Raw genomic sequence first — 144,179 nt, 5'->3', positions numbered from 1 at the left:
ATCCAGATAATGACAAACTGACAATGACATAAATAATAGTGTAGGAAACTTACTTTTCCTGAATTCTACTGCTTGCGTATGCAACGTAGTGCCTCTGAATCGTGGAGAAAGAGGAAGATTTTTTCTTTACGTACTCACTACAAACATCCTCTTCATCTAAAAGCAAAAATCATTTTTTTAAAAATAAAAGCAAAATAAGTACATTTATATAAACAGTGAATAATGGAAAATATGAAAAAAAAGATTAAACAAGAGCAGCGTGAACACTGGTGTGACTGCTGTGTGCATAATTTTTTTGTGTATGTAGATGATTAATTATAGATCGGCTAAGTAAATGTTGACAGCTATATAACATTAACTTGAACCAGAACGCAAAATAAAATAGGTGGAGATGAGGATCTTCCTCAACCTGGAGCGGCTCTTCATGTCTTTTTATAATGGAAAGGCGAGGATTAAGAAGATAAAAGGTCCTGGGAACGCGGTTAGGTGTTCACCGTCCCCCCTGACGTTTTTCTTAATAACTCTTTAATGCTATTTTGCATAGCTACAATACTTACTGAGTTTCAATATTTATCTATTAGGCACCTGCCACGTTTATTTTGCGGTGGAATGTTATGCGTATGCGCAAGTAAACGTTTTCATTGTTAGATTTTAAAATGGCACGTGCGCGCACGTTTTTCATTATTATATTTTTTTTGCTGGCTTGATCGACCCTTTAAAACATTACATCATTATTAATTAAATCTGCTGACCTATTGGTCTGGCAGCCCTATCTCTTACCAAGGTAAGTGCAGCCACAGATTTTATTCATGTCCACGCGACAGAACATTATGAAGCTGGAGGCGAGGAACACATTTTTTTCTTCAAATTTACAGGTGTAGAGAAAATGTGGAAGAAGAGGTGTAAAAAAATTAATCAGATGCTAACTCAGGTTTTGTTATCATCTTTAAGCATGTACCTTTGCATTAATATCAAGCACAAAGCCCTAACAGTTTTTTAAAAGAGTTATGACAACAGGCAGATGCATGCTAGCTGTGGCTATTTTTTTACTGAAAAAATCGGAGAAGAACATGGTGGAAGTCGAAGGTATGTAAAATAAGAAAATTTATGCAAATGATACCAATAAATAATCCTATTTGTATTGTTATTCTAGTTTCTTTCGTTTTTTTGCTTCTGGCTTCATCTCTATACACTTTGGATGGACACGAATGTAGTGCTCCTTGAGAATGCTGTGAACTCAAACAACTGAAGATGGCATTCTGCAGAAAGTCGCTTTTAATGAATTAATTTCTACATGAATACCTTCACCTTTTGCTCTCCATACACCCCAAGACCTGTTTTCCATCTTTTAACCCTGCCGCATGCTGGACACATAGTGCTAGTCAATAGTTTTTCTTCAATCTTGGGCAGGATGCAGTTCATGCAAAATGAATGCTAGCATTCTTGAATGTATACAGGTAGTTTTTGTATGTTATTACAAATATTGCATATGCAGAGTTTTAGATGAGGATTTATTTCATTATCCAAATTTTCTACGTTGTATTTATTGTGTGGAAAAGTGTCAATGTAATTGTCTTGAATATTTTCCAAAATATATCGTATCCATTTGGTGTTCTCTAATTTTGTCCTACCACCTGGATTGGTTTTTGCCACGTTTCATGGGATCACATGTAACACACTTTTAGGAAGTATGTGGAGTCTTTTCTGCCACTTTAAAGTCTGCTAAGAGTGTTGATTTTTTAGTTTTAACATTTCTCTTTTTTGAAGAGCAGTTTAGACACATTTTGGTAGAATGTGGTAGAATGTACACAGGTTTCTTCATTTACTGGATCTATATAGAAGGCAATCTTAATTCTTTTACTCAATTTCCGTACGTCAGTTTTGTCTTTCCCTAATTTTTTGGCACAAATACGACAAAACTTAGTTAAGTTGTTTGTGTGCGTCTGGTCAGCCATCTTGAATATCGTGTCGCTAACCCTCCTCTTCAATTTCGCTTATATTCTTTGAAAAAAAAATGTTATGCTCCTGATTTCTTTTGATTTGCTCAGAAAATAGATCGTTGAAAATCGTTTGAAGATCGTTTATTTTCTGAGCCCCTGGTCAAACTTGCGTCATTTAAAATAATCCAGGGTTAGCTAAATGCTATATATTTACTGTAATACAGTAATTCGTAAGGTTTGTGTATCCAGGCAGGTGCTCGGCCGGAAGGCGGAAATGAGGAATCTCGGGATTTAAATTTTGCGCATGTGCATAAAAATATTTCATGTTTTCAGCGGAATGAAACTGACGTGTCTGATCTATGTAAAAATCGGAAAAATATGTTGCACAATCTTTTTTAGCTATCTAAAACTTCAACCAGAATACAAAAATTCAATAGAACTAAGGTAAATAAATGTTAGGCAGATAGTAGCATTTTTAACATTTTTCAAGCTTTTGGTGACGTCACAGAAAATGTACTGATGCAAGCAAAAAGTTATTGCTGCTATTTTTGTCCTGTTGTGACATACTATAAGTTTGATTCTTCTTTATCAATTTTGCAGGATTGTATCATAAAAATTTTCAGGTCTATTCCATCTTTTTCTTTTTTTTAAACTGTGTGTAAATCTGTATATTCTTTTATTTACTCATTCAGATGTAATTGTATGTAATGGAAAAAGAAAATTTCAGCATATAAAAATTGCGTTATTTTTCACCCATATTTAATAGTTTTCCAGGCCAAGTTACATAAACCCTGGACTTTTTTTTTTATATAATTAAATAATTTTATAAAAACACGAACCTCGTGTTCTTATAAAATTGTTATAAAAAATTGTTAAAAAATTGTTATAAAATTTTGCCAAAAATAAGAACAGCCTCAGGCTTAAATCATTGTTTCTTCTACGAAGAACAACCACAATTTCGTAATCATTTCTTTTCTCGTATTCAATAATTGCGAAGTGACTGTTCACAATTGTTGGAAGTTCCATAAACATTTATTGATGCTTAAAGTTTTTTATTTCAACTATTTTTTTAGTATTTCAAAAATGAAAAAGACTTATTAATCCCCTAAATAATTTGTTTAATCTAAGTTGAAATTTAAATCAAAGTTTATAATACCGTTATGATCCTAACAAGCTCCCTGGACGCTTATTGAATTTTTGGGTTTTTTGCATGAGTGCTTAATCGAGGGACGCCTAAAAAATGCTGATTTTTCCTATTTTTTTAAAAATTAAAGACAACGACAATTTTCAAGTTTGAACAAATCTGATCAAAAGTGGTAACAAAATGAAGTGTAGTATTTTCAGTGTTTTCTAATTTTGCTGTTTATACAAAAAAGTATAATTTTCAAATAAGCGGTCAGTTTCTCAAGGTAGTTTCCGATTAAGCGCCCTCATTTATCAGGTGGGCGCTTATTCGAGGGGGCGCTTAATAAGTGCTGGGCGGTTATTGAAGTTTAAAAAAATTACCTGGGCGCATATTACAGGGTGCGCTAAAAAAATGCTGGGCGCTTAATCGGATCATTACAGTAAATAAAAATTCCATAAAATCACAACTGATTAATTATTATTCATATTTTAAAAATATACTAATTACCACCAAGTATAGATTACCAGCCACTAATTTTGACAATTTTAAAAATCATCTCAAATCACACATATCAAATAAATTGTTTAAAAAAACATATTTACATGGCAGGTGACTTTAACCTAAACCTATTTGATTATTTATTAAACAATAAAGTTAAATGGTTCCTTAACACATTTCCACCAACAACCTAACTCCTACCATAAATAAACCATCCAGAATTAGACAAGACAAATACCCACTACTGCTCCCACACAGCATGAACAGTTTGACACCATAACATTCTCTTTTGGATTGCATGTATACCGGCCTTTCAACAGGGAAAGATCTTCATCTATGGCAAGATTTTGTTCTGGCGTTTAAATTGCTTCATAGTTTTAAGTTTATCCACGATGAGAAACCTAAGCTTGTGTAAGTGGTCTGCCCTATAGCTGTTTATGTCAGAAAAATGAATCATAATCTGGAGCAAATGAAATCTGTTCCAACTGGTAAGTTGGGGTTTGAAATACTAATAAATAATTACTCCAATACATATTAACCTCTGGCTCTTGATTCCCATTAGCATAATAAAAGTGTTGTAAGAAATACCCAGCTCACATCAGCATCTGTATCAACCTATTTAGCAAACAAACTCTTCTTCTTGGTTTCAATTCGCTCCATAATTTATCTCTTCTTGAGTTTTAAATACAATAATAGTATTTAATTGCCAGTCAGAAGATACTCACCGAATAAAAAAAACACTTCAATCTTAAAAACACAAGAGAGCTGCCTCGTTCGCTACCACGATTTCTTGCATAACGAAATACAATATTGGTCGCACTTACTGCCATATAACGCAATGTTGTAGAGTCAGTTTTTAATATCGTAAATAAAAGCACGCGTTATTATCTCTTGTTATGCGACACGTTTCTCCCTAATTTGAATATATCTTCGTAAAGCTTGGTTAACTATGACAAAATTGTCGATCTCTCGGAGGAGTCGTCGTACCCACGCCAAAACTAACACGTTATCCGCTTTGCTGCTACCGTAACTAGCTAATGGAAATACAAAACAGACCTGGAATGTGATAAAGGAAACCATTGGCAAGCGTAAAATAAGACAAACTGAATTACCAAAGAAACTAATAGTAGATAAATGTATTTGGTACAACAAAAATGCTATTGCGTGCTCGCTAAATCATTTTTTCGTAAATGTTGGTACAAATCTGGCGAAAAAAAATCCAGAAAGTAATAAAATATTTGAGTCTTGTTTAAAACAGTATAGCTCTGTTATGAAGGCATCTGACTTGACTCATGAGGAACTTCGAACTGCATTTAGGAGTTTGCAAAGTAATAAAAGTGCGGGAGTAAATGAAGTTAAAGTGAATGTACTACAAAATGTGTGTAATATTATTGAAGACGTTCTTCTGCATATTTCACCCGAATCACTTAGAATTGGTATTTGTCCTGATGAGTTACAAGTTGCACCTATTTTTCAGGCAGGTGATGAGTCTGATGCTACTAACTACACACCTTTCTGTGTCCTACCATGTTTTCCGAAGAGTATAGAGCGTATAATGTATAATAGAGTTTATGAATACTTAATAGATAATATTCTTTATAGTAAACAATTCGGTTTCTAAAAAACTCTACAGATGACGCAGTATTACAATTGACTAGCGAAATATATGACAGCTTTAATAAAAACATGTTTACGCTAGGAGTTTCTATTGATCTCTTAAAAGCAATTGACACAGTTAATCATGACATTTTACTATCCAAACTAGAATCATACGGCATACGAGACAATAACCTGAGCTGATTCAGGGATTACGTAACAAACAGAAGGCAATGCGTTTCGTTTGGAAATGAATTTAAGTGTGGTGTACCTTAAGGCTCTATTCTTGGGTCGCTACATTTTCTGCTTTATATTTAATAATTTACACTATTCTTCCAAAAATACTTAATTTTATTTTGCTTGCTGATGATAGCAACTCATTTTATTCACACGGTGACATAATTTTCTTTTTTTTTACCATTTTTATTCAGGAACTAGGAATGTAGAAGAGTGGTTTAAAGCTAACAAACTTTTATTAAATGTTAAAAAAACATTTTTTTTCTAAACCAATAACATTTAAGTCGATGTTATTGGTTTAGAAAAAAAAGACAATCTACCTCTTAAACTCCCAGATTTAAAAATAAACGGCATTAACATTAAGAGAGAAAATACAATAACATTTCGGGGAGTACTCCTAGACGAAAGATTGTCCTGGAACTCTCATATTCATGTAATAGAGAATAAAGTAGCAAAAAATATCGGTTTACTTTATAAAGCTAAACCATATCTAAACCTCCATTGTTTACACAATTTATATTTTTTCTTCATACATAGCTACCTAACGTATTGTAATATCGCATGGACAAATACTAATAGCAATAAATTATAAAAATTATACAGTAAACAAAAACATGCGTGTAGAATAATTTTTGGTGTAGACAGATATAGCTCTGCGCCAGACCACTGCTTCGTAAGATTGAGGTACTAAATATATTCGAAATAAACATCCATTAAGTGTTGTTTTTCATGTCCAAAAGTAAACATAGACTACTGCCATGTATTTTTTCTAAACAATTTTAATCTATTTAACGTAGATATAATACCAGTTACGCCAGGAGTAACTTTACTTTTACAAAAATCATTTCAAAGTATAGTTTTTTCGGTCTGACATAGAGGACCCCAGCTGTGGAATTCATTTTTGACCGAAGATATGAAAATGTTAGGAACATATAATACGTTTAAACATGTGACTAAGTCAGCAATCCGTGACAGTAATATTAACGTACTAGCTGGGAAACCCGGCGTCGAAACACCGGGGTAAGCCACAGTTCAAGGTGTGATCCGAAATTGAACACTCTGTGGAGTGCTAAATAAGAGCCTTAAACTGTGCCACATGATCAGGTGGAGCGCTTTAGTACAGGTATACAGTATGTCGTAAATTAAGTGAAGCGCATACGCCATTATAGTGTTGCGACTGTCACATATTTTTAAAAAATAACATTCCCGCGACGATAGCTGCAATAAAAAGAACTTGCAAACCGTTGTTACTCAATATATATAGAAACAATCGGTTAATATTATTTTATTTTGCGGAATAATTTTTTGATAAAGTTAAAAAAAATAATCGTGACATCGGGATGAGCGCTTAGTATAAGCAGTTAAACGGTGTTACACTGGCGTATAGAGATAGTGCCCTTTGAAAACAACTTTTTTGCAGACTCAGCTTAAGTAAAAACACAAAAAACAGTCCATTCCAGTCCACAGTGTTGCTTACTGTACAGGTGTGATTCCTGAGAAAGTTTAAAAATGAATTGCCGGTAGGCTTATCCCTTAGTACAGGTAAACCGTGTTGCACATACGCATAGGCATAACAGACTTTTACAAAAAACAGTCTGTTATTAACACTGGGCTAATCGCTCAGTATAGTTAAACAGAGTTGAACAGGCGCATTGGCGTAATACCCCTTTCCAAAAAAACGTCATGGCAACTTCAGTTTCAAATTATCAGTAACGAGCCAGTTTTCAACGTCTTTGTCGTACTCATCAAGCAGTTCAGGGCGAACGACATCTCGTGACTCTTCTCCAAAGACGGCAAAATAGGCACTGTCAGTGTCCATGTAGATGTATTCAAAATCTCGACAAAAGTAAGGGTGTATACACCCAGATCTTTTAGGTTTTTAACAACCCGAGAAGCTTACGCGTACCTGGAACACGTTTGCGCCCCGTACTTTTGAAGTACTCGTGTATGTGCTCGGGTATTTGATCGTCAGGTATTTCTTTTCACAACAAACAGTTGGGCCATTTCGCTGAATTTGTTACCTAGATCTTCGGGTACCTCGATATCGACCTGTACAAACCCAAACAACGAGCCATCTCGCACACCCCGCGTCAGTAGCTTGATATTGTTTTCGATGTCGGTGTAGCCACCTTGATCAGCTGTTCCTTCCCACAAGGATAGTCTTGCATCAGGGTACTCGGGTAAAGCATCTTTGCATCGTACCCTAGGATGGTCTTGCATTTGTGGGACCCTCGTACACGTGAGATCTGATACCAGTCACGTCTCCTTCGTAGTATCTACAGAATACGATTGCGGGGCCACCAACCATCCCCATTCGCAAGAGCTTGTAGGCCTCGTGCCTCGTACATTTTTCACATGCTTTTCGTACCTCTTTACAACCCTTACAAGTCTTGTTATAGCAAGAGTCCTTACACCTATGCCTGCATGGTTCCCCGGGGCTTATAGCTCTAACTTGAGTTAAGTCGTAGAGAGTTGTCCAACACGTAGCGCATCGATACACACGGAATACTTACCGCGTCCTTTAAAATATGTATCCCATCCTTGTATTACTGCAACCTCGTCTTGTTCACGGCTTCCATGAAAGGTTCCACATCGGCTAGGTTGCACACACGCAACCAGTCCATCATGGTGACGCAGCCTCCTCTGTAAAACTCCGCGCGATGTATCGTACTCTTCGCGAGATAGTCTGTTTTCCCCACTTAGACGGCTATAAAAGTCCTCGTGCGCGACAGGTCAACCACCCGTTTGGAAATATGAGCTTCTCGAGCTTACATTCCAAAGACTTGCACCAGTCGTCATAGCTCAGACCAGGAGCAAGGACATTTTTGATGTCGAGAAATTTAAACCTCGAGGTGGTGAGGAACATGTAGTTGTTGTCCTACTTCGCTACCTTGATCTTTTTCCCTTGCGCAATTTCTTCGACAAAATACCGCTTTTTCAGGTTGATTACAGCTACTTGGTTTACCCACTTGTTCCACAACTCCTGGTTCTTTTTGGATAGCATGTCGAAATCGTCAGGCTTGGGGTACATTCTCCCTACCTCCTTCAAAATGAGGGTATGCCTCTTTTCCTGCTGCTCCACAAACTGTTTCAACAAAACCTTAGGATCCTTCTGCTCAATGAACGTTGAATCTCCGTTGAGACTATCGGGAATACCAACGCTTACAGGAACAGGCCTCGAAAGGTATGCTAGATCGGAGGTTTGCTGGTAATTTAAAGGTGATAGATGGGCCTCAAAATCAAACACAATGTAGCAGGGATAGGGTCAATTTTCTTTTTAAAGAATGTTTTGATTTTGGGTGATTTCTTACATTCCCAGGTTGTGACGAGGTTGTACCCCTGTTCCCGCATCATCCTTTCCTTGACAGGGTTGCACTATAACGAGTCTTGTACGCTTTGGTTCTTTCGGGCTGACAGGGACATCCGTGCCACTTGCACCCGTTTTACTCGTAAACGGTCCTTGTGATACATTCATAGCCGTCAACTTTCCACTCCTTTTTACCATCACGGATAACACTTTCACCACCATGCCCACAGAGTGCATGATGGATATGCCTTCCAGTTTGCTTTAACATGTATTCGATCATTTTTGAGGCATCGTATCTAAAACCCTCATTGTAAAAGACCTTCTCCCATCTTTTCGGTATACGTTTGACTTTCCCCCTTTGCAGATAATCGTCGTCTTGACACCCTCGCATTCGTTCCTCTCATGCTGCGTGAGGTGATTGCTTTTCGTAAACAGTTGTTTGCATACCTTACATTCCATTTCTGTTGGGCCAGCACGTCTAAATTGTTTGGCAACGCCCTCCAGATCCACTAATCTCGTAGGTCTCACATCTTCGCGCTTAAGTTTAGGGTCCCCGTATTATTTCAAGCTAAGGCAAGAACTGTTTTTGTTAGACGTTCTGTTCCCCGCACTACGTCGGTCCTCTCTCCTACCGCTAAGAATATCCAGAAGCATAAATGGTGTGTTCGTTCTACTTTCCCATCCATGGCGTAGATGCGCCATTTCTGTCGCAACTTATCTGGGAGAGGGCCGCATCCCAGAAGACTTTCACGCGTGCTTATCACCATGGCATGTACGTGATCAAAGACAATTTTGCCCTTGTATGCTCCTGGGGTCTCGGTAGTCCTGGCAGGTGGTAAATAAACCTTAGTCCAAAACTCGTCATCCTCCAGATCAAGACGTTTCATCGCGCATTCTTCAATGAGCGCTTCGATTTCCGCTATACTTGACAGCAACATGGAGCCCTTATTTTTGAGGTAGTCAGACACACCACCTCCACCCAAATATCACACCTGAAGCTGTACGCAACCTTAACGCGCATTTCCATGTGGGGTTCAGTTTTTTCTATAATTGTGTTTGTTAGAGGGCTATTTAAATGGTTTTTGAACCGCTATTTTTTAACTCTATTTCCATCTTCCAACATATGGTCCCCCTGGATGTCCTCTGTGTAGTCTTCCCTTGCTTCCTGTTCGACCTCATCGTGAAGCATTGTCCCTCCCGAAATTTTTTCCTTTGCCTTGTTGCAGTAGAAGGCAACGTTATCCCACACAATCTGTAGTCGATCGGCAAAAGCGTCGCTAGTTGCTGCTACTGGTGCCAACACGGTGCTACATAGTTTGCTGATTGCATTCATAAACCAGCTCATCTCCTTTCTTATATCCGCTTTTCAACAAATTCCGAAGATTGCTTCGAGGTTTGTCACGTTACTGCGCCTGCGTTGGGGGAATTTACCTTGTGCGCCTTTGCGGTATGATTTGGACTTTACCTTGATATGCATGACTAAGCACAGCATGATAGCACTAATGTTGTTGTTGCTGCGCATGCGTTGATGGTCAGCGGATTTTTGCTGATGGTCAGCAGATTTTGTGGAGATGACGCGGATGAAAGTTGTGACGTCATAACCAAAATTGTGTATGATATTTTTTATGAGAGTTTGACCGCGGTTTTTGGAAAAATGTGGTTATCATGACCCCCTTATACTACTGAACTATTTATTGACAAGGTCATAAAACACTTTTTTTCAATAGCTCGCAAAACCAAAGAAGTTAACCACAGACCTGAGAAGAAAAACATTTTGATTGTTCTCCCTTTTTTAGGTAAAACAAATGAGAACTAAAATTTAAATCTACTTTGAATTGTTGTAAACTTTCTATTGTTTTCAGAACTCACACTCGCTTATCTAACTTCTTCAGATTTAAAGGAGAGACGAACAAGAAACTATTTTGCGGCAGCCAGAAAAAAAATTTCTTATAGATTTTATATAGATTTCTAAATCCTAAAATCTGCTGAGATAACTACTATAATACCAAATAAAAAGCTATATTTCACGACTAATTACCTATATATCTTTCTAACAACATTTTTACAGAAATTCAATGTCTGTATTGGGTAAAAATAAGTAGGTTTTAAATGCATTTTTTAGTAAACGTCAAACCAAACATCTTTGATTTGAAATAACCAAGAGTATTTTACGTACTATAGTAGTAACAGCTTTTTAAAACCTTCATTTAAACTTCTAAGAACTTAAGAAATATCTGTTATGGCCAACAACATAATTGTTTTAATGTTTTGAGTACTTGTTCCACAACATACTTCCAACTTCGAATGATAAAGTTTGTTAGCATGAGATGGCGCCAAATTTGAATAAATATTGAGACCGGAAACCTTCAATAACAAATCGAACGTGCAATATGGTGGCTTAATCTTTCTGCCTTGGTTTTTTACTTTCTTTATCTTTACTCACTATTTAATTTGCAAGTTAAGTAGTACAAAATAATAAAAATATGTTGTTCAACATTTTTGCCATTTTGACCTTCAACTTTTTTCTAATTAAATCACTTTGTGTACATTGACCCCGTGACCATCACAATAAAGACAAATATATCCCATTGTTTTTTAATTTGGCCATGCGTTTCCATGGCCATCCGACAAATGCGTAAAAACACTTAATAATAAGTAATTCAGCACTCACAAAAATGTAAACAAAATGATGTATTGTTTATAGTTATAGTTTATGGAGCAAGCGAGCAAGCCAATCAGCCTGGTCTTTAAAATCAAGCGCAGTTCGCCTCTTCTTTAAAGACCAGTTGCCTAAAGAGTTAAAGTCCGGCGTCATTTCCAAATCTAAGTGCAGCGACTGCAACGCCACTTATATAGGTGAGACGTCACGTCATCTTAAGGTTCGGGCAAGCGAGCATGTCGGAGTGTCTCCCTTAATAGGTAAGAAAATCAACCTCAACTAATTGCACGGCAATTAAGGATCATCTTAAACCCTGTCACACCACCCTTAGGGGTAACAACCGGTATTTTCTAGAGAATTTAAGAGAATTTGTTCATAATGCAGGATAGTCAAAAATCAAATGTGCATATTCCACACAAAACTCATCATATATACCTCAATAACATTATAAATTGATAAAAACACACGCAAACGATGACCAAATAAAGGATTTTGAAACACATTGAACTTCCTTAATTATGTCCCGTTCTCTTGACTTGGTCTTTGTATACACATTACAACCACCCGATAAGCATGGAACAAAAAATTATTAGGAGATTGATCAAAATTCCTAAATTTGAAGCCACGGTTTCATCACCAATCAGCAACGCAGAAATAGATCTTTAAAGACAGCTACCAACTTCACTGACACTGATGGGCATAACAAGAAAAAATACATTAAATTTCCATATTTCATATTTCCATATTGTTATATACAGTATAACGTATGCCATATAATTCTCATTATTTTCGACCATTCTAGCTACCATTCTACTTCAACCTTTCTTTTGATGTATTTAATTGTGTGATGGGATGGTTTTGAGTATAAAAATAACACGATATAAAGCAGTAGCTCTACAAACTTTTTGAAAAATATAGCACCAGAAGTCTCATACAGAACAAGACCAGTGAAAAAACTTAGTGCACACACATTTTTGCAGAGAGAAACCTAGGTAAGCTACCTTATAATAATCTTCACAAGCCCAAAAGTAAGTCTGATATTTTCGGCTAGTAAAAAAACTATATAAAACTACACACAGGGTACTTGGAATTCATAAGAAATAGTGAAAAAGACATCCAGAAGCCTTAAAGTATCACAGTGCCACTACATTCCATTTTCCATTGGTTGCTTATAAACACGAACAAAGTGAACTTATGTTTGCATTCATCATTTTACGGTTGAGAAATTCTGTTTTCCTTGCCTTTTTTGCTTATTTTGTTGTACGCAAGCCAAAGGAGCTTTCCATCTCCGTATTCTTTCCATGCAAAAAGCAATTCTGTCAATTTTGACACGCTTACTTGATTAATTTTTAAAACGCGAGAAAGCAAAAGTGCTTTTAGTTTTGTTCGCTCAAATGAGTATCTGTCTACTTTGTTTAGGAATCTGAATAACCACAGTAAACAAAAACCCAAATTCCTTACTACACTTCCTAAATAATAATTAAAAACTATACAAGAGATGCGTGCAGGCTTCTCTACGGTTTCGTGCTCATAGCTCCTTTCAACCTTGAGAGTTTAGCCTAAGATCTATCCGTTCTAAGTACTAATATCCGTCTTATAGAGCCGCCGCTTTAGACGGTGTCTGCTTTAGCGGGATTCCACTGCTCCCTTGAAAGTTTCTTTTTCTTTATCTTTTAGTTACATTAATTGATTACAATGGATTTTCGCGTATCTCTTCTCGAACCTTGAGCAGTTATATTGTAACATTCAAATTAATTGAATAGGTACTTTTATGTTGTTCAAAAGCGCTTTTGTTTTTATTTTTTTGATTTTGGAAGTGGCTATGACCAGTTTTCTCCTTCGTTTCATAACGGCGTAGTCGACCAGAAAATTACCGCTGATTATCACAAATATTTATTATTTTATACCTGTTGTTGTACCTGCGTAGCTTGGGTTACAATTGTAATGGGAAACCGCTTAATTGCAATGCTTAATAGTAATTTATATTATTTTTTATATATAGTAACTGCAACCAACATGAGTACCCATTTCATCACTTATTTAAACTTTATGGCCAATTGGGTAAATCAGAGTGATGAGGAAGTCGAAAAAGTCATTGAAGAGAAAAAGCTGTTCGTCCAGTTGGTTGATTTCGAGTCGGACTTTGTCGTTGACGATGAATTTAAAATCCTTGTCAATTTGGCTACAGCAATTAAAGACAAAACCATTGAAGCTAACGCTGTACAAATAGCAGAAGATGCTGCAGCAGTTGTAGCCATTTGGTTTTTGGTTTTGCAGGTTTGGAGATCAGCGAAGAGATTTTGAAATTAACTATTTCCAGTAAAAGTAAGGAATTTAACAAGAAATTGAAAACTTCAGGCACCGATATCGTATTTAGAATAAGTAGTAAAGTTTATGATTACGTCAAAAAATGTATCGCTAACAACGATGTGATTAAAGCTAAAGATCCAAAAGGGGTTGGTTTGCGGGAAGCTTGATCAAATTTGATGCAGTTTATGTTTCATGTGGATAGAAGATACAAGGGAAAGGGTGGCCTGACTGTTAAGAGTTAGCAGCCTCTGTTAGATTAGCTTTCAACAGCAAAGAAATTACCAAAGTGTACGACGCGTTAGACGAATTAAATTTTAGTAACAAGTCTAAGGGTGATGTTCAAAAGTTTGTAAGTATGAATTTCGAACACATCAATATCTTTACAATGGTTCAAGGTCGCTCGTTTGTTATCGTCTACTCCAGAATGAAATTTGCCAGAAGTACCATCAAGGAAAGTGCTAAAGCAGTAGAAGAGGTCGAAAACAGTTGAAGAGGTCGAATCTAATGCATTTGGATTGATGGATGCTTGTGGTAAATATGCAGCCGGAATGGCAATTGTAATGTCATTGGTTGATGTTGTTTTGAGTATTATTGATTTTTTAGATATCGTGGAGCAAACCAAAAAGATGGTCGAAAAGCTGAATGACACCATTAAACCAAATTACAAATCAATTGTTAATGGAATCAAAGAATCGTCCAAAGCTTACAAAAAGGCAATTTCTGATACAAAGTCTGAGTAGTTTGCTTTTGGTTATCGACTTAAATTAGGGTCAGGGTCAAGATCCCAGGGAATATTTTGTACTTATAAATTTTGATATCGATAGTAACTACGATAGTAATATGCATGTATCAAGTAAATCGTTTTTACTTTGATAGAAGCCTGACAATTTCAAGCATTATAAAATTATTAAATAGATTCCTATTTAAGGGTGTGTGAAAGTCCACTTTGTAAAAAAATCGATGCTGCAGTGTTATACTTACCGTTTAGCTAGTCGGGAATATTTCAGCTCAATTCATTATGGTAACTCTTTTAACGTTGCAGAAATCCAATATAAAACCTATTGTGCAAATTTCAACATATCACCGCCCTATTGTGTAAATTTCAACATATCACCACTCTATCGTGCAAATTTCAACATATCACCACTCTATCGTGCGAATTTCAACATAGCACAGCTCCATCGTGCAAATTTCAACATATCACCGCTCTATTGTGTAAATTTCAACATATCACCACTCTATCGTGCAAATTTCAACATATCACCACTCTATCGTGCGAATTTCAACATAGCACAGCTCCATCGTGCAAATTTCAACATAGCACAGCTCTGTCGTACCAATTTCAACATAGCACAGCTCTATGCACATGATTGACCTGATTTAGTTTCTCGAATTTTTTAATTGAAACTAAATGAACTTCTTAAAGATGTTACTGAAATGTTAGTTCTAGGTAAGACTATAGCACATGTATATGTTATAGAATTTTAAAAGAGGGGTTTGCCCCATTGTCATTTGTTAATTCATTTAGATCTCAATGACAAACTTATGGATGCAGATGATTCCTAATCAACAGGAACAACCTGAGCTGGTTGAAATTGTACGATCGTGTATGATCCATGGGCCACGTGGACATCTGAATCCTAACTCCAGATGTATGGAAGATGGCATTTGCACGAAAGGTTTTTCAAAGAGTTTTTTAGCATCTACGGTGGCTGAGTCAACGGATATCTATTATATAGACGCCGTGATAATGGTATACATGTCAATGTCAACAATGTTGACATAGATAATCGCTAGATTGTTCCACATAATTTGTGGTTTTTCAAGAAGTAAAATGCACATTGTGCCAACATTGAGATCAACGAACATGTTGATCATGATGAGATGCAGACATTTTAGGATGCTCGGTACGTCAGTGCACCAGAAGCAATATGGCGTCATTTTGAATTTAACATGCACCAACAATCTCCTGTTGTCCATAGATTGCCAGTGCACTTGCCAAATATCCATTGTTTGTTTTTTTTATTGTTTATTTTTACCAAGAACAGGCTGAAGATGCTCCGGACAGAGCTGGAGATCAGGTCACAAAATTAACAGCTTGGCTTGTGTTAAATGCAGAGAATCAAGATGCTCGCCAATATATGTATCTAGATATTTCTCTTCACTTTGTTTTCAATAAAAAAGTTTGGAAACCAAGACAACGCAGTCATGGTAAAATTATGTCTAGAATGTATAGTGTGAGTCCTCGCGCATGTGAGCTTTTTATTTCGTATGTTGCTATGGCATACACCTGGTGCAACTTCTTTTGAAAATTTACGAACTGTCAATGGCAATGTTGCTGAAACATTTCGTGACGCCTGTTTATTGTGTGGACTCCTGCAAGAAAATACCGAATGGAAAAATACTTGCAGGAAGCTGTCAACTTTCTGATGCCTCGACAATTGCGGTAATACTTACTCACTGTGATTTTTTTCACCAGATGTTAATTTGGTTTCTTAAATAATGTGGCTGTTACTTAATTTTGCAAATCTGACAAAAACTATTTAAATGCCTGAAAATTGATTCTCCTGAAAATTGGTACTATTAAGATGTATGGGGAGATGAATTTTCAAATTAATTCAATGCCTTTATCATGAGTTTTTGCTGAATGTACTAACAGTTTTGTCCAAGGTTACAAGTTGAATAATTCTTGCATTGCAAACTTAGAATCGTTGTCTGTTTTTCCTGTACCTTAGAATTCCATCATTAATTGCCTAAATTATAGTGAATTTTTTCTCCTGTTAAGCCAGATGAGTATAAAAAATTATGTTCAAATAATTAATTACTGCCTTTATAATATTTATTTATCTGTCTAATACTTAATTTGCAGTTGTTTACAGGGAGAAATGTAAATGTGCAGTAATTAGCCAGACAGAGATATAATTCAAATTGCTTTAAAATGCAAATCACGAACTGAAAGCCAAGGCACATTCTTTGTGTGTTTTTAAAAACTGATTTCCAAATTTACGTTTGGGATCATTCTAAAACTGATCTTTAACCAAAAAAATTTAAAAAAATTCACACTAAATTTTGTTTTCTTGCGGATGTATCATCTATTGGTTAGATTTTCTATTGTAGAACATGTCAGCAAATGAAGCAAAAAGACAAGTTACTTCGAGGCAGTGGTAATTTAGCATTTACATAGTAAAAAAACCTTTCGTTCTCTGTGTTTTTTATGCATTATTTACGATGGACCCGAGGGGTCACGATTTTCACCGACCTTTTTTTCTTTTTCTTTTTCTTTTCTTTACTTTTGCTTTTTTTTTCAACTCTTCTGAATTTTTTTGAAATATTTATTTCTTTTTAAAAGTTTTTTTTAATATTTTTTTTGTTAACTCGGCTGTTTTGTTTTCTCTTGACACACATGCACATGCGGCGATAAAATATAGCGGGAGGACATTAGAAATCAAGCAACTAAACCATCGCCATGGCTATCAATTAAGTTTGTCAACAATAAAAAGAAGGTTACGCCAAAAAGGCTGTAAAAGACGAGCACTCATAACAGTGAGATCACCAAGAAACGAAGTATTCAAGCTGTACGAGAAGAACTTCAAGGCAGTGCTTCCTTAATTGGTTATCGCCGTGTACATAGCGCTTTAATATCAAAAGGGATACTATGCAGACGTAGAGATGTCAGGAAGATGATAAAAGAAGTTGACCCGAAAGGAGTTGATCTAAGAAGACGCCGTAGATTAAGGAGACACAAATATGTTACACTTTGTTTGGCACATTGACGACAAAGACAAAGTATGGTTTTGTATTCATGGTTGTATCGTTAGTTTTTAAGGAAGCTTTTTTGGTTGGAAGTAAGACCTTTAAACAAGATGCCCGAGATTATTGCAAAGTATTATTTACAAACGGTGCAAAAAATAGGAGGCGTCCTTTCTCATATGAAAGATGATAAAGGAACTGAGCATTCGCTTATATAGTCAAAACACATTTATCTAACAAGTTTAGACGGAAATCGGTCAGTTACTGATTCATTCAGTATTATAACGTCCCCTAAAAACAAAAGATGTAAAGTAAAGTACAACAACAAAAAAATGCATAAATAAAATAGTCTTCAAAACCTTGCTTGTACTTGGTCACAGTAAAAACAGAACTAATACTTTTGGTCTTTTAGGAAGCAAATTTAAATTCCAATGATTTAGTAAGCTGCAGTATAATAAATATGTAGGCTCCAAAATTTTGCTAAATATCAGTAAATCTTTTAAAACAAAAATAACACAATAAAAAACGAAAGTTCTACCCTCTTACAAAACAATAAATATGCGGAATATATATATATCAAGTTACTTGTTCTAAGAAATGTCCATTTGCCAGTTATTTTGTGTCAAGATGGAAACGAATTCCTCTCGCAGCTCACAAAAGTTTGCATAACAAAGAGGTACCTGTAATATTGATACGCAAGTGTGGGCGATATGCCGTCGTGAATAACTGCTATCAAATTTTTAAATTTAACTTAAATAGAACTCACCAGAATTACATCAGAACCTTTAACAAATTTTAGGCACTTTTTCGACATTTCGCTATTGAGCCCTCTGAAATATCGTTTTAGATATTCAAAACATTCAGGATCATCCTTTGGCTCAGCATTAAAAGCTCAATATTTTTCTGGCTGTTTGTCTGGATGCCTCATATGAGTCGTGAACGGTTGAAGCAGTAGAAAATGCTAACTTCTTTTTAAGGAAAAGGGAGTGCACCTTCCACCAAGTTGCCATTATATTGGGTTTCTGTAAAAGTTCCTGCGTGGCAATCTAATAAATGACCTCTTCTGCATTTTCCTTTGTAACTTTCGATCAACATTTAAATCGATCAAGGAAATCAAGAAAACCTTCACTTGAAAAAAACTCTTCTTTAACACTTGGCTGTAACACTTTTTATACTAACTCTCGATAGATACAATAAAAAAGAGGATGCCATTGCAGATTTTTCTACTGATCCAAATAAACAGTAAAGTAAAAATGCTTGAGATATTATGAAAATCCTGTGTCACTATAACTGTTACAATGATTTTCACAATGTTTTTCCATTCTTTTTCAAAAATAGTCATGTCGTACAAATGGGAGAAGTTGATCTTCACCGATAAAATAGGAGTCTGCCAACTCTTGCCAAAATGTTGCATAGATTTCCCGGTCCGCACCAGAACCTTGTCCAATTTCTTCTTCTCCTCTTGAATCAACATAAACAAAGCGTATTTCTTGATTCAATGCCACCTATAAAAAATATTTAACAATCATGACACTGAAGAAAAAGTTTTCTTGATGCATACAAATAAACAGGTTCATTGAGCTCAGCAACAGTGACACTATAGTGTACAAAAAACATAGTTTCCATAAATTATACGTTATGCAAGTGTTGGCAGACGTAACAACAACTTGAAAAAGTCTCACCTTTTTCATTTCTTTGAGCAGATCTTCCTTTACATTTGTTCGGTGAATTTTAATGACCTTTGGATCAGGTGTAACATCCTGACTTATAAATGTGTTTGGAACCTCATTCACATCTATTGTTTCTACAGTAACTATGTTCTCAAACTCTGCAAATGGGGATATAAATTCATCATCATTGAATCTTGTATAATTATTATTGTTGTGCAATACATTTTCTTCCTGATCAGCCTCCCGAATACAGAAAATACAATGTTCACCAATGAATGTACAATTACACATCTGGCATAATCTATGTTTTATGCTTGTGGCAATTTTTCTTTCTCATTGACATTTTTGTCGTTTTCAAAATCACAGGATTGGGATTGAATGATGACAGTTGTTTTTGAAATCAATTCTCCTTTTCTTTTCAAATAGTCCCAAATATTTTCCGTTTCGTCAAGCTCAAGACCAGACAAATCACATAATTTTGTAAAACATTCTGTACGATCTTCCAAAAAATGATTAAAACTATTCAAATCAAAAGAGATAGATTCAGCCCTTTTTTAAAAATACTAAATCGAGTCACTAAGATACATTCAACATCAATAAACCTCTTTCTTGGTTTTACAAGTTTAAACTCTTTGGCTAGTGGATCGTATCTTTGATATTTAACTTGTAACTTTTTAACTTTCTTCTTCGCTCCATGTTTCTGACTGTTTTCACTCCTTGATCTGATACGCAGCAGATTACTTAAGCGCCCCTCAGTTTACTTATCTTTTCTAGTAGTTAAACACGATGTTGTTGTTGATGAGCTAGCTACTTCAGCACCACTAGCAACACCGCTTCCCTTGGTTCCATCTTCTTGACTTTGCATAAAAATAGAGAATTTTTTTAATTATGAAAATAGAAAATAAATTTTAAAAGAAAAATTAGAGAAAGTGTGAACCCTCAGAGCCATCGTAATTATGAATTTAGAAAACAATGTTCATAATGAAGAAATCAGGTTTGTGGAAGATGGTCAAAATGTTAATGAAAATGTTAAGAATGTTCAAAGAGTTGAAGAAAAGAAGGAAAGTATATAACTTTTTCTTCTTTTGTTTTAAACTTTTCTTTGGAATTCGCATCAGGCCCCAGTCAGATAGGAAATCAACTTTGCTTCAAATTCAATTGAAATGAAATGAAATAAATTTGTTTTTATAAATCTAAAAGTAATTGCTTAAATCAACAATTTTTTTAAAAAATACAATATTTGTACCGCGAAAATGATGAAATGTGATGTTTTGGCTTATAAAAAATTGTTAATTGTCAACAATGTAGTTTCAACGTATAGCTATTGACTCCACTAGAAATTAAAAAAAAGGTTGCGAAGCAAAATTAAACTATCCAATACTTTGTCCCTAGCGCTTCTTGTTTCTTTGGCGCTAACATCTTCCAAAATACATCAAAATTAAATATCATATAATAGAACCCTGGGGACGAGGTAGGAAAATGAACGCTCTGCAGAACAATTCGTTGCACAAAAACAGTTTGTTTTTTTGCGAATAGACTGCGCGGGTATTTGATGTGCGTGGGATATTCTTTTCAAAGTGTGCGAGAAAATTAAATTACGCGAAACTAACAAAAGCGAATAACGCGTGTTAAAATTTTGTACCACCTTTTCCCACCAAATGATAAAAGTAAAGAGCGCAATACAAAATTACACTTTTAGCAGTATTCCGAAAGATATGTAATACATCGAGTTGTACAACCCGCAGTTGGTCCTAACGTTAACAATTTCGTAAATGACCTTGCAACAAAACAGTATTTTTTTTACGTAAAAATACCGGCACTAGAAGCCACAGAATCTGCTGGAACGAATTTCAAAAACTTACGGGAAACAATTAAAACAAAAACAAACAAATCAAAACAGTTTTTTAACTTTATCAAGATTTATTAAATAGCTTCAAATTTGGGCAGACCACACGCATTGGAAGATTACATCACTCACTCCCATTGTACACAATCTAAATGAAAAAGAGAACATTTTCATATAGTGAAGCTTCCAGTGCCTTTAAGGGATGGCCAAGTCAATGGAATTGAAAGCACTGTTTTTCATCTCATAAATAATTAAGGCTAATTCGGAAAAGTATAAAAGAAAAAACTAAACAATTTGGCAACCAACCATACCAACAGTTTCCAAATCTGACAAAATCATTTTAGAAGTGTTTATTTTTCAGAATTTGATTGATGCAAGGTCAAGCGAAATTAAATAAGTTTATTGTCCTAGACCCATTCAAAAACATATGCTTCTCATCATTCAGGTTTTTTTCAACCAACATTAATGTAATCACCCAGAGGAAATTATAATGTCTCTTGTGTGTGTTTTAAAAGCTGAGTACATAAATACACAAATATTACAAGTGCTGAACTTTGGCAATCATATTTTGCAATCAGACCCTTTTAAAAACTATGCTGAATCATGTCAATTATTAAATTCAGCACTAATAGAAAAGCACCTTGGATAGGATTCCTTGTTGGATGAATAAAATGACTGACAAATGGTTTATCGTGAATGAAATAGTAATTTTTACACAAGTAATTTAAAAAATAATGCCCTTTTTTATGTGGGTTGTTCTCAAACACACGTGGGTGGTGGACAAGAAACTGTGATGTAATTTCTCTTGGTCTATTATTCCTGAGAATATTCTAAAATAAGAGGGTGTCAATAAGCTACAAACGACCACATATATAAGGGCGAGTTCGGGCAACTTTTCCAATTAAATTAGTGGTTGTCTTCCAAAACCGGCCGCACTTTCCCGAACTTGCCTGGAGCATTTCAAAAATTCAATTCCTTGTAACATACCTTGTGGACGATAGTTGGAAAAAGATGCTTTAAGAGAAAGGAGTTAATAAAGTTTAAAAGTTATTGATCAAGTGAATTTTATCAAAAACCATCAAAAACAGTTCTTTTAAGAACTTTGCTACCACAGTTTATTTTATTGTCTATGCGGGTTTTTTCGGGTGAATACTACAAAAACGCCTGCACGTTATACGGCTTATGCAGCTTATCAGCACCCTTGTTCTAAAATTACAAGCAGTTTCGAAGATGTCCACGCCGTTTAGAGAACGTGTGCGGCTTGGGCATCCTTGGAGTTCTTTTTAATGACAGTTTTAATGTTTTAATGTCGTTTTAAACCTTGTTCTCAGGGAGGGTGTACGGACAACTAATTCCTATTGACAATTACATTTGCTGTTGGTTTGATAGCAAAGGTGGATATTTTTTTTAATTACTGTAACAGGTTACTTAAGTAATAAATAAAAAACTGTGATAAAAAACGGTTGGTCAACTCACTGTAGCATCCAGAGCTATTTGTTTTGCCTGCGCCCTAGCTACAGGTTTTCCTATATCTGGCTATCAGTTAGGTAGTAATACAGCTTCTCCATATGTATTCTACAAATTACTTTCAATTCTTTTATACAAAACTGAGCTCTAGCTACCTTTCGTGTGATTAAGCCTTACCTTGATTTGGATAAAACCAATTAAAATTGATAATATTGTATTCTTACATCTTCTTAGAAACAATAAAATAAAACACAGCTCGGCGCGTTATAATTGTACAAATTACTTCAATATTTCTTTAGAAAAGGGTAGCTTACACAGGAGCTTTCCAATCCAACTCAAATCTCCAGAAAAAGCACAGCAACAAAAAAGCTTAAAATACACAAGTAAAGTCGATTAGAAACAGGACTAGCAATAAATTTTTAATACTATTATGTTTCATTAAAATACAACTATAATAGTATTAGAAGCAAAATTGCAAAATAATTAATTAATTATTTGTACAATAATTAGCTATAATACAAAGAAATAAGGCATATTTTAGGTCTGTAAAATATACGTGTCTAAAATGCCGACTACCGTTTCTTGTTCACGGCATATTCCTCTTTGTGTGTTCAAGTTCGGCGGACGTATAATCCGGACCAAAAGACGGGGGGTCAAAATCCGGGGGTGGGGAAGGGGGGTACGAGACGTACTTATTGCATTTTTTACTAGACTTATACTCTAACCTGCAAAAATATCAGTCCTATTTCTTTACGCTGATTTTATATGATTTTTTTTCTATCGAACTTTTGAGAATCTCAATAATTCTCTTGGTATACCTCGCGTGTAGCAAACGTGCTCCACAATTTTGCTTCGCTTGCAAAGCTCAATTGCTTCGCAAAAATTCACGAACCAAATGTAATACTCTCAAACTTTAAATGTGCGCTAAGACAAAATGATGGCGAATAAAATGGAAGCACTTCGCATGGACAAGTGGAAGCACTTCCCATGTAAAATAAAAAAGAAAAGAACTAAAAAGCCCGTCAATGGAAAAAGGAAAGTTGAAGAAGCTGAGGCTACAGTTGGAGGTAACATTCTGGCGAAAAAGAAATGTTCAGCGTTGTGCCAGTAAAACAACAGGTCTATGATATGAAGTAGGCTATGCAATAGAAATATGGAGTGTGATATTTGAAAATCAGTATAAATGGACCATCTTGTTTTAGAATAAATCAAATTAAATCATTTTCCTTATTCATAGGAATAAGGAAAATGATTCAGATCAAGAACTGCTAAGCAAACTTATAATGAACGCCCTAATAAATTTCAACAAGTAAAGGCAAAGAATGAATACAATCAAAGTTTATCATAATTTTTAACCGAGTCATGCCAGAGACTTGCAGCATTATCCTATGAATAAGAATCGATCCTTTCTACTTAACGTTCAGCATGAGATCTTAGGTGGTTTTCTAGTTCAGCAGTTTGTTGATCTAAGCACGCCTTTCGTAGCTCAAATGGGATCTTTAATGTAATCGTCTTCGCAGGACACTCATTGATAACAGTTCCTATAAAAACTGAAGAGACTATCTTGGGTAAATAATAGTAATAATAACTGGTCATCAAGAAGATTTTAAAGAAAACATATGATGCTACTGACATGGTGAACAAAGCTTCACCAATTCAGTAAAAATGTATATGTTACACTAAACTTTGCTGAACAGTTCAAGTTGAAATTAACTGGTGATGCTAGAAAAGAATTTTGTAGAACTTTTCATATCGCATAGCAAAATTAGGAAAACTATTAGAACAGTCGGAAATATTCCTTTCTAATGGTAAAGAATTTTATCGAAGGCGAAATTTCCAAATATGTCAACAATGATGGAAACAGTCATTCTCGTCCCCAGAGCTCTTGGAGATTAAAACCTCGAAAGTAGCTCTGGACCTGTCTGGTCACGTGATGAAAATATGCCACTAAATGTGGCATATTTTTGTGACTCGATTACCTGTTGTTGTACTTGTAAACTAGCCGTTTTTAATTTGACTTATCGTTTGTGGGGACCCAATCGGGTTCGTGATTAAGCACAACTTGAGAAAGCGGATTTGACAGTACAGTGGAAGATCCTGAAAAGAATTTTAATTTGATGTTTCTAAGTACAAAGCACTTATTTAAATTTTTAAAAAACTTTTTAATGTTCAAGCTACATGTAAATCTGAAACTTTGTTGCGTAGTCAGTCTCTGTTTTGTAGCTTAGGTGCTAGTTTTAGCTATAGCTATATAGCTAGCTATATGTGAAAGTCTCACTATACGTACAAATTTAGCACCCTAGTTAGCTAACTGTTTATCCAGTATATTGCCGTTTTCAATCATGAGCTTATATTTTTAATCATAAGTTTAACCAGAGTGGCTTCTACTACTGCAAGACTCCGAAGAATATAAAAAGTAATGCAATATACAATGTAAAAAAGGAAAATAAAGAAAATATTGAGGACACAAACTTTTATATATTTTTAACGAATCCATAAATAAAAATGACTATATATATCTTAAAATCATAATCCAAAAATAATAGCGGCCTTGCCACAATTTAAGTGTTTGCTCAGATTTTCTGATTTCGTCATTTTTTTACCTTTTTATTAAAGTTTTGTTCTCTTCAATTTTATTTCATTAAGATTTATATAATTGTTGCACACTCATTCTAAAAGTGAATTAAATCCGGCTTTTTGAAAAAAATATAATATATGCTTTACATTTTGCTGAACATTTTCTACTAATTTTATTTTCAAACAAATTATTATACAGCCACAATTTTTTGTTCTTACATAAAATATATAACTTTTGCGAGAATGCTTCAAAATTTCCAAAATAATAAGACTCACAGTATTTGAAACTTGCAAAAGCTTATGCTCTTAAAGTTGTTACAATATGGTTAAATCTCAGCATTTTTGAATACAAGTTTTTTCACCGCGTCTTATTCCACGAAAATAGGATAGCCTATCGTTGAACGTCAGGAGGAAACACCAATTTATATTTTTAATGGGAGAAGAACTCTAAAAAGGTGACTTGGTATCTTGATAAAATTTTTGTTTTTTGTTTTTTAAGCAGGCAAAATAAAGTAATTCAATTGGCTAATAATTCTTTTTAAAAGATCTGATTGCTTAAAAAACCATTTTCCTTCCGAAAAAAACGTAAACAAAGTTTACAGCAAGTCATCTATTTAGCTAGCTATATACTTTCTAGACGAAGCTGTAAGTTTCACCTGACTTACTAAAAAACGATTTCCTACAATATGAATAAATATTTGCATAGCATGCAGTAACTTTTACTTAGCTAGTAGCAAAGTAATGTTAGCTAGCTAGAAACCACCTCCCTTCACTTCGGCTTGGCTAGTGGGCCACATGTGTGTAACACTAAAAGTTAGCTATCTAAAGAATGGTCAAATACTAACAGTAATTGTTGTTAAAAGAGAAAGTCGAATTATGTTTTTGGTAGATATAGATATATATATATAGCTAGCCCTTAATATCTGCTTTAAATTCAGTCACGACGTAATCAAAGGGAGCATATTTCAATCGTTCATCCCCTCCGCCGCCATTTTAAATTTCAAGTGTGTATTTATTTGTTCAGATTTTTATTGTTGTTTATGCGTTGATATTATAAACTGTTACTTTTTGTTCTTCGATTACTGAAATATATGTATTTTGGATAAAGTTTCTTCCTTAATTTAAAGTAGAGGGTCCCTATATATATAACAGAGTCTGTAGCATCATCTGTCTTGATCCATATGGGTTTGTGTTTAGAAACACTGCGTAATACTGATAATAGATGTCGCTGTGCCCTTGTTTAATCTTACTTGGAATGCTCTTAGAATATAGCTACTCAAGATACCACCTTCCAGCTATCTCATGAATTTGAATTTGAGGTCTATACTCTTAAAAATAATATTTTTACCTATACAGCCATAAATAGCTAGTGGAAATTTACTGTCCTGATAACCCACAAGCTTGTCGTGACCATCCATTGAAAAAAAAAAAATTACAATAGGAACGAAAATTTTCGGACTGAAAATTTTCGGATTTTATTTTGTCCAAATATTTTTCCGTCCGAAATTTGTGTCTGCCGAAAGTTTTGTCAGAAAATTTTGGTTTTTCTAAATTTTTTTAAAGGACCAGTGCATAAACAAATTATATAAACAATGAAAACTGTAGTTTTTAAACTTATTATTTTCGTTATTTTTCCATTTGGCTGAGGCTCTATCTGTAAAGTCCTGAAGACCCTTTTTTAGATCTTGATTAACTATAAATGCTTCTAGCCTTCTTTTTGTGTCATTTCCTGTATCATTACGTTTGAAATTTGGTTAAAATTCATTTAAAAAACTTACCCACACATTTTTTGACTTTATAAATCTTGTCCGAAAGTTTTTCCGCCAATACATTTTTTGCCGAAAAAAAATTTAGGTCCTCTTGACACAAAGATTTTTTTCTTTTCTTTTCTACTTCAGGCGTCGTCGTACATTAGGTCATAACTCTATCACGGGGTACTTTAATGCCATGTTTTTGTCTCAACTTTAGATACATTTTTTACTTATTTTTTACTTATCATAATGTATGTAATGTTGTAATTATATGTCGCAGTACTGTACTAAAATTTTGAGAAAGTTGAAAAAAAATTGTTAGTTTTCCAAGGTGGTTCAACAACTTCTTTTTTTTAGGGCGAAACGCAAAGTCTCATGGCTTGCTTTACGTGGAGCGCTTTGTTAAGTGGCTTATTTCATTTTAGTTGAAATAACTCACGAACTGAAAGTCAGGGTACGATATGGTATATTAATTCATATCAGATTCATTAGTATTGCAAAGTATCAAGCAGCAGGCTGAAGAGGTAACTGTTTCAACACCGTTTCAATTTACCTTTGTTAAAAAACACATCAAGAATTATTATTTAATTGATTCTTTTACCAAACTTATTAAATTATTTTCACTATTGTTACAAATGTTTTCACTTCTTTTTCTTTTAGGTTCCATAAAAAAAATTCCAATAAATTAGCTAAAAGGCATCCCTAATATTTGTGTTGCTATATTGGTAATAACTGGTATAGCTTATAACAAAAATGTCAAGTCGATACTCAGCAACTGTAAGGTTGGTGAGGTCATCTCTACTCAGTACACAATGGTGGCAACAGGTAAACAAATAATTTAAAAACATTTTTAGTATAAGGGCAGGTCATTGGTGACGTCACCAAAATTTTAGGTCCTTAATTGCATGCTTCCTAGAATAAAGAGGGTTTTTCCAAGGGCCATTTAACTAGTCTGTTAACAAAAAAATTTTGGGGCTTTGACGGGCCACTGCTTACGTCAGCAAAATTTTTAAACCCTTATATCTTATAAACAGTTCATTAAAAGCACATGGTCATATATATTTTCTTGATCAGCAGTTTAAAATCCACACATTGAAAGTCATTTGTAAATAAATTTCGAAAAGAACTTTTTGTATGTGCAACCGTAACGTCAGTAAAACACCTTAAACAATAAATTTTTCTGCCTGAGTGGCTTATTCCACGGGCCTTATCGACTAGTTAGGCAATAAATAAAACCTACCTAACAATGCGTAGATCATAGTTACGCATTGCATCAGAGAGGTACTTTTGAAGTCGTTTATTTATTGATTAATTTATTTTGACATATCTTCGGTCTATTAAGTTAGGTTGCTATCGTGAGTAATTTCTTCTGCTAACTTAGCAAAGTTTCTTATTGCATTAAAAAAATTTTATTGTGTAAAAAAAAGTTTTTTAAGAAAATGATATACTTAATTGTATTGTTTACGCCCATGTAAATATTTAAAGTAATCAACTGTAACCTTGTGTGACGAAGAAATCATTGAAACGTTGTAATAAATACATGTGTTTTTCGACTTCATATATGTATATACACACAACCTTAAGAAGATTATGCAAGAAAAAAAGACTGATACAGTTAAACCAGAAAAAACAGATTTTTTCTCCAGACGCTAAATTACAAATGTTACAATCTAGTTATCAATTTTCTACGGTTTAACGTCATCAGTCATTACTAGCTCAGTGTCGATGACATAATCATCATCAGAGACAATATCATTTAACGTGATTCCTTCTGGGAATAAGCCAGCGGCGTGAATGGCAAGCTTATCCAACTCTTCTTGGAGATGTTTAGAGGGATCGTCCGCATCTAGCAAGGCTTCAGATTGCTTATCTTTTGAAATTCCAGCTTTTGCAAAACAATTGACAACAATGTCAGTTTTACCATTTTGCTAAGCAACAGAAAATTCCGGGAGAATTGTTTTCTTTTGTTCTATCGCCTTTTGTCTTATAGTGGGCTTTTTGTGATTGAATTACTCTCTGGTCCGTTCACTGAAGCATTGAGGCGATGTTAGGCTGCAGAAACATTAACTCAACAGATACCAGGTTATCAATGGATGGGTTGGCTGGCCAAATAACAAATAACTTTATCAGCATTTGTAAAAAATCTATTATCTTCACGAATCCATTCCTCAAATAATACTATGTCCATCTAACTTTCCCTTTGGCGATGATTGCTTTATATGTTTGGAACATCCAAGGTGTTCATACCTACTAATCACAAACATGAGTAACTTCTCCCCAACTGCATTAGCCGCTGCAAAACCTGTCAGACATAGCTTGCTGTGTCTACCACCAACACGCTTTTCATTCTTCAAATGTAGGAACTTTGTTGGATGAACACGATAAAACAAGTCAAATTCGTCGGTGTTATACATTTGGGTGAGCTCGACAAGATTGTTGGTAGTGCGGTTTGTTCTTCATCAAAAACCGTTTTAAATGGCACGTTATATCGTTTCTTCCAGCAGTTTAACCAGCCATCAGAAGCTTGGATATTTCCAACGATCCATAGCTTTAGTTTTAAGAACTAGTTCGGAAACAGCTACATCTTTGCTCCAAACAATCAGGCGCCATTTTAAAATAGCTAGATCTAAGTTTGCGTCAGAACCCTTCCTTAATCGCTGGCGTTTTCAGTATTTTTTTTATTTACGGCTTCAAAATTTTTATCCTTGTATTTTGACCAACTATATAGGGATACCGTACTCTGAAGTAACTTGCGTACTTACCTTTGATTCACTTTGTATTTAACTTAGCAATCGTTTGATACCACGCCACTGGTCTACTGAGTTGACGTTTTTAGTTTTTTCTAAGCACACTATTGAATAAACTGGTTCAATATGAAATTTTTGGGAAAAGATATCAAAGAGTGAAATTATCCTATAAGTACTTGTGGCTTTGACTGACAATGTTTTTACGTTAAAGGGTTACATATCTATAAAAGTGTTTGGACACCAGTACTTTAATAAAAACGTGAAAATTGAGCCTAACAGCTCTGTGGACAAATATGCTGTCGCTGTTAAAAAGAATGGGAAAGTGATTGGCTATTTGCCGTTAAGAAAAAACGAAAAGTTTGCTAAAACGGTTTTTCGTCATCACTATTGCTGCAAAAGCAGTAAATCTTGCAGATGGCGCATTATCCAATTGTCAGGACAAAAGTGTGTGGTCGACATTTTGGAAAAACAAAACTTATCATTTAAAAGAGAACTGTAACTTGTAAGGAAGCAACTTTTGTTACGTGCAAGAATGTATTTATTTTCTAACCTTTTCTCCACTTCATCAGCCATCCAGGTGACGCTTTAAAATTTGTAAGATCAAAATGTTCAACAAATTGCCATTAATAGGAACATTTTGGCTCCTTTGCAAAGAGAGCCATTTAAGAACAAGTTTTTTGAAATTTCTGGCTACATTACATATCAATACTTATTTTTCGAACATTTATTTTCTGCTTAGACAATAAAAAGTGCAAGTTATCCGAAGAAATTAACTCAAGGGGGGCAAAAATGGTTCGAGAAAAAGAATGTTCCATGTATCCGGGGTTCGAGTTAACGAGTAGTTTTTATAAGGGAGTATTAAGAAGTGTCCAAGGGACCGTAGAAAACAGTTCGAGCTAATAAAAGTGCTGTATAACCAAATCTACGCCGCTTCTATCAAGCTATTTCTATAACTCCGGTGAAATCAAATTAATGAAAGTCTTCTAACGAAGTGCGCATTCAATGTTTCGAGAAATGTCGGAGAAAAGTTGAGAGGTAACAAATCCACAATGAAAATTTATTCCCCATCCAGTACGTAATACTAAGCTACAGATACAGATATTTTTAAAAATGCGTTCATTTTTGACCTTTCAGTGATCCAGGAGCAGTGATTAAGCGATTTATTGGAGTTATCCTCTTCGGTGTCCAGCAAGGCAGTACCATTTACCGAAACATTTATGTGTCTTGCAGCATGTATGAATCTTTTTTCGCAATTTTTTGACAGCACCTTTGATAACCTTGCCATGCTTTTTAATAAATTTCCCTACTTTCTTCGCAGTTTTTCTTAACCATCGTCGGCGTCGGCGGGACGATCGTCGTCGACGTCGGCGTCCCCACCCAGGGTCTTTCATTTCTTTATCTTCAGACAACATCTCAAAATCATCCTCGTCTTCATCGTGGGTTAACAACTCGGCTAGCTCATCTATGAAAAAGGTTTTTGCATAAGAGTGCAGCAGCAAAGTATGATACAGTTAAGAAATTATCAGAAGTGGAAACGTTATGTTATCGGGGCTTGAGATTTCTTTTTTAATCTTGGCAACTTATATAACTTAGGTCTGAGAGTAAAAAGAGTTAAAACATTGAATTCTAACCTTTACTCATTTCATTAAATATTCTTTTTTCGTCTTCCGTCAATTCTGCTTGGAATCGATCGTCTTGGAGTGCATTGGATACCGATTCTGGATCCGAAAAGTCGACATTAAAGTCATCTTCTTCTTCTTGTTCATATGCACCTAAAGAATTGTTTTCATCTGCTTATTAAAGAGTCAAAAAATAAAACAAGTATATTTTTTATTTTTGTTCCATAGGAACTTACTTGTGGACATTTTAAACTATAAATCAACTTACTGCACAAAACCAAACAAGTTACAAGCAAAACAACCAACTTCATTTTGAAGACAACCTTTTTTCGCTGTTCTTTATTGCTGTCTTTCTTCTTCTTGTTAGCTCTCTATCTTCTGCAGAAAAAGTCGGCCCTTTTATAGGGAAAATTTTATTTCATTCTATTGTTAGATGATTACTATTGATTAAAACATTGCGAAATAGAAGACAGCGCAGGAAGTACACAGCCATTTCCAAACTGCTCGCTACACTCCTTTTTTAGAGGAAACGAGTAATACCTAGAAAATATTGAATCTTAAGTTTTCTATATTATTCAACTCTTAGAAGTACGTATTTTTTTATCTTCCATAAAGATATAGAATTTCCTTTCAGCCCAAGAGGCTATTATTGTAAAAATGAGCAACAGGGAAGTGAGTATCAAAGGAGGAGAACAAGATTTTTAATTGTTTTAAATGGCTTGTGTAACCATGTGCGGTTTATAAAATGACGTGTATTTAGGATTTTACAATCTTTGGATTTGCCCGGACTCTTACTTCCTTTAACTTCCGTTTAAGACCACTTATTGGTATAATTTAGGTGTAATGTGTAATACCACCTCAGCAACATGAAGGATCATCATAATAAAAATCATGCAAATAAAAATTCCAATATTTCTAGAAGTTCAACAGTTCTTAGTAAATATCTCTACCACCACATCTTACCAGAAACGCCATCTGATATCAATATCGATTTCGTTTGGCGTGCTTTACAAGTCAAAATGTGTACGCTAAACATCAATCCGAATTTAGAGAGGGAGGGAGGGGGGAGGAAGGAGATTAAAACTATAAGAAATATATCACACAATTTTGTATTAAAACAATATGGTTTATATCGGATAGTTGCTGATAGATAGATAGATACGCTTGCGAGTTGGAAAGAAAGTTTGGATGAAAGAAATTAATGTCCGATAGCTTTCTTGATCACAATTAACTTCCGGTATTAAAACATGATTCGCTTGGTAACGTAAAAAAATAGTTTTTTTTGATGTGGTACCACATATCATCCAATAACAATATCGTAAGTACTTTCCTATTATCTTTTAATATATCCGGAGAGTCGAACTGTGGCTACCTGTTTTATTCAAAATACCCTATTTTTTTGTGAAGCCGTATTTGGTGAAATGCGAAATGAAATTTAATTATCAGATATACAAGAACTCATATGGAGTCGACGGCTATATAGAGTCGTGAGTTCAATCCCCGATCAAGTCATGCTATGTGAAAGTAAATCGTTCAGCTCTGCTTAGCGTTCAGCATGAATAATAGGACTGCCTTCTTTTGCTGTTGCCTAGCTGTGGAGTTACTGTGCTTGTATGGCATGCTTAGTTTGAATGAAAGCATCCTCTTCTCGGGACGCTTATGTATAGCACTACCAATAAGAAATGAGGAGGCTATTCTGAGTAAGTAATTGTACTATAGAAACGATTAACTTTTGCAAAAGCAAGTCTGTAGGGAAATATCACAAAGTGCAGAAATTGCGTGATGTAGAGGGTCAAAAGAACAACAACAACAACGTTGTAAGCTATCTAGCTAAAATGTTGAAGTAATCACATAGACAGTTGGATGCAACGACATTTTCAGTAGTTAGCTGAGTGTTTCTATTGCTAAATGTAATGAAGTAGCTACACCCCTGACTGCATATCGCAAACCCGGGTGAAGGTCAAAAGTTTTATTGACATATGCAAAGGGAAATATTCTGTGCGAAACAGTCTAGTGAACATGTGATACTTTTACAGTGCGTTCAATTTCACTTGAAATCTATTGTAAAACTTTTAGCTTTTAATTGAAAATTTATTCTGCAAAATAAAAGTTCTGGGTGACTTCTTTAGTTAGACAGGGCAATAATAGGATGAAGCCTGTGTTTTTAAATCCAACTATGGGTCAAAATCAAAACAGAACTTCTACAATAGACAAAAAGGCAGTTTTTAGTAATATTGAAATCAATTTAAAAGCTTTTAGGGCCAGCATTGGGATGGGGGAGGGAATGCATATGCGCTTTTAGCTCAGGACGTTAATTATATTTTTTTGTTTTTAGGTGCAATTAAAATACATATTTTTGATGAAAGAATTTGACAATTTCATGTGATTGCTTATCAAATACCTCATAAAAATCCTTAAACTCAACAATTGTGATTCAATTTTGGTTAATGCCTAAACAATAATGCATACTCATGCCTTATGTAGAAGAAAAATTCTTTGAAAAAGCGTATTAAACTTGATTGGTATAATTTGGTCATTGTAATGTGTCTTGGAAGACTTTAATCAGTGCATTGATGTTTATTTAAATTAGCCATCATAGAATGAATGTCGCAATATTTCTATCATATGTTTAACGAGACAATATTTTACACTTCCCCATTATTTCTTAGTAACAATACACATCGTTTTTCTTTTTTTGTAGTCGCATTTATGGTGCACGCTCGAGATTTCAGCAAATATTTTTGATTGTAGTTCACAGTTGTAAACAAATTTGACACATCTGTTGCTTTTGTTATTTCTCAGAATATTCAATTTCCATTCTGTCACGAAAAAGTGTTTGCCTTACCTGTCGTATTAATACCACTAGCTCCTTCCTGCTGAATTGAAATAACAAAGCTTCCTTAATTATTATGGCGATTCATACTGGTTTCCTTTATTACCTTAAACTGGGAATAAACGAATCTAGGCGCAAATTGATCCAACATTCTATCCAAAATAAAACGTCTAAAAATGACATGAGTATTATTATAAGAATAATAAAAACTTGAAATGTCAAAAGAAGTCGAAGGTGTTCAACGACCGTTTCAGTGGAAAGCTAAATCTACGAAAACTATATACTTGCTTTGTCCATGTCAAAAACGTACACACATACCAAAATCAGCTATTTACCCAGCCGACACAAGACTTCTATAAGACGTTTAAATGAAGTCTATTTTACGTCTTTGAAAGACACGTTGCTGTTAGCCGTCTTTCAAACTTTTTTTAGACGTCTAGTCATATCGCGTTTAGTTACGACGTCTTAAAGACGTCTTTTCTTGGCCTTATAAAAGACGGAATTAAAAAAGGTATTTAAAAAGATGTTTATTACAAGATGTCTTTTAGATCAATTTTGAACGAGATTTTTGTTCGACGTGTTGCGCTTGAAAATTGGACGGGGGTGTAACCTAGAGATATCTGGCTTTTTTATTCGATTTTGAAATAACATAAAACAAAAATCACTGCACTGAATATAAACCTTATATTCTTTAGTTTAAATTTATTTTTGTAAAATATAAGTTCAAAGCTTGTCTAAGAACACTTCATTAACTTTATTTTTTGATCCCCTAATACACATTTTCAATGTTTTAGTGATGCAAGCGACAACAACAAGTCTTTAAAGGAATCGACTGTACATCTTCGGTAGGTTTGTATACAACTTTTATCGTGATATTTTTGGAGATTTTAAGTAAATCTCTTTAGATTCGGACAGTTATATTTGTCGTTTAGTCTATTGCATCATGTAACCCTCTCAAAGTTTTACGCAAAATGTAAAAAGATTTCCAGTTAGTGACATAGAAAAGATATACAAAAACTTCAATAATCTTTGTATATTGCATGCTGCCCTCTACCGCAATATTATAATCCGACATATTAAAGAAAAGCATTTCTCCCAAACCCAAAATCAACAAAAAGTCAATGATTTTATCTCTCAACCTAAAATGTTACATAGAATGACAAAAAAAATCACTGATTTCGGTCACATCTCAATCTTTCTCATTAAAGTTCATCTCAATACAAAAAACCATACAAAATATGGCATATTGTCCTCCCTTACATGATAATAAAGAAAGAACGGGCACAAAAAATAGAATGTTTAACTCGATTTTCGAATATCCAATTTTTCTCTTTGTTACCGCTAAAATAGATCGTTGTTAGTTGGTAATTTTTACAGTGGTGGCTGGTGCATCTATATCATCAATATTCCGGACATGAAATCAAATTTTAATAGCTTTGACACTTCTCACAACGATACGTTGCAGCGAACATTCATGCTGCCAATGTATGAACTCTTGCACAACTATTTTTTGCATCATTCGACATTATGTGAGTTTGAGAACTCACCGGTACATACAGTTACAGTTGAATGTTAAACATTGTCAACATTCAGAAAGCAGTTGACAAAAGTGTCCAAACAAGTGGGCCTTGGGATGACTCCACGACTCATTCTTGCTTTTTAGCTGGCACGACGAACATTCGTGTATGAATGTAAGTTTCTTGTATTTTCGTTTGTTTCTTATGTGACGTTTCGTAAAACCATATTCATAATGAAATCTTTCAAAACGTAAACCTAAAGTAGATTGCCAGGTCATGCAGCTGTAAAGAATACAATGCAACTGCTTTAGGAACATAATATGTTCTTTTAAAACAGAAAAACAGCTAAAAAGAAAACGTTTCCATTTCTATTTATTATATATTTGGTAGCACTTTTTTTTGTTTAGTTCTACATGTTCAGAACTTAAAATCGAACACTTTCATCGAATGTATTTGAAATATTTTTGTTTTGACGCTTAAAACTTCAAGCACACGTTTCTTCAGAATTTTTTAATGCAAAATATGAATATAAAATTTTCATACAATTTTCCCAACCAAAATTCAAGCACCAAAGGTAGAAATGAAACCGTAGATGAGACAAATGAGCCTCTTACCTGAACGTTATTTCATCGTTGTTAAAACGTTTTGGAGTTTATCTGGCCGTTGCCCTTCAACGCAAACGTTCTTATAACGTTCTTATAACGCTAATATTAAACCGTTTTAAACGATAAAATGCTAACGCAATTTTAACGTTGAAATAACGTTAATAACTTTGCGCTCAGTTCGACATTGTCATTCAACGCAAACGTTACTAAAATGTTTATATTAACCGGAGAATATTGACCGACGTCAAAGTATTGCCCGAGCTTGTGAGGGCAATACGTGACAGAGGTCAATACTCGAAGGTATTGCCCGAAATAAACAGTTATTTTATGCATTATTATACGGGCACTACATTCTACGACAAAAAAAAAATTATAACCAGGACGTAGAAACCATGTCTTTATAGAAACTATTCCCATATGGAACGTACATTCGAACTAAAAATATGTTTTTTTAAAATCGAATATCGTGTAAACATCACAGATTTTATTGTAGTTGCAACATAGAATTCTTGAAAACATAAAAGTACGTTTCACTTATTTTTTCGCGTTTTGTTTACTTTTCTCCCGCGTTTATTTACATCCAATGCTACCATATTTAAACTTTAAACACGGCTGCTATGGTATACCGTGGCAATACCGTGGAATATTGCCCGCTATGACGTAAGTTCTAACCAATCACATTGCGCGATCTTCAGAAATATTGATGCCGCCCTTTTACCCGGGTAATAAAACGCTATATGTAAACTCTTTAGAAACGATGTAGTTACGTTTTTTTAACGTTATAGCAACGTTTTTTTTCTTTCTTTTTTTAAACAATTGAGGCTTAAGTCATGAAAGTATAGGGAATATTGAAACTCACTCAGTTAAGTTAAACTTAAGATTATTTTAAATCATTCTGCAATTTTTGCCCAAAAGTTAGAATAATAATGTTGAATCGAAAAAAAAAACACAATTATTACAAAAAAAAACGTATACCTTCAAGCAGGTTTTTAATGTTTTTTCTTTTTTTTGTGTGAATTAACCAGAGTGAAAATTTCGGGTAAATATTTCATTTAAACAGTTTGGAACAACACACAATGAAGCACAGTGACACGAATACAGAAAAAATATTTTGTTTCCACTGAAATAAACTAAGTAAAACATTTTATTTCGGAAAAAAAGATGAAATAGAACAGTTATACCTCTTATTTGTACGTGAAGCATCGAAGATAAAGCGTTAAAAACTTGTAATTCAGGTGAGAATTTCTAAAAGGCAATTTATTTCGAATCTATTTCCTATTAAACACACAAAAATGCAAAATAAAGAACCCACGTGAATTCAAATAATTTTTTTAATATTTTTAACTTGTACCCAGACAAGTACCCGCAAGTAATTTTGTCTTCAGATAATCCAATCTAAGAAAAGAACTCTCAACACGGTAATTTTGTCCATTTGTGCTTACGACATCAGTTATTATTTTTTTTGCAGATTGAAGTAAAAATCTAAAAGTGTGCAAAAATATCATGTATATTATTTTTGCTTCCTGTTTTTTTTCAGATAATTTGCAGAAGAAACTGGACAGACACTGAAGTAAGTGCGGAGGCAGGAAAGACTAAACGCAACGCCGCGAATTTTTAAAACACCTCGCACTAATTGCTCCGATGTGCCCGAAACTCACACCACGAATATGGAATGTGTATCCTTTAGTCCACCAGTAGAGGAATTTCCAACCCCAGCCTTCAACGTACAACAAGTGATAACAAATGTGCAAAAATTTCCTTGTGTTAAAGAGCTTTTCTGAGGCTACTGTAGTGGTTGTGGCTTTCGAGGATAAGATTTATGTTAGGTTTATATATAATCCTACCATATCTTTGACAGTCACTACAGTATAAGCAGATTTTTATTCAAGTCGAAGAACAAAGATATAAGTCCTTGCCCAAGACATTTCATCTTCACCTCAAGATTTGGAGTAACAGATGACGAGCGACTCTGATATGTGGACTCGTTGGATTTTATAAAGCCATATCTCCGAGCCCAAAATGTATGACAACAACAGGCGTTGGCAAAAACTAACTCTTGTCAAAAACAATTTGTTTTTGTCGTTTTGTCTCTATTTTTTTATAAATTTGTAAACAGATTGTTTCAGAAGTTTAGCTAGCTTCAAAAAAATTGATGATGGACCGTATTGGTACAATAAAAATTTTAAAAAAATCTGTTATTTCAATTTTTATGTGTATGGACGGGTTATTGCTTAGGTTATCAAAATTTATTTGGCCGTTGCTTCCAATGTGTGCAGCTTAAAACGTATTTTGGTAAAGGCTAACATATATATATAGGTTAATGGCACAATGCGGGTGGCTATCTGAAAACAACCTTGCCATTTTGTATGTAGTTAATGTACTCGTATGAAAGATTTGCGGCGTGGAAATGCAATTTATATCTAAAATTTGGTGAAGTCAAAATGGATCATTGATACTAATCTTTTAACTAAAAATTTTAAATAGAAACAAAAGAATCTTTTAATTAGTGAAACAAAACGAAACAACTGAATCTTTATCAATTGTTTTTCGAAATTAACGGAACCAAATCAAAATGAAAAAGTTGGTTTCGTTTTTTTTTTTGTTTTTTTTTCTGACGGGAACATTGACGTCGTTTCGAAAACATTGAACAAACTAATAATGTTTTCGATTTTCAAATTAAAATCGTACATTTTTAACGATTTTGAAGGACGTAGTATGGTGCCAGAAGCAAATAACGAAAGGAACGTTGACAGCTTGTGATTATAATTTCGATCAATTTATGCAAAACAACCTCTTTCAAAAAACTTTTATTTCAACGTTTAAGTAGAAACAGCCGGTTGTTAACACCAGGGTGAGCGCTTAGTGACAGTAAACCATTTTGCACATGTGTATTGGCGTAATACATTGTTTTAAAAAGCTTTATCACAACCTCGGTATAAATAAGAACACTGGAAACGGCTCAGCTATTTTAATTTGTGGAAAACGTTGCCGTGAAGGTTAAAAAAAAATAGAAAATTGTGCAAACCATGTCGCACATTGTTCCATCGGACGACAACAGAAAGCGAGTATTCGGAATATTTACAGAGGAGGACTGGTAGTTGTCATATACTATAGCCTTTCTATACATTATCTTTATTTTGCTTTGATGTTACTACCTTATCGAACAAACTTAGTCGGACAAAAGTGACTAAATTTTTTGGAAGTGACTAAAATTATGTCTGACTAATATTTTTGTCCAACTAAAATTTTGTCCGACTAATTATTATGTCCGACTAAATATTTTGTCCAAATCAAGTTTTTTTAAATTATTCCTCAGTACGGAATTTTACATGTTAATGATTTTGTAAAAGTGTTTTTCTTCTTTCTCACCTTCGAATACAAATATTTTTGGATAAACAAACGACTTTTTTAAAAAAGTGGCTAAAGTAAGTCTTAATAAAAAAATATAAACTGATAAACTGATAAACTGATGTCAAACTGTGTGGGCTGTTGTAAGTTGCACAGAGTTGTCTTGCATAGCTTAAAATGAGCATAATATACAGTACTGGAATCAGGATACCTACCTCATTCTATAAACTTTATTGGTATTGACAACATACGACAAGATCATCTCGCACATCACATCTTGCTATTTTATATCATCTAGCAATTTTCTGACTTCCGATGAGGACGGACGTGCTCTGAAGAAATAGCATAGAAACGCGCCGAGACAAATAACATGACTGAGAGACTGACTATAGCTCGACTTGAAAAACAATTAAAAGAAGGTTTTGATCATATTGAATCACGAATTGATAACCTAACTTTAAAAAGTGAAAAAATTGATTGTGATTTGAACGAAATGAAAAATAAAATTATAAGCAATTTGATCGAACAAAACAAGAAAATGCAAAAAAAAATCGAAGCTTTAGAAAATACTGTATATGAACAAAACAAAGAGTTAAGAGATCTCCAACTGACTACAGAGGCAACAAACCAATACGGCAGACGTAGCAATATTGAGATTTCAGGTGTAACAAATGATATAGATGATGATCAACTGGAAGATAAAATGATAGAGATTTTTAACAAAATGGAGGTCAACGTTACGAAATCCGATATCGAGTCTTGTCATAGGCTTCCTGCGAAGAAAAATCAAACAAAAAAAACCATTGTACGCTTCGTCAATCGCAAAAATTGTCAAAAACTCTTAGAAAACAAAAAAAAAACTGAAAATATAAATTTCGAGGAAATTAAGCTGCCACCAAACAGCAAAATCTACATTTCCGAAAATTTAAATCGATTTTATCAAAGACTGGGATTTGAATGCAGACAACTGAAAAGAAACAAACTCATCTACAGTTACAAATATCAAAATGAAGCTTTTTTTATAAAATTTGATAAAACCGATGAAAAACACAAAAAAATTACACATGTGGATCAAATAGTTGAATGGTTTCCTGGGTTCTACCAAAATGAATTGCTCAACTACGGAAACACAGAGAGTTAGATTGTTGTCTTTATCTCACTTTTCTCTTCTTTCTGCTACACACGATTTTCCCGCCTAAAGTTCTTTGTTTGTTTAATCTTATCGGTGATATACGCTCAGGTAATTTTAACTCCAATATGGCGCAAGCTTGCTGTGCAGTCAGTATATAGCGTTTGTTTTATTTGTGAAATCGTTTGAAGCCCAAAACCTGTTCTAACTGGTAAGTTTTCACTTTCTCTTTCTTTTTTGTACTTTTAGACCCTGTTTTCCCTTTAAAGCTGCCAGTTTTGTTTCCCCCCTATATATAATTTTTATGCTTAGTTGTAATGTCTGCAAAAAGCTAGTTGATGAATCATGTAAAAAATCAATTTTTTGTGATATCTGTAATTCCTGGATACATTTTCAAAACTGCTCTAGACTTTCAGTATCAGAATTTGATGCCTTATCTCACAATTCTAGTAACTGGGCTTGTCCAAAATGTTTGGACAGGACATTACCATTTTTTGATTCAGAACATCTGTCAAATTGTAAACCAAAACCAACCCCAAATTCTACATCCCGTATTAATGAAAATATGAGATCCCTTCTTTCTGATCTTAATAGTATTGTTCATAGCATGGGCAACGATGCTGACAGTATCAATTTTCATACAACTAGTTGTAAATACTATGAATGTGAGGACTTTAACAATCTTAATCTAAATCCAAGGTCGCTCTCAGCTTTTCATCTTAACATTGCCTCAATGGCTAAACACTTTGATGAATTTAACACCCTTTTGGCCCTTTTGAGACATGAGTTCTCTTTTATTGGTATTACTGAAACCCGCTTTATCAAAGGCTCACCACCAACTTTCAATTACCATATAGAAGGTTACCAGTGCTTATCCACCCCCACTGAATCCTCAGCAGGAGGGAGCTTGTTGTATATTTCTGACCAGTATAATTTCATTCCTCGTACAGACTTGGATGACATTATGTACCAATCTAAATACTTGGAATCAAGTTTTGCAGAGATGATCCTGCCTAACACAACCAACTTAATTGTCGGTAGCATTTATCGACATCCTTGTATGTCAACAAATTCCTTTAATCGTGATTTCTTAAAACCCTTGCTCAATAAAGTCAGCATTGAAAAGAAACAAATCCTTCTACTGGGGGATTTCAATAAAAATTTGTTAAAACTCAATGAAGATGCAGAACTCTCTGCCTTCATTGATATACTCGGATCCCACCTTATACTTCCCCAGATCTTATTACCAACAAGAATAGCAGCGACTTCCAAGACATTAATTGATAATATTTTTTTCTCTGTCACTGGTCATCCATCAATCTCTGGTAACCTTATTCACATGATCTCTGATCACCTGCCTCAATTCTTTATATTACCTGACCAATTGACTAACAACTCAGAAAAAAATATTCAATACCAAAACTGGTCCAAATTTGAGGAACATAATTTCATTTTAGATTACCTGGATATTGACTGGGGTGTTGAGTTTAATAGTCCTGGACCAATTGACCCAAACAGCTGTTTTGACATTTTTAATTCTAAAATTCAAAAGCTTGTTGACAGACACGTTCCCACAGGCAGGCTCACCAAAAGGCAAATCAAAACCCAACAAAAACCATGGATTACTTCTGCCATCATAAAATCCATGTCTAAACGTGATTTTTATTTTCGGAAATTCACTAAAGCCAAAGATCCAGATTCTAAATCAGAGTTCCGACAACTTTTCAAACGCTACCGAAACATGATTGTCAGCTTATGCAGACAAAGTAAAACAAACCATTATACCAATTACTTTAACCTTTTTTCAAATAACATGCACAAAATTTGGGAGGGTGTTCGTAGCATTATTTCTACGAAACCGTCGAAATCTAATATTCCTACATCCATTCAGGTTGACGGTAAACTTGAGACTAACCAGATTGATATTGCCAATAGTTTTAATGACTTTTTTACATCCATAGCAAATTCTATTAGGAACAAAATTCCACCTACATCCAAGAAGTACTCTGACTACCTCAAAAACCCGAACCCAGACTCAATTTTCTTATCACCTGTTACCCAAGAAGAAATCATCGGGATTATTGGCAACATCTCTCCAGGAAAATCTTCTGGACCAAACAGTATTCCAATCAAAATTCTAAGATTGTTGGAAAATGATATTTCCAAACCTATATCAATTTTGATCAATCTTTCGTTTGAATCTGGTATCTTTCCTAGATCTTTAAAAACAACCAGAGTGGTGCCTGTTTACAAAAACAAAGGTTCTTCTATAGATGTGTCAAATTACAGACCAATCTCATTATTGTCAAACATTGAGAAAATCTATGAAAAGGTTATGTACAACAGAATCATAGGCTTTCTCAACAACCATGATATCCTATATCCCAAACAGTTTGGATTGAGAAAACAGCATTCAACATCACAGGCTGTGCTTACTATAGTTGAACGCATTAGACATTGCCTTGACAAAGGTGAGCTTGCCTGTGGAGTGTTTGTCGACTTACAAAAAGCTTTTGATACTGTTGACCACAAAATCCTTCTATCCAAGCTAAATCACTATGGTATTCGGGGAAAAGCAAATGATTGGTTCAGGTCTTATTTAACTGGTCGTCTTCAGTATGTCTCAATCGGTGAATTCAAATCTCAACTTAAAGCCATTCTACATGGTGTGCCTCAAGGCTCTGTTCTTTGTCCGCTGCTGTTCTTGTTGTATATTAATGATCTGCATAATTGTATCAAATCGTCAGAGACCTATCATTTTGCTGACGACACTCATCTGCTGAAATTCTCAAAATCACTAGAATCCCTTTGTAGAGGGATAAATGCTGATCTTAAACGCCTTGTGTGTTGGCTTAACGCCAACAAAATATCACTGAACTCCAGCAAAACAGAGTTTCTTGTATTTAGATCCCAATCTCGTAGGCTTGAATTTTTGCCTTTTTTGATTCTATGCGGTAAGCGCACTTATCCTAGCAAAAGTGTGAAATACCTGGGTGTTCATGTTGATGAACATCTTTCCTGGAAGTATCATGTCTCATCTGTGGCTACTAAACTTCAAAGAGCCAATGGGATGTTATCTAAAATTCGTCACTATGTTCCCCTAAAATCCCTGCTAAACATTTACCATGCTATCTTTAGTTCTCACTTAAGCTATGCTTGCCAAGTATGGGGCACTCGAGACACCACAGTAGCCCACAGAATACTTACCCTCCAAAAGGCTGCCCTTAGGCTGATCACCTTCAGTGAACCAAGATCCCCATCTTTGCCTATATTTGCAGAACTTGGAATTCTTAAATTCTTCGACCTAGTTAAAGTCCTTAACATTCAATTTATCCACAAATTCCTAAACTCTAACCTCCCATCTGACACACTTACCTCACTCAAATTTGATCGAATCTCACACTCTCATGAAACTAGATGTAACACAATTGGTTTGCTTATTGAACCAACAGTTAACACATCGACGTTTGGATTTTTTTTCATTCTCTAGAATCTCCACATTACAGTGGAACAATCTGCAAAGAAATTATCCTGATACTAACCTCACACACTGTAAATTAAGCACAATCAAATCCCTAGCCACAAGTTTCTACATGAGTCAATACATCAACTAGCTTTCCTCTTCATTATTTTGTCTCATTACTTTTTTCTATTTGACTATATGGTACTGAATTTTCATTTATACTAATTATAATCAAAAATGCTTTTTCATTTTAATCTTTGTAAACTTACAGTATTTACTGACATATGAAAATATTTCACATTTTTCTTGGTGGCTTTCTCCTTTGTTTAGCCTTGGCTATCGGGAAAGTCTCCTTCCTAATTGCTAATTTATTCTTTTAGTAATGTAAATTGTCATTTCTTAGGTAAATAAATGTTTACTTACTTACTTACTTTACTTACTTAAACGGTCTTGTTCATGATGGTATTTCCTCACTGAAGGGATTCTCGAGGCTTTCGTAAACAGATTGCGCGTTATTGATAGCCTCACTTATTCCTGCTTCACTAAATCCTTTTTCGATGAGTTCGGCTTCTTGCTGCATGTGGTTAACAGATTTACATTCCAGGCGGCATGAAGTGGCTTCAGGTTGGACAATTTGGACGATATTTTTATGTCTGCTGGAGCAATCCCATTTTTGAGCAGACGCGCGACATGATCCGAGAACCAATCATTATATTGATTTTAGATAAAAGCTTTTGCTGCTTTGTTAACACTTAAATCCAATGATTGTAACTTATTCGTTAAGTTATAAGGCACTATCACAAGTTCATACCTACTTGTAGAACAGAATTCTTTGAGTTTGTCAACTTACCTTTTAATTGTGTCCATAATGACAAGTGAATGCTGCTCATTAGGCAATCCATTTTCCTCTTTCTTCTTCTCCGAGTAAGGAAAAATAATTTTTGTCAAAAAATCCAGGGATTAGTCAGCGTTTGACCACTGGTTTGCAGTAAATCCGACAGAAAATGATACTGGAAATTCATATCTGGGTAAAAAGCGTTTAGTTTTACCACCGTAGATCAACTGTATCAGTACAAATTCGCCTGTTGAGCTTACAGTGATTGTTGCAGTTATTTGATGTTTGTCGTCAATACCTTTTGTGGGGACATGCTTTGAACCTTTGAAGCTATAACTGTATTTCCCAGGAGAAACGTATGTGAGCGGCGTTTGATCGATGTTCAGCACAAGATAACTTGGGATTGCATGCATTGAAATCTTAGACGATATCGTCCCCTTAACTTTGACTTTTAAAAGTCCTCGCTACGTTACGCATCTAAAAGTGAAAAAATTTGTATCAAAGCTATATTCTTTCTAATATGATGTGAAAAATGGCAGCAATGAGTCAGAATCGGATGAGGATGAAGGTGTTGATGAGGAAATCAAAATATGCATTCCGGAGTCTGTAAATCTTCAGAAGCTAGTGAAGTCTTAAGGGATCTGCGTGACAAGAGAAAAGCGCCGGTAATTACAGAAACTTCCGATGAAAGTGACAGTGAAATTATTTAAAAGAAAAAGAAGAAGACAGCAGTAATAGAAGAAACACGCGAAAGTAAAGCGGGAAGCAACATAGATCAGGAATATGACGCTGAAAATGAAAAATAGAATTATGCCATCCAAGTAAATAAAGTATTGTATTGTTTTTTTGTCTCCCAAACCAAAATTAAGCAAATTACTGAAATTTAAAAAAAGGACCAAAATATTAGTCGGACAAAATAATTAGTCGGACAAAAGTTAAAAAAAGTAAAATTATTTCTGACTAGTATTTTCGTCAGACTAAAATTTTGTCCGACTAAGTTTTGTCCGATAAGGCTTGCTTAGCGTGTGGCCTTGTGGTCATGGAGTTCGCTTCGTAATCACAAAGTCCGTGGTTCTGTCCACAACGCGGGCATGTTTAGCAAGTTTCTTTACTACAGCTACGGGTCAACCCATGCCATGTGAGGGAAATTGGGTAGGTAATGCCGCTGTATACTTAATGTATGCATCCCGAACACAGGACCCACATTGATAACAGTGTTTCAAACACTGAAGTGGCTATATCCTGTATAAATATTCGGAATTATAATAATAATAAAACAAAATTTGAAAATATATCTCATGAAAACACGGCGTTTCTATATTTCTATATATAATTTTCTGCATTTTGTGAAGGCTTTCAGCACAATATTTCGAAATTTGAAGTATGTTTTAGCCAATCTAGAGGGCCGAAATTTAAAAAATTTTATGTTCGGGCCTCCTTCGACATACACTGAATAATTTAGCCCCTCCACTTTCAAAATTGCTCCACCGGGCCTGTTATTTATATTTAAAATAAATATTTTTATGTACAATGTTAGAAGAGAAAAAGGTTAAAAGATCTACAGACCTGACAGCATCACTTCTGAAAATTCAAAAACCCTGTTATCTTTTTTCAACAATTACAAGACTGACACCAAAATATATACAGAAAGATCACATGTAAAAACCGGTTCACACTCACTAGCATAACCGTGTTCAAACTCACTAACATAACACTAAATATTTCACAACATTCAAACCAAAATGGGTTATCCGTAAAAATGAAAATATTGCAGCCTATTGGATGCAAAACTTTCCTCGGGCAAATCCTTTTATTACCTCGAGATATGGCCAAAAAATTGCCATTTTCGAATAGTTAGGCATCTTCGACTTTCGTGTCGAAGTATGTATGAATCCTAAACAAACCAGGTTCAAGATTTTTGACGGGAGGGACCATTCTAAAGTCCGCTAGTATGTCATTGTTGAGAGTGGACTTAGGACTAATATTTCTTGATTAAAACAAAAATTTCTTTTTGTTGAAAAAGTTAAATTTGGAAATTACAATTGGAACATTTAAAAGGATTACGGCAAAACAAAACAAGATTTTTATGAATTTATCGTGTTCGGAAAAATGATATGAATCTATCGTTTTTAGATATATGCGAATTTTTAATATTTCTTGTGACTACAATTGAGATATCAGAGCGAATATTGTTTATTTGGTCAAGTGTGGCTGTATATTTTCATAACAATCATTCAAGACTTAATTCTTGAAATTTTAAAAATATACCCGTTATTCTCTTTCCTTCTATCTCTTGTACCCTTCGGGTGCAAGAGATAGAAGGTATAGAGCAGGTTAACAGTGAGCTAACAATCAGCTAAAGTGAGCTGATAAACTTTCACACTACGAGCTCGGGAGATAGCTCATCGTTATCTTACAGTGAGAGCCAGACTTACTAAAACACCAAAATTAAACCTCCAGTATTGGTTTCTTTACATGAAAAGAAGAAAATTTTTCTATAAAAAATAAAACAACTTATTATTAACCAGCTTTTTCATTTTTCCAACTAATAAATATCACCATCAAACGTGTGTCATTTTTTAATTACAATGTCAATGCAGGGGCGGATCCAAACCCCGTCAATTGGGTCAAAGGACGGGGTTTAAAAATAACAAGTATAGTTTATCTAATTTTCAAATATTTAGTACTAACCAGTAATATTTGGGGCGTGTAATAATGTATTCATTTGAGCGCTCATCAATATAAAAATTAATAATATTGCCGCCGCTGTTGCTGCCGTGATGGCGGATAGAAAAATATGGACCCCGCCCTGCAGGTTTTTGCCGGAGCAATGAGGTTATTCTTAACTCTTATTGGTCTAGAGTGCCGGGTTTGCAGGAGAAGAACACCGGCAGGATTTGATTGGTCATTACAGAAGTTTTCTTAAGTTGTGATTGGCTAAAAATCAATACCCTGCAAAAGCAAAAATGCTCACGCTAGTCTTCATCTTCATATCTTCCTCAACATCATTGCTCAACATGGCGTTTAGTTCAGTGAGAGAAGATGTTTTGAAATTATTTCAAGACGAAGATTTGCAGAAATTGATTGAAATATTTAGTATTTATTCTAAGAAATGGATAAATTCAAATAAAAATGTGTTTTTAAACACAGAACAGCTTTATGCTGTACTTTCTTGTGGAGAAATTGGTGTGAATGAAGATGCTTTGAATTATCTTCCTGCATCAGTTTCTTCCAAGAATTGTGTTGCATTGAGGTAAGATTTTATTTTCTGTAATTTCCATTTCTGATTTTTGCTGACCATTTGTTACCATAGTAATTAAGTGTACATCACTATGTCATCACCATGAACTACTTATGGCTAGCTAGCTAGCTACATGTATTCGTGGTTTTTGTTTTGATTATTACTCTTGGAGAGCTAGCAACCGTATCTACGGCAGATAGATAGATAGATAGATGTGCATATTTTACATGGCTAGCCTCACAAATATCGAGGGATATACCCTGTCTATTATTTCCAGGAGGGGCCATGGCGTAGATGGAGAGTCGAGTATTTAATGCTCATTTTGAGCTACGCAGACCCAATTAGAGCCCGCGCTCTACTAGACAACTCCCGGCAACATCCAACGGCCCACACAGTGTGCCATCTTCCCAATTTTCTTCACATGGCTTGGGTTAACCCGGGGCTATGGTAACATTCACTCGCCCATGTTGAATCGCCGTCAAGAGGAATCGAACCCCAGTCTCCCGCACAGAGTACGAGAGCTATAACCACCAATCTACGGCGCCACATAACCACTAATCTACGGCGCCACATAACCACTAATCTACGGCGCGCCACAAGCTAGCTGGCATGTGTGTGTGTGGAATTAATAATGGTTTTGATTCTTCTCAAAATGTTAAAACTTAGTGTCTTTGCTCTGAGGAGTGAATTCTCTTTAATTTCTCTAAGAAATATTTATTTATTTTTCACTGTTTAGGTCCGAATCATCTGGAAATTGCTTGTTTAGCTCCATATCCTTATGTCTGGTAGGTGATAATAGTTTGACGCAACAGTTAAGGCTACTTGCTTGCATTGAACTTTTTGTCAATTCTGAGTATTATAGTTCTCACCCCAATTTATTTGTTGACAAATATCCATCTTTAAGTCCATCAAATATTTTAGCAATGTCAGTATCTCATGCTGCTGTTGATACTAATTTTAAGGCTGCTGAACTTGTCAAAGCTGAGGCTACTTTTTGTTTGAAAAACATGAATTAGTGGTCTGGTTTTTTCTTTGTTTTGTCATTGTCTTCTATAATTCGCAGAAATATTATGTGTTATTATCCTGATTGTGGTCCTCTCAAATACAAAGAAATATTCAATAAAAAGGTTTTTCCACGTGTGCCAAAGGTTGATGAAACTTGCTTCCATATTTTGTTTTGTTATGAAGGTCATCTCATTTCAGATCTTACTTTTAAACATAATCACTATGTGCCACTTTTATTTACTTCTAAGGAATTAATTTATAAGCCTCTATTTAAGAAGAAATGTATGTCTACCAATGTTTCTGGATTCTTTCAAAAGAAAATTGATTTTAAACCTGTCACCAAGAATAAGCTTATTTTACCAAAGGTATCTCTTCCTCAGCAATTGCCTACATCAAGTCAGGATCCCCAAGCAATAATAAAAGTTACTAATTATACACCTTCAAGCAACATTTCAAATCCTTCTACTTCTTCTGTATCTAATGTTTTTAGTAATCTTTTACAAAATAGTACTAGCCATGAACCTAATTTTTTTCCAAACAATAATAAATCAGTCATAACATCAAAAATAGTTGATTCCCTTCCACAACATTTTGATGTAACTGATGTTGCATATTACAGACTTCGTGTTAAAGAAGGGATGACAGACAAACAAATTTTCGATCTAATAAATCAGACTTTTTCCCCTTCTGCAGATTATACCTACCCTAAAACTTTAAAACGTCAGTTCCGTTCAAAGTGGTTGAAAGATTACCCTTGGCTTCGCTACTCACCAGCTTATGATGGGGCTTTTTGTTTACCCTGTGTTCTTTTTGGATCAAAGTTCCCTGACAAATGTGGTAAAATTCAAAACCTTTTTTTACAACCTTTTACAAAATGGAATGATGCAACTAGATCTTTTAATCAACATCAATCCACAAACAATGGTTTACATGAATTTACTTCCACTGTTTTTAATAATTTCATTAGTCAGATGTTATCTAAATCCCAGCCCATCAATGTTTTAGTCAATGATCAGCTATTTTTTTAGTCCATAGTTCATTTTCATTTAATTGACAACTGTCAAGAAATAGTAGAACATAGTTGCAGGGACTATGGGGTTACTCAATTGTCATTTTATCCTGCATTCATTTTAATTTATATAAAACCATTTCATTCCAATATTCATTATCATTTAATTGAAAACTGTCAAGAAATAGTAGAACATAGTTGCAGTTGTCAAGTTATCCTGTATTTTTTAAATATAAATATGCCAATGACAGCTAAATTTTTCTCTATTTTTTCCTCATCATTGTATCTTGTTATCTTAATTCTTTACTTCTTTTTTATTTGGCTGTCCATGTCTGGATGACATTTTTTGTTATCCTAGGCATGCTGATGAGCTCTGATATTGAGCGAAACGGCCTATTAACATCTATAAATTATATGAGATAATCTTGTTTCTTTAGTTCATAGGCTTCATATATAACAATAGAAACTCAGCAAGAAAGAGAAGCAACCAAACAACATTGTTGAAAAGATGACACGGTAACGATTTTCGTTTTATGCTGTATGAATGACAAATAGCCTTTTTATTTTCAAAATAATTTACAATTTAGATGCGGGAATGTTGTTTTCAGACAATCTAGGATCCTCCAATGTTTAAAAATTTTCTGGGCCCTCAGGCCCAACGGGTGGGCCTTCGCGTGTCACTAATATAAGTACATTTTATGACGGGGTACATCAGAAATCCTAGATCCGTCCCTGTTACCCGTTGCAAATACTAAGCAAAGCCTTAGTCAAAAAGATGCCTTAAGCGTACAAGGTGGGTGACAATGCGATATGACAAATTTTTGTCCAATATCTATAATGCCGATTACATTGAATATTTTTAAAAGAGCTAAACTTACCAACTTCCTTGACGTTAACAAAATTATGTCTGAGGAACAAATTTGGTATAGAAAGAAACTCTGTACAAAATTAGCAACGTTATTACTATCAAATGGGATTGCAAACGAAATCAACAAAGGAGATATGATGAGGGCATTTTTTGATGATCTATCTGAAGCCTTCACAAGCTATGAAGGGATCTGTTTTACAATTGTTTACAGATTGCCTTTTTAACATAGTGAAATTGGGCGATATTGACGGTCAGAAGTCGTCCCCAAACTCCATTAATTGTAGGGTAGCCCAGGGGTTGATCCTTTAGCCTATACGATTTCTTATTTACTTCAATGACTTTGAAAATTGTCTACGACATTCTAAGGTTGTAAATTTTTCTGATGATGCACTCGTTTATTTACCACAAAAAAAACCTGTGTCAAAATCGAGCATGTCTTGAACTGCGAACTGAAAAACATTTCAAATCTGAGTCACAACGGACTCCTTATTCTTAAATCTAGCAAAACAGAATCCATGATATTTAGCATGAAGAAGAAACCAAACCATTAGTCTCATTTTCTTAGTATTTACATGTATTATGTAATTCCCACGCAGTAGATGGCGAAAAAAAGCCTACGACAGAAATTTTATCCTTACTTGTATAAAAATACAAGAAAAGATTACAAGGTTGCTAAGAAGTTTTTTTTAGTAAAATTATCTCAGGATTTAAAGAACTTTCACTAGTTGAGCATTTGGTTGATTTTTTATGTGTTCAAAATGTGTGCTCAGCTGGTTGGAATAGTAAAGTACGCAATCAGTGATGTTATGGATTTGTGTCAAAAAGGCAGATTTTTGGTTTCAAGTTAGCAATCTTATGCAGAATATCAAAAAGTACTAGACTCTTCTTTGCTTGATGAAAAAAAAGTAATGAAATTTTCTTTTTAAATGTTTAATTTTCAATCAATTAGTCTACCTAAATTAGTAATGGTACGAATGTGTGACACAATCTTTGAAAGGTAAACGGAGTGGTACAGTCAGAAAGTGATTGCCATGAAGTTTTTTGTCTTTACTTTCTCAGCATGTGTCAAATCGACTCCTAATATATCTTAATTTTGAAATAAAACGCTAGCACACCCTGTTCGTTCGCCCTGGAGATTAAGCAATTATCCCAAGTTTGAAGGAACAATTCATACAATAAAGTGTATAACTATTACACTCACCATCCTCCATTAACTGTATCACTAAGAACTGCGGAGGAACCCAGTATTATCAAATTATTGGTACATCCAAAAAATGATTAGTTTGTCCTAATTTTCTATTAAAACGATGCATAGTGAGCACGCTTGCCGCGGATATTAAGCAATACGAAGTTTCCAAGTTCGAAACCATTTTACTCCGCTCCCTCCGTCAATCCTTCACAGAGGAAAGCATCAAAACCCCATATTAATGAGAGATTATCGCTAAATTAATATTGGTACAAATGTGTGACGCAACTGTTGAGACACGGACAAGCTGGTACCGTAGAAAGTGAATGAAATCAAGTTTTCGAAACCAGCTCTCGCTACCACAGCGCACACGTTTGCGGCGAAGTTTGAGCAATCGCCAAAAGTCTGGAAAAAGGTTATTTCTCCCAATCTAGGGTGCTTATTTGTCACAATTTTTGCGCCAAAATTTACATTGAATTGAACATTTACATTGAATGTATGCTTCCATATCATCTAACAAGTTTCCAAACATTTTATATAATGTACAATACACATGTATAAGAATAAGAATGTATAAGAATGCTTTTTAATTGACATTTTTTGGCCGTGTATGAATAATCCGTTATCTCGTGTTTAGTAATTTTACCTTTCTTAATTCATCGTTAAAGCTTGAAGATATTTTCCACTTGGTTCCGCCGCATTCCCTGGCGAAAGAATAAACGGAAAAAGTTTACTGCAATGATTTTAAATTTTGGCGCAAAAATTGTGACAAATAAGCACCCTAGATTGGGAGAAATAACCTTTTTCCAGACTTTTGGCGATTGCTCAAACTTCGCCGCAAACGTGTGCGCTGTGGTAGCGAGAGCTGGTTTCGAAAACTTGATTTCATTCACTTTCTACGGTACCAGCTTGTCCGTGTCTCAACAGTTGCGTCACACATTTGTACCAATATTAATTTAGCGATAATCTCTCATTAATATGGGGTTTTGATGCTTTCCTCTGTGAAGGATTGACGGAGGGAGCGGAGTAAAATGGTTTCGAACTTGGAAACTTCGTATTGCTTAATATCCGCGGCAAGCGTGCTCACTATGCATCGTTTTAATAGAAAATTAGGACAAACTAATCATTTTTTGGATGTACCAATAATTTGATAATACTGGGTTCCTCCGCAGTTCTTAGTGATACAGTTAATGGAGGATGGTGAGTGTAATAGTTATACACTTTATTGTATGAATTGTTCCTTCAAACTTGGGATAATTGCTTAATCTCCAGGGCGAACGAACAGGGTGTGCTAGCGTTTTATTTCAAAATTAAGATATATTAGGAGTCGATTTGACACATGCTGAGAAAGTAAAGACAAAAAACTTCATGGCAATCACTTTCTGACTGTACCACTCCGTTTACCTTTCAAAGATTGTGTCACACATTCGTACCATTACTAATTTAGGTAGACTAATTGATTGAAAATTAAACATTTAAAAAGAAAATTTCATTACTTTTTTTTCATCAAGCAAAGAAGAGTCTAGTACTTTTTGATATTCTGCATAAGATTGCTAACTTGAAACCTAAAATCTGCCTTTTTGACACAAATCCATAACATCACTGATTGCGTACTTTACTATTCCAACCAGCTGCGCACACATTTTGTACACATAAAAAACCAACCAAATGCTCAACTAGTGAAAGTTTCTTAAATCCTGAGATAATTTTACTAAAAAAAATTTCTTAGCAAGTTTCGTAATCTTTTCTTGTATTTTTATACAAGTAAGGATAAAATTTCTGTCGTAGGCTTTTTTTCGCCATCTACTGCGTGGGAATTACATAATACATGTGAATACTAAGAAAATGAGACTACTGGTGTGGTTTCTTCTTCATGCTAAATATCATGGATTCTGTTTTGCTAGATTTAAGAATAAGGAGTCCGTTGTGACTCAGATTTGAAATGTTTTTCAGTTCGCAGTTCAAGACATGCTCGATTTTGACACAGGTTTATTTTATGGTAAACAAACGTATCATCAGAAGAATTTAAAACCTTAGGTCACAGACAATCTTCAAAGTCATTGAAGGAAATAAGAAATCGTATGGGCTAAAGGATCAACCCCTGGGCTACCCTACAATTAATGGAGTTTGGGGACGACTTCTGACCGTCAATATCGCCCAATTTCACTATGTTAAAAAGGCAATCTGTAAACAATTGTAAAACAGATCCCTTCATAGCTTGTGAAGGCTTCAGATAGATCGGCAAAAAATGCCCTCATTATATTTCCTTTGTTGATTCCGTTTCCAATCCCGTTTGATAGTAATAACGTTGCTAATTTTGTACAGAGTTTCTTTCTATACCAAATTTGTTCCTCAGACATTATTTTGTTATCGTCAAGGAAGTTGGTAAGTTTAGCTCTTTTAAAAATATTCAATGTAATCGGCATTATAGATATTGGACAAAAATTTGTCATATTGCATTGTCACCCACCTTGTACGCGTAAGGCATCTTTTTGACTAAGGTTTTGCTTACATGCATGAAACTAAAGACGGACTTTTTTTCTCTAGTGTATTGTGATGGATTGCTCCATACAAAGTTCTTTAGAGGCAATGTTGCTTTTTTCAAAGAATATACAGCTAGTGTAGAGGGTCCTTCCATACACACTTTTTCAATCACGGTCAAACTCTTATGAAAATGATCATACACAATTTTACTTGTCACGCCTCATTACACAAAAATACGTTGATCATCAGCAAAAATCCACCGATCATCAACGCATGCGCTCGCAAGTCGGTGCTTAGTCATGCATATCAAGGTAAAGTCCCTATCATACAAAAAAATGAGTCAAAGGGGGAATTCATCAACAATCAACGCATGCGTAGTAACATCTCGACAGAATGAAATCCTCGGACGTTGTTGAAATGTGTATATAAGAAAGGAGATGAGTTGGTTCAGGAATGCAATTAGCAAACTATATAGCACTGTGTCTGCACCAGTGGCATCAACTCGCGACGCCCTTGCTGACCGACTACAGAGTGTGTGGGACACCTTTCTAATACAGCAAGGCAAAGGAACAAATTTCAGGAGGGGCAACGCTTCACGACGACCCAGGACAAACTCTGAGAAAGCACCACGGCGTCTCGTCTATGGTCAAAAACAGTACAAAAAAAGTTAGACACTATCGATCTAGGTATGCTGGACGGGCACTGTTTCTACATCAAGGATTTAGATGTGCTGGCTCAACAGAAATGGGAATGTAAGGTGTGCAAGCAACTGTTCACCAAAAGCAACCACCCCACACGGCAAAAAATGAACGAATGCGAGGGTGTCAAGACGACGATTATCATCAAAGGGGGGAAGATCAAACGTATGCCGAGCAGGGCTGAAAAGGTCTTTTACGATGAGGGGTATAGCTATGATGCATCAAAATAGATAGAACACATGTCGAGGCAAACCGGAAGACATATCCATCATGCACTTTGTGGACATGGTGGTGAGCGTGTTATGCGTGATGACAATAAGGAGTGGAAAGTGGATGGCTATGAGCCTGTCACAAAGACCGCTTACGAGTACAACGTTGTAAGTGGTACGGATATCGCTGTCTGTCCGGGAGAACCGAGGCGGACAAGGCTCATTACGCTGCAACCTTGTCCAAGGAAAGGATGATACGGGGAAAGAGCTATAGCCTCGTCAGGGCTTGGGAATGTGAAAAACCTCCCACAATCAAGAGGTACTTTCAGAAGGAGTTCAGGATATATCCTCACTACCTGGTATTTGATTTCGAAGCTCTCCTATCACCTTTAAATTACCAGCAAACCTCAGATCTAACATATCTTTTGAGACATGTTCCGGTAAGTGTTGGTATTGCCGATAGTTTGAATAGTCGCCCGACGTTCATTGAGCCCAAAAATCCCAAAATTCTGGTCAAGTTGTTTGTGGAGGACCTGGAAAAGAAACATGCCCTCATTGTGAAAGAGGTCGAGAGAATGTACCTAAAACCCGACGACTTTGACATGCTCTCCAAAAAGAACCAGGAGTTGTGGGATGAGTGGGTAAATCAAGTAGCTGTAATAGGGTTTAATTCCGGCAAGTACAACATCAACCTGATCAAGCGGTATTTTGTTGAAGAGATCGCGCAAGGTGATAAGATCAAAGTGGCGAAAAAAGATAAGGACTACATGTTCCTCACTACTTCGAGATTTAAATTTCTAGATATTAAAAATTTCCTTGCCCCCGGTCTAAGCTATGACGGCTGGTGCAAGTCGTTGGAATATAAGCCCAAAAAGCTCATGTTTCCATATGAATGGTTGACGAACCAGGAGAAGCTGAAACATGTTGGGGCTGTGGCTCATGAGAACTTTTATAGCCGGCTAAGTGGGAAACACACTATCTTGCGAAGAGTACGAGACATTCTGCGCCGAGTTTTACAGGCGAGGATGTGTCACCATGATGGACTGGTTGCGTGAGTACAACTTAGCCGACGTGGAACCGCTCATTGAAGCCGTGAACAAGACGAGGTTGCAGTATTACGACGATGAAATCAATATTTTGAAGGACGCGGTCAGTATTCCGGGCGTGTCAATGCGCTACGTATTGAACATGTCTCTACGGCTGAACCCGAAGCTAGAACTATACGCTCCAGGAGACCCCTGCAGGCATAGGTGTAAAGATTCTTGCTATAGCAAGACTTGTAAGGCCTGCAAGGAGGTACGGAAAACATGTGAAAAATGTACGAGGAATGAGGCCTACGACCTTTTGCGGACGGGGATGGTGGGTGGTCCCGCGATCGTATTCTGTAGATATCACAAACGAGACGTGACGGGTATTAGATCTCACGTGTACGGCGAACCTCACAAGTGCAAGACCATTCTAGGGTATGATGCAAACATGCTGTACCCGAGTACTCTTATGCAGGACTTTCCTTGTGGGAAGGAACAGTTGATCAAGGTGGCCGCACCGACATCGGCACATAACTTAACATAGCTATTAACGCGAGTTGTGCTAGATAGATCGCTCGTTGGCTTTGCCCAAGTTGATATCGAGGTACCCAACTATCTGCGTGACAAACTCACCGAAATGGCTCTCCTGTTTATCGTCAAGGAGAAACCTGATGATCAAATCCCCGAGCACATGCACGAATACTTAAAAACTACGGTCCGCAAGCGTTTTCCGGGTACACGTACTGTATACCCCTGTGCTAAAATGGTACCTTAACCATGGGCTAAAGGTTACTGCCTTTCACCAGTTCCTCAAGTACGCCCGAGGTAGGCCCTTTGCCTGGTTCCCGGAGGAGATTGCCGATGCACGACGACAGGATGATAAAGACTCCGGCAAAGTTGAAAGGCAACTCGTTCTACGGCAAGATGATTGAAGATTTGGCAAGGCATGCAAATACTACATTCAAAAGGGATGAAAAGGAGGTTGATGCAGCCCTGTGGAGCCCGTACCTGGAGGACCTTGAAGAGATTGGGGATGCTTATGAGGTAAGAAGGGACAAGCGCAAATGTGCTATCGATAGAGCCTACTAGTACGGTATCGCGGTATATTAACTCGCAAAGTTGCGCATGCTCGAATTTTACTACAATTTTCTGGACAAGTACGTGGATTGTCGGGACTATGAGTACATTTACATGGACACCGACAGTGCGTATTTTGCCATCTCCAGAGAAGAGTTACGAGATGTCGTTCGTCCCAAACTGCTTGACGAGTACGATAAAAACGTAAAAAACTGGCTCGTCACCGATAAGTGCTCGAGTCGAACGGGAGGGTTATTTAAAGCGGAATTTATTGGGTTTTGGATGATTGTCCTGACAGCCAAGTGCTACTTTGTTGAGGGTAAGGAGGGTACTAAATTCTCGTGTAAGGGCATGTCAAAGAGACAGAATGCTGTGACCTGGGGTAGATACCTGAGTGCGCTGAAGGGTGGCCTGGACATGGCCAAAAACGTGGATTGTCGGGTACACAACCAGGGCATGATCACGTATGAACAGAGTAAACTCGGGCTCTCAGGATTTTTTGACAAAAGAGTCGTGCACGATGACGGGGTACATACGGCGCCTTTTTATTTCTAGCGGGTTTGACCAATGTTGCTATTAATCATCAAGGTTGATAAAATAAAAGAAGAATACCTTGGGAAAATGATTGCGAGCGATTCTTTTGCGTTGGCGACTGTGGTCACAGGGGGAATTGGATTGAACCAATGGAGGTGAAAAATGTCCCATATCGGTGGACTCCCGGACCGATAGAATCCAAGCTTCCAAGGATCCCCAAACTATGAGCCTCTAAGTTTCAAACAACAACAATAAGAAAAACCGGAGGGTTCTTCAAAATAACTAAATGGAAGCATGTCTGTATATAATTATACTCCTGCCCTATGCCCTGATCGCATTTTGCTTCCTCAGATATTGACGTATAATAAAAGGAATGTCCGATCTTGCACAAGTATTCGACACGGCTATTTCTGCAGAATATGAACATGTGGAACCCACAAATATGCCCTACGTAAGGGCAAGGGACACCTTCTGCCCAAAAAATGCGCAGAGGACTTTGTTGACAAGGCCCCTGACGAGGCTATCGACAAGGTACATACCGAGTATGTGCAACGGGAACTTCAGGAGAAGGATGAGAAGACTGCAAAAGCCCTATCCACACATGTTATCAACCTGTATAGGGAATTTTGTGGATATAGACAGTGTCAAGGAGCTAAGGAGAGACATCGACATTTAAAATTAGGGGCAATACTTTAACTAAAAGTTGCATGACCTGCCTAGCTAATGCCAAGGAGAGGCGGGCTGTAGCAAATAGAGATGAAGACGTTGAACACGAGTTGGATTCCCCTGTTATCGATCGGGAAATTCGAGGCGTTCAACAGAATGAGAATTACCTCATCCTATACGACCTCCTGACAATCTGTTCGGGCTGTGCCGGGGTATACCCGAAAATTCACGACAGGAAGGGGAGCACTTGAAATAAAATGTTGGATGTTGTAAGAGAATCCAACACAGCAATCTTTACAAGTCTGACGTCTTGCGGAAAAACACAACGTGTTTTGGACCTGCTTTAGCATGAGTATAGGGAACATATAACAATATAGTGATACTTTGCCCTACCCTACGGTGTAACAGTACCTATTTAGAGAGGGCATCGCTATGGCGTGACGACTACGTGTTCCTTATAGATTCCAAGGACTAACTTTTTGAATGGATAGCAAAATTATCCTCATTACTGGTGGGTGGGGAAAGTCTCTTCATAGTCGATGACATTATTTCCAACGGGGGTGTAGATAAGCGTCGACAATCACTGCTTGAATTGGCTATTTTAAGTAGGCATCGCAATCACAGTCTTTGGCTCTTAACGCAGTCATATACGGCATTACCAAAAAATTTGAGGAGGCAAAAGGAGCAGTTGTTTGCCTGGTACCCTCATGAGCGATCAGATATGAAAATGATAGACGAGGAAACGAATCTCATCCACGACTGGGACGAGGTTAAAGTTGAGCTGAAAACATCTAAGCATGGATGTCTATATGTAAGGCTTGAACACCACAGGGCTTGGAAGATTCTCGAATGAGCATACAAACGATCTACCTTTTGAGATGACAAAAAAGATGTCATCTCAAAAGCTTGTTACGATGCTTGCCCCACATGTAGAAATCATATACGATAGATTAAAAGGGCAGATCTTGCTAGATTTTTGGGTATTCCATATCTTAGGCAGTACGGTCTTAATTACGATATTACAATATCAAGGGCGGAAATAGAGGGCAAGCTGGGGATCATCGGAGACCGCACATGCCGGGATATGCTAGGAGGAGGGAGAAATGGGCATTATATTTTTATTTCCGCCGACGCCGTCACGGAAATCGTGGTTCGATGTAAAAGCTTAGATGCCATTAAAATTGCAGGGCGTTTTGGTATGGAAATCAAAAGCATAAAACTTTTATCTAAAGAGAAGGCTTCTATTTACAACATCCGCACCGCTTTTGACGGCGAAGATATGGTGAAGCAGCATCGTATTGATGAATATAGGATCGAACTGTACTTCCCAAGGTACAGATTGGCTATCGAATGTGATGAATTTGGACATGCCAATAGCGATATAGGCTACAAGGTAAAGAGACAAAAACATATTGAGCAGGCCTTGGGATGCACCTTTATACGATATAACCCCGATGCCCCCATCTTCTCCATTTTTCACGTCATTAACAAGATTTATCGCCATGTGCTTGCCGAAATTAGCCTAGGGGACTAGGTCTTAAACAAGCACTCATTTTATAACTCCGCGTGGGTTATAAAATGAGCATGTTGAAAACCCCCGGCCAAGCATTGGTATATAGAAAATGTCTTTACAATTCACCTCATTCAATGCAATACCTGCAGGAGCTATTGAGACCTTATTTGATAAACAGGGGCAACCCCTCTTCAAACGTGCCAATCTAGAGAGGTTTTTAAATATTCCAAATGCCAGGAAATACGGCCTTGATCGTCATATGACAATATCAAAGGGAGAAGTAGAGGGTATAACTGGATGGATGATATTGAACGTGTGGGGCTCTATATTCTCTCAGTTAAGGAGAATAAGTATGGGGCACTCTGTTCTGAGGCTATCAAGGATAGAGACTTGAAGCTATCGGATTTGGCTGATATAGCAACAGTAAGCAAAACACTCAACTTTCCAATACCAGATAGACGTCTAGTCTATATTGATTTGGAGAATGAGCCTAATGTCATTAAGGGCATCGTCTATAGGTACCCGTTCTACACCCAACATCCCTTGGATTATGTAAGTGATCCGAATGAAGATGATGCCTTGGATGACAAAATAGATTTGGGTGAAGATGATGACGAAATAGATTTGAATGAACTAGAGGAACTCGTGAAAACATATTACCATTCTTTGATAACCTCTGGCGGTACCTGAACATCCTCTGATACCTTCTTCTGACACGAAGCTGCGATCAGGACCATCCCTCAAATAATATAAAATACGACTACCTGTTACTATACGATCCATTCTATAGGTTTTCCTGCTCCAAAAAGCATCGGTGGCGTCTTTAAGAGTCGCCATGCTTTTCCCCGGGTTGTAGCATATACAAGTACAATCCATCCTCAGGTAAAAGCTTCTCTTCGGGATATTCCTCACTTTTTGCGAGCGATACCTCATCCAGATTGATGGCTTTGTTAGGTTTCATGTCGATCATGGCAGTCTTGGTATTGTTAAGACTTTTGACGATTGTATACAGATATTTAACCCAGGTGGTACTAGGCTCGTTAGAAGTCAATTCCTGGGCATCCTGGGGTTTAAAGAGTCTCTCTGCAAGTACCTTGTTGTACTATTCCACAAAGGCCGTGAATGTATGGTGGTATTTCGTGGTAGCTCGCCTAATTTCAACATTCTTGTTCTCCAGGAGTTTCGTTACTGCTGACTCAAATTCGGAACCATTATCGCTTTGAAAGGTTTTAGGGTATTGTAAAGGTCCTGCCTTGTATATGTCCTTCACCATCTCGGCGACCTCACTAGCTTTTTTGGTTCTTAGGGGTCTTGCTACCTTATACCTTGAAGCTACATCAATCCCCGTCAGGATATATTTATAGGTGTTTCCATATACCCTGTTGTGAGGCATGCACAGTAGATCAAATTGATGCATCTCATTTGGTGTTGTAATAGTGACTCGGCTTCCCCGTGTCCCGAGAGCTTTGAAAACAAGAAGTTAGTCCCACTAAACGCCAATGCGTTTATGGTCGCACCTGCTACCAGTACAGCTATTGTCGCCATTTATTGTTTACCCTTCTTACAGTCTTTGCATCGATACTTCTTCCTTTGATGCGGACGTATATGACTTCCGCCACACTCTTTACACCTGGATCTCTCCCTTTGATGGGGACAAATTTGCCTTCTCCCACACTCCTTACTTTGTCCCCTCTGCCTTTGATGGGGACAAATTTGACTACTGCCACAGTCTTTACAAAAGGCCCTCTGCCTTTGATGCGTACATATTTTACTACCACCACACTCCTTACATTGAGATCTCTGCCTTTGATGGGGACAAATTTGACTTCCACCACAATCTTTACAATAGGACCTATCCCTTTGATAGGGGCAAATTTGGCTTCCCCGACATTCCTTACAGTGGGATCTCTGTCTTTGATGGGGGCATATTTGACTTCTCCCACTTTCTTTACACTTGGATCTTAGCCTTTGTTGGGGGCAAATGCTTCCACCCCCACACTCCTTGCAGTGGCATCTTATCCTATCATGAGGGCACTTGTTTTTTGTAAGCTGCCGTTTGGCTTTATGAAGGCAGCATATGCACTGTTTTGTTCGTTGACCATTTTTCAACACCTTAAATGCATCCAGGGCCCACACGTGCTTGTATTTTGAGCAACTTTTGCTTTCTTCCATATTGTTTGTTGTGTTTGCCTCTGGGGCAAACACAAATTGTGGTCATTTAATACTCCACGGAGTGGAACTTACCCTCCAAGATATTAAGCTGGGCGTCTTGAAGCAAATACACGTAAGCCATGAAATCTCCGGTTCCGTCTGCTTTTTTAGTGATATGTAGGGTAATCCCATCACTTAGACGTTGTAGAGGTCTTCCACTACCATGTAGGATATGATCGGGAGACGCCCGAAATTCGATGAAGAGGGCATACCTTCCATTGAAAAAAAAATCTGTCGTATAAACCCGCTGCATAAAAGGGTAAATCCCTCGTCAACTAAAACATCCTGCCTAGTGGTATGCAAAAAGTGTTGCCATAGGCCGCCACGATGGCCTTTTCTTCATCCGTTCCTACATGACCAGTTGCCTTGACTTGCAGGGCCCTGATGGCCCCGTCGTTAGGATTGATGCCCTCTAAAACAAAGGTTGTTGTCCCTATCAAATTTTGGCAGTCACAAGTCCCTATATACGGCTATAATATTGTAGTCCGATTTGTTTTGTACCTCGTTACCGTTCAAGGTGAGACGTAGATTCTTTACCAGGCTTTTACCAATGTTACTAACAATGGTACGTGTCGTGTTGGTCCACGTCAGCTTCAGATCAAATAGAAGCTTGAGATTACCCGGAAAGATGATATCGTTGCCCGACATATTTGGCTTATCCACACAGAGATCCTCGTTCTGGTTGATGGTTGAAGGTATATGACTTATCTGAACCCTTTTTTTTCGGCCCTTAATACCAAAGAGTTGCATATAGGGAAAATCTTTTAAATAAAAATACTAACCAATCCAGTTTTTGTACCTGATACAGATATTGATAATGATGAGGAGGATGGAGGCCATCCAGATAAGCCTGATGATACCACGTCAAAACTCTCCGGAACGTCAAAACTCCCTGGAACGTCGGGACCTTCAACAGAACGACAGCATGGGAATTTTTCAGGGCAGAGGCAAAAGTTATTAAAATCAAAGATCGATGGCCTTTACGATCGTCTTATAGAAAAATTGGGGTTACAGCCTAATGCGAAATATTATGATATGTTCAGAGAAGATAAGGGGATCAACTTATTGTAAAGGAGATAGTGAAGGGTAAAAAAACCTTCAAGGAAATAGTGCTTACGAATCAAGATGGTAGCCTAAAAACTGTGTATCAGATACAAACGCTCCTGAGTAGTAATCGCCTGCAAGCCCTGGGGTTTGTCGACTATGTTATACCCAACACAGGCGGTAAATTTAGGGCCCAGAACTTCCTGAAAAGATATAATAAAATAGAGGAGGAGGCCGAACATATTGGGATAGAATCGTTGGAGGAAATGGATGAATTTGTAGATGCTACGGAGAGCCTTATACAAAACACTTCGTTTGTCGGGCCTGATGAAGGTGGCATCACCCCACGTGAAAGAAGGGGACTTGACCTCGAGTTTCAGACGCTAAGGGGCAATTTGAAAAGCCTGAAAAACAAGATGATCCTATACGACAGCGAGATTAACAAGGACGAAGGTAGGGTGAAAGAATTTGAGAAGCAGAAGGTTGGGCCAAACGAAGGACAGAAGGCTAACCTTGAGAAGGAGATAGAAAAGGCGGAGAAAGAGATTAAGGATCTCAACGATAAAAAGAAGGCCATAGGGGAAGCACACAGTATATTATCCACCGACATATACCCCAGCTGAGGCATATCAAAGACACGCTATTAAAAATCGCTGGAGATAACACAACCCTGCTTGAGAAGCTTCGTTCAGGGAGCAGGGGATAACCATAGCTAGTATAGTCTCTGCTATTGGGCTGTTGATAAGCACTATTGTACTCTCTGTTACAGGAGGGGAAGGTTCAGCAGCAGGTGCTGCAGGTGCAGCAGCGGGTGGTGAAAAGGTTTTGTGGAGAAGCAGCTGGAAAGGCTTGGAAACTTTCTTAAATACCTAGCAGGTAAGGCAGGTGCTGCCTTACCCGGGATTATCGGTACAGTAGTGCTGCCTTACCCGGGATCATCGGTACAGTCTCCTTCTTTCTGAGGGTAGCGTCAACCATCGTTACATACGCGACAAAGCATCTGTACATGGCCATTGCAGGAGCTGCCGGGCTTGTCGTACTATATGTGAAATAGGCCTATTTCAGCCATATAAAGGCCAGGATGAGGCCAACCACTATGGTGATTATTGAGGCCCTGGTATCCTCATTTTGATTTTGTGGGAGTTGTTCGGGTATATGGGACAATGTTGCCGTAGGTCCGGGAGGTGGTATGGTCTGTATAGGAGATGTAATAGGTGTTATATGCTTGGGTGGCATGGTATGCTTTGGAGGTACAGTATGCATGGGTGGTGTTTTGACAGCCTGGCATGCCACATAAGAGGCTTGTTATTCAGGTCAAGCCGTATACCGATCATTGCATTTGCTGGTGCGATCAAAATATTGTTGATGTACCCCACTATTTTGCCTATACGAAGATTCATATCGGATAGCAACATGTACACGTGATGCATTACAGTGAAGTTCACTGGAGTTCTCGCATATTACAGTACCTTCTGGAACTTCGTAATATCCCGACTTACGTTCTCCTGACGTTCTACGATAGCCTCAAATTTATGTACTAGAATCTGCCTTGCTGTATTTTTATCGGCACCGGTCCCTAGAAGGGATGCCTTGGCCCCTGCCTGTGATTCCAGTAACAAGACCACGTAAACCCTGATACTCTCACTTAGCTTGGTAAGACCTTCCAATGTTAGGCCTTCGCTTGTCAATATAATAAACTTTGCCCAATCACCATTAACCTGAGGCCACCATCTACCATCTGTAAACAACGACATGACAGCTTTAAACTTGTGCAAGGCATTGGGATCTGCACCGTACTGGTGGCATACCTGTGCATATCCAGAGCTTGAGTATGGGTTTTTATACCGTGAGAAGCCATCATCATACGACATGGGGACCTTCATTCTTGCCAGAATACGAAGCATGTGATAATAGACATGGAATTTAAAAATGCTGTTGATGAGGGGTACGGAACCCGTCATGTGCTTGGCACATATGCCCAGGGCTGTGGTTGTGCAATGGGTAGCGAAATTGACTTGAATATTCCAATAGTCCAACGCCTGCCCTTTTTAATTCACATTAACAGGGTCATCAAGGTATGTTGTTGGAACCTTGATGGCGTACTTCGTGAGGTCGGGGAATACCACAGAAATATGGGAGTCTGTAGACACGTACAGGTCTTGGTGTCCAAGTTTATAACACCAAGTGGTCATCCCCCCTGTTACTTTTATACTTTGCCGAGTGATTGTATTTATAGATGTTCATTTTGTTTTAAAACAAGAGGAGATAAAACAACTGTACATCACCGATATAGAAAAACCTACCATATTGGAAGACTACCTTGGACAGGACACCCGCATTGCTGTGTAATCAACGGATATATCGGATTCCATGCCCGCCAATGGAGGTAAGGACAAACGATATGGTAGGGCACCATACACAGGATCTTGTGGTAGCCCTTAGGGTAAAGACATCGAAAATCTGTTTCGCGCATGGGGTGACATGGCACAACAAAAATGTGTCACCAGCAATGAGCCTTGATTTCGTATCGAGTATTATCGTAGTATCGACAAAGTATCCGATAGCAGCAAATGAGTAGAATAATTTAGGTTTGACAAGCTCATTTTTTGAATCGTAGCATCTTCTTTATTTATTTTAAACAATCTCAGAGAATTACATGTCATCGTACATGCACAGCCGCCCCCGTTATATGTAATATGTTCATGATAGCAGTATCAGCATAACATTTTACCACTTATCACGAACCGATGTCCACAGGTACATTTGTCATATGGATCGGGTACCCTTTGACAGTCGTCACACTGTTCACTCATTTATTAGAATATCAGGACGAGCCTCCAGATCCTTAATCCTCCGTTCATTGGACCCCCTCCTTCTTCTCTTGTACGTACATGCTAGGGTTATAAGTGGCAAGGATAGACGGATGGCAGTAAAGAAGGTCATGAAAATCATACTTTTCAAGCTATATTGACAGTTGACGCACATTTATTAGTAGTATCTTACAACATGGTTGTGGGATAACGTTTCAAACATATTCGAGTAGATGGGGATCCTTTTCAACAGCCTTATTGCACATGTCCTGCGTCTTGAACCTATCCGATATATATTTGAGCATGCATGGACTTTTTTCAACGGCCTCGTTACACATTTCCTGCGTTTTGATATGATCCAGCACATCCAAAAGCATCCAGTGATCTTTTTCAACAACTTTATTACACGTCTTGAACCGATCCGGTACATATCTGATCAGCCATGACTCCTTTTCAACAGCCTTGTTGAACATGTCTTGTGTCTTGAAACTCATCTTTATTAGTAGTATTTAACTTGCAAGCTGAGATGTTACTGCGCATGCGTTGATTGTTGATGAATTCCCCCTTTGACTCATTTTTTGTATGATAGGGACTTCACCTTGATATGCATGACTAAGCACCGACTTGCGAGCGCATGCGTTGATGATCAGTGGATTTTTGCTGATGATCAACGTATTATTGTGTAATGAGGTGTGACAAGTAAAATTGTGTATGATCATTTTTATAAGAGTTTGACCGTGATTGAAAAAGTGTGTATGGAAGGACCCTCTACACTAGCTTATGCAACGAATAAAAAGTGACTGCAAAAAGAATTTGCTTTTGAGCTTTTTTCAGAGACGGTTAATGCTGTAGAACTAATTAATTTTACTTTGGTAGGAAAGATATCTTTAAGCAAGAGGCGAACAAAAAACTATATTGCGGCAGCCAGAAAATGAATTATAATTATAGATTTCTAAAATCTAAGGTGACTACTATATTAACAAGGACACCCAAGCGTCGCCGCTGTCACTTCTTGTGGGCCCAGTTAAATAACAAAGGCAAATGGTCTGGGATAAATCTATTGGACAATATTAGCACGTGACGAAGAGATCCAGGATTAGTCCTGTACACGACTAGGAAAAACTTATCTTGCACCTAGAGCTATATAGTCGGGAAAAATTGCATACAACTCTGTCTTCATAGCACATAATCATTAATTTCATTAACAGAAATGCCATTCCAAACAAAAGCGTGTTAGTTCATCACAACGAAACGTATCCATATGTATGTAACCATAATCTGCAATACTTCGGTTAGAAAGGGTTTTCGCTTAGGAACCTAGGGGACCCTGCCCCACGCTCCGCAACCCTTTACATATTGATTTCATTGATTTTTTAACTTAGTTTTCAATTAACTCTGAAGTTGGATACTACCTTATCGGGGAAAAAAAGTCAGGGAAAAGTGACTATATTTTAGCAAGTGATTTAATTTTTCCCCGACCAAAATTTGCCCTGATTATTTTTTCTCCCAACTGGTACTTTTACCTGATTTTTTATACCCCGCTAAGAATTTACCCCGATATTTTTCATTTATCCTAAACCTTTTTTCATGAACAGCCTTTACGATTGGAACTACACTGGATTAGTTGAAGAAAATCAGGAAGAGGATGACAGTGACACAGATGCTGACTTTACAATTAGTGCAAAAAACGACATAATTGTTTTGCACTAGATATTTGTACTTATTCTTGTAGTTGTTTTTGCATGAAAAACATACATAGATAAATAAAAAAAATTATTTTAAATTCCCTTGTGAGGTTATCTACAGGAATATCAAAAATTAGTCGGGAAAAAGTGACTTATTTGAAAAAGTGACTTAATTTTTTCCCGACGAAATGTTAACTCGACGAAATTTTCCCCCGAAATTTTTCTCCGATAAGGTATATCTTTTAAAGTACGTGCTATTGTTGCTTTTTTCGGTCTATCCTGAATTGAAAACAATGAAGATGCTAAAAAATAGATTTTGTAGCAAATAGGGTGTTTTCAATAATCCCGACTTATTCTATTTTGTTGAAGATGAATACCTCCCTCTTAACAATTTTCGTGCATTCCTACCAAAAGTGAATGAAATTTAGCACAGAAGAAACGTGGAAAGGTTGTTTACTATTTAACAGGAACTAAGAACACATCTTAACCATGTTATGCAGTAAAGTTGCAGCTCAACTAATCTCAGAAAATGAGAAAGTTTGTGCCACTAGATCCTTTCTGGAGGAGAAGTTACTGGGAATGCATGTATATAATGCTAAATTTATAGTTTATATGTTTAGCTACATATATCATGTGTTTTTTCTGTTTTTCAAGGATTTTGCGTGGTTTATTTTGTTCTGCATAAATTTTGTTTACGGTGAGTTATGCGTGTTGTTAATAACTTGGAAGGAACACTATAATTAGACAAATAAAAGGGAATGGTTAGCGTAGTTCTTCGGATATTCTTACGTTTCAGGGCTTTTTAAGCCCAGCTATTCTCATAACGAGCATAACAAAACGGTGTGAAGCTGAAATTTATGTATTGCTATTATTATGCAATCCGAACCTTATACCTACGGATACTTGTTACTTTCTTAGTTGGAAGCAAATGTAATATGTTTTTCTTCGGAGATAAAAACATGTATCAAGTAAAAAAAACACAATCAAAACATCTCGTTTTTAACAACGGAAATCAAATGTTGTTTTCTTTCTATGTTTTCCTCTTTAACATTTCACTTTTTTTCTTTGGTATTGATTAAAATATGTAAGGATTAATTTTGTCAACTTGATAAGCAATCTGTTTAATCACGCAACATTTTAATTCCAAAAAAATGTATTTCAACTTGCTGTTCCTATAGAAACACGCACGTGACATCAACAATTACTCTTTAACGTCGCCGTCTACACATGAAGAACACAGTGTTTTCGAAATTCTATCCTTTAGAAGAACTTATTTAAGAAATCCGACTTTGATTCCAAAAAAAAATTCCTTCTATTTAAAGATGTATAAAAACATAATTCATAAAAACTGACGTTTCAAGTCAGTTTGACCAGGGTTTGACAGAGTCCTCCTAGATTGGACACAAATATTTCTTACAGGCGACTGTTTTAAAGAAAAGTATTCAAAACCAAAGGTTTAAGCCGAAAGGACATCTAACGAAGATAGTAAAAAAACTCAAAAAATAATTTATTTATATGTTACAGAGGATAAAACGTTACTTGTTAGAATTTTCTTAAAAGTTGATAAAAACCTCTTTTCGTTTATTCAGCATAAATTTATTTTTCGAATATCTTGCAAAGTTATACAAAATTTACAGTATGGAGTGATGCTGATGAAATGTTGACATCAACAAAATTTGGAAGTTTAATAAATTAATGATTTTCGTTATTCGTAGTTTGAAACTCGGAACTACTTATGGTTAGTCTATGAAATTTGACATACTTGTAGGATGTCTTAAAACATAGTTGGATGAGGTTATAAGTATCAAATATGTAGTCACATCTGCCTAATATGGGATATTTTCTCAATTTTGCAATGTATTTGTTTTTGAATTTCTCTCACTTTGATACTCGATGGGCTTGTTAACTAAATAGTAAAAAATTGATTTTATATAAATAAAGTTAAATGACATTAAAAGTTAGAAACTGACACAAAGTTTAAGCACATAATTACGTGCCGAACAAAATTTATGACCAGTCAAAGAGTCCGAGGACACCTTTTTACTCTAACAAAATTGGTATTCGTGAGAGTAAGGGAAAAATGTCGAATTTGCGAATTTTTGGTATCTTATCTCAGATGCTGAATAGTCAGGGAGAAAGATTAAAGAAATCATTATTCTGATTTCTTCCCGATAAAAAAACAAAACAGAAACAAAAATTAACTGATGACCAAAGTGAACAAAAAACTGGTCCAAATTTTTCTGCCTGAACTGAATAGGAAATAAAGGAAGTGAATACTATTTTTATTATCTTTTTTTTATCCCTTGCCAAGAATCTATTTACATTTAACATAACTTATTCCATAATCTCCGCTATGGATTCTGGTATTAAAGATGCCATTACGCATGCGCAAACAAACAAGGTTTCGCCCTCATAAGTTGCTGTTGCATACAAATCTTCGGAGGGTTCATAAGAACATTGAGTAGCAAACCCAATCCCACAATCCTTTGTTTCTCCGATGTAAACAAGTGCAATAATTTTGTATTCATGTGTCGAAGCAAGCAATCTTTCTTTGATTGCAATTTCGATATTTTTACTTAGCAAGCGACACCTGTCGTTTGAACTTTTGTGATCGTAAGTTAAATTTCTCATCTTAGCCTCTAAAATATCTGACACCAACTTTTCCAGTCGTTTATTGTCAAATTTTTGCGAATTATTAGAGTCCGACGAGATCTTTTGCATGCGATTAACAAACGGGATTTTTCTCTTCTTTTTTGGAGAGTCTCTAACAAAGTTCATGTCGTATTTTTTGTCATAAGTAGAAATTAACTGTTCGTGACTCGCCCTTAGTATAAGGGGGCTTGGAGCAACTGTACTGAGGTATTTTGATCTTTCTTCTCTTAAGCTGTACTGTCTGTGAATATTCCCTTTTAAAGGACTTTGCTTATCGTTTATTTTCGCACCAGCAAGAACGTCACCGACAGACATACTTCTGTTGACAATAGGAACACTCATTTTCCTGATGGTTTCATTTTGTTTATTTTTACCTTGCAAGATGGTATCCTTATTACGCAAGTATCCATTTTTATATTGCAGCGAAGGACTGTTGGTAGAACTTAAATTCGCATCATTCGTTTCATTGTTAACAGAGTTTATCGGCGATGGACGTGGCGATCCTAAGACATCAGGTTCGGATGACGTTTCGTCATCGTCAACATCAATCGAGTTGTCCTTATTTTGCACCTTCTGTCTAGACAAGCGTCGTACGATACCAGGCATTCGTTTTCTCGTGTTTGATTCGTTTGTCGATGATGAACGTGCAACAGAATTGCGACAAAAATTGACTGTTGCGTTTTCAGGAAGCAAATCTTTCAATTCGTTTTCGCTTTTTCTTCGTTGTCTTCTCGAATTAGTTACATAACCTTCTAAACCCAAACTATCATCAGTATCTCCCTCAGATAATTTTTCTTTCGAGTTTTTAAACGAAGAAGATCTGCTTCTTCTATTCACTGTTCGCTCTTTCTTCGTTTTTCCCACTTCATTTTCACTTCCCGATCTTTTACGAGAATCATCCTCTGGGCCATTTTTTCCTTTTGATTCCTTGAACGATGACGATCGACCTATGACATTCTTTATACGCTCTTTAAGCGACTTATCGATTTTCGCAGGATCATCTTTATTTGTTTGTTTTTTATCGTGATTCTCGTCTCCAGTCTCCTTATCTTTAAAAGAAGACGATCGAGATAACGCATTTAAGATTCGACCTTTTATAGAACGATCGACTTTTATCGGTTCGCTTTCGCTTTCTGAGTGATTCTTAGGTTCCGTATCTTGTAACGACTTCTCAAGAAGCGAGCTTGTTCGTGTCGATGTACAACGGACATAACTCGTAACAAGGGCCTCATTCTCACTTTTCGTCCTTTTGTGTTTCGATTTCTTTCGTAGTTTCTCGACGGTTTTGTCGGCAATCACGTTCTTTTTCGATTCGTTTTCAAACGATAGCGATCGTGTCAATGACGGAGAATTCAACGGTGAATGTCGCAAAATCGAGAGTATTTCATTTTCGCTTTTTCTGCGACGATGTCCCGATTTTCTCTCGTTTTTCTTTGCTTCTTTAGGTGAGCTTATTTCAGCATTTCCGATATTTTCTTTTAATATTTTTAAAACATCACTTTTGCTTTTTCTCCCAGTGGAGTTACGGATCAAGTATTTCTCAATTTTTAATTTTTCGTCAATGTCGAATATTTCATCCTTTAACGTCGATGTATGTGACATCATCAAGCGAAGTCGTTCTTGTACTGACGGATCTTGAAGTTGTCGCTTTAAGTCGTGGTCACTACTTCGACGTTGCCGTCTAATTGCACTAAAATATCCGTCTAATTTTATATTATCGCCGTCATCTTGTATGGTCCGTCGTCCACGAGCAGCACCGATGATGGACTTTAACGGGTTTATCAAAGCTTCGTCCAGACTTTTTCTGCGCTTTTGATTTTTAGCAAAATCCATTCTCCGTTGACAAGGACTTTTTTCTATAAACAAACAGGCTCGTTTTAATCCTCTAAATGTTTTTTCAGTGTGTGTTCAACTACGAATGATGATGAAGGCTCGGATGTGTACAGTAAATAAGCTTTATTTACACTAAGAAGAAGTTTGTTTACGTTTTCGAAGTTCTTTTGAATCATTTCCTTACAATGTATGGACGAAGAGAGCGAGACAGAAATAAAGTAACAAAAATAAACCCCGTCGAAAGAATATTTTGGCAAAGTAAATAAAAAAAGAAGAGAAAATGACATCTGTCTTGTTTGAAACATGATTTGGTCACAGAAGATCAAGAATTGAGTCGTCTTTTTAAATGTATCGTGGTAAGGACCGGAAAGACAGAACAATATTTGCCAATAAAAATACAGACACATAAGTAAGTTATTGTTCTAAAGATGGAGGAACGGTAGTCAATGTGGTTAAAAACTTAATTGGAGGAAATTTTTATTCTTTCGCAGCTTGAACAACGGAAACACATTTCTAACGTGACATTGGTTAAGAGATTCACTAACTGTTTCTTGGTTACGTTAGTTTTGAAATTCTAAAAGAATAAAAACATTTACTAAGGGTTTTTGAAGTGGCTTATTTCGTAAAGTGTCCAGTTATCGAAGAGAAATGATGTCTAGAAATAAATCAACCTTATGTCTAATTTTCAAACTTTCGCGGGAAGAAAATTTCGCAATCCAAAAATACCGCGAACTAAACATTCACAGTTCATGAAACTAATTCGCGAGAATTAATTTTCGCGTTGACGAAAAAAGCAAATAAAGATTCCAAATTCAAAATGTAATAGTTCTTACTTGATCATATTTTTTATGCTAAAGTCTCGTTTCCATTTGACTGTATTTTCCGTAGTAGCGCAAATAGCTCACGAGTTTTTATCTTAGCGCATACGCACTTTGACAAAACGATATTTTGCGCATGCGCTAACAAAAAACATCGTGAGACAAATGAGAACTAAATTTAACTGTTTTTTTTTTATTTTAAAAAAATGGGTAGGTACATTTTAACCACAGTTTACATGAATTGTAATATATCCACGTGACATGTCTCACCCCAGTCCTTATAGTTTAAATCTAATTAGTATTAACGGAAATTGGCTGTTACCGGTAATTTGCGAAATAAACAGTTTTATGAAGAAATATTGCAAAAGTATGAGCACTTCTTTTTTATCTTAAAAATTTACCCAGGGTATATACACATATTGTCACCATCTTGTCACAAAATAAGTTCAGTGAAGTAAGAATTGATGACTGAGAAAATAGAGTTTTTTTTAGTTTAAGAGGCGGAATGAAGGTTTTCCCTCTGTTGACCACACTACCTCGAACAACAAAAATCAGGCGAAATAAGCAAAAATCTTTAATTCCGTTATGGAAGTTTACACACTTTGTTTTGTTGACATACAAAGAAGAGTTACATGTCTGCCACTTCTAGAGATAAACATACAAAGAAGCTTTGAAATTCTTTATATAACCATATTCCATCAACTTGGTCAGCAGTCTGCTTTAAACAATAAAGTTATGGAAAAAAATTAAAAGTGTAGTTTCTCTCTGGTTTGATGAGATTTTGTAGTTTTGCACTTAGAAAACTCAGTAAAGTCGTTTTAATGAAAAAAGGGGGTATGGTTCTAATGGAAGAGGAGTATGGTTCTATTAAAAGAGGGATGGTGAAGAAGTGTGTATGTTATCTTACCTCGCTTTTTCTCAACATTCTCACTTTTTATAAATAGAGTTGCCATTTGATTCATTCTCTTCTGATTACCAAAATACGCAAATTCTCTACGATAAGACCTATGAGCGAATACAAAGCGTTTCTAATTGAAAATGGTGGCAAGCATAGAGCAAGCAGTTTTCATACCGAGATGATCGAAAGCATGTAACTACATCCTGCGCCTGTGTATAATTACATTCCTGCAGTCATTAGTGATAAAAAAATTGCAGCAGAAAGTTATTAGGTAAAACACGCACGATCTTTAGCTGGTGATTTAAAAAGTCGTAACAATGTTAATTGCTGATTCAAAGTATTTTCATTTGTATGACGTCATCATTATGTAAATGTAGATCGAGTATCGATCTTTTTATTTCGCAGTTTTACTCTGTTAATATTTCTAAGCTTTTAAGAGACCCTCGTAGAAATAAACAGAGATATGACGATTAAAGTATTTCTGTAGTTAACTAATGCCATGATTCGTAACTGCGATCGTTTTTACCAAGTTTGAAAGTTTTCTCTTCTAGAAGTAATTTTGAAATCAAGAAATTTTATTCCAGGGATAAAAATTTTTGTTAATTTTCGCATTCAAATTTTTAATTTTTTTTGTTTGACAGATTACGAAATTATGTATTTATAACCATGCGTAACTTTTTTCAGTTGCGTGTTTTGAGATCTTATGAAAATATTGACTCTACATACAAATGATTCCGGTTGCTAAAATCTAGTTCCCTTCGAAAATTTTGGTAAGACACATCTTTGTGTTACATTTTTATCTCAGTATTTTTTCTGACAACAAACGAACAAGCAAACAAACTCACTGCACTGTCCTTGTGGTATCGTCACTCTTCAACGACAACAAAATGCATCGCATTGATGCATCGATCTTAGTTAAATACACTGATAAAAAGTAATGGAAACGGAAAAAAAATAATTGTTTTTGCAAAAAAACAATTTTTTAGTCCGGTCTGTGCTTTTATACATCAACCACAGCGATGCTATAAAAATTATTCGTAATGACTGCATATCCGAAAAAAATGGATAACAAAAACGTCTTACTTAGGAGAATAGTCTTGTCACGAAATTGCACTGTGTCACTACACCATTTTGGTAAAAAAACCCCGCACTTTTACTGAAATTTTTACCGTTCTAAATTATTCCCTCCTCAATTTCCGCTCTTCTCTTACTAATATTCGAATATTCGCATTTTAAAAACTTGATAAGCAGCCCAGGTATAAGGTATATATATATATATTGAATATAAGAGCGTTATATTCAGTGAACGTTTTAAAGCACGCGAAAAATGTGCGCAATTTGAGATGGATAATGTTTAACATGCGTTTGTGAAAGAAGGCGTGAGAAAAATGTGAGTGCATTTATTGTGTTGTGACGTGAAACAAAAGATCGTGAGAACAGAGAATAAGAACGATTTTTATACATACGTCACTTTCAAAATATTTGCATCGTCATAGGAAATATATATCAAGTACTATGTTCACAAAATATCAATGGAACAAATGGCGGATGTTATAATTCCATGTGACAGGGATGGACACACTGAACAATTAAACTTAATTAGCTATTCGTGATAAATAAAGAACTATACATTAATGTAAATTCATATCCGCACATCAACATCAACCTCATTTTCATTCATATTTTACTGTCACATAAGATATGCTTGTTGAAAAATATAACTATAATATAAAACATAACAAACAAAGAAAATGTAACAAAAATAATTACAACTGTGCTTCTTCAACTCTTCTTTATCGAAATTAAATTTTCCACATTTTTAAATCGTCTATTTGTTGAAATCAATACACAAGCTGATAAAAAACATAAATTGGCTTCTTGATTTGATTTACTACTTCAAGTTCGACCTGTTTACAATTTTAAGATGAATAAACCGTTACGTAACACGTGTATTAAAATAAAGATTTTAATAGTCCAGCCTGCAACAGACAGTTTATTGATAACGACAATATTCATTTCACATTGTTTATGGCTCCTTCGTATTCCAACAGCCATTTCTTGACATTGTTCCGACATCCTTTGGCGTAATTACCCAGACTACCGTCACTTTTAATGACACGATGACAAGGGACGATAATTGAGATCGGATTATTTGACATCGCACTGCCGACAGCTCTTGACGCCCCTGAGATATGCAAAAATTATAAAATGGCAGTGAGAAAAGGTGATGAAACCGACACACACGAAAATTGGGCGGGAAGGTTTGGAGGATAGAGCCGTAATTTTTTCTAATATACCATTTATAAGAATATTTTTTATAAAAAGCTTATTCTGAGTGTCTAAAGAGATCAAAAAAACCCTTTGTTTTGACCCAAAAATAATTAACTTTTCGAAAAATTGAGTTGAAATTGGTGGTGGGATAGATCAATCAATCGATCCATTTTTATGACGACCTACTCCCCAAGAGTCAGCGATACAACAGTGGGACTGTTTCCGTCCGACTTGTTATCGTAGATCTACATGGTTCGGCGCATAAGGGCAAAGGGAAACAAAATAAGATTTTGAAAGTATTTAAAAAAAGCCAGTTGGATTAAATCTCGAGTAATACTTTTAATATTTAAGATTGGCTATTAATGTTGTTCCAAATATAATTGAAATTACCATAACTGACAATCAACTGACTGAAATAAAATATTATTTCCCTTTTTATGTAAATTTCTTATGACAAAATTATTAATTTTTTTTTATTTTAAAGTTACCTAATTTTTGGCTACAATACAGTAATAGTGATTTTACACTAATTACACGAAACACCTTATACCCACGTTTAGAATATTGGCTATACTTTCTAAACTGTGAAAATAACATACATAAAGGTATATATTTTCTGAAAGCCAAATAAATTTCCCATCGAATAGTGTGAATTTTGTCCAAAAATAATAAAATGGGAAGGCCTAAAAAAAGGTACAGGCATGTAAAGCCTATCGCTTAAAAATCGCACCATTTAAATCTACTTTACTTGAGTACTAAAACAGTTACTTCAAATTTAAAGCAAAAAGGTTTTTCGTGCTTGTCTGCTGTACTTTTTTACCTGATATATCGTCTTTGAGATGAGATATAGGGCTTTATCCTTTGTAAATAAATTTAATTTTCTTGAAAAGAACGGAGAAAATAATGTTTTTTATTTTATATTTTCCATGTAGCTTTTTACAAAAATAACGAATCGGGTGTTTCGCGTATCCTTTAATTACAAATGTGACTCGAAACTACTTTACCTGGTTTCATAACTAGTTTAGCCAACTCTCCGTAAGATATAGTTTCACCTGCTTTGACACTTTCAGCCAACGCTAACCAAACAATCTCTCGAAATGAACCTAAAAGATATCAAATGTGAAAATGATCTTATATAATTTTATAAAAGGAAAAGTAATAAAAAAAAACGAATGCACGTCTAACGTAACACGAAAAATTTTGATCAGAAGTTTCAACGAAGGACATAAATACATAGTGCGTTTACGGTTGAAGTTTTATGGGATTTCTGTTCATGTAAAATATGAGGATTTCAGCTACTTAGTTCCCAACTACATGCATTACAGACCTCACAAACAAAAGTGTCAGAATTTTTAAAACAACACCTATCACAACAACTAAAAACAACAGAAATTATCGGTGATCACTGTAGGCTGCAAAATTACATGCCGCAATAGTAAAACTGAAAAAATAAAAGTAAAACATATTATTGTATCACACCTTGGTTTGAAGCGACACATATGTTTGGTAGTGATAAACGAGATGCTTCTAGTGGGTCTGTAAAATATACTCGAAACCATTTTATCGTGCTTAAAATGATTTCGTTAAGTTTGTCTGATTCTTCTTCCACCAAATCTACGTGTATTCTTCAACGTTAAACAAAAAAATATATAGAAGATCTATTTCACTGCTGCTCACACTACACGGTACTATATTAGAAAATTGAAAACAGATGCCCCAGAGGAATTGACACTGTCAAAGAAATGATGGTTTTCAACTTGAACATACTTATAGATACCTCAATAATAGTAATTTTCGCAGTTTTTTTGGCCAATTTCGTAAAGTTAAATAATCGTGAAATATTCCTCAAGATATTATTCAGGAAAATTCATACAATTTTTACGTCAATCGTTAAAATTAATACCTGCAAAATATAATTTTCTCTAATACGCAAAATTAAATGCCCGCGAAAATTACTGCTATTTAAGTGAATCACCTTTTGTCTGGTTGAAAAAGTTCATCTGTTGTGTATTCATTCTGCTTCACAAAATGAAGACCTTTAACACAAGATTCGATCAAAATTTTGCCAATAGGTGACGTAATGATGTATTTTTGCACAACACAACTCATGTTAATAATTATTTAGAAACAATAAGCTAAAATAATTAAAACATCCTATAAATATGGTATGTCAAAAATAACAACAGAAAATACGATGTCTTTAATCCAGCTGATACCATTAATCTTATTCTTCACTGCATATTTGGAGATGTTGTTCTTTATTCCAAGTTGTATAGAAAACTGAAAACTACATATTACTTTTTTGAGAATGTGTAAATTCTAGCTGAGAAAGTTCTTAGTTGTGTTCTTCTAGGAAAATATAAAATACTTTGGCGAGAAATATTTGATTGTGAAAAATCATGCATATTAAAGATAAGGTAAAAAAACTGTGGAATTATTTTTGTCGTAGTAACTATACACTATTGTTTTGTTCTTAATTTGTGAAGGAATTCAGGCTAAGTATTATGTTCTTAATGAAGTTGTTGCTTATATAAACGTAAACACAGAACGGAATTAAAAAAAACCCGGATGAATTTCTTGTATATATTTGTCAACAAAACAACATTGGACGAAACAAAATTTAATTTAGGGAAAGAATAAAGTGCTACGAATCATCATCCGTGTCTTCCTCTCCTCCTAATAACGACTCATAATCTGGAACGGCAATGAATCTATGATTTACATGGCCTAGACATATCATTTCAGCAGGGTCCTTTTCAGAGTGAATTGAAACTAAGTCTTGTAAAAAACCGCATGGAGTTCCTAGAGAGACATTCAATGCAACATTTCCAAGTTGCATTGTTGCTTTTCCTGATTCATAAATCCGTAGTTTACCTATATAACCCTCGGAGACATTTTGAAATGTAAATCTCTTTAAATGTTCTTCAATATCATCATGACTGGTTTCAGTTTTTGTACTGGATTCTATTTTTATATCGTCATCCTCGTGTGACAATGGTTTGATTGGTAACGTATCTGGAAGTTGCAAGAAAAATAATTTTCCTTCAGGTGCCCCAGGCTTAAACAAGTCAGTCATTTCTACAACAGGTAATGTCTCTTGTGTTTTTGCAACAGGTTTTTTGAATTCCTTTTTAACAGGTTTCTTCTCATCTTCGTCTTGACTTAATTCACTTTCAGTTTTTACATCATCTTGTTTAATTTTATGAACTAACTTGGATGCAAGTGGTAAAGTTATTGGCATTAATCCACCATTGTTTTCGTTGATTTCAATTTTTCCTTCTTCTTCAAGCATTTCAAATACTTTATTTGAATCAACGTCATCTTCTTGTGTCCCTTTAATATTATGAATGGTGGCTTTTGAGCTGGTTGGTCCATCATCTCTATTTTGACCACCTCCTCCAAAAAAACTACTGCCACCCGTAAGGGCTCGTGCTAAAGTTTGTTGAGCTGCAGGTCCTTGTGAAAATATACTAGATGTGGAAATTATTTCACCCCTGCCTCTCCCTCTTCCACGCCCTCTAAAACCACGGCCTCTACCTCTCTCTCTTTTATGACGTGGATCTTTACTATCTTTAACTTCTTCTTTTTTAACACCTCTAGCAACAATATTAGGTGTAAAAGTTCTTTTTGGTGTACCTCCCAATGTTAGATCCCGTGCAGGCTTTAAAGATGGTAGTCTTGATGGACCAGCACCACTACCACGACCCCTTAGTCCAAAACGACTTAGCGATGATAGCTTTCTGTCAATATTTTTTTTATCCTCCGCCATGATTGTCACTGACTTATCGTATTATATATTTTTAATCCTATAAAAAACAAATAGATATATATCATTGGGCTTTGTGTCTATTAAAAAATTAAAAAGGTCCAAGAGACTTTCATCACATACATGGTGAGCAAAAAATTAAGAGGCTTGGGACGAACAAGCTAAAATTACGATAATCAATTCACCTTTAAAATATCTATGCATTGATAGTTTAAATGCACTTTCCTTAACAGGTCTAAAATCACTGATGACAGAAAATGTTGAGGTTTGCTATTATACTTAAATATGACATTATAAGCATATTTAAATCTGAAATTCTTTAAATGTGAATATCTTGAGAACGAAAAGAGCGTTTAAAAAATTTTAAAAAGACTTGTACTAACAATTTAAGCTCTACAATATAAGGTCTAACAAAATTTTATACCTCAGGTTCCCTGTTGATTTTGACCTCCAAAGCTTCACAGAAAATTATTGAAAAACAAGAAAAAATCCTACATATTAGTTAATGCTTTTTTATAGAAAAACAATTTTATAACAGCACAAGCCTCAGATTTTGCCAAAATATATAAGAACAGGAACAGTTTCTTACTTGTTCTTAAACTACCTTTTCTGTTATAATAACATGGGCCTTAATCATAAAAAAATGCGATTTTTTCCACGAATCTCCCATGTTAACAATTGCCTGTGGTCACTTCTCTTCTCTGGCTTGATTAGCAACACAAACACGCATTTTTCATACGAAAAGTGGCTGTTTGTTTCCTTATACTATGGATGTTAAAAGTTCAAATTAAAAAAGCAACCCAGGTCTTAGAAATAGTTAAAAGAATTACTAAATGTATAAAGATATATAATACATGGGCAGGCTTTGACAGAAATAGCGCACGCCTCCACAGACACCATTATTGTTTATGGGCGTGGGTATGATCGCACACCTAGAAAGTATTTTGGCATGTTTTTGAAAGGTTGGGACGACTTAACCAGTCAACCCCAAACACTAGAGACTGCAAAAGCTTTTATAAGCATGTTTCTGTAGCTACATTTCCCCTATTATAACTTCCAAAATTAAAAATCGAAACATGCAAAATAACAATTTAATTCAAAACAATCTGTGTCTTTTAATCAATCTTCGTTCAGTCTCTATTTCGTTCTGTTTTTATCTACCATGTGTCATTATGGAAGTTTCGTAAGCATGATCACACTTACCACAAGTAACAAATGTGTGTCAGGCGCCATTAAAAACAAAATAAGGCTGCACATTTTAATAAGCCAATTAAATCGCAAAAATGCTGTCACTAAAGAAAAATTAAAACAAATAAGCTTTTAAGTTTGTATTATTATTATTATTTGCAAAGTCATCACAAACGAATAGGCTTGAAAAGAATTATGTGTGTCAGTTCTGACTGGAAGTTAAGTTTGCATATTTGCTTTATCCGTGCTCCTTCGGTGTTCACCTTTGCATTAGTTAAGAACCGCATGGCTGGATTTCTTGTGTTAGAACTCTCACACTTAGTGTTGGAGACTGGGGTTTAATTTCCTTTGGCAGCGATTTAATATGGGTGAGGGAATTTTATCATAGCTATGGGTTAACCCAAGCCATGTGAGAAAATTGGGGAGATGGCACACAGTGTGGGCCGTTGGATGTGGCAGGGAGTTGTCTGGTAGGGTGTGGACCGTAATTTGGTCTGCATAGCTCAAAATGAGCATTAATAATAATAATAATAATAATAATAATAATAATAATAATAATAATAATAATAATAATAATAATAATAATAATAATAATAAATTTAAAGCGGCTAGCCCAGAAAATCACAAAAAACTATAGTTAGTGGATTGTTTTCACTGGGGCCAGGCATTATATACTCTGGGACTTCCGATCTAAGCCATGGTCACTCCTGGAAATAATATCCATCAATATCTGTGAGGCTAGCCATGTAAAATATGCACATCTAAAAGATATGACTGTTGGACTATAAAAAGTAAGAAAACTGTCTTGCATTATGTCACAATCATACAAGTAGACCTTCGTTTACCAATTTAAAGCTGTGGCATGCAAAGTAATGACAGATATGTATCAATATCTTGAATCCGAAAAGGAAAAGGAAAAGAGATCATCAAGGCAGGATGAAAGCCAGCAGAATTGACAGATATTTTTAAAAGATGTTTGAGAGGATACTACTTATGGGCTAAGTTTAGTTGCTTTGGTATTTTTCCAGCACGAGGGTGCCGATAAGCCGCATATGCCGTAAAAAGTTTTCGGGCGAGTTCGGCTTATCGGCACCCTCTTTTTCCAGTGGTAAAATAAATCCCAGGCTTTTTGTATGGTTACTATTATTATCAATAAGATTTTGCATATTGACTAAATTTGTGTTGTTTCGTTTTTCCTGTACTGATTTTAAGTTCCAATAAAACTTTTTTTGCTGACCGTGAAAATTCAGTGATGCAATTTCCCTTTTCTTGGCTTTCCTTATAGGAAAATTGATTGCAGACCGACTGTTGGAGTCCTCAAAATTGTGGTAATGTCCACCAAACAAACTATTGAAAATAAATGGAAAAGGCTTGTAAATGTTCATTAAAGTTATAGCTAGAACACTTGTAAAAGATTTTAAATGTATTTTGGAGCTGAAATCTTTGGCACATGGAGTTGGTTTATATCAATTTTTCAAAAACGTTAGTTTATGTTCAAAATATTAAATTAAGAGCCAGAGAGACTGGGGGACTTCTTGAACTTCATGGGATGAGGGGGGAAGAGAAGTATAGATATTGTTTCACATAAAGAGAGGTGTTTTGAACGAAAAAGAAGTTATCAGAATAAAGAAAAGAAATTTTTCGACTAAGAAAAGAAGGGTTACTGTTATGACGACTATGATGCAGAGTGGCCATTGTTAGACGGGTAGCTAAAAATGTAGGCGCCGTATCTTCTTTTAAGCGGTTTTAAACTCTGTAGCTAGCTAGCTAGCTAGAGCTAGGACCGTGGTCTGGCGTAGTTCAAAATGAGCCTTAAATACTCCAGCACTTCCTATATGAGCCATGGCACCTCCTGGAAATAACAGACAGGATATATCCCTCTATACTTGTGAAGCTAGCCATATAAAATATGCAGTTCACGAAAAGTGCGCTAAACTAAACGCACGCAATTCCGCTGCCATTACGAGAAATGAAGCTGGGTAGTTTATGCTCATGACTTAGTTTTTGATAGTTAAAAAGCGGAACGGGTTGTTTCCTATATCTCGGTTTTGCTAAGTCGATTGTTACTTTTTGAACAACTTTCTAAAATGGATGACAAAGTTTACAAACGCTTGTTGATTTTTTTGAGGTTTTGAGGAAATTTTTACGTAAAAAATCCCTCCTTACGTAAGATTTTGTTCACATGGTTGGTAGAGTTATGTTCACATAAACAAAGTCTCTTGCGTAGCTAAATTCAACCCTAGCATGAACGTCCTCACGCAAATTTACTTTTTTGGTTCTGTTCTGGTAAAAAGAGGCTGTTTTCGCAATCTGGGCAGCCTCTTTATAAACAGGAAGGTCGGATTATGTACGCATAGCTTGATTATGTATTTTTTGGCCCCGATTATGTCGTGGTGACTGGATTTTGAACGCTGATATGATGGATGGCTTTGGCATTTTCTTCTAATTTTTGGGAATGAAACATTGAAATATTATATATTGTCACATGCCATTTCTCTCTGCAAGATAAAACACCATTTAAAACTAGGCATAGCAAAAGAAAAAAAATTGACGTATTTCTTAGTATAAACTGTGACTATAGCTATACATTTCAACATAATATACTTTGAAGTATCTAAATTTCACGAAACTACCTAGATTGTGCGGATGGGTTGGTTCATTTTTATTTTTTGCAGGAATTTTCCTGGGGATTACCTAAATTATTTGTTTTGCGGAAATTAAGTTTGTTAAAAAGTTATTAAACTTGTGAACGCCAAAATTTAGTTTCCACAAAATTTCTTTTCATATAAGAACAACAACAACTTTGCCACCAGGGCTATTTGCTTGTCGAAGTAATGACGCATGATATAAAAGCCGGTATGTCCCGGTTATGTTTGTTCTATAAGTTAGAAATAATATTTTTTAACTGTCGCACATGAGCTTATCATCCTGATTATTTTTCCTGGATTATTTATTTTCTTTCCCTTTTTATAAATGCGGCAAGCTGCGGAAGATAATCCGGGCAGTGTTTATAATCCGGGCAGAACAGTTCAGTCATCAACTGGCAGCATTCAGTTTATCAAAATATTTTTGCGCCTTTTGTGTCTTGTACTTTTCAAAATCTGGATCTCTCTCTCTATATATATATATATCAATTTTTATAATATCAAAATTACGTTGTGGTGGCAATTATATAAAATTTGCACAGAGTTGCATATCTCTTGCAAACATTGACAAGTCATCCCAAATTAAAGTTATACAGTACTGGAAAAATGTTGTGCAACAACGCACTTTGCTTATCGCAATGGTTATCTTGATCCGTGATAGACGTTTTTTTACTTTCAAATTGTATCGAGAGAGCTTCATGATGCATCTTTGTCGATATCATTCTCGAAGCCATCGAGGCCATTAAAACTTTCTTATAATAGAACTATTTTAAAAATAAGAGTGTATTCAATAATGATCACGGATGTTTAAATATAATTGTGTTAAATTTTTTTACCTATGCATAACAATCTAGGGTATACAGCTAGTGTTAATCTTTCTTTTTCAGATCGCATTTTAAAAGTTTAAGAACGAAGAACAGCGATAGAAAAGCTTCGTTAGATCGCATTTTAAAAGTTTAAAAAAGAAAAGCGGCGATAGAAGTGCTTTTTGAGATCGCACTTTAAAAGTTTAGGAACAAAGAGCGGCAATAGAAAAGCCTCGTTAAATCTTCGTTAGATAGATAGAAAAAAAAAAACTTTAAAAAAGTAATGCGCTGAAATTACTTTAAATACGAAAGTTAAAAATTTTTTTATAATATACAGTTATTTAAAAAAAACAAAAAAAGATAAAGCAGAGATGTGTTTAAAATAAAAAAACTTTCTCTTTATTCTCATTAAAAAAACTTTCATTATCACCTACAGTACAGTCTGAATGTAATCTACCGCGGACGCGAAACTCGCATCAATAGTTACACAGAACAATAACATTGCGAGAGCTTTTGTTTTTTTAAGAAAATAATTGCATCGCAATTAACAATGACCCCACGCGATCGATTGTTTAATTACAATAGGTTGCAAGATCAATTTTAGCAATCTATTTTGTGCGAACTCTTTTGAAATTTTTGATTTTTAAAAGTTTAAAATTGAAAAGTGGCGATCGAAATGTTTTTTAGATTGCATTTTAAAAGTTTAAAATCGAAGAGCGGCAATAGAAATGTTTTTTTAAATAGCATTTTAAAAGTTTAAAAACGAACATCGGTGATAGAAATGTTTTTTTAGATCGCTTCTTAGAAGTTTAAAAACGAAAAGCGGTGATAGATATTTTTTTAAGATCACCTTTTTAAAGTTTATAAACGAAAAACGGCATTTAATAGTTGTGAACAATGCTTCTCGTATGTTTCTTAATTGAACGCGCTGGAATCTTTTTAAGTAATTAAATCAACAATACATTCTCGCGCAATGTATTATAAAACTTCGCGAAATATTTTTATTATATAATTACTTCACGCTAATACTTAAGGGAATAACTTATCAATACATTTACACAATGCATCTCGCTATTACAAGAATTATAATTGCTCTGATATTTCTTCGCGAGTGCATTGTTTTTTAACACGCAAATCTAAACTCGCAAATTCCTTAAGGGATTTAATTATAACAAAAAATAAACGACTGCCGTCCTCCACGCAAAGGTGTGACATTAGCGTGTATGCAGTAGATTACATTCAAACTGTACCGTACCTTTGTGACACATTGAGACGTATTTTGTTCCGACACTAAATTCTCGATAGATCGTGACAATTTATTTTAACTGTTTCTTTTTGTTATAAACGCGGTACATTGCGTATCGAGGCAGTCCGCTCACTTGCGCGCTGTATATGTTAAACAACCTTTTTCGAGTACTGTACCCAGTTAGTCTTATGTAGTCTATCAGGGTGTGGGAGTTTGTATAATATATTTGTATATTATTTTCTTCTTTTAATGAATCTCTATGAGGGTGCTGATATAAGCCACATATGTGATAAAAAGTGCAGGCGTTTTTGGGCAAGTTCAACGTTTTTAAAAAAATTCAAGTGTTTCCCCCCAAAAAATATCAATGCTTAAAAAGGTGATATTTAACTTGATTATTTGCTAGCTGTGTGCTTTGAAGAGCTGTTTTTGATTTTTGTTATAAAATTTATATACTTGAAGAATGGTGGTGCCGTAGATTAGTGGTTATAGCTTTTGTACTCTGTGCAGGAGACCGGGGTTCGATTCCTCTTAATGGCGATTCAACATGGGCGAGTGAATGTTACCATAGCCCCGGGTTAACCCAAGCCATGTGAGGGAAATTGGGTCTGTGTAGCTAAAAATGAGCATTAAATACACTAGGACTCTCCATCTAAGTCATGGTCCCTCCTGGAAATAATAGACAGGGTATATCCCTCGATATTTGTGATCTATCTATCTATCTATCTATCTATCTATCTATCTATCTATCTATCTATCTATCTATCTATCTATCTATCTATCTATCTAATAACTTAATATATATAAATTTTTATAACTCCTTTCTCTTCAATTGCCTTCTTCCAACTGCTATATGGCGTTGTACAAGGAAATGCATTTCAAAATTGCTCTGGGCAAGTTCAGACGAGTTTGAGATAATGTAGTAAAGTACACAGCACTCTTGATGTTTACCTGGAAAGCTATTTTAGATTAAAGTTTGGTTTGTGTCTTCTTATGGTTTTACAACTTCCAAAATTATTCTTCAGTATAATTCTAATATTATTTTTGTTTCCTTGTACAAGGTGGGAATTATCAGGTTGCAGTTTGCAATTTGTGAATCGAAATGCCATCTTTGTTAATCATTCTACGAAGGAAATGTTAAGATTGTGTCTTCAATCATCCGTTTTACCTATTTCTATAACAGCTATTGCAACAAAATAACCGTTATCAAGGGATCAATGGCAAGTGGCCTACAGTGCTCCCAGACAATTAAAAAGAGGTTTTCTTCTGCACAACTGGCAAATTTTTGCGAACTGATTTTATATTTCTAATTCGAACCGTAATGCAATTATAGAAAGTATACTATTTTCAAAATGTTAACATGAAAAATAGTCACGTTAGAGTTATTATTTAAATCTATTTTTCCTTTCTCGAAAGAGAAATGCTTATGCAAAGAATGTTTTGGCATTGCTCATTTGCAATAATTTAATTTTGAGGACAGCAAGAGAGACAACTGCTAGAGCTTTTCTATTAGAGCGGCTGTGAGAAAATCAATGGAAAGTGTGGAAATTTGACGAGTCATTACTAGTGAGGCCTGTTCATTTTCTTGATGCAGAAAATTGTATGTGTCAAATGTTAATCATTACCATGACATTAATTTGAGTTAATTAAGCCATTTCACTTAATCCATTGCACTTTAAGGTGGCGTAACTTGAAAATGGACCTGGTGACGTCTGTTGCTTTTTTCTAGGGACCATCAATAACGTAATACCAATAATGATCATATTTACCAAAGTAAGACTAATCTACCTGATTTGGGACAAAAAGCATGTAACTTCGAAATCTCCTTAAATGTTCATTCAATATACATGATTCTTCTATATTATTTTGCTCAGCATTTCACGCTTTACACAATGCATAGTGGCAACAATTTATTTTTTGCAGTTAAACAAGCAAATTATGTATTTTTTGTTTGTGATTATTCCTCACAATAATAATGAATCTGTTAACTATATTCTATTTGAATTAAAAATAAAAAAATGCTTTAAATTTTTTCACAAAACTAACTTATCGCTATAACAAATGACAAATAAAGCCTTTAAACCTTAATATCTCATTAACAGTTCGTGAAATCAGGTAATCATTTATGTATACATTATTTTAATCAGCATTTCACAATCTACAGAAATAACAAAAAAAAATTGTATATCACCGACTTCAAATGCTGTATGGGTTAAGATTATTTGAGACTAAAATTGGAATAATCCCTCAAATTGGGTCAGATTTCACTCTAATAATTTTCTGATTAAGAGTTTATTATAACTTAAGAGTGTGTTGAAACTTAAGAGTGTGTTGAAACCGTGAGTGAAGAAATACAACGGCATGCATATCCTTTTACATCGTGAATTTGTGTGTCTTTTTATGCTAATTGTGCTTATTGTTTTTTACAAAAACAATTTTTGTGTAAATTCAATGTACAAGTCTTTTTAATAGCTATTCTTCCCTGCTTGTACAATTTAAAAATCTCCTTTTGCTTAACATTAGAATTTGTACATATGGATCAACTCTCATCCACACCACCAAACAGAGCACACACATGGAAAGATATTAGCAGTGCTCTTTATGATGGTTTGGAAGTGATACCAACACGCCATGTCAGCCCTCGAACCAAATCAAGAAATCATTCCAATTGCAGTGTAGACGTTGTTGATACAATCATAAAAGGAAATTACGCTTCTTGTATGGAAAAGGAAATTATGGAACAACCGAAAAGTATTGCACAAACTATGTTAGGTCGAGTAGATTTTGATAACTTTGAAGTGAACTTGAAAGGTCTTGATGGTTATTTGGAGGAAATCATAAGGAGTCGAAGAATCATCTTGATTGGTGCTGCTTCTAGTTATCACGTTGCTTTAGCGTGTCGGCAAACCATAGAAGAGCTTTCAGAGCTTCCCGTGTTCGTTGAATTGGCCAGTGATTTTTTAGACCGTGAAGTACCAATTTTTCGTGATGATGTATGTATTTTAATCAGTCAGTCAGGAGAAACAAGTTCTGTCCTAAAGGCTTGTTTGTATTGTAAAAAACATGACGCTTTAGTGATGGGAATAACCAATGAAGAAAACAGTCGTTTATCAGATGAAACTCACTTCGGTATTTCGGTCAACGCTGGTGTTGAAATGGGAATCACAAGCACTAAGACTTACACAAGCCAATTTTTAGTTTTAGTAATGTTTGCATTGAGATTAGCTGGAGACAAGAAATCGAAAAAGGCTCGAATTCAAAATATTATTTCCGAAGCAAAACTGTTGCCTGAGAAAATTGATAAAGTTTTTAATTTGTGCAAATCTTTGAAGCAGCTAGCGGAAAGTCTACAGCATAAACCAAGCATTTTAATTTTAGGTAGAGGGTACCAACAAGCCACTAGTTTGGAAGGTTCTTTCAAATTTAAAGAGGTTGTTAATATCCATTCTGAAGGTATTCATTCTGGCGAACTAAAGCATGGTCCGCTTGCTTTAATTTGTGAAGAAATGCCAATTATTATGATAATTATGAGAGATGCCATTTATGATAAATGTATAAATGCGATAGAGCAAGTCCGAGCACGAGGTGGGAAGCCTATTGTTGTTTGCGAAGAAGGTGACGAAGCCACAAGTAACCTTGCACATACTTCAATATGTATACCTAAAACTGTCGATTGTTTGGCAGGCATATTAGCAGTCATTCCATTTCAGTTACTGGCAATGCATTTGGCTGTTTTACATGGTAAAAATGTTGATTCGCCCAGAAATTTGCAAAAAACCGTTATAGAGGACTGCTGATAATCAGACTTATTTTATAGAAAGATTTTGGGTGATTTGTATTTTTTAACTGCAGATATCATATATTATGTGCTTTCAGAATTTTTATATTTGTTCTTTGTGCAAGTGATAAAAATATTTATTAGGAGTATTGTACTCATTTTATTTTACGTAAAAATTTTTAGGTAGCTTTAGTGAATCAACGTTAGAATGTTTCAATTTCAGTACTATCTTAATAACATACGTAATAACGTAGTTAGCATTTATGAAGCCATTTTGAAAACACTTCCACGCATCAATCTTCATGTCTACAAGCGTCCTAAAAAACTCAATATTTAGCTATTCTGAGTGTTTATATATTTCTTTTTGCCTATCTACTGTACATATTTTATTACGCACCGAAAGCATTTTCGTATAAATATTGGTGATAGATAAGCAAAAATGAAAAAAAATTGTTTTATAGAAAATTCCAACATACAACTGCTGTCTCGTGTATTAGCCCACCATTTTCCTGTTGTTAGATGTTAACCTTGTATGGTATCGTTAGCATACAAAAAAAAAAAAATTAAGAAAACGAATAACTAAATTATTGAAATTGACACGCATTTATCCTATTTGGACCAGGTGTGCGAACATTAGGTTGTGCGGAATTAAAGAAAACGATTACATTTATTTACATTTAAAATTTAGTTGGGTAAACAGTAGAGTGATTTGTTCCCGTAATTCCTTTTTTCGTAATTGTAAAAGGTGCGCGAACATTAAATGTGCGCGCGAAAATTTCGTCAATTAATGTATCCAAGTGAATATTTTGTGAAGTTTTTCGATTGAAATCTATGCAAAACATAACTTATTGGATTTTAATAAATTTACTTGAGCTTTTGATTGAGATGAAAAAACGATCTGTTGTGAGGTAAAAATCGCCAATTTCGAACGAAATTGGCGATTAAACTGTCGAAATTGTTTAAAATGGAAAAGTAGTTTTACGAGCTATCCAAGAGAGTCTGTTTTGTTTTGTGTGTTTGTTTATCCCCAATCTCGTTCCCTGGGTATTTTGCCTTGTTGATGAATTTGATAGCGGCGAAAAGGCCACTCCGTAATAACACGAGATTGTTCATTCCCCTCTCGAAGCTTATAAAAAGAGAATATATTCTCAATTTTCTTAATTTGCTTTGTTACTGGTCAGAATTTACATTTTGTAAGGAAAATGCTGTGTAAAATCTCTATCAGCAATCCCATCGCAGACATCATTGTCTCTACAATTTAAAACTTTCTCAATACAACAAAATAAAAATAAATACTAGAATCACTTTTAACTACAGATCTTCTCGAAGAGCTCTTCCATGATCTGTAGCTGTACTCCCAACAAACAAATGATAGTGGTCTAAAATCTCTTTAATGCTAAGTTTACCATCTCCATTATCGTCTGCATCTTTTATTAGGTGGTTTGCTTCCACAATCGTATCATTCTTATTAGGGAGAACCCATGCCCTCATTTCTGCTCGTTCTAATACACCACTTTTGTCGTGGTCGAGCTGGTCCGCAAAATGTTTTCTATCGTCAATAATCCAAGATGGTGGCTCATCTTTGTCGTCGTCAACATATTGACCAAGAAACTCATCCAAGTCAATATTTCTAAAAATTTAATAATTAATAAAAAAGTTATCGAGGTTATGCGGTAAGAAGTTATAAAACCTTTTTCCCGAAAATGAACGATTAAACGAGCCAATCTAAATAATCAACAATAGAAGAAGATAATTTACACCTGTGCTTAGATCAAGTCATTTTCTCCAACTTTAAACAATACCGCTAAGGGCGCTTCTTAAAATTAAAATTAATTAAATTAAATTAAAGCATTTTTAATAAGTTAACGCAAAATTTTAGTCGAGATTTAAATGTATATAATTTCTTCTCGTTCTTTACAGGCTCAGTTGCTTTTCATTATCTGCTCAGAAAGACAAAGTTTATTCACACTTTTTCGTAAAATGTAAGTAACTTTTAGAACAGCAATATTTAGAGAGTATTGCGGTTCTTATAACTTTTTTAACTTCTCAGACTGAGCTTACCATTGGCCTGTTTTTTGAGCCAATGTGGTTTTAAATTGTTAGAAGTCGAATTCTCACGTTTACACCTTTTCCGAAGCAGTACCGTTTGTAATTCTTTCAAATATGCAGAAGTATGCAACGAAAGATTTTTTCTCCATGATTTGACACATTGTTGAGACCATTTCTTCTATTTCGATAAGTTATGTTGGGTTATGAAATTTTTCCTTATAATAACTATGGTTATAAAATTATTCCTTTTTCTACATAGGGTTAATAACGAAAAGAATTTCTTTTAATTAAACATCTCTGAATAAACGCCAATGCTTTTAAAAACGCTGTATTTCAATAAGATTGAAACCATTAATTGCATATTGTCTGAATTTACTCTTCTGTTTTAAATTAGCCTGCGCAGTTCAGATTTTCTGTTTGTGTGCTTTAAAGCACATTAAAAAATGAGTTGAAACCTACTTGTCACCATCTTGATCCATCTCATCAATCACTTCATCCACAGCTATCTCCTGTAACAACTTGTTACTGCTCTCTTCTGGATGACGGAAATACACATATTCGTCACGACTTAACTCGCCGTCGTTATTGACGTCAGAGATTTCAAATTTATGCTTTGCTTTCTCGATCTTCACTTTAAGTTTCTAAAAGTGGCAAAAATCGAACCTACATGAACATATCTTTTGAAATTTTGTGTGCCGTGTAAACGTATCGCTGCATAACAAATAATTATCAGTTTAACGCCTCGTTTGGTACATAACTAAACGTTAGAGATGGAAGCTATCAGTTAAATGAGGTCTTCCAAGAAAGAAGAGCTTGTGTTTAATGCGGAAAGTTGAGACTTCAGTCTGATTCTGGCATACTAGCACCGAACTGCTTTTCCATGATGCTCGCAGCCTTGTCCCCAGGGTATCTTGTATCTTTCTGATAGGCGGACAGTGATATGAAGTCAGAAAGGATACAAGATGCATGCCATAGGCACGAGGTTGTAATGCTCCTTGATAGAGTATCAACAGAAGACAGAAAATAAAGATTTAAAATTAAAAATTGTTGATTAACGCACATTTTCTGGGTGACACCTAAAACAAGAATATAAAACTGTAAAGAAGAAGTAGATAAGTTGAATATGCTACCATACCGGGTCAATAGAAGCTTCATCATCCCACTGTCCATAGTGAGCACGTTTGTATTCGGGCCAAGATATGTCGCCATTTCTATCGTCGTCATCTCTTCGAATGATCATGTCAATCGTGTCCCACATGTAAGCAGTGCGTTGTAAGTTAATCCATTTCTGAAGCTCGTCATATTCAACAAATGCATCGCTATTTTTATCAACCTATCGAAAAGAATGTTTGATAAAGATCTTCGAGAAACTCTTTATTAAAAACGTGAAAATCAAAATATGAATACCAAAGCGTGTTATTGTAACGTAGGAGCGGACGTATTATTTAATAGCAAAGTCCTGGGTGTGAGGTTGCCTACGAAATTATTGCATCACCATGTTATTTCTCCTTTTCGAAAAAAAGAAGTGCTATTTAAGAAAATGTCAGAATAACGCACAACTCATTTTCATTTTCTAAACTCACAGTTGTTTGTATTCAGCAAAAGTTTCAAACAAAAAATCACCTTTTTTATCAGTAAAACAAGTCTTCTTTTCGCTTCTTCAGGTTCCAAACTGTCAAAATCATGACCATGTCCCTTTCCCAGAAAAGCGTCATGGTCATAGTCAGTATTATGTTCGCTTCCTTTTTTATAGTGTTCACTTTCTGATATAACGTGATTATGATCTTCGTGTGTGTGAACACAGACGATAGTGGCAACGAAGATGAAAACTAGTAGAAAATTCATATTTTTGGTTATACTTGAAATTATCTAAGATCAAGTATGAGTTTTAATTTTTTTATTGGACTTACTGCTCTCCATCTTATTGCAGTTATTTTTCAAGTTTTTTTATTAATAAATAAACGACAGAGTGTGTGTTTGTGCAAGTGATTCAACAAGTTCTTCTAAAACTTACGTGTGTTCATTACACAGCCTGTTTGCTCACGTGGAGCAACCACAGCGAACTTCGTTTAATATTGGCTGACTCAGCAAAAAATCTCTTCCGTTAAAACAACTCACAAAAAAATATTTGTTGAAAGTAAGATAAACTTTTTTCAAAGCACGTTACAGGTTAAAAATGGAAGTGACTAAATTTTCGCTCAGTGAATAATACTTTTTACCGATCAAAATATTTCACTCTCTTTCTTTTATCGATCCAATTTTACCGAAGTTATTTTTGTCAACTAAGAGTTTTATCAATATTTCTTCTTCTTCTTTTTTTCAGTGCATTAAAAACCAAAACGATTTAAAAATAAGATGACGCAAGGAGATTTCCATTTTACATTTCGAGTTGTAACATAAAAATTTGTTCATTTTCCTTGGTTATAAGTTTATTTTTCACATAGCACTTGATTTAAAAAAAAATTTCATATAAATTCATTCGAAAATTCGTCGGCGAAAAGTAGCTTTGTTGGTAAAATTGTAGTTAAAATGACTAAATTTTGCGCAAATAGTTATAAAAAAATTCCACCTAAAATTTTAATAAATATGGGTAATTTGTTGACTTGTACAAAAATAGTAAACGCTGTTCATACTTCATCCACTCATCCATTTATATTTAAAATCTGAAATATGAGAAATAATTATTACCTTGGAAATAATTTATTTATTTATTTTTTCTGACATATTTACAATTTAAATATTTCAAAACTTACAGTTTTATGGAACAACGATAATATACATGTCACAAAAACGATCTGTCTAAAAACTAACCCACTATCAACAACAAGTGCAAATATAAAAACACTATAAAAACCCAAAAGAAAGTTATTCGAAATACTAAGCGAGACAAAAAGACTGCAAAGATAAACGAGACAAATTTTCGCTATATACAACTTCAAATGCGTGGATCTGCAAAAAACTAACAAAAAATAATTTCTCTAAAAAAATAAACAAGAATACAAGACTATTTCTATTGGGCTGCATCAATAATCTCGTAAAACATTTTCAAAGACCTTAATATAAGCTAGATGCGTCTCCCCTTACCATAGCAAATTCAGAAGACCCAAATTGACATCACAAAGTGTAAATTAAGTAGTAAAAATATATTACTCTATGTTAATATGCAAATATTAAAGGTTAGCAAAATATTGAACCAACTTGGTATGATATCCAGTTTAGTGCTACTGCTACCTGTCTTCTTCTGAGTTGGTTTGGTATTCAATCGAGTGAGGAATATATTGCAATAATTTATCGTGCAGTTTTAAAGTATCGATCTCTAGGGTGTTTATTGTGAAGAGGAAGAAATAGAAAAAGATGAACGCAAAGAAACATAAGAGGAGTTTGAAACCGATGCTTTTTATTTGTTGTAATGTTGCTCCAGCTGGATCGGATGAGCTGAAATAAAAAAATAACAAATTGATTATAAGACGACCTTTTTTTGGATTACCCTTATTCATGAAATTTTCGCGCGAATGGAGTAAAGGCCTTCGTACCGTGGCCATTCATACTAAGAAAAACAAACATTTAAGTCATTAAGTGAGGAGAACTCCCTATATATATAAGCCTTTACTAAAGTGTTTGAAATTTTAGATACATGCGGTTGTTTCTGTGACATTACATTTCACCCATTTTTAAGAACTTTCAACGCTCAAAATCACTTTATATTTGGCGCCACAAGAGAAAGACCGATAAAACCCATCACTTACCATTCAATGATAGGCGCTCTTGGTGAATCTACATCATCAGTAACTATCGTTTCACCAAAGCTAACACGTTTTGTTATCAAAGGTTGCAAATTTAAAGCTTCTTTTCTCCTCTTGCGAACTTTACTCGACATGCCTTGTGCTAACATGAGTGTTCGAGATATTCCAGATAAAGTATTCTTACGAGTTTTCTAAAATACATTTGGTAAGATCTTTTATTTAATTGAAATTTTGTGCTATAAAATCTGACAGAAACATCTCAACAAACTTGAACATTTTAAGCATTCATAAAAACATGTAGGCCAAAACGCCTCTCATAAAAACAAAAATATTTGCGAAGAAAAGAATAGAGAAAACAAGAAAACACATGGTCACACTTACACCGAACGATTTTTTCTCACCACCAAGAGTTTCTAAAACGACATAAATATTTGATAGTTGAAAGATGTAATTCGTAATAAAAATGTTAGTACAATACGAATACCACACACCTTCATCGTTGTTTTCAACATTTGACTCTCCTTCATCAGTTGGTTTTGAGCATTCAAAATCTGATAAATCTGAACGATCTGAACCAAAATGCAATCGTCTCCTGAACAAAATAATTTTCCATTTTATGTTGCATGTAAAACAAGGGAAGAAGTTGGATATTCACTGGTAATACTATACCTGCATTCATTCAACTCATCAGCCATTCTCGTTATGTTTAGCTTCAAAATTTCAGTGTATGCAATCATCAGCTCCATGCTGGGGACAGCACGAAACTCCTAGATTACACAATATTGTAACTAAGTATCTAGAACCATGGATAGCGGTTTTGCGGGACACAAGTTAATATGTCATGTAACACATCTCATTTTTGTATCACCAGTGAATAAATCTCTACATCTAGATTCAGTTAGGATGATGCGAAAACAGAATCTTAAAATTTCATCTAGCCAAATAATACAGTACTGATAATTTACAAATTTAACCAAACAATAACAAGTTGGACACCCTTTGAGACAGAAATTCCACAGCAGTGTTTCATCAAGGCATTGCGAAAAAAAATATCTTAATTCTACATGGCGGGGGTAACAAACGAATGTTATAATTGTTAAGCAGGCTACCTCCATCCACAAGCCTACTACATATGACATTTTCAATCTAAATAAACGAGGAGTGCTGTTTTCTTACTTGCTGATAACAACCATGCTGTTCGGATTGAGCAGATATTTTCATCGCTGCTTTTCGAAGTATTTCAGCTTGTCTTTGAAGAAATACATACGCTTCCTAAACACAGGATTCAGAAATGATTAGACAATATTGAGAAGTTTTTATTTTTTAGTCATATGAAAAAAAAATTAAACTGACCTCAAATTCTTGTGTTCCAATTTGAAGTCTTCGGAAATCCTAAGGGATGAAAAAATGCAAAAATATGGAATTGGAACCTGAAATGACAGCGATATAAGGGTAGTGGTAGTGGCGACATGTTATCACGGATAATCTCTATAAGTAACAGACAATATTGTAACTATGTTTTCTAGAACCATGGATAGCCGTTCTTTTTTTCTAGGATAAGGAAGGAAAGATGCAAAATTATCGAACGACAACATAAAATGACAGCTATATAAGGGTATTAGACTTGATATAAAAAGTTTAGTAGTAGTGGCGACAGGTTATTATACTACGGGGTAATCTCTATGGAGGTCGTAGAGAAAATCTAAACACATATACCGTTTTCATAAATTCGTATGATAATACATACCTTTATTTTCGAACTGAAATTTGCAATTTCTTTATCCATGCTAGCTTCTGCAACATCTCTTGCACGTTCCTATAGCAACACGAAATATACTTAGACATAAGTGCCCCACGAAAACATCAAGCTGACATCAAATAATATAATTACCTGGTTATCCATCCTTTTCTGAAGTGTGAATTGATCAGTTTGGAAGGATAAGACAAGATTGTTGAATTTCTTTTCCATATCTTCATCCTTCATATCGACATAAGATGACGGCATCAAAACTCGCTCTTGCTTAGAGAGGTTGTTCTTTTTCTTATAAACCATAGCTGGTACCTGCAGAGAATTAATGGAACAAGAAGAGAGTTTTTTTATAGCTTCATTACTATCTTTCTCCTTCTCCTCTTTTGTTTCATCCTCTTCTTTACAAGTTTGTATATGTACATCGCTTTCGATCTTCGTTGCAAGTGGATCAGTCAGGTTTTCAGTCGTTACAATTGGAACATCTTCAGAACATGTTGAGTGATTATCGTCCTGATCTTCGACGACTTCGATTACTGGTACTGACGGTGTGGAAGCATGCTCAGTGTCGAGAATATCAGATGAATGAAGTTGTGTATCTTCTTCTACTTCGAGATCTGCGTCTATTATTCAATTGTCAAAATTATGCTATCTCGTGTAAATAATAAATTAAAATAAATAAATAAATAAATAAATAAATAAATAAATAAATAAATAAATAAATAAATGGATCAACATAAAATAAATAAAAAAGCGCATGTTACCTTGCCTTACTTCATCAGTGCATTCGTCTACATGCTCCGACGTTTCTTCTTTCTTTTCGTCTTCTTCATATTCAAAGTTTTCGATTTGCTGTTGCTTAAAGGTTTCACGTAACCTACTCCACGAAACACGAACTGGTTCTGCTGACACGCCCAGTCTTCTTTGCTTGTGTCTCAGTGTATTATTATTTTCATCTGTCACAACTTCTTCTACTGGAGATTGTTCACTTTCATTACTAACTTTACCTCGCTTACTCAAACTAATTCTTTTCCGTCTACGATTTTTGAAACAACCCTCGGGTTCGCTATCAGATGAAATATCTGATCGATCAAACTCGATAATGTTTGCGATTTTAAGATTTACGACATTTTTCGGCAACAACGAATTACGATCCTCATTATTCAACTCAATATTATTATTATTATTATTACTATTATGAACAGTAAGTAACTCGCCAACCTGTTCATTTTCGTCTTGTGTTAAAATAACAGGGGGTAGTGTTGATCGACTCGATATTACAGTTTCAGAAGAGAATTTTCTCTCCTCCTTATTGTTTATTTCACCGTTCTCCTTCTGAGAAAATACACTGCTCTCCTCCTCTATATTTTTTAACGCATTCGCGTGATGAAAGTTTACATTTTCGTTATTTCCATACTTCCAAACTCCCTCCATTTCGTTGCCAATAACAGGAGAATGTGCTGGAGCGTGTTCATTAATAACACTCGCATCGATAGTGTCCTCTCCTTTCAGCTCGATAGAATTATGTCGACGCAATCTTTCTGGTATGACAGGTTCTACAGAAGTCGGTATTAATTCATACGCTTCTAATATTTTATCCATGGTGAACATGTCAAGTTCAGTTTGTACACTACAATCACTTCGTGGCTTCGTCCTTACACTTTCTTCATACAAGTTCTGCGTGGTTTTAAAATCTGTTGAATAATTATCCGTCTGCGTGGCGTCTGATGACCGCGGGCCACCTTCAGGCGATTCTCGAACACCCTGGAAAGAAAGAAAGCTACACGCTTGTAATTGTGTAAAAAAATCTTAACATAACGAAATTAAATAACAATCCAGGTTGTGTTTAGGAAGTAAAGTGCCTTCCGAAAATATGCAGTATATGAATTCTAAAGTAACCAAGCTTTATAACAGATGATAACTTTCAAATAACACACAAGATTACTCAAAATAGTGCAGCCGACTACGCTGACAACAAAGTTCCAATTTTTACCTTGAAAGAATGTTTGATGTGAAAGCATCTGTGCAAAACAACACTTGCTAAGAACATAATCCCAAATTAAACCATTATTACCAATATACTTCTCTCAGTTGTTATAATTATATGACCATGTTGACAAGTTTAAGTAAACTTTAAAAGTAACAGAACACCTATCTACATTTCATGTTTAAATTTTCATGTTTAAACTATCTAAATTGATGCGACAGATGAGATGTTAACTCTCTTTCGACAAACACGACAAAATGTCGCAGCAAGTGGGACGGCTAATAAACAGAAGAATGTCGCCTTGACTTGCACAGTAGGAGGGACTGTGCAATTTTATTATTGTTTAAAAAGTAAAACTTATCAAATTAAATGAATATACCAAATATAAACATCAGTCTTAGAAAAAACATCGAACAAGATATTGTCTTTGATTGTGTTTTCTTTCACAACACCGTGGCATGGAGACAAAATCCTTTTAGACTGAGTAATTACGAATCGTAACTTTGTACGGTATTGTCTTAAATGCACCAGGGAAGAAATCGACGACAAAGCAAAAATGAGAGTTTGTGGGTTAAAATTATAGCTTTTAATGCATCTCAAATTAGCTCATAGAGGTCTCAGTTTTAACCTGATTAGTTTAAACCGACTATGGAACTATTTAAGTGCAGAAAGATTATTCCTAATCGATTGAGTAATTAAGAAGCAGTTAATCTTTTTCACGCTGTGTTGTGATATGAAGAAAATATCGTTCGGTAGTGAGAAAACAAAAATGCTTAGGTGAATTTTTCAGAAGTTTGTTATCATTACTTTGAGAAATATTTCATGAGATGGGAGATGTATATCAATAAACATATAAAAAATATAGTGGACATAGGATGGATGCAAATGTAAAATTACAAAAAAACAGAGAAAATACTTTTTAATCAGGTCGAAAATAACAAGAGATATTGACAACAAAAAAACACGTTACCTTGCAACAGCGTTTTACAAAATTATCAAGTCAAAACGAAACATACTGATCTTAATTTCGTCGTTGCAATAAAATTACTTTTCTATATTATAACCGAATCGGGTATGATAGCTACTTTAAAATAAACTGAATCTACCTCCGGAAACTCTGATACAATAACATGCAATTAAGTTTAATTTTTTCTAGATTCACGGGGGTCATATTCTGCTTAAAAGAGCACTGAGTTGTAATGGGTACTTAATAGTTATACATATGAGCGTTATTTCAATTATTAAGATCAACTTGCTTCTTTTTACGCCACGTTGTAACAATTACCGCCATTCAGCGATGGGTGTTAAAACGACCATCGTATATAAAACGAACAGACAAATGTTAAATGCGCATGCAGCATGTATAATAACAGAGTAATCAAAATCCAGGATGAAGAAAATTATTATTTCAAATTAATCACCACTCAATTTGTATGGCTTGTTTGCAACTGTCGAAAGAGCTTCCGTCGAGGGTTTGGACATGTTGCTAAAATGATAGAAAGAATGTTTCCACGACTGCAAAGCCTGTCTGTGGTGACGTTGCATCAAGACTATTTATCAGTTTGTCACATGTAGTTAGTTGCCGACACTTTTTCTATTTTATTGGTTAAAAAATATTTTTATTTAAGTTCGATGAGAGTTCGCTATCACAAGAAGAATAGATAAACAGTTACCAAGTTAAAGAAAGGTATCTTGAAAAAGTTGAAACTTTTTTAAAGTAATTGAAGCTGAAAGAGTTTTAAAAAGTTTTTACTGAATAATTTCTAAAAGGGAAGAAACTTTTAAATTTTTTTTTATCTAGGTCAAGTGTTTTGAAAGAACAAATAAATATATTTGTGAATCTGACTCATGAATAAATTCAAAAATGGTAGAGTTAGCTACGATAAATGGCAAAGCACTAGTATTTAAAATCTTACCGTACAATAAAGTAACATACCCCCTGAAATTTTGTATTGGGTCAAACATACGATACTACGCGGCATGCATAAAACAGGGGGAGTAAAGTCTATTTATTTATTTGTATGAATGGTACATTAAGTAAATAATAGTAACGAAGATAAATAAAATCATATTAAGGATTAAAAAAAAAAAAAGCATGATCTTTTAAAGAGAATCATCATGTTCTAACATGAAATAACAAATATTGAATTCATTTTTTTGTGCACACATAAATTGCAAGACAACTATTTTCCTTGTTTTGCTACATACTAAGAATACGAAGAATACGAAGAGAACTCGCATACAATGTTTTTAACACATTAAATATTAAGATAGAAACCAGCTCTAAAATCTCTTTCGTCTAATTTTCATCGTGTTTGAATAAAGCAAAAAAAAAAACGAAACGCAAAAATAATAATTAATTCCACCCCTCGTTATCACCACAGGAGTTTTTTATGAAGGGGAGACTTTACGCGTAAGAAGGTTCACAGAACAACAATATTGGTTAAAAAAATAAATACGGCACCGCCAAAAACCTTTTCAAAACAAGAAAAACAAACTGTACCTGTGAATTCAAAAATATCCTTCTTAAATCATCAGAGGTCGTGCAACCATTATATCAAACAAATGTATCCTTCTTAAATTATCAGAAGTCGTGCAACCATTATATCAAACAAACGTATAAATTGTTCAGGTAAAAAAAAATATCTTAAAAACTTTATTAAAAAGCGAACAAATCTTTTATGAGGTTATTTGATTAATAATAACTCATATATTTGGATAGATTCAATAACGAAACAAGAAATGATAACACAAATATACACAAATAAATAGTTATTATATAAAAACATCTTTTTATCTTTACCTCGCCTTTATATCTTAAGAAAGCAAAATTTTTTTCTCTTTTAGATCTCAAAAAAAAACCGTTATAAATTTATAAAGATTCATCGAACTGAAACAACAAGGAAATAGTATTAATTATGTACCAGGTTACGTATTAAAGAAGTAGTTTAGATAACTTTCGTGAAACGTGGTGTACCATGCTGGTGAGGAAAGGTGAAGAAGCAAGGTTTATTACAACCAAGATAAAGATATCAAAAAATGAGAAGAACTATTAGAAATATATTTGAGAAAATGAAACATCAATGCAATATAACTTTTCTTAATCGAGTATCTTGTAAGCCACACAGCAGTTAGTACAACGTCTAAGCTTCACATCCTTAAGCTTCTTAACAAAACATTTTAACATCGTCTTCTCTGTTGTTGAGTTTCAAATCACAGTCAGTGCACCGCGTGACAAAATATTGATGAAAATTTAAGTGGAGATATATCAACTCAATACCTGTTTCAACGGCTACCATGAATATAGAATAAAAAATTTTTAAACTTTACACAAACCACGCAAACTTTCCGATGACAAGAAAACAACAATGCATAAATAAGTTAGATGAAATTAATATTAATGCACGAAATATTTTCTGAATGAATCTTATTGTATTGATACAACCGTTTGAAACATCTCTCCAGGATGTAGATGAAAGAGAAACTATTTTGTAGATGCTCGTCTTATTGGAGAATTTTTCTAACACGAGTTCAGAAGTGAGGTAGTGGTGATTGGTTGGTTAGAACATGCATTTTTTTGTTACTACTTTTATGTTCAAAGCAAGGGGCAAATATTTTATCTACAGCACATGCGCGATGTACACATTCCAGTTGTTCAAGGTAAAATGGATGTCAATGGAACAAAAACCGAAAATGACATGTAAATTCTATCGGAAGGAAAGATATTTTTAAAATAGATACGTAAAAAATTCATCATTAGTGCTGGGTTAAAATGTTGTTGGTAATATTATACATATTTTGAGACTTTTTTTCTAGTGAACGATGGATATTCAAGGTTCTCAAGGTCTTTCAGTCCTCGAGATTAACGAAAAAATACCGTGAAAAGGAATTTTCTTTGTTTACACAAGAAGAGGACTTACCATCAACTTTTTATGTTCGTACTCAGACTGCTTCATGAATAAGAATAGTTGGTCTGTGATATCTTGATATGTGATCGACTGCTTCTGCTGAACAACAAACACGAATTTAAAATTAAAAAAACAGATGGCAACATAAGTTCAAAAAATACTCCAATTTATCGCAAGTGAAGAAAGTAAAGTAAAGGTGGATTAAATTTTCTCACGAATTTCGGATAAGCGTTTTCAGAGATAAAAAGCGAAAAAGACCGTTGTATACTGACATAAACTTCTCTTCTAAGATTTATCGACATGCTACTCATCCATAAGGACACAACAAGGTCTTCAGAAAATTTGCAAGCTTTAACAGCTACAAAAAGTTTATATTTTTGAAACACGACCGAATGATTAATGACCGACAAAACTTTAACTCGATACAGACAGTTTACTATAAAATAGACTGTCAAAATAATGAATAAATTGACAAATTTTAAATTCACTTTTCTCTTTAAAATCAGAAAATTAAATTGGGCCTGTAAATTGAGAAGGAAAAATATACACGAACGCGAAGAAAATAAGCACGAACGCGAAGAAAAATATGCACGAACGCAAACAAAAATATCTACAAACGCGAAAAAAAATTGCACGAACCATGGTATGAGAGGGCACATTATTTGGTATAATTCGAAATATGTGTGAAAGTTCAGATTCGTTTTTCTGTTTCAAGGTAGACAGAACATCCTACAAAATATAAGTAAAAAATATTTTCATTCCGCCACACAGCAAAACATCAAACTTAAAATCATTTTAGATGTCACGTGATACCTGAGTGGTGTAGAGGTCTTGTTTTAGCTGTTCCATGACGTCATCTTTTCCCATCAACATATCTTCCATATCAAACACTTTTCCTAACGAAAAAAAAATAACAACACTTTTTATTTCATTGCCCGTAATTTTGTAACAATACATCTAATATTACACGTACTTGAAAATTCAAGATTTCTCGATTCTAAACTTGCAACCAGCCTATAAGAACAAAATCACGTAAAAACGAGGTTTTTTAACCGAAAGTACAGTTCTACTACACAACAATCAGCATATTAACCAACACTAACCTTTTTAAATCTTGTATTTGTTGTTGCTCTGACATGCTCCTAGCAGGTGATACGCTCTTTAAAACTTGTGCACTCTCGGAGGTTTGTGTACCTTGAGATGTCTGTTTGTTTTCCAACGTCTGTGTGCTCTCAGTACAATACCTAAAAAAAATTTTTTTAACTGGTAGAACGTTTTCCAACTCAGCACACATCCACCGAGTTTTCATTTTGTATCGACAACTCTTTTTTTTTTTTTGATTAATACAACAACCACTAAACGGTTTCACTCTAGGAAAGACCTTTTAAAAATTTATCAGCTTGATACAAAAAAAAAACTGGGACCTCTCCAGGTTTTATAAAAAATGGCTACAACTCCACGTATCTAAGATTTTCATGCTTCAAGTATTTAATTTCGCGAGTATTGTGTATTTGTGGAATGTTTTAAATATTTAGTTTCTTACGTTATCTGTTCTTTCGTGTTCTTTTTTTCCTCAGCAAGCTAGAAATATAAATTCGAGTAAAAACACAAAGCGCTTAAATACTCACTAAAATACTCTCACTTTCGAACTCGTCTTATAAATTCGAAAAAATCTTCCTTAGGAAATTGTGTATCCCTGTCTTCCTTATTCACAACACCTTTACAATTCCCTTGGAAATTTAAAAAAAAGACGACTTCACACGAAGCTTTTTATTAAGTGTCAGCAAAAAACAACTTAATTTTATGTTTTGTTTCCTATCATAAACGCCATACGTACATAACAAGTAAAATTATGAACTCTCCATCAACCTTGTGGAGAAACAGACAATATCTTAGGGTCAAGTTACAAAAATTCCAAAGCAATATTTTGACTACCTGTTCTTTTAAATGATCTATTTGCGTTTTTAATTCTTTGACTGTGTTTTCTTTCTCAGCTAATTCTTCAATTAATTCACTCTTTCTATAAAAATAGGTAGAATATAAATACAAAAATATATAAGATAATTGGATTTGGTTATCAAGAAATTCTATTTTAAAGAAAAAAAATTAAGAATAGTTTTTTTTTGAACAAAAACACCGAAAAATAACAAATATGCAATCAGGAATATTATTACTATTATTTACCCAGCCTCTTCAGAAACTGTTATCAATGAGGGTCCTGCGAAGGGGGTCCTAGTGCATTGAAAGCTCCCATTTGAGCTACGAAAGGCGCGGAAGCACAACAACTGGTTAACTACGCAACCGCCTAAGATATCAATCCTATTCTCATGCTGAATGTAAAGCTGAAAGGATCGATTCAAATTTTATGGTCTCTGTTATGACTCGGTCGGATTTGAATCCAAGACCTTCCGCACTGGAGGTGAACGCTCTATCACAATGCCGTCAGTCAGTAAATAAATATGGGCACTTAATCAAACCATACTTTTCTTCTAGTTCCATGGAAGATATTGATAAATTTCCAAACTTCAACAACGCTTTGTCCTTCGAGTCTTGCAAGAACTGGTTATCATCTACGAAAAAGAAAAAGAAAACAAACTAAAAAATTAACAAAAAAAAAAGAAAAAAAATGTAAAGTAACATTCTGTCTACCTACCTAGCTCACAGACGAAAATAATATGAAAAATGATTTAACATTTAAATTTATTTACACGGAAACTTCACATTTAAATAACTGATAAATTTTAAACCATATGCTAAAATTAAGTTTAAAAACACTTTTTTATCAGTGCTGGGAAGATCTTTTGTCATCATAGTTAGCAAAACAGATATAAATAAAAATGTTACAACGATGAAATTTATAGTCTATAGTAAAATGTTATTTTGGTTTTAAACTGATGTGTAGAAATAGTGTAGAAGTTCACAATGTGAGAATAAATATTTTAACTATTTTATTTCATAAAATTTGCTTGTATTATAATTAAGTAGGGTTCTCACCGTAGTAGTCCCATTCCATATCATGTGGTTCCTACCAACTTCAAATATTTATTTACATATTCCAGAACAAACAAACTTAATAACTACTCGGAAAAAAGCCACAAATTTGATGTCTCGCTAAATTTGCTACACATGTTATAACTAAAACTTACAACATAATCTAATAACCAATCAATTCAAAAGAAATTATGTGGAGATTAACGAGATTTTGTTTAATGTAAAAACTATTTTTATACGCCAAAAACAGTTAGATGTTGTTGAATTGTTTTTAAAAACTTCAGAAGACTTTTTATGGTGAGTTAAATACATAAAAGTTCATCTCTAAAATACACATGTTAAAATATTTATTTTAAAATTATCAAGTTTCGATTCTTAGTTGAAATTAAAAAAGGGTTAGCTCTTGTTGTTCGTGTGATTTAAACACTTTATATTGGTAGAGAATTGCAAAAAACGAAATATTTCGGCTGGTATAAAAATAAATTGAAACAATGATTCTACACAAGACAGCTGGGTGATTATGTTAGAAAGGGAATTTTATACAAAAGACAGAAATGAAATTCCATATTCTCCTTTTTAAATAATATCAATGTTACTATCTATTTCTTATCTTGGTTTCTGGTAATTCAAATTTTTAATTTACACAAAGAGCTTTTCTAGTAAAATCAATCAGTTAAATTTAAAGAGGCTTTAATGAAAAAGACAAGCAAGAAGACAGTATTTCATAAGAATTATTTCACCTGTGTTTTCTTTCTATGTATCCACACTCACCTTTTAGCTTTCTCAGTGCAGACGATAACTTCAAGGCTCTGCAAGATAAAATGAAAAACTGGACATTTCCAAGTTTTTTATGTGACATTAAAAGAAAATTTAAGCAAAACACATCAGGTATCAACAACAACAATAACACCACCACAAGCAACAAAATTGACAATAGAAAATACACATGAAATCAACAACAAAATACAAAAACAACCACCACGACAAACAACGACCATAAAAAGAAAACGAAAAAACAGCAACAGTAGCAAGATTGTTCACCTTTTCTCTGCTTCTTGTTTTTCTTGTGCAAGCTCTGAAATTTTTTCAGTGAATGATTCGAAGTCTTTGTTTAGATCATCAAAAATAAGCTGTATAATAAATTTATTGGTAATGAAACAAACGAAGCAAGAATGTCCGTTGATCTCATTAAAAATATAACTAATGTAAGAACGGCGTAGAACTTTAAGAAACGTACAGAAATGTTTTACCATTTTATTAATGCTAGACATATATTAACGGCCTTTTCGGTTTGTTTAACAAGACTTTTAGATTTTCCAAATATTTTTAGAGTTGAATTAATTAACATATAAAATTATGCTGAAATAAAACTCGTTTCTTCGTCCCAGACTTCCTTAAATGTTTGGTAAAACATCATAACTTTGAAATAAAAAAAAATTGGGGTCTACTTAACAACTTGGTCAGCTCTTCAATATAAGACCACCAACATTGTGAACATTGGGATTCCTAACAATTCTTCTAGTAGTGCAAAACCAATGAAATATTGGTCCTAATAATTCGGCTTTACAAGAAATAAGAAAGCTAGAAAGAAAGCTGCCAATTGTTCTTGCATTAGAAGTGTAAATATTGTGTATGAAAATAAAAATGTATCTATTGAAGAAGTAGATACCCACCGATGTATTTTCCACATTAGCACTTGTATTTGGGTTCATAACAATTTCTTCTATCTTGTCAAATATAAGCTCTTTCTTTTCTTTAAACTTTGAACGCTAAAAAAACGTTTATCCATTGACCTTGCTACAACCTCAATCATGTGGTGGATATAAAAGGGGAATCGCAATAACTTCATTCAAATTTTTTGAAATTAGGAAATAAGCTTTGTGTTACTGTTATTATTATTGTCATTTAAATTACTTAGGAATGATTTTTTTTCATTGTCAGTGTCATCAGTTAATAGCTATAGTCATTACCAAGAACATGATCATTAAAGTAACTGTTTTCAACTTCCTCTCAATCAACACCTGGTTTCTATTAGCTGAAAATAATTGGTTTCTATGTACTTCAGTTTTTACCACAAATGCAAATTAAACATGTTAAACATGTTTTAAATGAAAAACAACACAAAACTATTGGAATGGTTAAGGATCCTTACAAAGGGTGTTTTAATTAATTTTCAATATTAACTAAGAATAGCAAGTATATAAATTTTTATGACCCACTAATTTTTGAAAGATAGAACAACTTACACATTTCTGTGCAAAGGATGTGTATCGATCTCTAATTGGTGAGTTTTTCACATGTGAAGATGAGTCACTACCATCCGAAAAATCGTGAATTGGCTGAATGTGGTTATCCAATGAGTTTTCCTGAAATAAAAAAAATTAGAACATGCCTACAAAATCAGTATCTGTCTACACTAAACACTAAAATCAGTACATGTCTACACTAAACCTATATTATGTTGTATTGAAGACAAAAGAGTAAAAATAAAAAAAATAAAATATTTCCTAGGTAAATGGATAAAAACTTTTTTCAACAAAGGTTAAAGGTTGCAATAAAAAAAACAAAAGTTGATAAATGGTAGTAAGAACAATAAAATTCTCAGCTGGTCATACCAATCCTTCCTTCAATTCTTGATCTAAAGATTGTGGCCACTTGTCACATTTTGTACTTGAGAGTAAAGGAGTGCTATGGATACCACTAAATCTGTTCAACATGGCATTCCTAGTAAAACAAAATTAACAGGAAAAATGTTTTTCTAACAAAAATTTGGTCTGAAAGTTTGTTGGTTTAATCAAACTCACCTGCACACTTCCTGTTTCAGTTCAGAAAGTTCGTTTTCAATATTGTTCTTTTGTGCCTTTAATACCTATAAATTTTCAAAACGAAAACAATAAATTGGTATTACTTCATAGGAAGGAGGAACTAAAAACTAAAATAACAACATCTAATAAGAAAAAGGAAATAAAATTCACAATGTACAAAAACAAAACATACAAAGACACACCAACCTCATTAGCTAGTGATAAGTCAGCAATCATTGAACTCATGTATTCTGATTTATTTGCTGACTCCTGTTTGACAAAATAAAATAATATAAAAACAAAAACTTCTTCTGTACACACACTTTAGGTTATGGTCTCTATAGAAAGATTGTTAATACTGTACATCTTTTTACTTACTTACCTCCGCAATATGCTCCTTACTTGAGGTCAAATCTTGAATTTGCGTTTGTAATTGCTAAAAAAAAACCAGGGCCCAAAAATTTTTTACTAACCTTATAAAACCTATGAAATTGTTGTGCAATTTTAAATTTTAGCAGGCATGGAAATTCCAAATATCATACCATATAAAAGTCTATAACCTAACACTTTACCTTTTGTATTGATAGATCTCTTGTTAAATTTTCTTTTTCTTCTTTTAATAAGTCCAGTTTACTATCCAATAAAGAAACCTTAAAGAAAAAAATAAAATATTAAGAAATGGTTGCAGTGTAACGATGTGTTTGGACTGCTTCATAGAAACCAGTTAAACATAGGTTGCACAGGATTCAGAATGAAATCTTAAGACTAGTTTCCAAAGCTAAGCCATATTGTACAACATATTGTACAATTAATTGTAGTAACTAGTGTACAATTTTTGTACAGTTATACACAAGAAGGATTATGACTAGTTCACATTTTGTTATACGTTATATGTTCAACTGTGCAGAATACATAAGAGATATATTCAATTCAACTGAAGGTAATTCAATAGGGATCAGGTATTAGTTTCTTCAAATCAAACTAATTTGATTAAAAAAATTACAATATATGGTATGTTGTGGCGATATTTGTACAATACCTTATACAATTATAAATAATGTGGACAATATATTGTAGCAGTGAAAACTACCCTTTATACAATGAAAAATAAAAGCAAGGCAAAAAAATATGGGATCGTACAAGTATACAATGACAAAACTAGTGGAAATGAATAAGTATTCAATGTATTACCTTATCTTCATATTCCTTTAAGACGGCTTGTAAGGATGTATTCTCTTTTTCCTGAAATAATGAAACAGCACAATAGATTAGCAATGCCCTGTGTTGCTCAAATACAGTTGCAGTGCAAACTAATTTACTAAAGTACGTTATAATAGAAATGCTATATTGGCATGAAAAATATAACATCTAAATTTTCAAAAAAAATACATACAAGTTGGCAGGTTTTCTCCACTAAATCATTTTTAAATACATGATATTCCATAACTAAATAAAAATTAAATTAAACGTTTAACTTTTAGTTTTTGTAGGAATAGAAATTGTTCCTTACATAGAAAACAATGTTATTGTTAAAAATTTATGGAACAGAAACTTTTTACTGTGATTTGTAGGAGCATTGCTATTTTGTGTTCTGTAATATTCAAAGTATGATCTTGGTTCCTTGTAGTTGTGTTTGAAGTGAAGTGAGTGAATTTATTAAAAGTTTGTGTACTTGTACTAAAACGCAAATGTGTCCTACAAGAATGGAAATTTTTGCCTCTCTGAGCACCGACACGGGAGTAGTCGTGTGTTCGAATCTCATCTTAGTAACTATTTTTTTTATTTTTACTATCTCGCCTGCGAGGATGTGCTTCCAACTCATAACTATGTCCGAAATTGCAACGTCAAAAATTTAAATTTCATACCTAAACTCTCTAAGTAGTTGGAAGTCATCTAAATGACGGTTTAGGCCAAAATTGGTATTTGTTTTCAACAAAATTTGGCACAGTTAACCAAAAAAGTATGCTGAACATGATGGTGATATCAAAATTTTGTTTTTTTGTCACCTAAATGCCGTTTAAGCTCATAAACGTTTCAATCGAGCGACTTTCAACCATGAATGATAGGTTGTGTTTTTTGCTAGCAGAAATTGTAGAATTGGGTTGCATTGTGGATGTTTCATAGTTGCGCATTTTTAATAACGAGATAGTTAATGCAGCGCCTGCATATTGTTTATTTTTCAAAAAGATAAGTGTTCACAAGCTTTATTTAACTAACTCGTAAAGTAAAGTTTTCAAAAGTGAATATAGGCAGAATTAAGGTCTCCCAAATGCCTGGAAAGTAGACTGCAAAAAAAAAAAATCGCAAATTTTAGGTGGAGCTTGTGGTCTTTCTTCTTCCTGTAAGTCAGTTTGTTCCAGATTGACCCAACATAAATTGAAATTTTGAGGAATTTTCCGTTCAAGAAGAACTCACAAATGAATTTTAAAAAATAACTGCATAGTGCAAATATTATTGCCTATCTGAATAGCAAATCACAATTTGATAGACAGCTTTTTGTGAACTTTATTTGCGAGGTGGTTTGCGTATTTCATAAGTCTTGTTTGAAATTATTATGGGTGGTTCACACCAGTGAGTTCAGTGTTATCACAGCTTAACTCATGAGCTAATCTTTAGAACACCAGCAGAAATTGATGTTCACCGGTACAGTCGAATGTATACAAAAAAGTACTGGGGGAATAAACTCAATTCTCGAACAATTTTTAAAATGCGGTTTATAGCACTTAAAAGCATGGGACTTATGGTATCATTTTTCATCAGACGCCGAATGAAAACAATTTAATTGCCTGAAACCGAAAACCGGCGGTTACCCGTTATCCTGAGCCTGGCCCGTATAGTGGAAGATATACAAAGATAGAGTTAATGAATCCAAAAAAAGCTTAAACAAAGGAGATTTTGTGTTTTAAAAACATAGGAGAATCGTGAAAAAAAAAAAAAAAAAAATAGGTTAAATTTTAAAATTAGAGAGAAAGGAAAGCTCATTATCATTTGGTTGAAAACACTCTATGAAGTGAAAACCTTTTTCAGACAATATCTATTTTATACACAGAGATTTTCAGGAATTTTGGTTAGTTTCGAAAAATTTGATGCCGAAACAGCTGAAACTTTAGGTTTCTTAAATAACAATACGTTTTGATTCGTAGCACACTGTTATTCTACTACGTCAGCCACTAATTTTTTTTCAGAGAGCTAACTCATGTGAGTAAGTATTGCCAATATAATATATACTCTTAGTGTGAATTTCAATGATGAATAAAACAAAATAGGTAAAAGAGAACTTGGGAAACTTTGTTTTTTTTATCATGAAGAACTGACAAAAAAAATTATGACATCACCAATTAAGAATTTTTCATACCAGTAGCCTTTAATTCTTCATAATTCTTAGCAACTAGCTTACTATCATCCAACAATTTCTCATATCTAAGATAAAAGTGGAATAAAAGCAGAAATGTGGTATAATTATGTTACTTTTTATCAACTTTCATAAACTTAACTTCATTTTAAATGTTTTACTCCGTTTTTTGTGTTAATTAGATTTTTTTATTTACAGGTGTTTCTTAAATACAAACACTAAAACTAATGGCTCACAAAGTATGCTTAGTGTTCCTTTTTCTTAATTGAAAATCCTAATTGATATTCCTTATCACGAATCTATTTTTCTAATGACTTACTAAATTATCCCAGCTAGTTGATGTATTCATATCAATCAATTGTGAATTTCTACTTTAACATTTGTGAAATTTAAAAGAACAAAAAAAACTGCACACAAAACAGAAAAACATAACCTTGCTTACTTTATTATCTTCTTTTGCAGTTGATCATTTTCTTGCACAAAAGATGAATTTTGGTCTTCAGTTGCATCAAGCTAAAAAAAAAAACAATGCATTATAAATTATCTATCATAACAATATAAACAACAACAATAACACAGCCTACCATTCCTGAGTTTCGAAGATTAAACCTATGAAACCAGCTTTTAAATGTTCTGTGAGATTCACTCATCTTAACTTACACAGTTTATTTTAAAATTGATAAAAATAGTATTTGACTTAAAAATATGTTCTTCTGTTTTATTTAATTGATTTGCTAATAAAACAATTAGACAGTGCAAATATGAAAAACAAAAATACAACAAAGTTAAAAAATGTCATTAATAAATATGTAACTTCTTTCTGTATTTATCATAAAACAATTGGCTATTCTATTGGGAGTATAAGCTTAAAATATGGAATGTATGTTTTTTTACTGCATTTTAATTTAAATCTTAAAAAAATTTTTTTTTACTTAGTTGTGGCATAGTTTGAAAGTGTTACCTATTCTTTACCTTTTTGACAAAATCCTTTTCTACCAGGTAATTTTTTAGAAACGGGGATATAAGGCAAATCATCTATAAATTACCTAAAACTATACATTCTGCATATTATAATGTAAGAGTTTTTTGTTGCTAAAATAGTTTTGATAAATCCTAATTTTTGCTAAGATCTTTGACTAAAGTTGTTTATTTTATAAATTTTAAACCATGGCTATAACAAGTAAAGTAAAAATACTCCAAAGACTTACATGTTGTTTCAATTTGACATTATCTTCAAGTAAACGTTTATTAGTGATCTCAAGCTCTTCAATTCGACCATGGAGATCACTATGATCCCTGCACATTAAAGAAATAAAATCCATGAAGAGTTGAAATGCACCAAGCCACAGTTCTGCTCTGACACAAAACGTATTGACAGTAATCAATTTTTAGCACAAATTAAAATTATTTAAATGTTATGATGGGATTTATAGCTGAGCAGCTACAAACAGTTTGAACATAAAAATTAACTGAGAAAAAAAAAAGGCAGCCTCAAAGCAATAAAATATTATACTGGTTGAAAGTATTGCAAATTGTAGTAAATCATAAGTACATAGTTGTCAATAAAAGTGAAACAAACTTTCATACCAAGAAAGATCAGACGTCTCCATACTATCATTGCTGTACGTGCTCATAACTGTAAAAAGTAAATGAAAATTAATTTAAAATGTTATGCAGGTGCAACTTTGTTTGTATGCAATGTTTGCACACAAGTAAACAAAAACTGTATGTTTTGAAAGAATGATAGAATGAACTTTAAAAAGCTTTTTAAGGTACACTCCATGACGGAAGTACCACATTTTTGTTTTCGTGCAGTTTGAATTGATGACTCAAAAATTTAAATATCCTACTTTCTCACAAATACTGTAAAATGTCATACTTGCACAAATTAATTTCTTTCCTAGCATCACCTCATTTATTTGCAATCACCGCTCTACTTTAGTTCTGCAACCACTATGCATTTTTTATTACCACAAAAAGGAATCAAAACTTACTACTTCCTGTCTTGCCATCTTTTAGCTGAAGTGACTTGTTTATCAATGCTGATTTAGCAGATGTCTAAAAATAATTTCTTGCAGTAATTCACAGAATTGATTGATTTTTTCTTTTATAAGTTGCACATCCATGTAAATAACACGAATATAGAAATTTTACTTATGAAACAGGAAAATAGAGAATGCAACAGTTGTACCATGCCAAATGCACTTAGCCATAACAAATAGACCAATCTTATTGAGGTGAAGAATATAATACCTTTGACACACAAAAAAATGTTTTAATTTTTAATTAAAAAAAATCTATTGACAAGAATTTCAATACATTTATTATGGTTGTAAACATTAATATTTTTATAACTGCAGAATAATCAGAATATAAATACCTACCAACTCATTCTTAGGAAATAATACTCTTTTGGCAGGGGATCCACTGTTTATATGTTTTATACTAAATCAAAAGATTTAAAGTTGTAAAAATTCCATCCATTAATATTACACATTACGGGGCTTAGCCAGTTACTATATTGGGGAAACAGAATCGCAATAAAAAGTTCCAAGATTTTAAGTTAACACCTGTTTTGTATCCCGTATGCATTCACTGATTCATGCCTCCACAAATATGTTTATCTATATCTTTTTTTATAATTTTTAATGTAAATTTTTCCACAGGGCTTTAACATTTATTTGAAAGTCTTGAATGTCTTGTTGCGTCAAAGCATTACTTCACGTCATTTATATCCAGCATTGGTAGTAATACTAATTTACTGGTATGCTGAGCAGTTTACATTTGGAAAACAATAGAAACTTCCATTGTAATTTAAAAATAAAAATCACAACAGTGAAAAAAAATAATTATTTTTTAGCGGTTATAGCTGATAATCTATGTAAGGAAAAAAATGTATAGTGTTCTGTTTTTAATAAAAAGCCAAATGCTTTTACATTTTTTTTATCAAAAAACACTTTGTTTAGACCTTGTCATGCGAAATAGTATATTCAATTTCTTTTTGGTTAATATGCAACAGAGAAGAAATAATAAGACACCTCTTTTGGTTAACAATTTGTATCCACTCTTGCATTCCTTTCTCACATGCTGACCAATTGATAGCTGGGTCTGTACGTTCTTCATCCAACAACAAGGAGAGGTCATTAAGATAATCAAATATCTGCAACACGAAATTAGATTTGGCTTATATAGAACAACTTAATAATTCCTTTCACACTACTGGAAAAACCAATTTTTTTTTAAGTTGCATGCTAATTCAGAACCTTTTCTGACTTATGGCATATCAAATTCTGCAACTTACCTTCATGTCTCAGGTTTAAGTAAAGCTTGTCCCTATAGAACCAGAAACATTTTGCTGACAGAGCAAGATATTTACAATTAATTTCACCAAATAATCTAATATCTTTTTTTGACAGATTCAGAAAGTCAGCAATTTTTCTCTGACTTCTATGAAGGATGGCAAGTTTATTTTTTTCACTGTAAAAAATTAATTTTTAACGTATATGATTACATACTTCGGTCTCAGTTGCTTTCTCTTTCAAAAATGAAATCAACTTTGAAACTCTAACTTGTCCATGTTTCTCTTCATCGCAAGCTGTAAATACATTCTGCAAAACGATGGAGATTTCAGGTTTTAACCCTTCTTCAGTAACAGGCTCCATCTAAAAGAAAAGATATGTTATGTTTTTATCGTAAAATTGCTAATCTGATAAAAAAAATCTTACCAAAACTGTAAACAAAAGAAACATTGAATATCAGTGGAAACAATATATAATCCATTACTACAAAAACAATTTGAAATTGATATTACACATTTACACACCTTTATTCTGATTTTTCATGTTACTTTATCTTCTTCCATTTTTCTTTAAATTTTCTTCAAATTAAACATAATGTATTTCCAGATTTCATTAATAAGAAGCCATCATTTTCTTTCTCTTGTTAATTCTTTCTCTACAAATTGTTTAAAACAAGTGCATTTTGTGATGTATCCTTTTACTTCAGGATACAACATTTTATAGTGATCAAAAGGTAAAAAAGTTAAATAATTAATCTTATTTTAGAAAAAAAAACTATTCTTTTTGCTATTTTCATATAAATATTTGATGAGTAAGATTTTGTAGTGTTTTGTGAATCATTTACACCTGATAATAGATAATTTAATTCTTTTGTTACATAACTTTTTACAGCACTGTATGGTAAAGAAACATTACACTCAAATATTATTATTATGAAATATCAAGTAGAGAGCTTTCTGTACAACAATCACTGAACCCACTCACTTTAATAATGGGAATTTCTAGTTAGGGTGATCTTATATAAAATTACTGGCCAACACATTGATAACAATAATACTGGAAAATTTCAAGTGATAATGAGGATGTTTTTGACACAAAAAGTGTTTAGTATGGACACCATCTTCTTTTTCTGAAAAACATCCTTCTTTAATTTGTTTAGTATACAATACCAGGGGTTAATCCAGGAAATTACTTTGGGCATGGGTAATCCCTTAAATTCTTTTTCAACCTTTTCAGGAAACGAGAAACTTAATATGTTTGTATCAAACAGTTAATATTTTAAAATGAACCTTTAAGATCTATTTTGGGCACCCAAATTAGATGTCCCCAAAATTGGTATAATGATGTCCAAATTGACTTGTATTAGCGCCTGATTACTTGTGAGATTAATTATATTTAAGCGTTATAGTTGCCTATCCTTTCAAAATTTCTACCTAGTGAGTTGCTTAGCGGTAGTTTAGATTGGCTCCTTATATAAAAAGTGTAATCAAAACTACTAAACTATCAAAAAATTAACCCTAGGCTCTAAATAATGAACACCTCTCATGAGAATTCTGTAAAAACAAAAATTTTATACAAGCATTTAGCATTTCAGTTGATTTAAAATTTTTTGATTCCTGTTAATAAAGTAGTAAACATATCAACAACAATTTTTTGCTGCTCATGTTCATCAATATCTGCATAGTTTTACCTTTGTCACTCACAGGAAAAAGTTACAACAGCCATGGTATGGAAGCATTCAAAACATTAGCTCAAATATTTAGCATTTGAGCCTCTTCTTCTTATTATTGTTTACTCAAGTTAGCTTTTGGCATACTACTGTCCTCATGCATGCCGATTTTTACACACTTGAGATTTTCCTTCTTATTCTCTGTAAAAACAAAACACATAGCGCTATCAGGAGAAAATTTGTTTGAATTTCTAATAAATATATCTTCACAAATGGAATAAAATCCTTGCAGAAAAATGACTCATGTGGTATTGAACAATTAAAATAGAGTACACAAATAGACCTTCCTTACCTAGTTTGATTTTTGTTATTACTTCATCTCTCTCTCCCTTCTCTCGGGATAAACTTACTTTTGAATATCAGCTATAGCGATTTTTCTGTTGTATATACTGTAAATTCTCGATTAAAAACCAATGAGCTTATTTAAAAGGCTGATAATTATGGAATTTCAAATAGCCACTTAATTATAACATTTTCTTTAAGGAAATTATAAACATGAATAGAAGAATTTCAGTGCTCTATAAAAATGCATTTAAAAAGAAAGATAGAGCTGAATATATCCAGTTTTAAAATTGCTGAACAAATAACGTCACAAGAAGACGTTATAAACTTAAGTAAAATCATTGACATGCTTCTTGATGATGCAGAAGATGATAGGGTAAATAAAAATGTAGTTATATATTATCGACAAGAAACTGGATAAGCATTTGTTCTTTTTTCCAGGTAAATCTTGTTTACATAAATATTTTGAGGGTAAAATGAAATTTCATTTTGCTTTTTAAGACTGACATAAATCAGCACTAAAATGATTTTTGTTTCATACAGAGAAAACGTTGTGGATTATTATACTCATGGAATATCATAACAATGTGATTAAATATTTTAAAAAAGTATGAAACTATCATAAAAATCAACAAACTCTCGCTCTGAAGCCTATACTTAAATTATCAACTAAAGCTCTAGTCAACACACATATTCACTCTCTGTGTTGTTCTTCATTCTTAAACTTTTGAAATGCGATATAAAAAAGCTTTTCTATAGCCACTCCTTGTACTTAACTTTTAAAATGCGATCTAAGAAAGCATTTCTATCGCCGTTCTTCGTTCTTAACTTTTAAAATGTGATTTAAAAAAACATTTCTATCACCGTTCTTCGTTCTTAAACTTAACTTAAAATGCAATCTAAAAAAGCTTTTTCATTGCCATTCTTTTGTCTTATACTTTTAAAATGGGATCTAAAAAAGCTTTTCTATCGCCGTTCGTTCTTAAACTTGTAAAACTCGATTAAAAAAGCATTTCTATTGCCACTTAAAAATATTTGATTCACAATTTTATTATTTTCTTCGAGTTGATTCGCAAAAATAGCATTTCGATTCAAAAACTGCTAAATCAAACCCTGATAAATTTAAATACTTTAACATCAAATACAACAGAGTTTACTATCCAAAAGGAAGTATATTTTAAGAATTTTATTCTTCTAAAATTTTTCAAACCACCTGTTAACCAACGAGTCACCATGACAACCCTAACATGAAGCCAACTAAAAGAAGGGCTAAAAAGCTTTCCCTGGCCTAAATGAAGGGCTTTGTGTGCCCCCCCCCCCCCCCCCCCGCCCCCCGCTAAAAAATAAAAAAAAAGAAAAGAGAAAAAAGAAAAGAAAATACTGCAAAATCATATTATTAATCCGGTCTGTAAAATTACACTCTGCAATATGATTTGTTCTTAGATTATTCTGCTCTAAGCCTGTTCCTAGAAATATTCTCAGTTCACAACATCTGATTGACTCTTAAACAAAAAATTACAAATCAATTTTTTTATCATCTTAATTGAGTCCATCTCCAACTAGGTACTAAGGTAACCTAATTAATTGCTATTCTCTTAAATTTTCTGTTCAGTTTGGAATAAAAGCTTTTTATCCTACTGTCATGAAAACTTGTTCTACAAAATAAAACTGCTGTGTGATTTTAAGCTGGACAGGGTAATAATGAGCCATTTCACTGCTTTTATCTAAACGGAAGTTGCAATAAATTTTGCAATAGAATGTATTACGCCTATCCGATGTCACAATTAATTTTTAATCGTTCACTGGAACTTTCCAACAAAATAAAGCAATGTTACAGGATTCTCTTTGCTTTAACAGGGTTAAAACATGCTATAAACTGTGTTTTTTATTTTTTAAGGTTACAAAAACTTCTCCCCAAAATAAAACTGCTGAGTGAATGTTTTAGCTGCCTAGGGTAACAACATGCTGTGTATTTATTTGAACCAAAGTTAGGATAGTTTTTTGGAAATGGGTATTATGCTTATACGGATCACCCTGGACAAAAATTTGTATTTTATGTTTAGCTGGAAACATTTTGAGAAATTCGCTATGATGGGCACAACAACGTATTTTTGCAGAAAAGTTATTTTTTTGAAAAATATATTACAATTAAAACAGCTTCACCTGATTTACTATATACTGCATAGTTGTACTTAAGCCCTTAACATGAATGTGTGGCACATTCGTATTAACCGTTTTAACCAAATGTTTAACGCTGGGTATCACATAGTTTCTATTAAGTTGCCTGATGACCCTGCCTTGCTGTTCCCTTGCCTTTTTGCCTACCATTCATATGCCTTTCCTAGTATCTGCCTAACTATGCCCTTGCCTGTGCCTGCCATGCCTTGCCTACCCCTTCCTTGACGATTTCTCTTTCTGTTTCCTGCCCATGCTTAATGCCTTTACCTTGGCAACCCTCTCCGCAACCCTTTCCATATTGATTTCTTTGTCCACTGATTGACCCACTCATTTCAAGAATATGGAAAAGACAGAAACCGAAGATATTTCGGGAATGGGCAAGTGTTGCAAGTGACTATACTATAAGCTAGCACTTTTACATTTCTTAGGAAAAAGCTGTTTGTAAAAAATTTAAAATTTCAGTTGGTTAAAGATAAAATTGGGACTTCGATGTGTTTTGTACAAGAATTAAACTCCGAAATAAGGTTAGGAAAAAACTGTATAGCTATAGTTAAAATGCCTGCTAGCTAGCTACCTAGTATACTAAACAGGTGCGGGTCACGAGACCCCTCTTTCATCTCATGCTGGCTGACCTGTCATCTTGCAACTTTGGAATTTTTCCCTTGGTCTCGCCTAATACAAGATTCGTGTTTGCAAAGATTTTGAAAAGTGTTAGAACAATCAAGACAACACAAACAAACGCGGTTGTTTTTCAAACTTTCGCGCCGTTTTGCTCATCGTTTTTTCATCCCTCGCCAAGCCTTTTCACAAGAAGAATAGCGAAGGGCAGGGTCCCTCCTACCTCCTACCTCTCACCTTTTCATTTAGTTTAGTTTTCTTTAAACTCAGTTTGTATTTGCATTATTTCTTAAAAGCTGGAGCGCATATTTAGGATTTAAATATTTTATGAAAATTAATTATTTGCGGGAATTAAATTTTTCGAGTTTTGCTACTGTATCTTCTGCAAAATGGGCCCTGAAAAACTTTAAAATGTCATCAATTAATTTTTCAGAGATAAACTTCGTTTGAGGTTTATCCCAAAGAGCTCTGGGAACGAGAATGTTACATTTCGCGATCTGGCGATTTTTTGCGAAATTTTAAATTGTTTAAAGGTCGCTTTCCATTAAAGAGTTAGAGCATGCGCATTAGATATTTTTTCTAACCCGTGACTTTTAAAGCCAATTTTTTTAACAAATATAGTACAATTTTAAAATCACAATATTAGATTTTCCTAATCATTTTCAAAATTTCACGCGAGATATTTTAGATTTGTCCCTTCACATAATTTCATCTTCGCGAAATATAAAAAAACAGCCTATGTCATTTGCGAAATTTTTTACAAAAAATTCTTTACGTACAAAACTCATCATTAATGTGCTACACATTATTTATAATAAAAGAAACTAGATAAGTAGACTCTCTGTAATTCGAACTCGCAGTGAAATTTTGTCCAAAAATCAGGGTTGGTGGTAGTAAATAGACTTCATAGATACATTCATCTATATATCTTGAGAATTATATTTCTTATATTACTTTAGACGTATTTCTTATTTTGCAAAAAAGTCATGAATAGTGGTTTGCTTTATCGACAAAACGATCAAGCATATTCAACGGTCTCATCATTTGCTCACCAAATCGACAAAACAAACTAAACTTTTCTAAAATCTCAATATGAAAGATTAGCAGAGGGAGATAAAATGGCTACTTTACGTTATTCGATCTTTAAAAGTTCGATTTACGGGGTGAAATGATCTAAAGGGACCGGAAATATGGTTCGAAATATAAAGGTATTCGAATTATGGAGGTTCGAATTAGGGTAAGTGAATCATGAGGGTTTGTTAAGGGATTGAAGGGACCAGAATATTTGTTCGAATTAAGGAGAGGTTCGAATTAGGGGAAGTCGAATTACAGAGAGTCTACTGTACTATAATAATCAGATACTATAATAATAAAGACGCAGGAAAGCATTTGATTCCTGTAATTGGAGCAAGTTGTTTTCTAAATACTATCGGATAATAAAATGGTACCTTCAGTAGTTATCAAAGTATTGTTTTATGTGTACAATGAGTGCGGAAAGTCTTGAGTTCAAGCCCCGGCCGAGGCATGGCAGAGACTATGGAAGCGTGAATTTATCCTTTCTACTTAATGTTCAGCATGAGAATAGAATTGATATCTTAGACGGCGGTCTAGATGAGCGGCTGTCGTGCTTGCACGCCTTCCGTAGCTCAAATAGGAGCTTTAAATGCAAGACCCTATTCGATAACAGTTCTATTAGGAACTGAAGGCTATCCTGGGTAAATAATAGTAAGAAGAAGAAGAAGAACTGCCAACGTTTTTTATCGTACTATCAAATCCATTTCGTTTTAATCTACTCAAGGTGTACGCCGAGGTGCAATTCAATCCCCTATAATATTTATACGAAACAAATGTTCAACACAGTAAGGAGTAGTAATGTTGGAACTATCCATTTATAACGAAATTATTGGTATAATAGCATATGCTGATGATATCATTCTGCTTATGGCCTCCAAAAATGATTAATAATTGTGTGTTATGAACGTAATATTAAATTTAATTTAATGAAATCAGAATTTTTAAGCTCTGGAAATAGTCCAATAAAAAACACTTGCTTAAATATTGATAACGTCAGAATTGAGTTAAAAGATAATTTAACTCATTTTGGATTTCATTTTGGTCAGTTAGGTAATCATATACGCAATACATGGACATCTAAAGCTCTCATGTTTTTTTTGGTCATAATTAATGAATTGATGTGCAACCTACGCACTAATAATATCTTCTGTATTTGTTTTTCACATCCTCACACCGTAATCTTGATGTTCAACACTTACACTCTATTTATTCCGAAACTTAATTATGACATCAAACTATATGAAGTAACTAAATTTCTCTAAGCCTAGTTCTTATTTTTCGTCTTAAGACATCATAAGCCTTACGTCAGTTTTAAGGCTTAGGACGAATATCGCAAATTTTCAGATCTTAAGCGTTATGATGTCAAATACTTAGACCTACAGTCAAGAACAGCTTTAAAGTGTTTGTTAAATGTATCGAAATTCAGCTGCAATATTCTTTACATAACTAGTCGTTAGCCCGTGGAAAATTTACGGGTTCGCCCGTCCTTTTTTTACCGCATTGCGTGCTTTTCGCTATTGCGCAGCTAAACTACCATTTTGCGTGACAGACAGATGTATATGGGTATTATATTATAGACTAGTCGTTGCCCGTGGAAAAATTCACGGGTTTACCCGTCCTTTATATTTACCCGTCGCAACAAAGCGGATAAAAATATATCGCATTTGATATTCGTGTTTCCGTAACATCGTTTTCTAACTCAGCGGGGGGTCCGCGCAGAGACAGACAGACGACGGCTATTATTATAGAGACTAGTCGTTGCCTGTGGAAAAATCCACGGGTTCGCCCGTCCTTTATATTTACCCGTCGCAACAAAGCGGATAAAATATATCGCATTTGATATTCGTGTTTCCGTAGCACGATTTTTTAACTCAGCGGGGGGTCCGCGCAGAGACAGACAAAATACGGCTATTATAATAGAGACTAGTCGTTAGTCCGTGGAAAATCCACGGATTCGCCCGTCCTTTTTATACCGCATTGCGTGCTTCTCGCTATTGCGCAGCTAAGCTACCATTTTGCGTGACAGACAGACAGACGTATACGGGCATTATAATATAGATAGCCGTTAACCCGTGGAAAAATCCACGGGGTCGCCCGTCCTTTATATACCGCATTTCGTGTTTCCGTAACAGAACGCGGCTTTCGCGGACAGACAGACAAAATACGGCTATTATTAAAGAGATTTTTAAATTACGATCAGTTTCAAACGTTTTAAAACAAAGAAAATTGAATCTGTTTATTTGTTTGTAAAACCACACGTAACATCATCGTGGGACAATTACGATCGAAAACAACCAAGGAACATTTTTGGCAGATGTAGTGGCGATATGCAATCTTCACAATATTCACATACGCAAACTATTATTCTCGAAAAATACTTTTAGTATCTTGCATGGCAGATTGGACTATGAGGACACCTCATTGGTGGATGGCATTTTCACAAAAAGTGTCATTCAGAACGATTTTAAAACAAAGTGTGCAAAAAATAAATAGAAGTTGACAAACAAACATGTTTTATTATTTTAACTGTTTTTATTTTTATTTTTTTTAATGTTTTTACAGATGCACATTTTTGAGTGTTAAAAGAAAGAATATTATAAAGTTCAACGACAGATATCAAAGTTTTTGCGATTGCGCGTGTAGCATATTGGTAAACGCAATAACAATCACAAGAAAATTGTCAAAAGCTAAAAATACGAAGTATTATAAAAGTACTGAAAACGGATTTTTTTAATAAAAGCTGGTAGAAAATCCCCTTTTAAAAACTACGTTTTGTAATGGTAAAAAAATAATGATAAAAAAGATGATGACATTTTATTATTCATACTGGCTCCATTTTCAGACAACCATGACGTATTATAATAGAGATAAGCCAAATATAATCCTTCTACGTTTTCTTTATACATCATGTTTATGTTATCTGCTACGGGTCAAGGGGTTCATGTATCGGAAAAAACGAAAAAATAGGTACATCTGTAAAAACAGGTTGAATGGTTTTGTACATTGTATCTTATACACATGTTAAGGTCAGTTTCTCAGTATTTTTTCAAAAAGTTACCCTTAATGGATAGGTATTTTGCTCGATTTTATTCATTCTCAGATGTAAACAGTTCTATTCCTCGCGGGAAAATTAAAGAAAGAAAAGAGAATTTTATCTGACAGCATTTATTAGAAGTTGTATTTACAAAATCGGTGAGTAAAAAAATGGAGGCGACCACACAAACAAGTCATTCTTGTCAAATTTGAACACACTATTGTGATTTCTGAGTGATACGTCTCTGTCGTTGCCTAGAAACACAAAAAAACAAAACATCATAAAAAAAATTCGTAGAAATATGAGAGGTAAAGAACACATTTCATGTCCCACGTCACACGAAGATAAGTAATATTTTGCAAGATCTCGATCAAACTGTTCCTTTTACATGCTCCTCATTATAATATGGCGGGGGATGATGTTTTCATCCCACGCCATGAAATTTTGGTTATATTCAACATATGCAATAAATTTAGCATACATTGTGCACCCAATCTCAAAGAAATAGTTGATTCGAACTTTTATACAATCGCCTTCATGACGATTGGGATGGCAGTTACATTGAGCTTCTTCCCTCCAACAGTCAAGGGAATAAAAAGTCACAAGTTGAGATTTTTTTTTCAAGAAATTAATTTTTCTTACCTAGCTTCTGTTCGAGATGAAGTATACTCAAACCAAAGAATATCTGGTATATTTGAAGAATCCCTTATAAGGAAATACTCGGCTATTTTCCTAGAATCAAATTAACACATGTCAACGACGGAGTGACAAATATGTTCAAAGAGAAAGCAAGTTAGGCAATGAACATTATTCTAAAGAACTAAACGCAGCTCCTGAAAATTTACCACGGGTTCACCATTTTTCACAATTCTTTTTAATTTGAACCACCTTCCATTTCAATTTTATTATCAAAGAGATTCTTTTATTTTAAGCTATTTGTAACTTCAAACACGATATGCAGCTAAAAACAGCATAGTATCAATAGATGAAGTTTCTTCTTACACGGTAAGAAAAAACTGCGAAGAACTCACGTATTAACTATGTCTTGAAAAATAGGAGTGAACAAAGTCTCCACAATATAAAACCAAACAGCACCATTCACAAGCCCAACTACTATTCCAACAATAACTTGTTCCAGTGTGTGGTAATGAAGATATATCCTGACAGAAAAAAAATACAGTTATTGATTTACACTTCACTAATGTTTGCCACTGAACGAATGTGGAAACAGAAAAACCTTACCTACTATAGCAGACTATTACAGAAGCTCCCACAGAAGAAAACGCGATGAGGTGTTGTCTAATATTATCCATAAACTTCTCGTAAACATGCATTTTTAATCTAAAAATAACCTCTCGTGGTTAATTCTACTCGTATGAAAAGTTCTATAGAAAAGATTTTGCAGTACAAACAGTAAAGATTGCACACAAGAAACATACCTGATATAAGCGAAGAATAACATATAAATTGCAAAAAATGACATAAATTGAGCATGACTTGAAGGCATTCCATATTTATTGTACAATTCTTTTCTTTCGTCAGCTATGATGGAAAAAAGTTCAGTATTGTCATAAGGGCGAGATAAAAAGTCTAAACAACGCATGGATTGAATTGTTGCGAAACCAAATCACGAAAGATTAAAATCGTAGCGATAAACTGGATTCTGAAATTTTCATGGAATCAGCGAAAAGTTTATCAAAACAATTAGCTAGCAGAATAATCAATTAACGTATAATTTGTTTCTCCTGTTTTATTCCGCGAGCAATTTTCTTTCAGTGAGAAGATCCCTTTATCAGCAAGGACAAAATAGCGTCACAATTTTTTAATTGAATTAGATTGTTATCAAATGTATAAAAGAATAGATAATATACATAAGGCAGGAAATTTGACATAAGAAAGCGAAACCTGTGATGTCAGAGTGCTTCAAAATAACTTCTTTGCTCATAAATTCATTCATAATGTTAGTAAATTTGTGACCTATTAAATAATACTTGCGTCATTTTAATGAATGCAATATTGTGTATACAACCTGACTAGTAATTTGTTTTCTATCAACATATAAGCTTAAAAAAAAAGACAGTAAGAGACAGAAAGTGAGCGTGTAGGTAAAAACAATATTATTATCAAAGGTACGCAATTTCTTTCAATCTTTATTGCATACCTTTTTTCTTTCTTTCTTAGTATCGACCGCTCCTGCTTGGATAAAATTTATTTTTCAGGGAAAAACAGTATTAAATGCACAATAATCTGCCTTTCTTATATTTTTTTTTATTATTTCATATCTCGTTCGTACAAAACGCAAAAAGAAGATAAAGAGATGCTATATAGACCTGTTAATTTCCTTATGAAAATATTATTTGTGCGTCATAATCCTAAATACGCCAAATTTTTTTGTAAGAGGTCCAAGTATTCACCCAATTTGACAGTTGACGAACTATAATTATAGATGGCCTTACACAAAAATAACAATAATAAAACCTGAAGCTATTTTCGCTTTTTTGATATCATTTTCCTGAGCAGTATTTGCTAGAATAGTAATGTGACTTGTATAAGACACTTTTAGCTTTAGTCAGTTCACTTGCTTCTTTCAAAGTTATCTATATTTCGAAATGATTTGATTTATATCTCGTTGTTAATAGATGAGCCTAACTGCGTTAGAACGCCTTTTTAGTGGTAAGTCATAGTATATTTCTCTTGTTCATTAAAAAACGATCCTTTCTTTTTTATATTTTGGGGTCCTCATTGTCTGTGCCCATACATAGGAAAAACAAAAAAGTATTTTAGAACTAAAAAAATAAGAACTCAAGGCTTTAATTAAGAATATAATAAAAACTTTTTTAGGATTTATTAAAAATTATACATTTTCTATCCAAAGATTTAAAAACAGATACGTTTTTTGTGTATTAAGTGTCTGAAGTGTGTATTTAACAGTATGTGAAATGAGCAGGGGCTTGAACATAATTTGAAGCTAAAGAAATAAAAAATTTAAGATGATTTTGCAGACACCCAAGCAATAAACAACACATGGTAACCAAACGCAAACACTTTAACTGGACATGTTTTTTTATTTTTACTAAACTTTTGTTTGGTTAATGACATTAAAACAACTGTTTTAACTATGTTTGGTAAAACAAACAAAAACTTACGTCCACATGGTCTTGGTGACTTGATGCTATACTTTAAACCCATATTGACAATTTCATTTATGAGAATCCCACCAAAAAATGCCATCTACAATTATTAAGTTGATCAGGCATAACAATGGTAATAACATAACATAAAGGTTGCATTGAAAGAAAGTTGATATTTCTATGTAAACAAAACACATATCTTCATGATAGAACTGAAACCATTTAAGACATGAAAAAACAAAAACACAGACATGACTAATATGAAAAAAAAAACTTACTAAAGAATTGTCTTAATCTAAAAAATTAAGTTGATTCCTGGATACAGTAAGTTAATATTTTTTATTTCTTTTTCTGCTATCTGGTTTCGTTGATGAAACCTTATGCTGACATTGTGACATGACAACAACATTCTATGATACATCTGTTTATATACAGAAACATACTAACCGATTATAACTAAAGAAACAAGTATTACCGTGTGCAACTCTCGTCTGAAGAGGATTAAAGTAACAAAGGATACTAGAATAAAAATTGGTAGCATGCTACTCCAAGCCAACACCTTTCCAACAAGATCACCTAAATATGAAATAGCTTTCATACATAAACACTCTCTACAATCCTTATGAGCTCATTAGCCACATAGAGAGTTTTTTAATTTTTTAGTTCCAAATTGTTAAAAAGTTATGCAATTATAAGTTAAAGCAAGATAGTGAATGCTTAACCTGCTTTTCACGATCTGGTTTAGTTACATTAACATATCTTAAGTAACTCTCTCTAATTCTAGTTTTCAGGACCAATAATATCTTGAATCTAGTATATTAAATTATTAATTGACAGAAATATCATATTCTAAACTAAACTAAACTAAACTAAACGTTGAACTAAATGTTATATTTTTTTATTCATCATCATTCAGCTTAATGTTCGGGTTGGACGGGGTATATTAATGACCTCTTCCAATCTGATCTAGACCGTGTTAGATCTAAACTCAACTTCCTCTGTATTAAGTCTGTCCTTATAACCTCCTGCAAGTCTTTCTCGGTCTGCCTCTGGGCTTTGCGCCAGGAACTATCAAGTCTCAACACTTTCTCACCCAATTATCCCCCTCCATTCTTCCGAAGTGCCCCAGCCAATTTAATCTCTTATCTGGATAACATCTTTTATTCTACGGATACTTAGCCTGCTTCTTAGCTCATCTGAACTCTTTCTGTCTCTCAGACTGGCGTTAGACATCCACCTAACCATTCTCATATCATTCCTTTCTAAATTATTTATTATTTATTTATTAATTTTAATATTAATTTATTATTAATTATTAATGTTTTTCTGCAAACACTCTACTGCATGATAAAATAAACGGGGAAACCTTAACAGGAAAAAATAATATTGGTCCATAAACATTAATGCTGTTAATAAGGAACTTGTATACAAGACACAATCTTAGAAACAAGTGGACAAGTTTTCTGTCGAAACATCATCCTGATAAACAACACTCAGCTGACACCAAAATACATGAAATACCACTGGTAACGAAATACCTTTGCCTGAGGTGTGCAGTAAACAAAATAGATTTTTCGATGAAATTTATAGAAAGTATCTTTCAAAGGTACTTTTACACAGTCTTGATCAGTTCATATGAAGAATAATAAAAGACAACTTTAGTAGGTACAAGGTTGGAGTTTCAATGGTTCCTTGATGACAGTGGTCTGAAATTGTTATTAGTTGAAATGAAACTCGTCATTGATAGGCAGATTTTATTTTAAGGAGAAAGTCATAAGAGGACTCATTTGATAAGAATGTGTAAGAACAAGTTGCAGTTTCTTTCTTCAAGTTCACAAGTAAAGTGAATATTTGGACAAAAATTGTATATAGACAAGAAATGATGAAGTCTCTTGTTGAATTTAAAATCTTAAGTATAGTCCACATTCTTTTCCAAATTAGAGATTTCTCATGCACAGTTTATTAAGAGATGTATTTCAAAAAAGCAACATGCTAAATGTTAGTAGCCTAAGACTTGACAAAGAGGGCTACTCATTCCAACCTAATCGATTGATTTGTAATATTTGTCAAAAAAGAATGCTACACTATTCACTCTTTTGGGATAGATACTTTACAAGATTTCTATCACTATTTTTTATTTTTTTAGTTTCACGAAAGCTTAAGAGCTTTTTAGGCTTGTTGCTGTCTGCCTTCTTTGCCGTGTCTTGATTATCCAAAACGTTTTAGCGATCCTTTCCACTTTGCCGGTAACCAAAAAAGTTCCAGACAGATTCACGCTAACTAGGCACAAATTTATTTATTTATTCTTTGGACATTAACGTTAGATTAGCATTTCACATAAAGCTAAAAATGGTAGCATGCAAGTAAAAAACGAGAAGTCTTCAACCAATGTTTTAAAAGAAAATGCGGTGGAAAAGGCTGTTTTCAGGAATTTCAAACATGGAATTTCAAAGTTTTCCCTAGGGACGCCACCCTGGGACGTCCTCCAAATGATCCTCCAGAAATTCCAAATTGAGGCCTAGCGGTCTTAGGTGTGTGCAGATCCCTTGTTATTCTAGTGATATCTTGATTTCAGGAAAAACCATAAAACCCTGTTGATTTTTTGAAATGGCTGCTTGTAAGTGGTACACAATAGCAAAATCCATCTTGTTTAAAGCAAAAAGTACAGTATTTACTTTATCATTTCTGCCTCTATTTAATAAACCCACCTTTCTGGTATCACAGTGGTAAACTTTTTAGTTTACCAATTCTTCATTTATAAGAATTACATGTAGCAAAGTCTTTTTCACCATCTTTTTCACCCAACAGAGGGCTTTTTATGTCCCAAAGTGTTGTTCTATAGCAAAGCAAGCAAAACTCAACGAAAGACGTGATCTGATTTCTATACAAAATAGTCTGTCTCAACAGAGTGCAGTACCTAGTTCGCAATATCAAAACAGAATACAGGTCCTAGGGATGAAGTTTAGAGCTTATTTTTTTTGTGCATTGCAAACCAACTTTACATTTCTTTTTCAAACCCTGAGTGGTATGGAAAATGTCTTATTTAACATGGATGAAGTTGTTTGCAAGTGATATCATTTTGCAAGAGGTATTATACAAAATCAATTTAAACTGGCAAGGTAAAGCGCTAACTGAGGAACTTGTGTCTGAGTTCTCAGTATAGCATAATTGTGGGATCCTGTGTTTGAACGTGCATCTTGATAAGTCACACTGTTCAAATAAAATCCACACTTTTTACAGGGTATACTGTTTACTGGTCAGAAACTTATGAGTCATGTGTTTAGAAGGGACCAGCAATAACACAAGTTCCTCATCTGCAGTAGCTTTTTAACAGGAAGGAATCAGGTTTTTTGCCAGAAATGCAGAAACAATTTTTATAGGGAACGAAAACTAAGCTTCATTCTCGCACAAGACTTTTTTTAAATAAGGGGCAACTTCCATACTCATGTTGCAACACCCATCAGAAATAGGTCGGAAATTGTTTTGCGTTAGGAGTTCTCAAAAAGGCCTGATTCGAAACAATTTGCTTCATAAATATATAGTTAGTAAAGTCACACAATTCTGTAATACTTTGAAAGTTTCTTTATTTGTAGACAAGTCAACAAAATTGATTGCACTGTTTTATATTTCTGGCATAATTCGGGCAAGTTTGGAAATTATCACACAAGAGCACAAATTTATTCCAAAAGTCACCTAAGTTCAGGCATTTTTGGCGAGTCAGCAGTCTTTCAACCATTACTATTATTTTAATGGCAATATAGAAAACTGTGACTTTCCGTTTTGAGTTATCTTAGGTGCTATGGCAAGCCAGCTAAAAGGGTAAACACCTAATCAGGCTTTGGTGGCCTTTTTAGATCATTCACCTATTTAGGTTAATATTTAGCCAGATATTTCTATGAATAACACAAATCTATGTTAAAGCTGTTCTGTGATTTACAATGATTTTAACATAATTGCATTGGTAAGTTTTTAATGGGATTGTTTACCAGTTCTCAGATATAAGTTGTCATGTGATATTGCTCCGTGCTCACATTTGGATAGGGTAAAACATGGATTTTTTACGAGCAAACCTTCACTTTATGCACTTTAAAATGTAGCCACTTGGCGAAGATTAACCAGTATTTAAAGCATAATAAAGATTTGAACCCAGAAAAGAAAGGTATCCTTGAATGATCCAATCTTAAATTTATGATGGTTTTACCATATTACCGGCATGTTTAGAGCATGCTTACCCCTGTATATAATAGCGGCTGTGATAACAAATCATTTGTATCTGGCCTGTGATTGGCTCACACAGTATCATAGTATCGCGACTGCAAATTAGGACAACACTTGGGCCAACTACTGTCTCGAATTGCGGTAGCTTGGTTCAGTTCCTCAACCTACTTTTGTTTCTGCATTATAATCTTTTGGCCAATAGAAACCCCGAAAAATAAACTTAAAAATTTAATTTGGAACTGGGGTGTACTTCAGGGGTTCTTTTACTACTAGATTTCAAATTAAATTTCTCCCCCGTACTAAGCTATATGCGGGCACCTTTAATCGTCATTGAGGGCTATAACAATAACGGAAATAAAATAAAGCTACCTTCAGGGTATAAAACATATGTTAATGAAATTGGTTTCCAGGAAGCAGCAGTATTGCCCAAGTAATTTTCAAGCCATGAGTATGAAGAAATATCTTTTACACAAAAAACATTCTTTTCCACGCTGGCGGCCATATTCTCAAAACTATTAGCACGGGTACGAAATGTGTATAAACAGAATTTGTGCTAGAGCCGTCTACCGTACAGTTTATATTATGATTTTAGCAGTGGTTACACGCACCTTATATTCATTAAAACTTGTACAGGGATATTTTATTAGAATATGTAAAAACATAGTTGTCTTCGCCGCAGATAATATTTTATTACTTTAAGTCACCAGACGCTAGTTTTAAAGCACCGCGGTGAAGATGATCGTGGAGATGCATCTGATTTTGTAAACAAAAATAACAGCCACAAACTATATAATATATATAGCTGTAGTTTTCGCTACCCTGTGAAATGAATTTTCTGAAAAATTAAATTTATGTTTGTGCTTTTCGCGATATGGTTTAAATGCCACTGTCGCATTTTGCGAAAGTATGTCTCGCGAATTTTTGTCAATTCCTATGAACCCACCCTTCTTGCTTACTTCTCTTCTAATTTAAAAACACTTCTCTAGCTATATATGACCTAAACTGTTCTCTCCTGTATTTTGACACTTTCCTTCCGAATTTTGACACTTCTCCTCAGCACTTAACACTTGCATGTGGTCTGAAACTTTCTCTTCCATATGCTGGCAACCATATTTTTGACACTATTTGCGCGGGTGCGAAATGTACATAAATAGAATTTGCTCAGTCTTATTTCATTTGTGCTAGGGCCGTCTACCGTACAGTTTATATTACGATTTAGCGATGGTTACATGCAACTCAAATTTATGTATAACAAAAATAATAGCCACTATCATAGGAAGCAAGCTTTTTGCCTAGTTTTTACTAGACAAAAAGCTTGCTTCCTATGATAGCAAATATAATGAAAAAAGAATTAAAATTGATTTTATAAAGCAGTAGGTAAATTCACCACTGTTTAAAAAATTATTATCAATCATTCAACTGCATCATCGTGGTTAAATTAATTTTGTTTGAAAAAAGGCACCTGTGATTGAATTAATTCTTAACCTAATTATTTATGCAAGGCCCTTTTTTAAAAAAAAATATGGAAAAAAAAACATATGTAAATTCTTGACACTGTATTTACATTTAAAATCTGCAGCATGTAGTTTTTTCTCATGAACTTTCCTGCTTAGTTATCATTATTACCATCTTCAGCACCACCACTCTTAACTTAACATCTGTTTCCATTCTATAATAGCATGGGTTGGGTGGGGATTATACCCCTTATGCCCCTTATATGACCTTTCAATCTAATCTAGACCATTCCTATCAATAAAGGGAGAGTGATCGCTCTTGCTAACGCAAAGACTTGCCCAATTCTGAGAAATGAGAAACTAGCTGAGCCATTATTTGCTCCCCTAGTTCCACAAACATTTTGTCTGGCTGAGCAATATCAATTCATCTCACATGGAAATCAATGTTATCTTTCATATTATTTGAAGTAAAAAATAACCAAAATGTGTAAAAAATATTAAGATTTAAAAATGGATATAAAAGATTTTGTAATAAAATATGTAATAAAATATTTATAAACTCAATCTAAACCCAATCTAAATTATTGTAACCTTGGGTGAGCGATTTATTGCTCGGCTGTTATATTTGTATTGATAGGCTTGCTAGGTTATTTGTTTTTTAAATCTATTTTCTCTGCTTCAAGCCTGTCTAGATTATCTTTTGCTAAGTCTTTCTCAGTCTACCCTGTAACTATCAAAGCTCTACACTTTCTTACCCAGTTAACCCCTCCCCCACTATTTTTTCTGAATGTCAGCAAGTCAATCTTTGCTAACCATTCTCATATCATTCTTTCATAAACAGTCAAGATCTTTTTGCTTCACTGCCCATGTCTTACTACAGTACAACAGTTAATTGATACTTTTTACACACGCCTAAACCAACCAATCTCCACCTCAATTGACAAGACTCTATTAGTCAACCAAAAAAAATAACTTTCTGGATTATTCCCTAGCAGAATCATTCTGCATGCAGTACTTCGACTAACACACCTCTCATTACTATCACCTAATTCGTTAAGGTTAAAATTTAACCTTTGATAAAAAATTTCCTAAAATAAAAATTGCTAACAGGCTATAAAAAGAAGAAATCGTTTAAAAGAAAGTCCTATTTGTAACAAGAGATCAATGGAAATCAATGGTACACAATCCTCCAAGACCACAACTATAAGATGGTTTGTTTAGTTTTTGTAAGCAAATTTTTTTTCATTTTGTACAGATGCTCATGATAATTATGTTGTTTATATAATGCCAAAAAGCATTGATCAATTTATAGCTTGTTTGTTTATAAGTAACAACAGATTTAAATAACTGAATAGTTTTTAAAAATACTTCGTGTTGTACATGTACTGATAATCATGAGATATGTTGGCCTGTGCAAGTATGAGGATGCACTATTTATGATTAGATGTGGTATAAAAGTAAAGAAGTCAAATTTAATATGTCTGCTGGACTGTTAAATTTTAATTTGCAGTAGATCAACGTCTGTTAATTAAATAAAAAAAACACTCCTAATTTATTACTTTCCCATAAATGTTTTTGTTACATAACATTTTTAGAAAATGCATGCAAAAATGAGAAGAAATAAAGTGAATCTGATTGGATTTTGCATTATCTTCATGGCTATGGAATTATCGCATTCTGTGTACCAGTCTGTTACATATCCTTCTATCATTTGGGATCCTTGGAATCCACTGTACGTATTTTTATGTCTGCTGCTTTGCAGAAACAATCCATTCTCATTTGAGGCCTTTTTTAAAGAATTTTAACTTAACTCTTATAGGTTTGCATGTGATGTTCCAAAGATATCTGTTAGGCTTGACGATAGTATTAACTTTAATTGTCCATCAAAAGAGCTTCAAAGTTTTTTGCAAAAGGGAACTACTCTTAGCAATGTATATGAAAATATTTATTTTATTGATACAAATAAAAATATGTATGACAGCTGTAATGCCACAGGTTAGTATTATTTATTGCAAATTTGGTATAAATATTTAATATAAGTGTAAAGGACTGAATAAACTTGTATGATATTACTGAAATATATCTTATAATATCAATATAAGTTCTTAAAATATGTTTAGAATATGGTTATAATTTCTTATAATATAGCTATAATATGTATAATTTCAACATCTGGCATGTGTTATAACCTAAAAATTTGCTGCATGGCTATAAAATTTGAATAAAATCAAACAGGTTTGATTTTAATAATATTGTTGGTGATCTGGTTTCGAATACCTTTTGTTTGTGTGACTATACATCTATTATCTGCTAGCGTTGTTGTGGCAATGATTATATGAAAATAAAGGAAGTTATAAAAAGGAAGTTAAAGGAAGTTATAACAAATTATAAGTATATTGTAGAAAAATTATAACTGTATTATAGAATATATTTAATGATATTATACAATTGTATCCTAATCTTAAGAAAGTTGTGATTGTTTTTATTTATAAAGGAACCTTTTTCAATAAAGAACAATTGATTTCTTTGTTAGGTGGTATCATGTTGTTAAATTGTACGTACACGAACGGTGATCCATCATCCAAAACTTTAAGTTTTCGTCAATTTTCGTTCCCTGGTATGCCTACGTTTACAGCTGGGAAAACTCATTATATTATTGGTATGGTACTGATATTTTCTGCCTAATTATTAATGAAAATGTGTTATATTCTTGGTATAATTACTTTGTGGCCTCTGATATAAATAAACTATTATGATTTTTTGCTTATACTTAGACAATTATCAAGCTTTTAAAAGTTTGTTTCCTGATTAAAATCATTTTATGCTATCCAAAGTGAACTTGTCAGGCAACAACATTAAACCTTACGAAACCTGGTAAGGTTGTAAACAAATTTTCAAAGAGGTTGTATAACATCTCTCTATAGAAACTCATTTTTAAGGTGTGAAGTAACATCCCACTAACTAAACTAACTACTCAATAACTAGAATTTATAATCGACTATGCTATGCAAGATGACAAGTCCTGACCAGAAACAAAGCCCAGGTATTTTTTATGGCTGCTTGTGTGTTTTTTCGTATTTTTAAATAATAAAAGTATATGAACTGTAGCTTTGTATAACATTTATGAATTATATTGCATATAGGAACTGGCTTTCGTACTAAAGAGAATCTTGCTAATATGGTTGGTGGGAGTTGTTCAAAAAGTGGAGCTAAGGGTGAACATAAATTACGACTCGAGATATATGTTTGCACTGAAGATGATATAAAGAGTGGGACATGTGACTCATGTAAAACTACAGGCTGCTACTACAAGGGTATATACTTTCTTTATAACTGCTTCACCTTTTTTAATTGCTAAAACCAATAAGAATACTTTATTTTTCTTAGGCTGTGGCACTGTGAACTGTACAAATTGGTCATATTTGAATGGCAGCAATATGATAGTGGATGAATCTGGAGACAGATGTTCACGGTTGCTTTCCAGAACATGCTCAAATGTGCTCACAAGCACATCTACTGTTGAGTATAAGAAGGAACAAACAACTTGTGGCATTGTGACAGGTATGTGTGACAGGTATGCTAAAGAATCAAGAGGAATTTTAAAAAAAAATATTTTTTTCTTAATTCGAACTAGTTTTGCTTATATGCACCTTTTTAAAAATTGACTTTTGGCACTTAGATTTTTCATAACATTTAAGTAGACTCTCCATAACATAAGTAGTTTTGTTTTGTTAATGAATTGTAAAATGTAAGCACTACTTTACAAAAAAGAAACCTCAGTGAAAAGTAAAACAGAAGGAGAGACATATTTTTCCTGTATGCTTTAAGTTTTGATTATTTTGTTGTTTTTAACAAAATTCAGAAGTGCTTGACCTAGTTTTTTTGCAAAGATTAATTAAGTGTTAATTTAACACTTGATTAATTAAGTTTAAGTTTTAATTTACTTTATTCTGTGTTCTGAAGTTTTTTTTACAAAAATCAACTGTATACTACTTCTTTTTTGAGCATTAACTTTTGAGAAGTGTTAAAATACACACTTTTCTTAAAACATTTTTTTCTTTTTTGCAGTTAAATTGGTATGATTCAGAAAGCATCTTGTACAATCAGCCTAATTATTTTTGACAAAAACATTCCTTTTAGTAAAACAAGGCTTTATTTGAAAATTTGAAAGTTTTTGCGTTGCCTGGTCTAGGGTTTCAGCAACAACCTGGTTGGTTGGTTGGTTGGGATTTTATTTAATTTTTTTATTGAAGCTTCCATATCTACTACTTCTATGAATTTTTTTAACAGTTCAAGAGAATATGCTAACTAAGAGGCCTTTCAATAAATAATATATAAATAAAGTTCTTGCGTGTTAAACTTGCATTAAAGTGGCTTTATGTGAATTAGTTCAGGTTAATTTTGTGAGTTAATTTTTATTTCCATGTCCCACTTGGGCGAGTGAGAAGAAAGCTTTTGCCTTAAACTCTATTGTCAAGTTCTTTTTCCCATAGTAAAATCATTCTATATATGGCACTATTGTGTATATAATCAAGCAATGGCAAACAAATAATTTTAAGCCTAAGAACACTTCCAAGCATAATTTTTTTGAAATTTCCCAATCAAAACATTATTTTTCAAAATACATTTTTTTTCCTTACCGTATTCTTTTTAAAGTGGTGGCATTTTGTATTTTTAGGTAAAAAGAATTGCTCTCAATGGTTTTCTACTAGTGGCTCTTATGTTGACCAGTCTGAAAAGAAATGCATAAGTATTATGCAAAGAACATGTGTACACCCTGTTTTTGGTAACAGTACTGAATTCAAGAGTGTTGAGGGCAAATCTTGTGTTTTTCCTACTGAAGGAGGGCTAATAACAGGAGGTTATGTGAACTATTTAACTTCAATTTATCAAAAGTTCTTTTCCATTGATACTTCTCTAATGGTAGTCTAAGAATGAAATACACTGCCACAACCTATATTATTTGCTAATTTTAGAGATTTGATAACTGTTGTTTTTATTATAGCTAAACAAACGGGTAAAGTTGGATCCTCTGATAAAACGTTGATGTATGTTGTGATAGCTGCTGTAACTTCTTTGACTTGTGGTATTATTTTTGGTGCTTGCGGACATCATAAACTTCACTCACGAAATTGCAACTACAAGGAGAAAAATGGAAATAAAGTTTTAGATGGAAGAACAGGTAATTCATTTAAGACAAAATCCAGAATGTCTAAGGTTTAATAGTGACTTTATTTTTTTGGGGGGTTCTATGTTTTTAGTCAACTACTTAACAGTTATGTTTCTTAGAAAAAGGCGATGGATTTGTAAACAAAGGTTATCGTGAAAGTGTGTCAGCCCCAGGCACTGATGCCCCATCTATTCATTATGACACAGTGCAAGAAAAGGTTGGAGGGGTACGATCTACATTTGGATGATGTAAATGACAGTTTGGAAGATGTAATGATGGTACTTTCACCAAAATCAAATCTTTGTAGTAACAAAAATTATATAACAAAAAAATGGCTGCACTGATTTCCATAAATGATGTGTGCATATAACAATTGTTTGTTATTTTCAAAACATATCATATTTAAATTCTATAACTATTAAACGTCTGGTAATTTTTCCTGCAGTCTATAGGATTGCTAAAATTAATTCAGTTTTTTAGGGTAACTGACCTTGAAGGAAAATCTTTTTCTGTCTCTCTGTCTGTATGTCTGTCTGCACTAAATTTACAAGTTTTTTATTTGTAAGATTATTTCAGGATAAATTTAATTGGACTATAAATTTAATACAGTTTTATATAAATTTTTATTCTAGTTACCATAATTTGGATAGGGGAGTTATGATGTTATTTCTGATAATGCTATTGTGATTTTTAACTATTGTATTTTAAATTATTGTAAAAGAAATATTAAAAAAACGTTGGATTAGTAAGAGAAAATACTTTATCTAAATTGAGAAATCGTGTCGAAAATAAAAGATTCTCAGTGAACAGCAGCCCTAAGTCATGCTAAGATGAATCACCCTTTTTTAGATTGTTTTAATTAAAAATGTTGTGACTGCTACCTAGCAACTAAATGGTTTATATAATATTAAGCATTGGTTGTAATCAAGAGCATACTTGACTGCATCATTAATATCATTAACATGTGATTATAACTCACTGTGTTTAATTATTTTTGACTCAGAAATACACAGTAAGGCATGTATGTTGTCATATATTGTTGTTTGATTTTCTTGAATATTGAGTAGAAATTTTTTTTTATTTGTGTCTCAATTTTTAGGCAAGGTAATTTTCATTAATTTGTTTTAAGTGATTGTCTAAGATGTTTTTAAAATGATACAAGGCTTTAAACATCCGCATAAATAACATTAAACTGATATACAGTACTTTCAGATCATATGACTAACTATTACAATGTGGTTTTGACTTAAATTATTTTAAAGTTAAAAGCATATTACGAATGTATAATATGTTTTATTGTTACTTGTTTTTGAAAGGGGGCATGATTCTCAGGGTGCAAGATGTTTTAAATACTACAACAGGAATAGGTACACAACACAAAATAATTTTTTTTATACAAACTGTTTTTAGGGAAACTAATGATGATATATTACATATAATGAATCAAATCACGACAGCAAAACACAAATTGATATTCACACTTTTGGTATCAAGTTTATGTCTGACGTCTGGTTATAGTACTCAAGATTTACCATCTATTGTTGTACATTCTCGAAACCCTGTGTATGTCGCCTTTTTCTTCTTGTTGTGTTGTTTATTATTTAGCAGCATACGTCTTTTAGTTTTGTTAGGGGTTGCTTATGACACATGGAAGTATTGTTTAAATTTATCATGTTTGGCACTTTAATATGTGGGATGTTTAATGATAAAGCATAACTCATTTCTTTGTGTTTATGTTAGAATTTTACTTATAAAATAATATCTGTTTTTACCTTTAATTTCTATCTGCTTTAGCAAATACAACTGATTTTTTTTCTGGCACAAAATCTTTTCTTTACATTTGTGTGTTTAGGTTTGCTTGTCAAGACCAGACAATCCATGTAAAAGTAGACGACAAGATAAATTTTGTTTGTCCGAGAGCTGATCATCAGGCTTATGCCAATTATCAGGACACTTATGAAAATTTCTATTTCTTGGATGAAGACAAGAAAGCATATGATACCTGCAATGCAACTGGTAAGATTTAGATTAACAATAATGTTAATTCAATAAAAAACAGTATTTTCTTAGTAATAGGAGGGGATCAAGCGATTAAAAGTTCTGTCAGAATTTATGTATTATGTATTGTACCCTAAAATACTATTATGTGTTTGAAACTTTTTTTATTTTGTGTATAAAAACATCAAGAGTGGGTGATTTCATTTTGCTGGAATTTGTGCAGTATAAAACATTTAAAAAATGAAATGATTACACACATTTTCGATTCCAATAAATACGGTAACAGTGATTTTGTGAAAACAAATCGAAGTCATAAAAGTAACGTATTTTTGCATAAAATTATTAGTAATTATTTGGCTTTGACATGGAACAGCATAATGTAAAAAATTCTTTGTTTGGAGTTAAAAAAAATGTACCAAGCAAGTTTTCTAATTCCTTGCAACATTTATATGCTTGCAAAAGGTCAGAAGAACAATGCTATTTTTACATTTTGCAACAGTGCAAATTCTGATATTCTGGTTTGCCTTGGCCGTTTTTTTTTAACTCTTTTTTAATATATTTAGGCTGTGAACTCTTTACTCACTGTGAGCATAAAACTGCACAAAGAAACTACACCCATGCTACAAATGTTAATTTGCAATTGCAATTTTTTTGATTTTTGAAAGCATTATTTAGGTGGTGTGAAATTGTTAAATAGAATAGCATAACACATTGCTTCATTGTAGGAAGGAACCTATAGCAAATATATACTTTAGGATTACATTAAAACACTAAACGAAGAGAAAATTTATCTTTTCTCTATAACGATTGTAAAACCAAGGGTCATTTATTTCATTTTGCCAACAAACAGTTAAAGTTTTTTTACTAAAAGACTTATATTGAAAGAATAAACTATTCTTTTTTAAAAAAACATAGGAGAATGTGCAGAATATTTATTTCTAGTAGCATATTTTTCATTGTATTAAAAATAAAACAAGTTCCTCAATAGCTTGTGGCAAAAAGTAATGCTGAAATAGTCTTTGCATGTGATTATTGTGTAACATTTTTCTTTCAAAAAAGAAAAATAGATTTGAAATAATTTTTTCAAATCTTTTTTTTTTTCTGTTAACAGTTAAGAATTTTAAAATAATATACTTTCTATGAATACATGCAATACAAAAATAATATTAGAATTATGCTCCATAATAATATTGGAAGTTGTAAAACCACAAGAAGACACAAATCAAGATTTTTGTCTTCTTGTGGTTAAAATAATAATAATAAATAAATAAACTTCAATGTTTAAATCATTCAGTAAAGAAGAAGATAAAAATAGCTCTAAAATAGCTTTTCAGGTAAACATCACAATTTTTCAAGAGAGATGTGCACATCTCGATAGCATTTGTGTGGGTGTGAGCGCATGCGATAGTATACATCTCATGGAATTTTCTAGTGAGTGATCCATCTACAAATCTTTTTGAGCCTTGTACACCATGTGGCAAATCAACAAAATATGTAGGAACCAAGTTGATGTTTGTTCAATAATGGCAGGGTACATCATAATTATCATTTTTTTTGGAACTAAGATTTAAAAATTAAAAAAAATTTTATGCCATTTTGTTTTCGTGATATATAAAAATGTTTTTTTGTTAGTTCTCCTTTAAAATGTGATTAACACCAATTTGTTTTTTTTTATTGATATCATGTCTAAAAGTAAGTTTCCCAGCGTACAGACAGTGTATTATATAAGAAGATAAATCATCAGCATTACAAAATTTCAAAAAGTAGGCACCTATATTTTTTAATTTCAGGTGGTTGGAAATTTTTGAATTGTAATGAAAAATCACGTAGTCATTGGCTTATCGTATTTCGTAATATAGTATTTCCTGACCAGCTGCAGTTTTTTCCAGGTCACACATATTATTTTATTGGTAAGTTTTTCTCTCTTCAAACCAACATTACCAGTAAGAAGGTTAACTAATTGGAAGTTTGATTACCTTAAAGAACATCAATTCTGACCACTATATAAACTGCTAAATATGCCTGTAGTAGCCTGCTCCATAAGTCAGTTAGTCAATGATTCAAAGGGACAACATTTAAAATGAAGCAGGATAGTTGAACTTGAAGCATTTCAATTTCAGGCCAGATGTACTATCCAGTGCACAGTTTAATATTCTTTGCATTCATTTTAAGTTTTATATAACTTTTTTTTGTATACAGCAAACCTATTCCATTACCTTTTTTTTCTTCCTAGGCACTGGTTTTCGAACCAAGGAAAATATAAACAATAAGATTGGTGGAAGTTGCAATGCAACTGAAGATGGTAGATATCCATTAAAACTAAAAGTATATGTATGCACAAGGGAAGAAGTTCTTAATAATACATGCAATGTTTGCTTGTCAGAAGGTTGTTACTACAAAGGTAAAGCTTCTTATATTCGGCTTTGATTGTATTTTTGCTCTTTGTCTTTTTTTATGAAATTTGGTTTTCTTTTTTTCTTAGGTTGCTTACAGACATGTTCTGAGTGGGTGACAATTTCTAAAGTAGGTGAAAAAAAAACTTTAGTGCAAAGAAAGCAATGTAATAGTACTTTAACAGGTGCATCACATGAAGAATATAGAGAAATAGCTGTTAATTGTAAAGAATGGCATACTGTATCTACAAACACATCTGGGAACAAGTGTATTTATTTTGAGAAAAGAGAATGTTTTAGTGCTGAAAATAATAAATATACTGATTATCAAGAATTTGAATCGTTTTGTCAACCACACCCACCTACTGGTTAGTTTCAATGTTAATTTTACTTTTATTCATACAAGGATAATCAAAAAAATTCTAGCAGTATCGCCCAAATTAATACAAAAGTTGTGTCTATCTGTGACCACCAAAGTGAATATATTCATTTTCCTTTAATGTTGCCAAAGAAGTTATGTCCAATTTGGTAATCTTTCTGACATTGTAGCGAGACGTCAGTGCGTTTACACACTGACATCGTGTTTAATAAGATTGGTGAAGCCATGTATTGCATTTAGAACTTTGAGGCCAAATAACTTGGAAACTAGGTTGTGACGTCAGTCATTTTTCACCAGGTGGGTAACTAGGGACCACTAGGGACAATCTGGGATCAAATAAGTTTCCCAAACCTGGGTGCCCGATTCTGTTTTGTAATGCACAGGTTGATGACGTCATCGAGAAACCTTTAAACCCCAATATCTCTCTAATAGTTTCTCAAAAGTACATGATGCTGTACATTTTCTTGATCACTGTTCAAGCTCTACACAATATAGGCATCAGCCAGACAAATTTTTGAAAAAAGATTGTGTATCGACAGGTCATTGCTAACGTCTTCAAAATTTAAATAACAGTTTGTTTTTATTGTTCTTCTGCCTACGTGGATGTTTCCATGGACCTTCTCGACTAGTCCATATAATAGTATG

General features: G+C 34.1%; 9 protein-coding genes across 16 annotated transcripts; 4 read left to right on the top strand and 5 right to left on the bottom strand.

Annotated features, from left to right (window-relative positions):
• The first annotated feature begins 39,467 nt into the window (after positions 1-39,467).
• LOC130612526 (uncharacterized protein MCAP_0864-like) lies at positions 39,468-41,096 on the top strand. The gene is made up of 2 exons (XM_057433845.1): positions 39,468-40,643; positions 40,687-41,096. Exon 1 carries the CDS (start codon positions 39,774-39,776, stop codon positions 40,542-40,544), a length of 771 nt encoding a protein of 256 aa, XP_057289828.1. The 5' UTR covers positions 39,468-39,773; the 3' UTR covers positions 40,545-40,643; positions 40,687-41,096.
• Positions 41,097-47,781: 6,685 nt separating this feature from the next.
• On the top strand, positions 47,782-49,087 carry LOC130613030 (uncharacterized). Its single transcript, XM_057434351.1, has 2 exons — positions 47,782-48,083; positions 48,808-49,087. The coding sequence occupies exons 1-2, from the start codon at positions 47,797-47,799 to the stop codon at positions 49,085-49,087; spliced, it is 567 nt and encodes a 188-aa protein (XP_057290334.1). The 5' UTR covers positions 47,782-47,796.
• Positions 49,088-75,786: 26,699 nt separating this feature from the next.
• Positions 75,787-78,985, bottom strand: LOC130612488 (methylated-DNA--protein-cysteine methyltransferase-like). The gene is made up of 4 exons (XM_057433812.1): positions 78,546-78,985; positions 78,050-78,195; positions 77,575-77,673; positions 75,787-76,484 (listed from the first exon to the last, which is right to left on the bottom strand). Exons 1-4 carry the CDS (start codon positions 78,677-78,679, stop codon positions 76,312-76,314), a joined length of 552 nt encoding a protein of 183 aa, XP_057289795.1. The 5' UTR covers positions 78,680-78,985; the 3' UTR covers positions 75,787-76,311.
• Positions 78,986-79,214: 229 nt separating this feature from the next.
• Positions 79,215-80,339, bottom strand: LOC130613029 (DNA-directed RNA polymerase III subunit RPC4-like). Its single transcript, XM_057434350.1, has one exon. The coding sequence runs from the start codon at positions 80,337-80,339 to the stop codon at positions 79,215-79,217; it is 1,125 nt and encodes a 374-aa protein (XP_057290333.1).
• A 7,411-nt stretch (positions 80,340-87,750) lies between these two features.
• LOC130613028 (glutamine--fructose-6-phosphate aminotransferase [isomerizing] 1-like) lies at positions 87,751-90,541 on the top strand. Its single transcript, XM_057434349.1, has 7 exons — positions 87,751-87,757; positions 87,948-88,027; positions 88,093-88,158; positions 88,366-88,429; positions 88,742-89,959; positions 90,180-90,238; positions 90,494-90,541. The coding sequence occupies exons 1-7, from the start codon at positions 87,751-87,753 to the stop codon at positions 90,539-90,541; spliced, it is 1,542 nt and encodes a 513-aa protein (XP_057290332.1).
• Positions 90,542-91,297: 756 nt separating this feature from the next.
• Positions 91,298-94,168, bottom strand: LOC130612270 (calumenin-A-like). Its single transcript, XM_057433576.1, has 4 exons — positions 93,669-94,168; positions 93,181-93,378; positions 92,505-92,686; positions 91,298-91,626 (listed from the first exon to the last, which is right to left on the bottom strand). Exons 1-4 carry the CDS (start codon positions 93,888-93,890, stop codon positions 91,308-91,310), a joined length of 921 nt encoding a protein of 306 aa, XP_057289559.1. The 5' UTR covers positions 93,891-94,168; the 3' UTR covers positions 91,298-91,307.
• A 558-nt stretch (positions 94,169-94,726) lies between these two features.
• On the bottom strand, positions 94,727-116,562 carry LOC130662623 (inositol 1,4,5-triphosphate receptor associated 2-like). 2 transcript variants are annotated; one of them, XM_057461516.1, is made up of 38 exons: positions 116,401-116,562; positions 116,093-116,239; positions 115,616-115,737; positions 114,962-115,022; positions 114,572-114,635; positions 114,165-114,213; positions 113,786-113,873; positions 113,020-113,090; positions 112,581-112,645; positions 110,619-110,671; positions 110,417-110,467; positions 109,798-109,875; positions 109,608-109,661; positions 109,433-109,495; positions 109,226-109,290; positions 109,037-109,145; positions 108,668-108,787; positions 108,095-108,190; positions 107,463-107,551; positions 107,193-107,230; positions 105,913-106,000; positions 105,366-105,450; positions 104,974-105,011; positions 104,534-104,674; positions 104,404-104,444; positions 104,244-104,326; positions 104,070-104,159; positions 103,443-103,529; positions 98,300-99,299; positions 97,680-98,158; positions 97,536-97,604; positions 97,142-97,180; positions 96,965-97,060; positions 96,458-96,555; positions 96,280-96,380; positions 96,170-96,201; positions 95,792-95,979; positions 94,727-95,480 (listed from the first exon to the last, which is right to left on the bottom strand). In XM_057461516.1, the coding sequence occupies exons 2-38, from the start codon at positions 116,237-116,239 to the stop codon at positions 95,273-95,275; spliced, it is 4,446 nt and encodes a 1,481-aa protein (XP_057317499.1). In that variant the 5' UTR covers positions 116,401-116,562; the 3' UTR covers positions 94,727-95,272. The 2 variants fall into 2 exon arrangements, with proteins under 2 accessions (XP_057317499.1, XP_057317500.1); XM_057461517.1 differs by having other exon boundaries at positions 103,443-103,526.
• Positions 116,563-124,906: 8,344 nt separating this feature from the next.
• LOC130613232 (dolichyldiphosphatase 1-like) lies at positions 124,907-132,688 on the bottom strand. 2 transcript variants are annotated; one of them, XM_057434570.1, is made up of 9 exons: positions 132,510-132,688; positions 128,398-128,498; positions 127,938-128,022; positions 126,697-126,768; positions 126,231-126,333; positions 126,034-126,132; positions 125,823-125,951; positions 125,434-125,523; positions 124,907-125,045 (listed from the first exon to the last, which is right to left on the bottom strand). In XM_057434570.1, the coding sequence occupies exons 1-9, from the start codon at positions 132,640-132,642 to the stop codon at positions 125,009-125,011; spliced, it is 849 nt and encodes a 282-aa protein (XP_057290553.1). In that variant the 5' UTR covers positions 132,643-132,688; the 3' UTR covers positions 124,907-125,008. The 2 variants fall into 2 exon arrangements, with proteins under 2 accessions (XP_057290553.1, XP_057290554.1); XM_057434571.1 differs by lacking the exon at positions 126,697-126,768 and having other exon boundaries at positions 132,510-132,684.
• Positions 127,253-140,759, top strand: LOC130613228 (uncharacterized). 6 transcript variants are annotated; one of them, XR_008975630.1, is made up of 10 exons: positions 133,552-134,820; positions 135,190-135,326; positions 135,414-135,589; positions 136,128-136,253; positions 136,738-136,908; positions 136,982-137,155; positions 138,273-138,455; positions 138,600-138,776; positions 140,175-140,327; positions 140,617-140,759. XR_008975630.1 is itself a non-coding variant. In XM_057434566.1 (9 exons), exons 2-9 carry the CDS (start codon positions 135,193-135,195, stop codon positions 139,009-139,011), a joined length of 1,269 nt encoding a protein of 422 aa, XP_057290549.1. In that variant the 5' UTR covers positions 127,253-127,464; positions 135,190-135,192; the 3' UTR covers positions 139,012-139,788. The 6 variants fall into 6 exon arrangements, 5 of the variants coding, with proteins under 5 accessions (XP_057290549.1, XP_057290548.1, XP_057290550.1 ...); XM_057434566.1 differs by lacking the exons at positions 133,552-134,820; positions 140,175-140,327; positions 140,617-140,759 and adding exons at positions 127,253-127,464; positions 138,884-139,788; XM_057434565.1 differs by lacking the exons at positions 133,552-134,820; positions 140,175-140,327; positions 140,617-140,759 and adding exons at positions 128,074-128,246; positions 138,884-139,788.
• The last annotated feature ends 3,420 nt before the right edge of the window (positions 140,760-144,179 follow it).

The sequence above is a fragment of the Hydractinia symbiolongicarpus genome, chromosome 10 (assembly GCF_029227915.1).
Source record: "Hydractinia symbiolongicarpus strain clone_291-10 chromosome 10, HSymV2.1, whole genome shotgun sequence".
Taxonomy (NCBI): Eukaryota; Metazoa; Cnidaria; class Hydrozoa; order Anthoathecata; family Hydractiniidae; genus Hydractinia; species Hydractinia symbiolongicarpus.
Note: the sequence above shows the minus strand (reverse complement) of the source record. Positions and strands in the feature narration are given on the sequence as shown.

Coding starts and splice junctions, on each gene's coding strand:
- LOC130612526 (XM_057433845.1), top strand. CDS start 39,774: ATGACTGAGAGACTGACTATAGCTCGACTTGAAAAACAATTAAAAGAA.
- LOC130613030 (XM_057434351.1), top strand. CDS start 47,797: ATGCTCACGCTAGTCTTCATCTTCATATCTTCCTCAACATCATTGCTC. Junction 48,084..48,807: donor AAGAATTGTGTTGCATTGAG/GTAAGATTTTAT, acceptor TTCACTGTTTAG/GTCCGAATCATCTGGAAATT.
- LOC130612488 (XM_057433812.1), bottom strand. CDS start 78,679: ATGAGTTGTGTTGTGCAAAAATACATCATTACGTCACCTATTGGCAAA. Junction 78,196..78,545: donor CTTTTTCAACCAGACAAAAG/GTGATTCACTTA, acceptor TTAACGTTGAAG/AATACACGTAGATTTGGTGG. Junction 76,485..77,574: donor TAAACTAGTTATGAAACCAG/GTAAAGTAGTTT, acceptor TGCATATCTCAG/GGGCGTCAAGAGCTGTCGGC.
- LOC130613029 (XM_057434350.1), bottom strand. CDS start 80,339: ATGGCGGAGGATAAAAAAAATATTGACAGAAAGCTATCATCGCTAAGT.
- LOC130613028 (XM_057434349.1), top strand. Junction 88,159..88,365: donor CAGTTAAACAAGCAAATTAT/GTATTTTTTGTT, acceptor TATTTTAATCAG/CATTTCACAATCTACAGAAA. Junction 88,430..88,741: donor CGACTTCAAATGCTGTATGG/GTTAAGATTATT, acceptor GCTTAACATTAG/AATTTGTACATATGGATCAA.
- LOC130612270 (XM_057433576.1), bottom strand. CDS start 93,890: ATGAATTTTCTACTAGTTTTCATCTTCGTTGCCACTATCGTCTGTGTT. Junction 93,379..93,668: donor TTGTTTTACTGATAAAAAAG/GTGATTTTTTGT, acceptor TCTTTTCGATAG/GTTGATAAAAATAGCGATGC. Junction 92,687..93,180: donor ATGAAGCTTCTATTGACCCG/GTATGGTAGCAT, acceptor TGCCACTTTTAG/AAACTTAAAGTGAAGATCGA.
- LOC130662623 (XM_057461516.1), bottom strand. CDS start 116,239: ATGGAGCCTGTTACTGAAGAAGGGTTAAAACCTGAAATCTCCATCGTT. Junction 104,327..104,403: donor GAGAAATCTTGAATTTTCAA/GTACGTGTAATA, acceptor TTTTTTCGTTAG/GAAAAGTGTTTGATATGGAA. Junction 104,160..104,243: donor AAGACCTCTACACCACTCAG/GTATCACGTGAC, acceptor TATATTTTGTAG/GATGTTCTGTCTACCTTGAA.
- LOC130613232 (XM_057434570.1), bottom strand. CDS start 132,642: ATGGCCGCCAGCGTGGAAAAGAATGTTTTTTGTGTAAAAGATATTTCT. Junction 128,023..128,397: donor TCAGACGAGAGTTGCACACG/GTAATACTTGTT, acceptor TAATAATTGTAG/ATGGCATTTTTTGGTGGGAT. Junction 125,524..125,822: donor TTTCAAGACATAGTTAATAC/GTGAGTTCTTCG, acceptor ATTTGATTCTAG/GAAAATAGCCGAGTATTTCC.
- LOC130613228 (XM_057434563.1), top strand. Junction 136,254..136,737: donor GAAAACTCATTATATTATTG/GTATGGTACTGA, acceptor TATTGCATATAG/GAACTGGCTTTCGTACTAAA. Junction 137,156..138,272: donor AACTTGTGGCATTGTGACAG/GTATGTGTGACA, acceptor TTGTATTTTTAG/GTAAAAAGAATTGCTCTCAA.